At 39.1% G+C, this 144,179-nt stretch overlaps 1 protein-coding gene across 1 annotated transcript; it reads right to left on the bottom strand.

Annotated features, from left to right (window-relative positions):
* Window positions 1–9,492: 9,492 nt before the first annotated feature.
* On the bottom strand, window positions 9,493–88,684 carry PEL1 (Eukaryotic release factor 1 (eRF1) family protein). The gene is made up of 16 exons (XM_010248075.3): window positions 88,329–88,684; window positions 88,163–88,245; window positions 87,520–87,595; window positions 86,619–86,693; window positions 86,477–86,533; window positions 79,298–79,343; window positions 65,780–65,855; window positions 45,389–45,464; window positions 45,220–45,252; window positions 45,019–45,087; window positions 29,522–29,628; window positions 13,301–13,373; window positions 12,861–12,899; window positions 11,967–12,061; window positions 10,166–10,272; window positions 9,493–9,958 (listed from the first exon to the last, which is right to left on the bottom strand). Exons 1-16 carry the CDS (start codon window positions 88,377–88,379, stop codon window positions 9,885–9,887), a joined length of 1,137 nt encoding a protein of 378 aa, XP_010246377.1. The 5' UTR covers window positions 88,380–88,684; the 3' UTR covers window positions 9,493–9,884.
* Window positions 88,685–144,179: the final 55,495 nt, after the last annotated feature.

Below are 144,179 nucleotides of genomic sequence, written 5' to 3' on the forward strand. Positions count from 1 at the left end.
GAAGGCTTATTCAAATATCTCAAGTTAGCTATTTGAGAAGCTTGGAGGCTTCAATAGTTGAAATCAAGTTGAGATTTCAAACTGGCAGATTGGATACGTTGCAATTAAATTATTTTTTATTTTTTAGAGTTTAATACTACAATTTTAAAATGACCGGCTCATACCGAAATCAATTTCTCAACATGTTCAGCATCGATGATGTTCAGTCATAGTATGACAATAGCGATATGGATGCTAGTGATTCTATGGTTGGGGTTGATGTCGTTAGAGTTGCCACCCCTAGTACTGTTACTAGGGCTCAATTTGGAAAGAGTACAAATGCAAATATGTATAGTGCAAATGCATACAAAATAATATAAAATATAAGGTTTTGTATTCTATATATTTGCATTTGTGCTCCTTCCAAACTGAGCCTAGGGGAAAGAAAAATGGTGGTAAGCTAACAAGCCTAGTCTAGAAAATATTTACCATACAAGGTTGAAGGTAGGCCTGTAAACGGTATCCGAAAATTCGATTCCGAATTCAAGATTTGACTTAAACGAATTGAATTCGGATATTCGAATCAAATAAACAGTCAAATTCGAATTTGACTTGATTCGATCTGATATATATCCAAATCGATTGTAATTACATATATTAATATATTATAAAAATTTACATGCATAACCCCATTGTATCTATGTTTCTTTAATAGTTTAAGGGTATAAAGGTAAAATAATTTTTCCCTACACACATTCCAACAAATCTTCTCTGACATTCGAAAATCTGGCGCATCCTCTAACAAATCTGCTTCCCCAAAAAATCAGCGAGTTGTCCAATCCTCCAACAAATCCCCTTCCCCAAAATATCAGCGAACTGCCCAAGAAATATCCTTTCTCATTTGAAATTTGAAAATCCAACTCTAAACCCAAGCGAAAGTCCCCAACCCTCATCATTGCCTTCTTCTATATTTCTCATTTGTGTATTCTTTGAAGAGCCAAAATGGCAACCGGAGTTGAAAATTCTTGCCGCTGCAACATTCATTCACAAAGTTTAGTGCTAATATCTTTACACAAGCAAAATGGTGAACGAATAACTTGGAGAAACCTCTGCTGCTGCAACATTCTTCACAAATATTATTAGCAGATTTTCAACAAAGATCGATGTCCACATTGAGGTCATTTTTGTCTAAGATGCAATTGTTGTCGACGGAGACAAGGAGCATTAGCAACAATGGTAGATCAACAGATCAACTAAGGCCAGATTCCAACTTACTTTTTTTTTTTGCTTTTTCTTCTACAAATTTTCTAGTGTTTGTAGTTTTTTTCATTTCTTCTTTTGCTTAATCTTTACTATGGGAATGGTTGTCGAATTTAGGTTCAGTTTTGTCAAAATTGTAGCTACCATATTTTGATTCTAAAGTAATATTTTTGTGATTTAATTCACAAACAGAAATAGGTAGCTTGTTTTTTGGGTTTGGAACAATGAGATGTACTCATCTTTCATTTATCCCAAATTTCTTTATTTTTATTAGAATTAGACTTTTATGTTTTATGCCAAACCTAAACAGTTGAATTCAAATCGGTCGAATATTCGATTATTCACTCAAATTCGAATTCAGTTACTGATTTTAAATATTTGATGGATTTCGAATCGAATTCGAATCTTTATTTATGCAATCAAATTCGAATTCAGATATATCTTGATTCGCTTCGAATTTTACACCCTTAGTTGAGGGGAAGGGAAAAAGAGTTATTTGTCTTACATGTAAGAGTGATTTTAGTTATAGTAGTAAGAGTGGTACTAGTCATTTGGGTAGACATATTGCCATCATATGAAAAATGAAGAAGATGGTAAACAATCATCACAAACACAAATTGGGCATGCATTTTTTGGTATTTTTCATTATTCTCAAGAAAATATTGAGAATAATGGTATCTATTTGTCAAAATTCAAAATCAAACTCATTTTGAAATGATAATCTTGACTCTTAAGTGCTTTGGATCAAATTTGGTTCTCATGAGGGACAGGGTTGGGGGGATGACCTTATGGGTATGGGGGACAAGCATAGGCTACCCTCATCCCCAAGCCCCAAACGCTTTATCATGTCAAAATTAAAAAAAAGTAAAGAAAGAAAACAAGTGCTTTAGAATTTGGTAGGAGTATTCATACTTCATAGTTTGGCTGACCAAACCATGGGCAAATTATTGAAACCCAACTCTCACGAGGGACAGAGCTGGAGAGATGGGGGATGACCTTATGAGTATAGGGGAACAAGCATAGGCAACCCTCATCTCCAAGCCCGAAACACCTTATGATGTCAAAATTAAAAAAAAAAAAGAAAGAAAACAAGTACTTTAGAATTTGGTAGGGGTGTTCATATTTTGGTTGACCAAACCATGGGCAAATTGTTGAAACCCAATTGGTCTTTTAGCTTTTACAATATTGAGAACCAAAATTGCATCGAACTAATTGGTTAACTAATTGATTGGTTCAATTTTTGATTGATTCTCTTCTTTGATTTTTTTATATTTATAATATATATTATAGATGGATATAAATATATGATATGTATTAAAAATACATATGTACTAGTCAGTTCAATTAACAATCAATTTTTTCTATAGGTTAATCGAAACCGAAGGGATTTTCCAATAAGATTTCCTTGGTTTGGTTCAATTTTTCGGTTTTTTATGTGAACATTTGTAGAATTTAGAAGGATTTTATAGAGTTTTTCAAAATCAAACTCATTTTGAGATGATAATGAAAAATACATGCCTAATTTGTGTTTGTGATGATTGTTTACCATCTTCTTCTTCATTTTTCATATGAATGGCAATATGTCTGCCCAAATGGCCAGTACCACCCTTACTACTATAACTAAAATCACTCTTACATTTAAGACAAACAACTCTTTTTCCCTTCCCCTCAACCTCTTATATGGTAAATATTTTCCAGACTGGGCTAGTTAGCTTACCACAAATGAGTTTGATCCAAAGCACTTAAGAGTCAAGATTATCATTTCAAATGAGTTTGATTTTGAATTTTGAAAAATAGATACCAATTGCAATCTTAATTATGACAATAAAATTTTAAAAATAACTATAAATATTTAAAAAACATTAACAAGTATATCAACTAAAGTTATTGCGGATTGGACTTGAACTTACCTAGACCAATTGAGTCTCAATCTAAATTCAAACAAATAGATATCATTTGCAAAATTGCAACCCCAAATCCTAATAACATTAATTTAAAGTCCATTTGAATTTATAAATAATTACATTATAAATTTTTAAAATTAATTGATAAAAATTTAAAAGTTTATAGACAAATATTTCAACAAGAAATATTCTTTAGATTGGACTTAATATAAAAACCATTTAAAACTAATAATAATTATGTCAATAAAATTTTAAAATTAACTAATAAAAATTTAAATTTCATAAACAAGAAACTCATCTTAAAGTATTGCTTGGATTGTACTTGAAACTAACCAGATGCACCAAACTTTTAAGTTAACCAATTAGAAATGTCATATAGGCCATAGGGCTCCTCCTGGCTTCTACTTAATTAATTTCTCTTAATATATTATGTATCATAAATTATTTTATACTATATATTATAACATACCACATTTTATTTCTTATGTATAACTGGATTTATAGTCAAGTATTGGGAATGGGTACCCACATCAAATAAAACCGGGTATCAGGTATCAGATACGCTAAAGTCAAAACCCAAACCCTATAGGGTTTTGATAAACGGCTTATTAGGGTCATGATGGGTCCAATACCTGAAAATTCTTGTGAAATTGTCATCCCTATTTCCTCTCCTTGTAATGAATTTATTAGTTTATCACATGTATGTTAGGGTTTTGATAAATAGGTCTTATCAAGGTCGGGATGGGTCGAATGCCCAAAAATTCCCACAAATTGCTATCCCTATTTTCTCTCCTTGTAATGAATTTATCAATTTATCACATGTACTTTAAATCATATGTTAATCAAACTTCTTATGCGTTGGTGTCCTATGTTTGAAATGAACCTTCAATATTGAGACCTTTTGTGCCTCTTTTGCCCCTAGTTTGGTGCTTCTAGGTCTGACTTCTAAGTTTTTTTTTCTCTCTCTTTTTATTTTCTTTTTCCTTAGTCTCAACCTTTAGGTTGCCCCTATGAATTTTTACTATCATACTTATTCTGTTATTGTTGGTAGAGGAAGGTCTATCCAGTGCTAGTTTGCCAATCTTTCAAAGATCGATGATGTCTTACTTGGTATGGGTTTTGGATGCTTGAATTGAGATATAAGGCATTTATTACATTCTTAAATTTACTTTTTTGCTTTCCTTCACATCCATAAGAATCAAGAAATGCTTTCCATGTATTTCAATGCCATGTGCCATACTTCTTTCTTGATCAAGGAGGACTTTGTTTTAGGACAAAATATGAATAGGTAAGGTCAAAATGACATCAAAGAATTGATGCCACCTGGAGAATGGTTTACTAACTTAACTGCTCCTGTTTTTTTTTTTTTTTTGTACTCCTCTCTTTCCTTTCCTTTTCTTTTCGTTTTTCAATATCATACTTTGTTGCCCCAATTGTCTCCTTTTGATTGATCGTATTTTTTAATTTTTCACTTCATTATGTCTTTTGAATATTCATTATTGGCTTAGTTTTCTCTTGTTTTGGTATTTGAACTTTTGACATTAATCACTTGAAAAGGGATGAGTCGATGAACAATGCCTAACATGAAGGCTTAAATGGTTGGATAGGGGATTAAATAAAAGGAGTTAGAATGAATAAGGTAAATCAAACAACCAATAGATGGACTCCCATCATCTCTTGATTGTATGCATGATTCATGAAAAGAATTACATGTCAAACTTGTTCCCAGTTGGCTACTTGAGGGAGAATTATTGCTCTTGAAAATGCTAGGGCTCCTTAGTGAGTTTGTGCCTAATTTTTCTCTCATTTTTTCTTTCTTCACTCTCTTTATCTACTTTTTGGTTTCTTTTCATTCTTTTCTTTTTCTTTTGCCCTTTGATCTATGCATCCTTGGTGATTTGTAGAGTTTATTAAAAGAAATGTTTTGATGAAAGCTCAAATGGGCTGACTATTATCTAAATGAATGATAAGGGACCAGGGTAAAAAGATCATTTGAAGATGGACTCCAGACTGACCATACATTATTTATGAAAGGGTAAAATACAAAAACCTCCCCTGAAATTTCTGACAATCATAAAAACCTCCCCTATAGTTTCATTTTAACAAAAACCTCCCCTTTACTTTTTAAAAAATTAACATATACCTCCCTTCCATCAATGACCAAGATGGAAAAACGTGTATAATTACATTTTTACCCTTGGGCATCATCATATCAATTTGCAAAATTCTATATTCCACCATTCATTTTTCTAGCGACTGTACTTCACCAGAGACAATCGTTTATCACCGTTCTTCACCGAAGACTATTATTCTGTTCATTCTTTGATAAACCAAACCATTTTTCATTCTTTGAGAATCCAGAACTTTCTTCATCGAAGACTATCACCGTTTTTCATCGAAGACTATTTTGTTGTTCATTCTCTGAGAATACAGGTGGTTCTTCACCAAAGACCTCCATTCTTTCTCTATTCTTCACGGGAGACTATTGTGCTTTATACAACCACACTAATACCACCATTTTGGGAATAGGCGGGTGAGGACGAAACCCAATACCGCGTGCTCTCCCAATAGTAATGACTCTGGATGAGAGAGAGAGAGATGTAGGCACTAGAAAGAGGGGGAAAAAACCAAGTGCCCCGTCGTTTCCTAGTTGCAAAACCAGTATTAGATTCGGAGCTTTTGGGTTCACTATCTAACCACACCATTAGCTTTGGATTTGGTTTGGACCTACATTTTACCATCTTAATAATTTATTCCCAACAATGCCCCTGCCCTTACCGATAATATGCAATGCATCTCTTTCTATAGGTCAACTATTTCACACAACTCCGAGGGTTTTTGTTTATTCTTCTCACCTTATAAGGAATTGGTCTATCCGTTCACTGACGTTGTTCTAAAAGAGATCATTAGATTTTGCTTTTCAGTCAACAATGGCTATTTTTTGAGTAGTAATGGACGTAATGTCGCGGCGAACCACATCTTCCTTGAATCCAAATGCTCCATTGTTCATTCCTTGGTTTCGTGATTACTAGCTCTTGGAGTGCTTCCAAGAGCCTTCCCCACACTGGTACCACCGGAGACCTCCTTGGTTTTCGCTCAGTATGCACTCATCGTTCTCAACATGGCTTCAATGAACCAGCGTCTTTCTCTGTCATTAGATTCTGGTGCGGATTTCGACAACAACACTGGGGGAGTAGACGAACTTCAACATAATGATCTCTCTGACACCATCTTCAAATCATATCTACAAATCACTGGCCAATCATCACCTGATCTCTCCAAGATCCAAACGTTCCTTACCTCGTTCCGATGCATATGCCTCGAGAGAATCCAAACCTTTGATCCTACCTGGTCCTGCATCAATGGCAGTTTCATTGTCTTCGGCCTCCTTTGTATCCAAAGTTGGGCTCACCAAACGTCCAATATCATCGTTGAACAAGCTGTCACTCGCCTCTTCTGGGAACTCTTCCCTTTACCCCACTCTCTACAACTATTCTCAATCCTCAAACTTGAACTCTCTGCAACTATCCTCAATCATCAATCTGGATAGTTGTAGAGAACCCACCTAACCAAAATTCTTGGCTCAGTCTTCCTAAATTCATTCCCATAAGTTTCTCCTCTTCGGAGTATAAAATGTTGATAGGGGTATTTTAGTGAAAATCATATACACATTATTTCATAAAGGGTAAAATAGGTATTTTGAAAAAAAAGTCATCAATTTAATGTTTTCCGTTTTAGTCATTAACAAAAGAGAAATTTCTGTCAATTTTTTTCAAAAATAAATGGGAGGTTTTTGCTAAAATGAAACTATAGGGGAGGTTTTTATGATTGTCAGAAACTTCATGAGAGAAATTTGTATTTTACCCTTTATGAAAAGAGGAGAAGAAAAGATTGCAACCTTGATAGTGTATGTTGATATCATAGATGACTGGAAAGTTGAAATTCCAAGGCTAAAGGTCCTCTTAGCCACTCAATTTGAGGTGAAGGATCTAGGTCCCTTACAGTATTTCCTTGAAATTGAAGTGGCCCGCTCATAAAAGGGAATCTTCATTTCTCAAAAGAAATACATCTTATATCGGTTATAGGATTCAGGAAAACTTGCGGTTAAACCAACTAATTCTCTCATTGATCCAAATCACAGATTGGGTGATTATTGTGGTGAGATTATCAAGGATGTAAAGCAATTCCAGAGACTTGTGAGAAGGCTCTTGTATTTGTCCATGACCCAGCTAGACATTGCTTATGTCATGGCTGTTCTTAATCAGTACATGCATGCTCCTAAGACTACACACTTAGAGACAGCCGAGAGAATCCTCAAGTATCTAAAGAAGTTTCTAGGAGTTGGTTTACTATTCCAGAAGAATGGCCATTTGAAGGATGATGTATATACAGATGTTGACTGGACCAGATCAGTTGATGACAGAATGTCCACTAGTGGGTATTGCACTTTTGTGGAAAGAAACCTTGTCACATGGAAAAGCAAGAAACAAAGTGTTATGGTTAGGTCTAGTGCTGAAGCTAAGTGTAGAGCAATGCCCTATGGAGTGGCTGAATCTATGTAGATAAAGAATCTGTTGAGCGAGTTGGGTTTTCCAATTGATAGCCCCATGTCATTGTATTGCGATAACAAGGTTGCCATCAACATTGCAGCTAATCTAGTTCTTCATGATAGAACTAAACATATTGAGGTTAGCAAACACTTTATTAGAGAGAAAATTATTAATGAGAAGTGAGTACTCCATATGTTAGTTCTAAGGAGCAACTTGCAAATATATTTATAAAGGACTTGCATCATTTGCAATACAATGACTTATAATGACAAATTGAGCATGATTAATATCTATATCCCAACTAGAGGGTGAGTGTTGAATCTGTTAATTTTCTTTATTTTCGCCCTAATATAAATACCAAAAAGCTAACACCGCCGGCTACTGATTTTAACTCCAAATCTTTTCTTCTCTTCTCTCTTCACTGTTCTGAATTATTACTATGTTTTTACCAAGAAAACACTGATCAAAAAATATAATTACATATGAGGGTTGTCAATTTTGCATATTTACATCCTAGGTCACTACTAAACAAAAACATTTCAATGTTCATTTAATGCATACTCAATCAATAAGCCGCCACCATGACTCTTGATCATTTCATTGTATTAATGACCCCTTCTTTTAATACTTTTCATTAATTAAAACATTTCATCGAATAATTCAAACGTCATGTCAGAATATCTATGACTCTCTTATTGGGGAGAGCTTCTCCATCACCCACCTAACCCAACTTAAAACCTACTCACATCACAACCAAAGTGCAAATATTTTGTTTACCGACATTAAGATTAAAAAAAAAAAGTAGACCTTTTTTTCAGTGCACTCAGAAATTGCAGGATGAATAATGTGCAAGTACACGAAATTTGACATTGCTACACTTGCGATGGACGACAACCTACGGTGAACATACACAAGTGACCAATGAACATTGAAACAATGACACCAAGTCCTAGTCCATTTGCCTACAATGACTCATGTCAAAGTAACAGTTGTAAGATACGGTATGACATTATATCTCAACATCGCGAGTCGTTGTAATGTCTTGTGATGACCCAACTTTCCACCTACACATCAACTTTATACCTTATGCAGGGGTGGTAAATGAGTTCGATCTCGAGTCCAATTTACAGGCTCGATTAATAAATGAGTCAAGTTCAAATATATATATATATATATATATATGTATATATATATTATAAAATGTTTTTCTTTAAATCAAACTCGAACTTATGAGTTTTTTACTCGAGCCGAACTAGAGCTCTATTCTAGCTGGAATCGAATTCAAGCTCGAGCTCAATATTTTAGCTCGAGCCTAATACAACCTTGGCGAGCTGAGTTCGAGCCTCATACTATTTGGCTCGGCCTCGGCTCAAATCCACCCAACATATAGCTTTATCAACTCTTTAGATGTTATTTAGAGTAATGTCTCCAGTGTATAGCCTCATGCTTACATGCACACTCCAAGAGAAGAGAGATCTTCAATACCAACATGACCGCATAGACACATGAAAAAACCCCAACCCACCTACTAGTTTTAGATCCAACAAATTCGGGACCACCTTCCCAGAGTGAAAAAGTTTTTCTCCTTTCATGAAGCAACTCTATAAATAAGGGATCTCTGAGGATCTCCAGATGAGAGTTCTCTCAAAACCCTGCATAAGCTCTGCTACACTAAAACCCTAGCTTCCTCTCCCCTGGTCTTTGCCCTACAGAAAGCTTCCTTGTCGTCTACCATCTTTCAGGTAGACATCCCCGGTGCCCTACAATCTAGACCTACACCGTCCAAAGCAAGAAAGTTGTAAACATAAAACAAATAACTTTTCTATTAAGTTACATAGAATTGCATGATATCAACTTATCAAATGATCACAAATTCGTCAAGATCACAAACATGTGTGCATAACATACACCGATTCAGAGCTCATGGTATACATTCATAATTAAATTTGATTCTACATTTCCAGCAACCTTACAAAAACTCCTTTTTTTTTGTGCCGTTGGATTCCATCACAGCCTCCAGGCTCCAGCATTGTTTGCCCCTAATAAATTAAATTAAAAGTATGATATACAGACATGTTGTAACTAACAGAAGGGTACTATTACAGCCTCCAGACATGTTGTAATTAATCACAGCCTCCAGGCTCCATCACAGCCTCCAGGCTCCAGCATTGTTTATCCTTGGAATGTAATATCACATTTCAATGTCTTCCAGGTCTGGAAGTGGAAAGCGCAAAATGGCTGCAATTCCGGTAAGTTGTGCTAGTTCTGTTGTTCCACATGACAAAGAAAATGAAGCAAAATAAGATTAGTACTCTTTAGAAACATTTAATTTAGAAGAATGGTTTACATGAGATAACTTCTACTTTTGAGTGTTGAAATTAAAGGGTCCAGTTTACCTAATTGAAGAATGTTCTAAATAAACGATAGAAACAATGAAGAGTAATGCAAAGGTTGCAAGAAAACCATCCTTACGTTCTCCAGATACGTGCATAGAAGAGAATATATATGCACTGCCACCTGAATCCTTGACTGAGTCAACCAAATTTACATACTTTTGTCTCATTGCTATGTCAGAATTTCTGGAAGGGAAGACACATACACACACACAAAAAATTAAAAAAAAAAAAAAAACATTAGAGGAAACAAGCTAGAAACTGGCATGGCATAATAGATTTAAACATAATCTCCTAAATTGAAATAAGTAAACCAGCCAATATCAACATACAATAGAAATACAAGTTTGGAGTGTTGGTGGGGGAAAAGAGTAAAATGAGAAAACTTCCATCAAGAAACCAGAAACCTTCACTGCAATTTTTCATAAAGGTTAAAGGATGAAAATTTCTGATTAAACAAGGCAAGATCTATGGTGCATGAATTGCACTATGAAGAAAAAACATGAACCAGTGATAAAATACATGTCACAGCTGACACCTTTAACGTTGTTAAAGTCTTGATGGTAAGAAAACTTTATGAAACATGAACCGATGTAAAGTAACTACGCCATGTGACATCTTTATCGTAATTGGTTGAAACCTTTATTTAAAATGCAGTAAATATTCCTAAATGCACCATAGTTGGGCTCTATTAAAAACAGTAGTAAAGCAGTCTTGTTGACAGGCTGAAAGCCAGACAATGAAAACCTCCAAATGAGACCTTTAACACCCCCTTCTGAACAAGACAAAAAGAGGTTCAAATGATTTGTGAGATTGGGGGAAGAGATGGAGCCATAAAAGGTTCCAAAGTATTGACATGACGACCATAATTGCTACTCATAGTCTGCCAAAGTAGAAGATTCATCTCTTTAACAATGACAAGCACATTAATACTAAAGAAGAAAAACTAGACACAAATGAACAGTGATGAAGACAATGTAGGAATTCAAAGATTTAATGCAGTATCTGCAAGTGCTTCGTGCACCAACCTGTACAGAAGATTCAGTAACTAAGATTATGTTTGGATAAGCTTTTGCTTCTACGTTTTACAGAGTACAAAAAAACAAAGTATGTTTTGTGCTTTTGTAGTTTGGTAATTATTGTTGTCAAAACATGCTTTTGAGATTAAAAGCATAAATTAATGTTTGGTTACACCATGTTGTTATGCCACTTTGCTACATGTGACAACAAATTCCATGTGTCACATGACCCATAGTTTTGAACCTCAAACTTGGCATGTATTTTGCCATGTGTCACTAATTTGATACATGGCATAGATTTTTCCATATTCACAAATTTGACACACATGGCATATATAAATGGGCATCATGGAATATATCACTAATTATGCCACAGGCATATGTTTTTCCATACTCACAAATTTGTCACGTGGCATACATTGTGCCACATCATCTATTTATGGACATCATGCATATATCTTTCCATATGTCAAAACTTTTGCCGCATGGCATATATTTTGTCATATTCACAAATTCGCCACATGGCATATGTTATGCCAGGTGACATAAATTCCATATTACACATGGCATATATTTATGGGCATCATGACCTATAGTTGTGCCATGTGTTGCAAATCTTACCAATGTGACATATATACATTTGCACCTTATGCATTGTAGTGAAAAACACATTTAGCCCAAATGTGCTTTCGAAGCACAAAGTAGAAAAAATATGATTTTTTGCTTTTTGTTGCACAAGTTTTTCTCCTTTGGGTGTTTTTGCTTTGAAAAACATGGTATCAACTCCAAAGCATATTTTCTGCTCCCGAAGCACAAAAGTACTTTGAAAATGCTTATCCAAGCATAACCTAAATTAAGTACCTGAAGAGATCATCTGTGATTAGAAGTGTTTGAATAGCCATATGCTCATGTGCAACCTCAACATGCTTTGGCCCATAGCATGCTCGAGCTGGATCCTAAACAATAAAATCAAAATTCAAGTCTGAGAACAAAATGTAGTAAAATGCCAAAATAAAATAAAAATGACTATGAATTTAAGATCATAATAAAACCAAAGAACATATCTAACCCAAAAAATAAAATAAATAGAAAATTATTGAATTAAAATAGAGTAAGATGTCATTGTGAAATGAAGATCAAAGCAGGAATGTTTACTACAATGAACGGATTACCATGAAAATTGTGCAAAATGTGTAAGCCCTTTAAATTCAAGCCTAGCAAGAAAACCCCAAGACATGTAATAACAACAACAGGAATAACTCGGCCAAATTTTCCATTCAACCAAGAAAAATTTACTACAGCTCCAAAAGTTTCTTTCTTATCTGTAGTGGACTGTGGAACTTAGCTTTGCTAATGGAACAAATAGGCAAGAATCACCAGCCGGAGAAGCTGGACACCTGAACATGAGCACTATGAGGTCAACTGTAAGCCATGAATGAGGAGCATCCATAGCCCATTGACAGACTCATCTGGGGGCCCAACAAAGGGTCAGTGATGAGTGAAACTGCACTGCTTCCCTAAAGAATTAGAAAAGCTAGCTTTTTTATTTTTAGTTTGATCATTAGCTAAGCTAGCTAAATATGTATAGTTCGTGGATCTGAGGTAATATTAAAAACCATTGAACCATGATTCACATGATAGATTTGAATACAGAAACCTCAAACCAAAAACATTTTTCAAACTCTTTATGATTGCTCAGAATATCAATCATGCATATTTTAAGAAAAAAAATATATCTGAAGGGTAGAAACTGACATTTGAGAGCATGCTGAAGAAATCCTTGAGAACCCGCACCTGACATATAACATAAAAAATAATATTTACTTAAAGAATATTAATTTGCAAGGGAAAAGAACTAATATGGCAAGGACAAAATTAACCTCCTTGTAAAGATCCTCAGGTTTAAAAAAATCTAGACAAGGAAAACTATCAAAAGGAAAATACTGTATAAGACAAGTACAGAAACTTAGCTGATACTTTAGCTAAACAAGGGGTCAATAGGAAACATCTCTTTTGGACTGTAGTATAATGTATACAGTTGGAGAGATAGGTGAATCCAGCCTATACCATGGCCTTCATAAACAAGGGGTCAATAGGAAACATTCTCTTTTAACCTTCATAAAATTTCACAGTTCCCAATCAGGATAAAAGAAAAAAAAAAGAAAAAACTAATCATATTGGTTTTTCTTTACTACCTCTTGTGCTGCTTTCGTGTCTTTTATCAAATTCATGACATTTGGTGCATCCAGAACCTCCCTCAAGCTATGTCTGTACCAAAAGGTGATATTGAACGTCAATAAAAGTTTGTCCTGAATTATATGAGATCAAGATAAATAAAAAAATCAAGGACTGTAGCTTTGAAGAGATTATCAAGAAAAAGTTAAAACCTATTATTGTGAATTTGGGGTTAGATCATTGATTTTAAAAAATAATCAAGGACTGTGGCTTCAAAATTCAGTATGTCTAAATGCAAACAATTCTTTATGGTTGTGATAGAAACCAAAATAAATGAAAGAAGATGGTGTAAACCATAGTTGTTGAGGTGCCTAAGTGAGCCTAGGCAACCAAGGGGGCACCCAGGTGCCTAGGTGATGGAATCTGAAAGTATAAAATCAAAAGATCCCTAGCCCTCTTAAGCAACTTTATTAGTTTTTTATACTAACCAACATACCTGTATGCTGCCTATTAGCAATAAAATAATACAAATAAGTAACTAAGTATACATTTCATATAAAAACATAAAATGCCATCATATATATATCATTTAAATATATTAATTTCAATGCTAAATAACCTGTTTCAGGCCAACAAAAAAGGGCGAATGCAGCAAAACAAAAAGAGAATAAGCCCCTGTTTCGTTCCCAGAAAACATTTATTAAGAAAAGTAAGAAAATAAAAATATAGGAGTAAGAGGACAGCTTTGAACTGTGTTTAAGAGGGCGGAGACCCTGTTTCAGGCCAACAGAAAGGGAGAATGCAGAGAAAAGGAGACAGAAAAATAAAGGGGCAGAACCCTGTTTTCTTCCAAAAAAAAACATTATTAAAAAATAGTGCAAAAATTACAGGAGAAACTTAGAAAGTTGAGAAGAAGGGGGTGGAGCCCCTGTTTCATTCCCAAAAGTATTTAAGAAAAAGTAAGAAAATAAAATACAAGAGTAACAGGACGATTTGGAGGAGGTGGAGGGGGAAGCAGAGCCCCTGTTTCGCCCCAAAAATATTTCCTATAAAAGGTAAGAAAAAAATATAGGAGCACAGAACAACTCAGACCATTTAAGAAGAAGAAGAAACTTACCTGGAGGTCCTGGACGACTTGGACAGAAACAATGGAAACTTCTCAGTCCTCAATCTTATCTTCTCAGTCTCAGTTCAGAACTCAAACCCAAAGAAACTTGAATTCGGATTTGGTCCTCACAATGCTGTCCTCACACCATCCTCAAAGCCCCTTGCAGCTGTACATTGGGAATATCTCTCCATGAATAAAAACATACAAGTACGGAGATATTCCCAATGCACGGCTGCAAGGGGCTGTGAGGACAGACTGAGGACTATTCTTTGAGGATCAAATCCGAGTTTAAGAAACCTTCGTAGCTTTAATAAAAAAATTTCAACATACAACAGGGTGTATTCTAATAAATAAAGCCAACCAATAGAATGATATAATATATATAGGCTTTCAGAAAATAATGATATAATATGTATATGGGTGAGTGCCTAATATGAAAACCATCTTGGCGTTGGGTGAAGCAACCTTTAAAAATTGCCTAGTCGCCTAGCCATTGCCTTGACATCTATGGTGTAAACAGAGAAGAATATACAAGATTTGACATGGTTTGGCATTTTGTGCCTACAACTATGAAAGGTCCCTGCAAAATTCACTATCTGCATTCAACTGAAGACAGTCCTAGAGAACAACCTAGCTTTTACATCATGAAATTAAGACTTTCAAGGTTCCCTATTCTGTTTAGAACTAAGAGTAAACAAGGTATCTCATGTACCAAAAATACCTCAATATGGACAAATACAAACAAATTTCATATACCTTTTGGATTTTTCTATTATTTTAGTTTTTAATTCATCCCTTTAATACAAGACACCTTTTATCACTTACATAACCAGTGATTTGTTCACAAGGACTGAAAACTAGAATACCACTTCTTTGGATAATGGATACCAGTCAAGGATTATCATATGTGCATAGAAACTGTTCACTTCCATTTTGCTAGCTATAAGTGGCCATACCTCACTAAGAATGATCAGGGTTACAGAGAAGAAAATGAGAAAAAGATCAAACAGATCATAAACAAACTTTTTTTTTTCTATATTGCATTAGTACACAGTCTCAAGAATTTAACCACTTGCAACAGTGGCCAAAAGGCAACTGTGGAAGGGGACTAGGTAGTACTGATCGGATGGCTCTTGCACTTGACCAGATTGCCCTGGAGACAATTATTATTACATTAGAGAGGGTTGGTTTTTGGCTTTTAAATTGAAGATCATGTTTCTTCTTTGGACTTTTTTCTACTTTTGTGGATCATCAATTATAAGTATCATCTTATTAATGTACAATGGGAATGACCATTTCAGAAAATCAAGGTACAAGTACAACAGCCAAGGCTGACATGTTTAAAATCTATATACATACTATCAACTTGTTACAAATCAACTACCAGCTGAGTCCTCCATATTGGCTGATATGAGTGTCAACCTAATTGGGTAGTTCAGATTTGAAGCCAATGCCTTTGCCTCTCTTAGCAAGAATCTGACAGTTCATGGGCACTGTTAGCCAGTTACCACTTTCCTATCTCCCTCAAGAATCAATTCATTCCAATCCAAGGTGTGCTCTCACCTAGGGCTGTCAACGGGTCGGGTCTGGGTTGGGACATGGTGGCGCCAGTCCTGAACCGATTATTAATTGGGGCAAAATAACAGACCCAGAACCATCCCAGTTAATAGTCAGGTCTATTGGGTCCAGACCCGATTACATTGAAATTTGTATTTATTTAGTTAAATAATAACTTAAAATTTTAAAATTTGATAATATAACCTTAATAAAATGATAGAAAAATACTAATTTATTTTAATTTATTATATTTTAATAAATTAAACATTTTTATTATCTTATATATTATCTATCAAATTTACCATTTCAAACATAAAATATGATAAAATTATAAGAAAATCTTATATATTTAATAAAATAATCAGTTCTGGGTCTGAATCAGTTCAGGACAGGCAAGAACCAGAACCAACCCAATTATTAATCAGGACAAAATCGTGGAACCAGAACTGTTATAATCAGTTCAGTAAGCTTGGGCCTGTCAGGTAGACCCAATCCATTGACAACCCTACTCTCACCTTAAGCCTCAGACAAGAGAAAGGAGTTCAGCCCTCACTTACATACGTTTTTTTTTATTGATACCCTCAATAATGTTTCTTCACCTTCTGGTCCTGGGAAACTTAGTATGATTCTGGCACCATGACCTCTAAATGCTTCACCTACACCTGACTGGTCTGGATTTCTAAGGCAGCTTGATGGAAGACCACTCTAAACCCCTGAAGAATTATTCTAGAAAGAAGACCTTACAAAAGCTCCTGATATGTCATGATAATTGTACTTGCAATTTGCACTGAATTGGACACCAGGGGTATTTTTGTCATTGTACAATTTTCTGTGGGTCCTCTGATGATAGGGTCTGGCTTATCTGGTTATATATTGGTTTATGTTTAAAGTTTCAGAGTCATTGAATAAGTAGTTCGAGAGCTATTAAGTCTTCTTTGAATTGAGGAGGATAGTGGTAATTTAGTAAGCTTCTATTTTTGTTATACACACACACACGTGGTGTTTTATAAAAGAATTATACAGTTTATTTAAGTTCCTACAGCTTATGCTACCTATGGTGAATGACTCTCATGCCCTAGAGTGATTCTAGAAACCCTAGGAGTGATTCCTAGAATTCTCTTCTTTCTTTCATCTCTTGTCTTCCCTCTTGAGGTTTTGAGCTCAGCCACTAACAGCAATCAAAGACAAAACCCATTCATTCATAGTTCTACATCAGTTGGTATTAGAGCCTAGGGTCCAGGTGGCTCGCTGTCAAGGAAGAGATATGAAAGGAAGATTGAATAAACAAGCTAATGAAGAGCTACTGATTGCACTTTGCAATTGAGTAAACACCTTAGAAGCTCAAGCTAAAGCTCTAACAGAAGGAATAGAAGAAAATACACAAATGACAGCTGAAGATAAAGCCCTCTTATAATGATAATGTAGCCACCTCATAACAGCATAGAGCTCTTGTAAAGCCTGCTCAAGCTCTTTAGCCCCAAATGTACTTTTAATGAGACATATGAGAGATTGGTTGAATAATCCAAATATGAGGTTGTTGACTACAGGGATGAATTACTAATACAATCAAGGTGGAGTACCAGAATTCAAGGTTTAGATTGATCTCCAAGCTTTTCTGATTAGCTTGCTGCCTTAACAGTCCGTTTGGCTGCTGAGAAGCGATGGGATGGGAAGGGATGGGATGAAAAGGGAAAATTTATTTTCTCATTTTGGTATTCAAGTGTTTGATTGATGAGAAGGGAAATTTACAACTATTTCATCTCTTCATCGTAGGCTGCGCCGCTTATATCTCTGCAACTCGGTTCCCAACCAGCAGTGGTGGTTTTTTCGGCAAGAATAGCAATGAAGGTCATGAAAGAAGACGATTTCTCAAGGAGATTTTTCAATTGATCAAGATATCTCTCCTCTTTTTCCTCCTCTCCCTCTTTCTTTTTTTTTTTCTTCTTCTTCTTCATCTTTTTCTTCGCTTGCCTCTGGTCTGCTACTTGAACCAGAGGCAAGCGACTATTTTGAGTGCACCTCCACCGTACCTCTAACGTCATCGACAAGTTGACGACGATTTAACGACACCACTACTATTTCAGTGCACCTCCACCGGACCTCTGACGTCAACGACAATCTGACGACGCTGGTGCTATTTTAGTGCGACGGTTTCAGTGCGCCTCCATCGGACCTCTGACGTCGACGACGATCTGACGACGCCGCTACTATTTCAGTGCTGACGACAAACTGACAACAATCTGACGATGATCTTTTTTTGCGTGTGGTTTCCTTTCTCACTGGGGTCGCACCGTTTTAGTGTGACCCAACGTTCCAAGTTTTGGGTAACCGCGTCTCACTGTTTCTCGTTCCATCTCACAAAACAAACGAATGAAAATGGGAATCTAAAGAGAATTTTTCCATTTTCTCTTCTCAATCGCACCAACCAAACTGACTATAAAGGAATACTTTGACTAGTATAAAGTTAACCAGCCAATGCTAAGGTCTGGTGTGAAAGGTATTCATCCCTAGGTTAGAGAAGGACAAAAAATGTAGAGTAGTAAGAAATGATCTAAGCCCTAATAATTTAATAGAGGACATGGCTTTAAATAGAATGGGTTGGCAAAACAAGATTCATGTAGCCGATCCCATATAATTGGAATAAAGAATAAAGCATGGATGATAATGATGATGGTGATGATCCCATATCAAGGTGGAGTACCAGAATTCAAGGTTTAGATTGATCTCCAAGCTTTTCTGATTAGCTTGCTGCCTTAACAGTCCGTTTGGCTGCTGAGAAGCGATGGGATGGGAAGGGATGGGATGAAAAGGGAAAATTTATTTTCTCATTTTGGTATTCAAGTGTTTGATTGATGAGAAGGGAAATTTACAACTATTTCATCTCTTCATCGTAGGCTGCGCCGCTTATATCTCTGCAACTCGGTTCCCAACCAGCAGTGGTGGTTTTTTCGGCAAGAATAGCAATGAAGGTCATGAAAGAAGACGATTTCTCAAGGAGATTTTTCAATTGATCAAGATATCTCTCCTCTTTTTCCTCCTCTCCCTCTTTCTTGTTTTTTTTCTTCTTCTTCATCTTTTTCTTTGCTTGCCTCTGGTCTGCTACTTGAACCAGAGGCAAGCGACTATTTTGAGTGCACCTCCACCGTACCTCTAACGTCATCGACAAGTTGACGACGATCTAACAACACCACTACTATTTCAGTGCGCCTCCACCGGACCTCTGACGTCAACGACAATCTGACGACGCTGGTGCTATTTTAGTGCGACGGTTTCGGTGCGCCTCCATCGGACCTCTGACGACGCCGCTACTATTTCAGTGCTGACGACAAACTGACAATAATCTGACGATGATCTTTTTTTGCGTGTGGTTTCCTTTCTCACTGGGGTCGCACCGTTTTAGTGTGACCCAACGTTCCAAGTTTTGGGTAACCGCGTCTCACTGTTTCTCGTTCCGTCTCACAAAACAAACGAATGAAAATGGGAATCTAAAGAGAATTTTCCCATTTTCTCTTCTCAATTGCACCAACTAAACTGACTATAAAGGAATACTTTGACTAGTATGAAGTTAACCAGCCAATGCTAAGGTCTGGTGTGAAAGGTATTCATCCCTAGGTTAGAGAAGGACAAAAAATGTATAGTAAGAAATGATCTAAGCCCTAATAATTTAACAGAGGATATGGCTTTAAATAGAACGGGTTGGCAAAACAAGATTCATGTAGCCGATCCCATATAATTGGAATAAAGAATAAAGCATGGATGATAATGATGATGGTGATGATGTGATATTTCAAAACACACGAAAGTACAAAACTGCCCCCCCCCCCTAGTAGGCAATAAGAAACAAGTTGCATAACACAAGCCCAGGCCCATTAAGCACTAAATAAGAAAGATATAACAAGAACATTACAGCCCAGCCCATATGACTTACATCCCACAACTCTCCCCTTCAAGCTGAGCATAGATATCTATCGTGCTCAGCTTGCACAACAACTCCTTAAATCTAGCAGCAAACAATCCTTTGGTGAAGACACCAGCCAATTGTTTCCCTGAAGGAATATAAAGAATAAATAGGTCTATATATACAAGTTTTTCTCTAATAAAATGCCTGTCAATCTCAATATATTTGGCCCTTTTGTGCTGAACTAGATTGTTAGCAATATTTATGGCTGTCTGAATATCACAATAAAGCTTCAAGGGACCAAAAATTTCCATTCCTAACTCAAGCGAGATCCAAATCCACACTGGACCTAGCAAAAACTATTTGCTTTTTGCTTCTTCAAGTAACTAAATTACCACCAAAAATGGTACAATACCCAATTGTAGATCTCTTGTCTCCTATAGACCCTGCCCAATACATATCAGAGTATGCCTCAACTTCAAGTCTATCATGTTTCTTCAATGTGGAACTCTGGGAGCATGCATAAATTGACTCATAATATGCACAACATATGCAATATCTGTCCTAGTGAGAGAGAGAGAGAGATAAAGAAGCTTGCCCACTAGTCATTGATATCTCTCCTTATCATTGTTTAACTCCTCATTCCCCTCCTATAGCCTACAGTTCTGCTCAATAAGAGTATCAGTGGGTTTACTCCCAAGTTTCCCTGTTTCTTTTAAAAAATCCAAGGCATACTTCCTTTGGCATGTATAAATTCCCTTGCTAGATCTTGTTACTTCAATTCCAAGGAAATATCTTAGAGGGCCCAAGTCCTTGATTTCAAATTCTGAGGCTAAGAAGGATTACATTCTGGATTCCTTTTTATTAACTCCCTTGCCTCGATTACCTTCAGCTTCACCTATTGATGTGCCTAAAGATGTTCTTGAAGATAAGATGATTTCTACAACAAGTGGAGGTTACCAAAAGTTTCTTGTGAAGGCATAAACTTATTAGACTGTAAGCCTTTCCTTATAGAACAGAGAGTAATTTCAAATTCCCAGTCATCAACCAATTATAGTAAGTCTTTCCTTTATTCTCTTGTAGCATAGTGTGATCAGCACTACTTTCTGGATTCCTTTTTATCTCCCTTGCCTAGATTGCCTTCAGCTTCACCTATTGATGTGCCTAAGATGTTCTTGAAGATAAGTTGATTTCTACAACAATTGGAGGTTACCAAAAGTTTCTTGTGAAGTAGAGGAATAAACCTCTAACAGAATGAGCATGGATTACAATCATTACATCTATAGAATTATAGTGACTCAACCCTGATCTCTATAAGCAATACCATGCATTTAACTCATAAAGATGACTTCATCCAAGCCAAAGAGATAATTGAGATCACTCTAGACCCTTGAATACTTATTCTAGAAGGAAGAAGGCCTTATAACAGGTCCTGATATGGCATGATAATAGTACAAGGGATTTGGACTGAATTGGACACCAGGGGTATTTTTGTCATTTTACATTTTTTTGCGGAGTCCAATGATAGGGTCTGTTTTTCTAGTTACAGTTGGAGTATGTTTAAAGTTTCAGTCACTAAACAAGTAATTTAAGAGCTATTATGTCTTCTTTCAAATAACTATAGTGGTGGTAAAATAGGAAGATTCTATTTCTTGAGTTTCTATTTGTCATCAACAGTCTATAAATATGTATGGACATTTTAAACAAGAATAAATTAAGTTGAGTTCCTACAGCTTATGCTAACTATGGTGAATGATTCAAGGAACCCTAGGAGTGATGTCAGTGGACCGGGTTATGGTCCAATTTGACCCAATCCAATTTAAACAGTCCAGATCAGATCGGTCCAAATTTTAATGGACAGAGGGTCCAGTCCGATTCATTTAATTTCAAATGAATTGGATTGGACCCCATCTAATCCATAAAAATTACAAAATATAGCATAGAATACAAAAAAAAAAAAACTGGAACATAAAAATAAAAAACATAAAAACTATTGAAAAAATAATAGAAATTACAAAAATTAGAAGTTAGAGAGAGGAGGGAGGAAGAGCGAAACAGAGAGGGGAGAGAGAGAGAGAGAGAGAGAGAGAAACTTGTCATTGAATGAAATGGCTTCAAAACAGTGACTGAAATCCCACCAGTATATTGCAATGGCAGAAGACAGGGAAGAAAAAGAATAGCAGAGAAAGATGAAAAAAGGAAAAGAAAAGAGGAAGGAGAGAGAGAGAGACTTACTGTTGAACTAAATGACTTTGAAATGATTACTGTAATTCCATTGGTATATTGCAACAACAAAGGAGAGGGAAGTAAAAAATAAGAGAGAAAGAAGATAGAGGAGAAAAAAGAGGAAGGAGGTGCAAGAGAGAGAATTGATATAATCAGTATTCTCTCTCTCTCTTCTATTATCTTCCCTTTCAAGGTTTTGAGCTCATCCACCAAAAGCAATCAAAGACAACCCATTCATTCATCAGTTTTACATCACAGTTTTTGTTATAGTTAAATTTTAGTTTTCTAGCCTCTGAAAGAAGGTTCAAGTTCTGAAAAGAGAAGTCATGATGATGTAGTTGCAGATCCAAGAAAAGGATCTACAACTACATCCTTAACCTCCTCAACTGCAGTAACTTCTAGGACCAAGGAGTCATTATTCAACCATGAAGGATTAGTAGGAAGAACAGGATCCTCAATTTCAGTGATCTATTCATTATCTTCCACCAATTGTGATGTTAATATAGGAGCAATTGCCCTTTGTAGAGAGGAGGGGTAGTTTTGTCTTTGTACTCTATTGTATAATATTAGTGTAGTGTACACTAAACAACACTGTACTTTATTGTAATTTATTTCCCTTGTAAGGACAGTCTTGTACTTTTACTCTTTTTTAATATAAAGTTCTGTTTTCTGGATTGGGTTGACTGATTGAGACCAACCAAACATCTCTCTTGTCTCTTCATCTTCTTCTCTTCTTCTTCTTGCTTAGGTTAACATGGTACCAAAGTGGGTTACTCTGATTTTCTTCCTTGATCTCTTGGCTATCATATCAGAATACATATTGTTCACAGAGGTTATCTATTTGATCAACCCTAAATCAGATTTCTCTGTTCAGCACAACCAGCAGGAGAGTTTTCATTAGAACTATTGTGACACATCAGATCAAGGTGAAACTTTATTGGTAGTGTCACCTGATTCAGATTTTCTCTCTCTAGAAGCCACATCAGTTTTGGTGCAGTCCTGAATAGTTCTGATCTTCTCTTCTGGGCAGAAGCAGGGTTTCTTTCCTTTTTTTTTGGATTGTGATTTCAGTTTCTCTTCTTTTCTGCGGTTTGGACAGCATTCCTCAACTTCAGAGGTCTTCTCAATTATGCACAATGGAAGTGTACTCATCTCTGTTTACCAATTATGGGGCCCAAGAAAAGTGAAATCATTTCAGTTAAGTTTGGACTGTGAAATCATTCCAGTATTTTGTTGAAGGGGATGTGGGGCAATATTGATGGCTCTACAATCATAACCAATGCTAGTGATGCAAAGGCACTGAAACAATGGAAGATTGAGAATGCACAAGTTATCTCTTGGATCCTAGGTCCAGTCACTGTTGATGTTGCTATTCCTATGAAAGAACTTAAGACTACACATGATATGTTTGACTACCTTGAGAAAGCCTATCAGCAGTCCAATATATCCAGACAATATTAGATAGAATTTGACATATTTTCTTATGCACAGGGAGAGAAAAGGATTCAAGAGTACTTTTCTGATTTGTAAATCAATGGACTGAATATGAGTTGGTTCACTTGGGGGATTCATCCACAAACTGTTGTGTTAAGGAAATGAAAAAAACATTTTGATAGGAGAAAAGGTATGCATTTTTTAATGCACCTTCATCTTGACTATGAGATTATATGGTCAGACATTCTTAGTAGGGAGGCGTACAAAATCTGGATATAAATCTTAGTGAGCTATTGAGAGAGGAAACCCGCTTCATACTCGGTCCTCTCTTGATGGTAAGAAAGAGCATGGTTTAGATGCAACTTTTCTGGCTACCAAGCAAAAAGGGAAGAAAGATTTCTCAAAGACACAAAGTTATGACTGCAAGGACTTTGGTCATGATAGATCTCATTGCAAGAAAAAGAACTTTTCTACCTACTACAAGCAATTGGGTCATATTATTTTGTATCATCAGATGTCTCATATTCCACCACTTCAACTGCCAAGGCAGATTCTCCTAGTTCACTAACTGAAGATAAGATCCATCAACTTATGTCATCTGCTGCTATTTCTTTTGCTTTTCAGCTATTGGTCTGTCTGGTAAGTCTACGTATGTTCTTCCCCATCTCATATGTGGATCATTGAATCTGGAGCCTCAAACCATATAACTAGGGCTTCCTTTGGTCAGTCCCCTAAACCATATTCCTTTGATAATCACATTGTTACTGCTAATGGTGAAACTCTTTCTATTTGTAGTTGTGATGATCCATTTCTATCTACTTCCAAGTCATCTTCCCAAAAACTTTCATTGTTCCAAAATTGACTACTAACTTGATCTTTGTTAGCCAAATTGTTGATGATTGTAACAATGATTTCTTCTCCCATGATGGTTGTTTTATCCAAGACCAGCGCACTAAGGAGCTGAAGGGGAAGAGGCATAGGATTGAAATATTATTTTCTTTAGAATTTGGGGACAAGAGTTCTACTTTGGCTTCTTGTTTGCTATCTACTACTCTTAGTTTATCTTCTAATTCTTGTAATAATGTGTGGCATTTATGTCATAGACAACTGGGCCACACTCATGCAAAGAACTTGGATTTTGTGTTTGCTTCTAGCTCTTTACCTATTAATGCTTCTTCATTTAAGAATGTTGATAAATCTTGTTTGACTTGTTGCTTTAGTAAAATCCATTTTTTGCCTTTTCCATCTTCTTTAGAGCATGCATTTGTTCCATTTCATAATATTCACAGTGATGGTTGGTCGTCTCCTGTTATTTCATGCTTGGGTTATAGATATTTTGTGGTCTTTACTGATGATTGCACATGGTACAAATGGGTTTACTTCCATCAAAAGAAATCTAAAGTGTTTCCCACATTCAAAAACTTTCATGCCATGGTACTGAATCAGTTTAAAAGTACCATACAGATCTTATGATCTGATTCAGGGGAAAAGTACTTTGATGGAGAGCATGGTGAATTTCAAGCCCACCTTCACAGCATGGCATTCTGTCCCAGAGATCTTGCCCAAGCACCTTTCAACAAAACAAGGTGGCTGAGCACAAGAACTGTCACATTGCTAGTACAATGGGAGCCCTTTTACATCATTCCCATGTCTCTATTACTTTCTAGGTGGAGGCGACTAGTACAGCTATGTACTTATTAATCTACTTCCCTCTTCTGTTCTTGGAAATTCATCTCCATTTCAGGCACTTTTTCATCATTTACCCAACTTGTCCATGCTTGTATTTGCTTTGTTCATCTCCATTTCTTGTGTTTGCTTTGCTCACCTTCCTCCTTTGTTATGATCCCAAAGTCCATTGTCTTTGCATATCTCGAATTGTCATTTTTCTTGAAAATATCTCTTTCATTGAGCATGTTGTTAATTTACACACACCATCCTTTTTGGTTTTACATCATTTTGGCTCTGTGGGTGATCTTCCTCCTCTTAGTCCTCAACAGTTGCAAATTAATTACAAGAAACGTTCAGTTTCTTCCACACTTATGCTCCCTCCATCTTTAGCACTAGAGCCTAAGCATCCTCCTTCCCCTACTACTGTAAGTTCTCATTCTATTGACTTACCTCCTTTTGTTCCCTTACGTCATTCCACCTGTATTTCTCATTCTCTTGACTGTTATGGTTTCCTTCCCAACCATAGCTCTCTGTCTGTTGTGTTGTCCTCTGCAGACATTCTAAAGTCTTATCACCAAGTCATGGCTGTTAAGCATTGGAAAGATCCTGTGGACGCAAAAACTCAAGTCTTACTAGAAAATAACACTTGAGGTCTTGTTTCTCCTCCTCCAAATGCCTTCATCATTGGTAGTAGATGGGTTTATTCAATGAAACTCAAACCTAATGGCACCCTAGATAGATACAAGATGGTCTGGTTGCTTAAGGGTATGAGCAAGAGTGTAGCATTAACTATGATGAAACCTTTGCTCTTGTGGCCAAGATGATTACAATTTGTCAGCTCTTGGCTATCACTGCTATTAGACAATGGATTATACATCGGATGGATGTCAAAAATGCTTTTCTGCATCAACACTTGTAGGAGACTATATATAAAGCCCCCTAGGTACTGTGATGATTCACGCTTGGTAATGTAAATTGAAAAAAATCTCTTTATGGGCTCAAACAAGCTCCACGGGCTTGGTTTGAACATTTCCGTTAGTTGTTCTGGAAGTTGGTTTTTAGCAGAGGTCTTCTGATTTTCTCTCTTTACCCTCAAGCGGGCCCAAGGATTGACACTTCTTTTGGTATATGTTGATGATATCCTAATCACTGGGGATGATGCAAATGGGATTGATAAACTGAAAGTCCTTCTCAACAGCTCCTTCAAAATGAAATGCAAGAAAAGCAAGAAACAACAGACAATGTCCAAGTCATCCACTAAAGCATAGTATTGAGGAATGTCCTCTGTACGTAGTGAAATTGTTTGGCTCAAAGCTCTACTACGTGATATGGACATTGATCATTCACCATCCATCCCTCTTTTTGCTATGAACATACCAAAACATATTGAAGTGGATTGTCGTTTTCTCAGAGATCTTCTTGCTAGCTATATTTCTCTTCCCTGCGTTTCTTCTAGCCTGCAGCTCGCAGATCTATTCGCCAAATCTATGTCTCAATCCAGGTATATGTTTCTTATTGACAAACTAATGTTTGTTCCCAAGAATCAGTTTGAAAGGGAGTGTAGAGAGGGATAGTTTTGTCTTTATACTCTATTATATAATATTAGTTTAGTGTGTACACTAGACAACATTGTACTTTATCGTAATTTATTTTCACTAGTAAGGACAGCCTTTTACTTTTACTCTTTTTAATATAAAGTTCTATTTTTTGGGTTGGGTCGACTGATTGAGACCAGCCAAACATCCCACTTGTCTCTTCACCTTCTTCTCTTCTTCTTACATAGGTTAACACCCTTCACATGTTTCTTTCCCTCAACCTCATGTGGTACATGACAATAACTAAAGCATTCAACTTTTATCGCTCTAGTTTGTTTCTCTTTTTTGTATGTATCTAATATAAATACAATTTTTTTACTATTAAAAACCATTAAACAGCATAACTATCATAGAAAACATAAAAGGTAAATAAAGAAATAGATAATAGGGAAAATCTATGATGCGGGAAAGACAAGGTATCGAAAGAGTTTTGACCAATCAAAACCCACCCATGAATTTTGATAAATAACACATGATTGGCTAGCACGTTTATGATACGAGTTGGTTGGTAAAAAAATTTTCAGATATCATAGTCGAACCCTAGATAATAACCTACTTAAAAGTGCTCCAATTTCTTTCACAACGAGAAGCAATACATGTAACCTATAAGCCTCAAAACCCAAGTGAAAAATTTGTCAACTCTAGAGTTTGGATCCCAAACTATGCCCACCTACTAGCTAGAATATCACAAGACAGTCATGCACATTAGTGAAGCTCTAAAATTTCTATAAAAATAATTATGTACACTGGTTTTTAAAATTTGAAAAATAAATAAACCACTTACCAGGACTTCGCCTCTTCCTAGTATCAATTGCCATATCACAGCCAAAGTCTCCTAATTGTTTGCCATACATATCTAATTGACAATTTGCTAAGGCGCGTTCAAGCCTATCAAGGATCATGATCTTCATGTACTCAAATAATCCTTCCCTTCACTTCTCGGTCATCTGAAAAGTTTGGCTCGTATCTTGGTTGTGGACTTGTGGGTTTAGATAGTAGCCTGTTGTATGAAGGGGAACATGAAGTTGAGGTGCCCATCTTTCATCACTCTTACTGCAAATGGGCATGCACTTCCTCTTAAATCCACCACATGCAAATGCCGCTTGTTCCTTGGTTGAATCCATCATTTCACAAAAATATGGCATTAAAGGTCTCACTTCAGAATCAAGTTCTCTCAACATTACAACAATTGGCAATGTGGTCTTCACAAGATGCTTACTCCAATGAATCTCATTCCAATTTTGAGAAGCAAACATTAATTGAAAAGGCTGTTTCTGTTTATAGATGCTTTGTAATGTCAAATAAGCTAATGGCAAATCATGTAACTGTTGAGCATAGAAGCTCTAGTTTTTTGTCAAGTTCCTCATTAAGCTTAAAGCCCATCCATGCAAATAAATAAATTTTGTGATCTGCTTTGCCTTCTCAATAGTTTCACTGTACATTTTCGTCTTTCCATATGAATCCAGCATAAAATCAATGTGATGTGCAGCATACGGAGTCCAATACAATTTAGTCCTTTTCTCCATTTCTCACAATGTTGCTCAGGTCAAGAGCATATATGAGAATAAGATCTTGCATACTTTAAAGGCTCATGTGCTTACCCATAAATCCAGATTTATACCACCTCATCAAGAAGGAATGTTGCTTGGTATAAGAGGATAAAGAAACCTCCTGTAGTTTGGTTTGGGGCTTTGTGTTTGAATGTGGGGATGATTTCATTCTATGCATATCTGAGACCAAGGATCCATGGTTTTGGAAAGTTGAGACGATGAATATTTTGGTAAGACAATTTCTACAGTACCAAAAGATATGGTACCTGAAAACTTTAATCAATCAGAAGCCCATGTGAATTTGAATGGATACCAGTAGATTGGTTACCAATTGGATGATACTATGATACCAGTTGATTGGTCATCAGTTTTTTATGTACCATACCTATTCAATACCATAGTCAAACTCTTATGGTAAATATGTATGCTGGTAAAGTCAGATGTGCATTTTGGTGAGTCACATGTGAGTCAAGTCATAGGCATGTATCAAACGTGCAAGTACATCAAAGGTAGGGTATGCATGCAACACTGCCTATAGATATTAGTAAAAACACATATGGGGTGACAAGATGACTTCCTTGTTGAAGGACATCACAAGTGCTAATTTTCAGGTGAACCACCCACCAAAAAATTAAAAAAAAAAAAAACTCTACTTTGGGGGGAATTGGCCCCTACTTTCAGGTGAACTACCCACCACAAGATATTCTAGATTTGTGGCAGTTACTGCACTCTAGGAAAGATGGAGTGCTTCTTAAATGATATAGCTCAACTCAGTCTTATTCCCATTTCTTTGGAATTATCTGTGCAAATCCTTTCCTGCCATTGTGCTCCATCAAAAGACATGTTTTCTCAAATGATAATAGGAAATGCTAAATAATTTGGAAATCAGAAATAAAGTTTGACAAGGAATACTAAAAACAGTTGCATTATAATTATAGGTTCTTTTCAAACACCATGTTACTTATTTGGCTTTCAGTTACCAAAATTCAACTTTCACACACAAGATATTTAATTTGCAATTGAGTCATTCCATTTAGTAAAATTAGAAAATAGATCAAACTGTAGAAGGTGCATTCAAATTTATTATATCTGCACCACTAACCTTCATCTTAAGTTTTTAACAACACTAGTATTTCAGTTCAAAATAAGTATACCAAAATTAGGAGCTGTTAACACCAAAATGAAAAATGCACTCATAACCATACTTGTAACCGGAGGTGGTATGTGCAAGAAGTATACGTGACTTGTTCTCAATGATTGGCCTTAACTGTCTCCTTTCTGCCTCAAGTAGTAAGTATTGATGAAACTGATCCTGAAGCTCACAAAAGCATGAAACTTGTAAAAGATAAACAATCCAACAAAAAAAAATGCACTGCTTTCGATACTTATTATTTTACATTTTACAAGACTGTGTGCAACATATAATTTACATTGCAATAATTAAGTCAATTATGATGCAACTCAGCTACTAAAAAACACTTCAACATAAAATTTATTCAACCAGATAATATTTTTACATAAATACATACCTATAATATACAGTGACTTATCAATCATATTATGGCCCATCCTCTTTATCGGGGGCAGAGTTCCCAAGGTGGAGATCAGTATACAAGGTTAAAAAGCAGACATCAAAGCAAGGTTACAAATAACAACTCCATTCACTATTTAGATCAGAGAAAGGAATGAAATAGAGGATGGACAGGTAGGTCTGGATTGGCAAGTTTGAGGAAAAAGTGGCAGGCACAAACCTTGTCAAGCCTTTGGTGATCGTTAACCTGACAGCGTCTCCTACCCTCTGCACCGAAGCATGGAGAGGGATGTCAGGAAACCAGTTTGAGGAGTTTTGATTTTCCAAAATGTGACTATGATGTGTTCAAGACCAGAATCTTCTGAATGACTTTGTGGAACTTTCAATCAGTCATCTGTCATACATTAGAAAGAGAAGAGGAAAAACAGGAGAGACGTGTGACTGGTTTTTTTGTAAGAAAAAGAAAAAGGTGCATTATAGGTGATAAGATATCACCTACTAAAGAGGACAAAACACCCAGGACAATTTTTAACTTTTAACCCTGAGCCCAATCAAAAGAAATAACAACTTTTAAGTTTTAACCCTCAGAACAATTCCCTCACCAAAAAACTCAAACTATCACCAATCTAAAAGTAGGGCTTTCAGCATTCAAATGATACTGTAGCTCTAAGTCCCAAAACACTCTTCTAGTGTATTCTTCCCCCCCTAAAACCAATAAACCCAACTTCTTACCAACTTGGAGTCCAGTTTCCACCACCTTTTGTTCAATTTTTCAAACTCTCTCCAACACCACTCCTTCCTCTTCAGCTTCAACTTCTTCTGATCCATCCTCTTCCCCCAACAACATCCCCTCTTTTGCCAACACCTCTTCAGTGAAAACCGCTGGCTTATACCCCTTATCACACCACCAACTGGAAAAAAGTTCGAAAGGTTCTCAACAATAGTGTCTCTAAGCATAAAAGTTTTTGTCTTTCATTTTTTCCTTCTATACACTTGAATTTGCTGCTTGGGCCTTCCCTTATGAGCCCGTCTTTTAACCTGGAAAAGACTTTGATAATATGAATTAGATGCTCAAAATTGGTACTCTTTGTCTTCTCAGAATTTATTGAGGAATTTGAGAAGGAATTATACTGTCTCAATGACCCAACTTTCCTTGTTCCCTACTTCTTCCTACTGAGATCTTTTTGTAATTTCCCCACAAAAACTTCTGAGAAAATTACCTTTTTCAACCAAGGACACTTACTAGCTTAATTACTAACAACAACCCCCATCACACTCCCACGAGCAAACTTCACCCTTAACAACTCAATCTTCTACCATTGTCTCTTCCTCAGCCATAGATAGGGGAAGAGAAAACTCCCCCTCTCCGCAGCAAACAAACAGAGTGTGCTCTTGCTCCTCCCCTTCCGAACTGTAAGGATTTCCTGGCTTTTTTCTATCCCACAGTTAACATCCACAGCCTCAATATCAGTAGAAAAAAGGCAAGTTCTCCATCGCTTTGGCCTATAGAGTACTTCCAACCTCCGAAGGAAGACTTCCCTATCCAGAATCATACTGATAGCACTACTCTCTTAGTCAAATTTTGTTACTTATCACCCTCCCAAATCTCATCAGCTTTCCTGTTTTTCAAATGGTTGCTTTTGAAGTTCCTCTTAGGGATCGACGTTTTGCGACCATTTGAATTCTTGAAACTCCAACACCGGGTCACCTCACCTTTTCTTTCCACTGAATCCCTCACGACGAGACAAAGATAGACCATGCCTTGTGTCTATCGAAACAACAGGACATATACTACTCACGTGATTTTTAAGTGAAGAAACCAAAACAGACTCTAATACATTCGGCCAAAACTTATCAGCCCAGCCCACCACGTAAATAGGGGCTTAAGTTACTCATCATGTGACCACCTCTTTCCCTTTTGAATTCCTTTTTAACTTTCAACGCATTTTCGAAAGCCCACTCAACCATTCCCTAGTCTTTCAAGTTCCCTCTTTTTGAACCAGATAGAGCCATTGATAGAGCTTCCACCCTATTGGTCGAAGCTTTGAAAGGGTGCCTGCCACATGCCAACCCTTCTTCACTAAAAGAGGTTAGTGTTCTCTTCTTTCTACTCCACTACTTTTGAGAGCTTCAGATTTTGTTCAATCACTTTTGGAAATAGGGTTCCATCATTCACGATGCGCACTTATGCTTACCACGTAACACCACATTATCCATCCCTTCATCTTCCCCCCTGTGAGCATCCTTCCATAGAGCGGCTTCAATAGAAGTTGCTAACCAGATGTTGTACGAAGTTTCAACGGCCAATAGCTCAATTTTCCTAGGAATGTCATCTGGTTTTACAGTGTTAAGCAGTACCGCGACAGAATGTAAATCCAAACTGAAGACTCCACCTAAAACTCCAATCCAGGCTAACATAATTGACTCAAAAACCTTCTGCTCCCAAAGATGAAATGGCAAACCAAGCACTCTCACTACCATCCCATCTTCTAAGTCATATTGTTGTGTGTTAGAACTGGGACACCAACTTGAAATAGTGAGAGCCCTAAACTTAGGGCCTGTTTGGCACGTCTTTCTGTGCAGTCTTTTGGCTGTTTACAAGCCGAGCAGACCAATTTTCGGTCTATTTCCGTTTGCGCACGGAAGATCTAGCCGCCAAAAGACGGAGCAGCGAAAAGACGTGAAAAGCCCATTTTGGGCTGATTTCGGGAAGCTCCAAATGAAGCTTTTCGCATTTTATTCTCGCGCGGAAAGACATGTGTCTGCCAAACGTGCTTCAGGCTGCTCAGATCTTCATGCAAAAGCTCAATGCGTCTTTTGACTGTCAGAGCTACCAGAAGATCTTCCCAAAAAGACGCACCAAACGGGCCCTTAGTCTGGAAGCTCAGCATTGCAACTTCAAATTTATTCTCCACCAGATCAAGTAAAGCTTTTCTTTTCTCGAAAGGAGATAAAATGACCATACCTTTTAGCTTCAATTCCTTAATTAGGATGTCAATTAGCTTCTTCCAGTCTGAGACAGCTTCTACCACTAGCTTGTTAGTACATTCCTCCTTCCCAATATTCACCATTATTTTGCAATTACCTTTAGGATCCACAACCAAAAAACCATCCTGAGTCTGATCATGAACCTTGCCACTGAGAACATCTCCCATCATCTTTTGCAGACTCTTGGATGTTGTGAATCCTCTACCCATAAGTTCAGGATCTCCTGCACTGTCATAAATCAACTCCCAGCCTTGACCATTCCTGCATTCTGGAAAACACACCATCTGCATCCTTCCCATGTCAAATAACTCTTATTTCCACACCATACTTCCTTTCTTCTTCCACCAGAATTCTTTTCAGATCTTTCCCCCTACTGGAAGAGTCCACTTCTTCTAAAAAACTTCCAAACCATTTCAAAGATTTGATACCAACTAGCAACACCAACAACGGCTTTACTTCCCCGACCTTCAAGGCCAATCTCCCATTGTATCTTAGTTCTTCGAACACAAAGTTCTTTGCTTCAGACTTCACCAATTTTCTCCTATCTCCCATGTATATTGAAGAACTTATTCCCTACATGCAAATGGTTTGGGAGGGAATAATGAGTGCCGAAGCACACAATGAGTTTTACTAGAGAGGTTTCAGAAAGAACCCCTACTGCATACACACTGTCCAATAGTCATAGATAAATAGAGTGACCTTCCAAAAAGCCATTGAAACTGTTTTTACATCACTTATTACCCACTTTTCTTCTAAAGTTTATGATTGAGATTCTTTGGTAATTGGTATATCAGTTGCTTTAGATCCCAACTTATCTATATCCTTGAGAAGATCCGAGACATACTTCCTCTATGAGATAAAGATATCTTTATATGATTTGTCTACAAACTCCCAATTTCCTGTAGTAACAATGTAATCAACATATACTATTAGGGATGCTATGTTATTTTTGTGTTTCTTAACAAATTCAGTGTGATCACTCATAAAAAAATGAGTATGATCTGCCTAGCTAAGCTACCTTTTAAAACCTGTCAAACTATGCCCTAGGAGACTGTTGACCAAAAAAAATAAGAAAAAAAAGGAAATAAGGAAAAAAACTTTCAACCAAAACCTGGTGGCTAAATCATTATTTTTGGTGGTTGAATCATATACACTTCCTCTTCCAACTCTGAGGAATGCATTCTTAATATACAAATGATAATGTAGCTACAAGAAATTTGCTGCCAAAGACAAAAGAACTCTAATGGAAGTTCATCTTGGCTACATGTGCAAAAGTTTCAATGTAATTGACTCCATGCATATGAATAAAAGTTTTGGAAACCAATTTAGCTTTGTATCTTTTTACTAACCCATCAGATTTATACATCACAGACAAGAGCAAGTTGCACTCCACTAGTTTCTTTCCTTCTAGAGGATTGACTCATTCCCATCTGTGTTTTTTGTGTAGAACATCAATATTTTCCAATATGACTTTCTTTCAGTCAGGTACTACCAAGGCCTCAATAGCACTTTTAGCAATAGGAATGATACAAATAGAGGATAAGATGTAAAATTAGTAATAGGATACTGTTTACATGCTCTTTTTTATAATAAATAAAAAAAAATCATTTATAAATAAAAAATATTACATCCAGGATGGTGATGGGAAATCACCAAAACAAAATAAGTGGAACAGTACATCAATAAAACAAAGAACACATCAATTCAAACCCACAAAACCCAACTCTAACATTGCCTAAAAGCCACTCCAAAAGAATTCTTTGTTCACCCCCCTCAAAATCTGGTAATATCAAAATCCATTCCAAAATAGTTTTTCCAACTATTGAGATGATTTGGTCCTTTGCTTTGATTGGTTTTCAAACATCCTTCTATTTCTCTCTTTCCAAATTTCCCAACAAATAGCAAAAGGAGCACAGCTCCATGCAATTTTTGCCATCCTATTCACTTGCAAAACAGGCCAAGGTGCAAATATTTCTTTTGGAGATATTGGACCACACAGATCAATTTTAAATAAACTGAAGACGTTTCCCCAAATGTATTTCAAAAAGCAACATACAAAACAGAGATGAAGCACATCCACCTCATCAGCCAAGAAAAAATGGCATCTCCCGCCATCTGAACTCCTCCACTGTTGATGTGATTCTAAGTGAAAACTATTTAATGCTATTAACCATGCAAATGCTTCCACCCTAGGGGGAATTGTATTCTCCCATACCCCTTTAACATTATATTTCTCAACCCAATACCTTTCCAAATCTCTATAAAAGGTAAACACCCCATTCCTACTTTCCTTCCACCATCTCAAATCATTCCTCCCCACTTCCATCTAAATTGTCTGCAGTTTATCTGGTAGCCCTACACACTCTTCAACCTCCTAAGCAAGAAGAGGCCTTCTAAATTTTGGATGACACACAACTGAAACCTTGATTTACATCATAACATTCGGAAACAACAATATGCTCCCAAAACATTATAAAGTCTTGGGCATAAGTCATAGAACCTTCCAGCACCCGTCCAATCATGCTCCCAAAACATTATGCTTGCTCCATCAACCACCTCGAAGGATACATAATTTAAAAATGCTGACTGAACTCATAATTCCTTTCCACAAACAAGCCCCATAGAATGATTTCACCTCCTTTGTATCCCACCCAAAATCCACAACACCATACATACAAGCAACCACCTTCCTCCGAAGAGACTGTCTTTCAACCAAAATCTCCAACAACAACTTTTCCAACAATGCCTTATTGAATAACCATACCTTTCTAATAATCCCTAAGCCCCCATCATTTTGTCCCTATAAACCCAATCCCATTTCAAACATATGCTGCTTTTTTTTTCAAACCCCTCAACATTCCACAAGAAATCCCTTTGCATCTTCTCAATTGGTTTCTGTCACTGATGTTGGAACTTTGAGCAATACAAAATACTCCTGATCATTGTAATCCTCCCCCTGAAAGATAAACATTTCCCTTCCCATCCTGCCAATCAGAAGTCCCAAATGAGTTAAATGAAATTCTCCCACAAGACAACCCAATGTCACTGCATAATCCTCTAATAGTATCCCCAACCTCCAATCCTGACACTCGTTCAAACTTATTTTCGGTCCATCCAACACCTCAAAGTATTTTAGAATAACCCTCAACGTTAATAATTGTTCAACTGAAGCATGAAGAAAAGATCAATGTATCATCTACAAATTGAAAATGAGTGATGGACAAGCCTACCAACTCTAAACCCTTTTATCATTCCAATTTCTTCTCCCTTATTAACAAGTACACTCAATACCTACTATTAGAGGTGTTTGCCAACTCTAAACCCTTTTACCATTCCAGCTCCTCCATCTTTCCCCAAAGCCTACTCTTTCCAAAACTTTCTCGAAGTCCCATTCTTTTTAATGCTGTTTATATGATCTTGCACCCTTGTGAATGGCAATAAGAAATTCAAGGTCACTAGGAGTAGAGTTAAAATTACCTTATTTCAAATTTGCCTTAAAAATCCAACTGTGAGGAGATATAGGTTTTCGTTGCGCTCTAGGAGGAAACATCTGATTCTTTTGGCAATGACAGTAAACATGCAACTCAGGTTGACAAGTGATTGAAGAAATATCATACAAAGCATGCATAGGAAACTAAACTTGACCTTGTCTTTCCTTAAGTTACTACATTTCTCCTCTTTTGCAGAGGGATGGAAGTAAGCCTATGACTCAAGAAAGGAAACAGACATGTAAAAAAACCATTTTGGAAACTGAATCACAAGGAATACATTTGGATCCAATTCAGCACAAGGAGACAAATTTTGAATAAAACACTTCCAACCAAATATTCAAAGAAAGATGGAGAACTAGTGAGACATAGGAAAAAGTTACTGATGTTAGGCTTGATAATTACTGTTCCAACTTCGGTAAAGAGAAGGAAAAAGAGGAAAAGAAGCAAAGGAAAGAAGTAGGGGTGAGATAGGGAAGAGAAAGAAAAGAAAAGAGGGAAGACAAGCAAGGAGAAGTCGAACTAACTCTCCTCACTGTCAACCCAGCTTGTATTAACATTTTACTGGTTGCTGAAATTACAACAATACCCTTAGATAAGTTACAATATATATAAGAGAGAAAAATAACAAGGGAAAAGACAAGTATGCCCCTGTCAACTAATTCCAACACTCCCCCTCAAGCTGGAGCATATATATCATAAAGTTCTAGCTTGTTACAAATACAGTCCATCCCTTAAACGGTCCGACTTTTAGTAAAAATATCAGCTACTTGGTCATTAGACTTAACATAGGGAATAGAAATATCTCCACTTGTTACTTTCTCTCTCACAAAATGACAATCAACTTCAATATGTTTAGTTTTTTCAAGAAACACTAGATTGGAGGCAATATGTGCTGCAGCTTGTTTGTCACAAAACAATCTAATGGGTTGAGTAATTGTGATATTCATCTCCTATAAAAGATGCTTCAACTAACTCACAAGTTCACAAGTAGCATGGGCCATTGCCTTGTATTCAACTTTAGGGTTTAGGATTCTACATGAATTGACTGAGGACTCCAACACTAAAGGAGATGATAGGCCTGGTGATGGTAAGATAGATCAGCTTACCTACCAATCCCTGGTATCTCATGGGGTCTTCTAATGGCTTCCCCTGACTATCAATCAACTTCACATTCGGATCCATAGGAGTTTCAAATGGCTTGGATCCCAACAACCCCGTTTCATCTAACATCTCCAAAACATACTTTCCTTGAGACAAAAAGATTCCCCACTTCAATCAAGCAACCTCAATTGCAAGAAAGTACTTCAAGGTTCCTAGATCTTTACTTTGAAAGTGTTGTTCTTAGAACTATTTGAGCTCACTAATTCCATGTGAATCATTGCCAATAAGAACAATATCATCAACATACACTGTCAATATGATTTTCCCAGATGAAGAATCCCTGCTAAACACAAAATGATCAACATTGCACTGCTTCAAGCCAAAATCTTCCATCACACTGCTAAAACGACCAAACCATGCTCGTGGTCATAGTTTTCAAGGCGCCAAGGCGAGGCTAGGCAACAAGGGGCGAATAGTCATACAAGATTGGAACTAGTCTAAGATTTTGAACAGAAACTAAAAAGAGAAGAGGAAAACAGAGGAGAAGAGAGAAGGAGAGAGAGAGCTCGAGAGAGATTTCTGAGAAAAGAGAGAGTGGTTGTAGTAGAAACAGCCGCCCCACTCTTAAATTTATGTACATAGTGTCATAATTGTAAAAGGACTGCATTGCTTACATGGCAAGATAAGATAAGATAAGATAAAGCTGAAATACTAATCCTAATCATAACTAATAGACTAATCCTACTCATAACTAATTGCTGACATACGAACATAGTGGGGACCACATTGGTGGGGTCCACATTAGTGTTCTCTACACTCCCCCTAAAGTTGGGAATAGATGTTTGTCATTCCCAACTTGCATAGATCTGCCTCTAACTTCTTCCTTGAAACAGCCTTGGTGAAAAGGTCCGCAAGCAGCATGTCGGAGGTGATGTACGGAAGGTATACTTCTTAAGATGTAACCCATTCTTTGATAAAATGCCAATCTACTTCAATATGCTTAGTTCTGTCATATTGTACCGGATTATGGGCTATATTAATGGAAGCCTGATTATCACAGTACAACACTAAGGGCTTCTCATAAACAATACCCACCTCCTCAAATAATAATCTCAACCATAGAATCTCAGCCACACCATTTGCCATGGACCTATATTCAGCTTCAACACTGGAACAAGAAACAACATTTTGTTTCTTACTCCTCCAAGAGATAAGATTACCTCCTACAAAAGCACAATATCCAGAGGTAGATCTTCTATCATCAACACACCTAGCCCAATCAGCATCTGTGTAAGCTTCTACCTTCATGTGATCATTATTCTTGAACAAAATGCCTCTACCTGGGGACCTCTTCAAATATGCCAATATCCTCTCAACTGCAAGGAGGTGAGTAGTTCTAGGAGAGTGCATATACTGACTAACAACACTGACAGCATAATTGATGCCGAGTCGTGTGAGACAAAGAGAAGTTTTCCAACTAACCGTTGGAACATAGCTTTATCTTCAAGAGGCTCTCCACCCTCTACACTGATCTTGTGGCTCTGTTCAATAGTGTGTCAACAGGCTTAACACCCAACTTTCTAGTTTCTTCCAACAGGTTAAGAACATACTTTCTTTGAGAAACAAACATCCCATACTTGGACCTAGCTACCTCAATGCCCAAGAAGTATCATAGTTCTCCCAGATCTTTCACCTCAAACTCTTGATGAAGGAGTTGCTTAAGGGACTCAATCTCACTATTATCACTCCCTGTTACTACAATATCATCCACATATACAGGAAGCAAGGTTAAGGAAGAATCCACTCTCTTAATAAACAAGGTGTGGTCTGATTGGGCCTACACATATCCGAACCTTTCAAGGGCTTGTTTGAATCTATCAAACCAAGCTCTGGGGGACTGTTTTAGTCCATACAAGGCTTTGTTCAACCGACAAACCTTCTTTCCTATCTCTGTACCATAAAATCCAGGAGGCAACTGCATGTAAACTTCTTCCTACAAGTCTCCATTAAGGAAAGCATTTTTAATGTCCATCTGATACAACGGCCAAGAGTAACTGGCTACAAGAGATAATAGGACTGATAGTGGTCATCTTTGCTACTGGTGCAAAAGTTTCCAAGTAGTCAATACCATATGTCTAAGTAAATCCCTTTGCAACTAATCGGGCCTTGTACCTTTCAACGGAACTATCAGCATTATGTTTCACAGTGAACACCCATCTACATCCAAACGATTTCTTCCCTTTAGACTAATCAACTATCTCCAAGGTATTGTTTCTGATGAGGGCATCCATTTCTACTTATATTGCATCTTTCCACTCAGGAACTGACAAGGCTTCCTGTACTGTTCCGGGAATGGGAATATCAGCAATTGATGCAAGAAAAGACTTGTAGGAGGGAGACAAATGATCATAGGACAAGAATTGGGAAATGCAGTGAGTTGTGGATGTGGTGCAACAACATTTGCCTTTACGGACTGCTATGGGAAGGTCAAAGTCATCCAACGAAGGTGAAGGCTCAATGGTGGAAGGTGTCTCATCTATAATATCTGGTGAAGAGACTGTGGTACCTGGATCTGGATCTGCAAAAGGAACTGTGACTAGCCTGGACTGCAGATGACTAAAATCAACCTGCCTCCACTGTCTGTGATAGACTCTCACATCCCTGTACCTCTGACAACCCTCCCCATTACACCCTTCTTCACTAAATGGGACAAATAAAGGAACTTCTGATGATTTAATCCCAACCTCACTACTCTCCCCCTGAGGAGAAATCCTTGGATAATAGGGTACATCCTCAAAGAAAGTGACATCCATAGAGACAAATCTCCTCCCAGAAGTGGGTTCATTGCAGCAATATTCCTTTTGAGTTTATGCATAACCAAGGAAAATACGTTTTGAGGCCTTAGGATCAAATTTGGAACGATGAGGGCTAAGAATCTGAACAAAGCAAGTACAACCAAAGGTTTTAAGGAGAATGGTAAACAACTCTTTATCAAGATATAAAAGGGTAAATGAAGGCTTCATGTCAAGAACCCGTGAAGGAATCCGATTGATGAGATATACTACTATAAGAATAGCATCACCCCAGAAATGTATAGGCACATTGAAGGTAAACATAATGCTTCTAGCCACCTCTAATATGTGTCTATTCTTTCTTTCAGCAACCCCATTCTACTACGGTGTATGAGGACAGGTACTCTGATGGATAATCTCATGGTCAAGCAAATAGGAGGCTAATGGGTTTGCAAAATATTCTTTCGCACTATCGGATCTAAAAATTTTGATTTTGACCCCAAATTGGGTTATAATCATCTAATGAAAGGTTCGGGTCAATGTTGGAACCTCATCTCGAGAACGCATAAGGTAAACCCAAGAAAAACGAGTATAATCATCAACAAACAACCGAAAATATCTGTAGCCCCCATGGTAGTAATATGATAAGGTCCCCAAACATTAGTATGAACAATTTCAAAGGGAATATTGCTTCTGTTATTACTCAATGAATAGGTTGTCCTACAGTGTTTTGCAAGCTCACAACTCTCTCATTTTAAACTAGATATCTGAATAGATTAAAATAAACTAGGAAACAAACTCTTCAAAGCCCGAAAAGATAAATGACCCATCCTATTATGCCAAAGCATAACCTGATCAACAGACTGAGAAACAAAATACCTCTTAGTTTCACGATCTTCCCCAATCACCTTCCTTGTCTCCAGATCCCAAAAAACACATCGATCAGGAAAAAAGGTTACTGAACAATTCTGGCTTTTTGTAATGCTACTAACTGAAAGCAAGTTAGTACTAAGTTTAGGAACATGCAAAACCGAAGATGAGGAAATGGCATTAGACAACTTGATGTCTCCCTTGCCAAAAATAAGAACGAGGGAGCCATTAGCAATGGACACTTTGTCTCTGTCGGAAGATAAATGATAGGTAGTAAACACTGATGGCAAGCCAGTCATATGGTCAGATGCTCCTGAATCTATTATCCAAGAATGTTCTATATTACCTGTACTGAGGCATGGTGAGTTGAGGCCCGATTACCTGAATGAGCAAAAGCTGAGGTAGGAGGTGTTGATGGTGTCTAAGGAGGTGGAGCTGAATTACCAACTTCATTTTCCAACTGAGTTAGAGCAGCTCGAACAGCAGCTAGGGTGTCTAGAGGAGTGCCTCTTGTGCCAAATGATGTTGTACTATCAGGTGTTAACAGCCATATTTGCATTCCCCTTTTGGTTTCTAAGTTTTGCTAAAACTAGATGTGGATGCAACTTCCAACAAGTGTCTTTAGTATGTTTAGGTTTCTTGCAATGCTCACATACTAGGTCCTTCTTAGCTTCCTTCTTCATATCTCTTTCCTTATCACCCCCAAATTTGGGCTTAATTGCTGTTAGGGATGATTCGAAAGGCTATTGTTGTAGCATAACTTTTATCCTAGCCTCTTCACTGTGCACTAGGGAATAGGCCTGGGATAGAGTTACACTGTCTCTTGACAATAATTGTTGTCTCTTAATATCGTATTCAAAATTTAGACCAGCCAAGAACTCAAACACTATTAGTTTCAACCTACTTTCTATAAGTTTGTGCATCCTTCTGACTCTCCCATTCAATTGTTTCAAGGTGGTCAATTTCATGCCACAGGGATTTCAAGGTTGAAAAATAGAAACCTATTTCTCTCTTTGCTTGAGATTTTTAACCTCACATTTCAGCTCATAAGCCCAAGCAACATTAAGGGGCTGAGAGTAGGTTTCTTTCACAACATTTCATATTTCCTTAGATGTTTTTGCCTATAAGTAGTTTCGGCTGATGTGTGGCTGCATAAAGTTGCACGGCAATGTCATCACCAAATAATTTTCCTGAATCCACTTAGCATAAGTGGGATCCTCCTTAGTTGGTTCCTTCATATCCCCCAACAAATAGTTCAATTTTCCTCTACCCCCCAATGGCCATCATAGCTGATTGGGCCCATTCTAAATAGTTTGATCCATCAAACTTAACAGTTGTAATCTAAAAAGTGTTCTCAGTCATGTTACCTGAACCAATCCCAAAAACACCCTCCCCTTGGCTCTTAAACTCCATTCTTGGTTAGGGGTTAATCAAAAAACACCTTCTAATTACTGTAACAATCGGCCTACTGGGTCTGAAACTAATAACAGTAGGTCTAGAAGCAGAATTCAGATTTAGTAATTAAAAACACTTTCAATTCACTGTATCACTGTATTAGTCAGCCTACTGATTCTGGAAACTAATAACAGTTGGCCTAGAAACAGAAATCAGATTCAGCAGTACTAGGTTTTTGAAACAGAGAACAGAAACAAACTTAAATCACTGTATCAGTCAGCCTGCTGGTTCTAATATCAGTCGGCCTAGGGACAGAAATAAGATTCAGCAGTACAAGGTCTTTGAATACAGAGAACAGAACTCCTAAACAGAGAACAGAGAACAGAAATCCGATACCAGCCAATTTATCCGGACACAGTAACAGTCCTGGATTTCAGGGTTTTCTCTTAAAACCCTAAATCAGAAAAAAGATAATTTTTTTATAGCTGTACCTCTCAGATTAAGCTATCTTTGCTGCCAACCTCAAGAAGGAATAAAATCTTACCCAGAAATTTCTGAAAAAAATGATCTTGATCCAAAAGTCTTCCTGAAATTCTGATCGCCACCTTCAGTCTTGCTCAAAAAACTGATCTTGAATCTGATCAACCCCAGAAAATTCTGAAAACAAACTGATCTTGAGAAAATCCTCTTTGAAAACTTCAATCTTGATCAAAGAACCAGAAAAAATCTGATCGGCACTAACCTTGATCACTTAATTCTTCTCTGATTCTTCCTGATTACAAGGAGCATTCTCCAATCCTTGGACAGTTGCTGAAGACTTCTTGTAATCTCCAAGAATCAGCCGAATGAAAAATCTTTCTAAACTTCCAACCCTAAATAATTCTCATGTGGTCGGCTGAATTAATTCCACATGAGAAACCCTAGATCGAGTGCTCTGATACCAAGTAGTCGTACAAGATTGCAACTAGTCTTAGGTTTTCAACAGAAACTAAAAAGAGAAGAAGAAAAAAGAGGAGAAGAGAGAAGGATAGAGAGAGCTCAAGAGAGATTTCTAAGAAAAGAGAGAGTGGTTGTATTAGAAACAGCCGCCCCACTCTTAAATACATATGCATAGTGTCATAATTGTAAAAGGACTGAATTGCTTACATGGCAAGATAAGATAAAGCTGAAATAGTAATCCTAATCATAACTAATAGACTAATCCTAATCATAACTAATTGCTGACCTACAAACACAGTGAGGACCGCATTAGTGTTCTCTACAGGGCGCCTTGTCGCCTTGTCGCCTAGGCAATGGACTTTTTTATGTGAAAAGCATAGATCCTAGGGTAGCTCCCTAGGTACCATAACCATATTTCCTTAATAATTATTCATAGTTTTCATAAGAAAAGTATAAAATTCATGTTAAAGTATAGATAATCAACATATTCATGAGAAGAAAAAGAAGAAAGAAAATAAAATTGAAAAAACATAGGGGCTGAACCCTTATTTTTGTTATAGGAAAAGAAGAAAAGAAAAAGTAGAAGATATGGAAGAAAAAGTTGAAGAAAAGAAGAGGAAGAAGAAGAAGAAGATATGGAAGAAGAAAATGTGTTGATTAGACAAATTTTTAAGTTCTACCTTATTGGTTCAGGTTTTGAAGTCTTTGAGGGTTCAATACAACATTTAGCAATGTTTGTGTTGATTAAACCTAACAAATAAGAAAATAGTAAAAAAATTAGTATATAAGCACACAAACATTTTAGTTTAATAATATCAATTTTATAATTATAATCCCGAAAAATAAAGAATAAAAAAGTATTTTATAATAGAAAGTACAAAATTGCTTGGCAATTAGGCGAGGCAAGCCTCCAAGGGCACCTTGTCGCCTAGGCACCCCCCTAGGCGTGCCTTGAAAACTATGCTCGTGATGACTTCTTAAGCCCATAGATAGCCTTCCTCAATCAGCACACCTTCCCCGACTCCCCCTGAGCAACCAACATACCCAGGAGGTTGCTCCATTACACCTCTTGAAGATTAGCATGTAGAAAAGCATTTTTGACATCAAGCTGCAACAGGGGCCATTCAAAGTGGGCAGCTAAAGAGATGAGCACTTGTACGAAACCTATTTTAGCCACTAGAAATCACCAATGAAGGTTGTGGTTTGCTCTGATGCCAAAAAAGGAATTCTGGAGGGAAATATGTCCTAATATGAAGAACACTCAATTTTCAGAACCCCCACAAAAGAAGATAAAAAAAAAGAGAAAAGGAAAAGCAAAGTAACTGTTTATTCAGAATCCAGGAAATTTTCAGAAGGCATTTATGGCTTATAAGTACAACCCATCAACATAACATCTTAAACAACTTTTAGCCAAACAAACATCCACATATATGTAGTGCAGGAGCATGTTAACACTCATCTTGCCTGCTATGTGGTACTGTTTGGCTCATGTTATACCTCAGCTGGCATTTATGTGTGCATGTAATTGTGTACATAATATAACAGAAAATTGATGACATTTCCCACCAAAAACTAAGTGAAGAAGCTACACACACCTTTGTGAAGCCTGGACTTGCAATAACAGCACAGCGAACAACTTTGAAATCAACATGCTTTATAAACGCCTAAGAGACAAATGCATAGCTTGTCAGGTTCCAGGAAACTGTAGCTATGACTGAACTTGAAGTTAGTATGATATGAAGCCCAACTTTAAGAGTGTGATAAGAACTTATAGTGAGAACTTAGATTAAACTCACCTGTAAAACATTCTCAAAGAACTTATTCAAAGCCTGTTAAAAGAATTAAAAATATAATTTAAAATAGGCTTAAATTATCAGAACCTTGGAGAAATTAGTTTCTCTTTTCCCCATTACGATATAAGAAAACATAAGAAAACATGGAACCTGAAATAATTTAGCAACATACTGTCTCATAACCAGCAACTGCAGGACCATGCTTGCGAGGAATCGAGGTTTCTATCCGAGAACGAGTTGTTGTGACACTGTTCAAAGATAAACCTATAGTGTAAGACTGAAATCAAGTAAAAGCAAGGAACACTTGTGAAGAAACCATCATGAAGTGAAATGATAATCAATAGAAATTCAAGTAAGGCATAACAAAATGGACTCGCATTTCCATACAAGGGAGCTACCTGTCTACACAGCTTAGACTTGTAAATTCTTAGTATAACAATGAATGTTAGAGAGGAAGAAGAGAAAGAAAGAAGAGGTAACCTTCTCATTAGGTTTTATACTAATACAGGTATAATTACGCCCTCCATTAGTAAAAAAAGGAAAGGACACAATTGCCATTGAATTATCACCACTCAAAACTCCCTTTCAAGCTAAGCATAAAGGTTATACATACCACGCTTGCACAAACTTACATCCATCTTAGGATGAGTACACCAAGATAGTCCACTTCCCGCTTACAGAAGCATATTCAGTAGAAGACGTGAAAATTGTCTATTGCTTCTTGCACTTTCAAGAAATGAGAGAATCACCCAGAAAAGCACACCATCCAGTGGTGGACCACCTGGTGCCTAGACATCCAACCCAGACAGCAACAGCATAGACAATCAACTGAGTAGATGAGAAGAAAAGGCTATGAGATAACATCCCTCTGACATATCAGATAATCCAAAGAACTGTGAAGGAATGAGGTTTCCGAGTAGTAGACACAAAATAGGGTATGTCCGACTTGGTCATGGTGAAATAAATAAGGCTACGAAGATGCTAACAATATAGGGTGGCATTGGGGGGGGGAGGGGGGATGGAATCTGTCCATCATCCTTCCTAAGCTTCAAGTTGAGTTCCAAGGAAGTGTCAACCTGCTTAGAATTAGTAACATTAGCTATATTGATCAAATCACTAGCATATTTCTGCTAATTGACAAAGTATCCTTGAAGACTCTAAGTGGCTTCAAGGCCAAGAAAGTAGGTCACAAGATCAAGATAGAAGTTGCTTCAACTGCTTGATCTCTTCCAAGTCATCGCCGATGATAAGTATGTCATCCACATACACCAAAAGAAGAGTCAAGCCCTAAGGATGCTTGAGAATGAAAAGGGAATAATCTAAAGAACTCTGCCAAAATCTAGCTTCTATTACAAACCCATGGAATCTCCCAAACCAAGCTTGTGGGGCTTGCTTGAGCCAATATAACAACTTATGTTTGCAGACTAACTTAGGATCATCATAGTACCCTAGAGGAGGTTTCATATGCACTGTCTCATGGAGATGCCCATGAAAAAAGGCATTGTTTACATCCATTTGGTGAACAGTTCACTGCTTAACAACAGCAATGGCAAGAATAAGTCTAAAAGTAGTCATCATGGCAACTGGGGCAAAGTCTCCTCATAGTAAATATCATGTTCTTGTTTAAACCCCTACACAACATGGTGAGCTTTATATCTATCGAAACTTTTTTATAAGCATTTATATCCATCGAAACTGCATTCAGAATTCAGCTTAACAGAGTATACCCAATGGTTACCAATGATGGAAGCATCTGGCAGAGGAGGAACAAGTTCCCAAGAATCATTCTCCAGTAAAGTCTGGCCATGGCATCTTTCCAATGTTTGATTGTTACAGCTTGTTGGTAAGATTTTGGAATATCTGTGGAAGACAACATAGCAGAAAAAGAGCTATGGGTTGCAGGAAATCCATAGCAGTCAGGAGGACAAGAGACTCTAGAAGAATGACATAAAGGAGTAGGAGTAGGAGGTGAAGGGTTACTTACGTGAAGTGAAGATGTGGATGGAATGGATTTTGTGGATGACAGAAGAGTAGACACCGGAATTGATGATTTTTTTATAGTAAAAAGAAAATTCATTAAAAGAAAAGTGAATACAACCTAGAGAGGTGTTGAGGGAACACCTCCAAGCACAACTAAGAACCAAAAAACTCCTAAACACTTTCTTGAAAACTTTACACCCAAATCCATCACATCTACCACACAAAACTCTTACTAAACCAAACACCCCAAAAGAAACATAAAACAAAACCCAAAAACTTGAAACTCTGAGAAGATGCACTGCAGCTTGAAGGAGCAAAACAGAAGAGAACTCCCTCCTCCCCCCGTCAAACCCGAGCCTTCTACATCCTCAAACAGAACCTCCTCCCCCAACTGCTACTTAGTGGACAACCTTCCTGAAGTAGACTTGTCGAGGCAATAATATAGATCCAGAATCACTTGTAAAGGTGAAGTTATGCAAAATAGAAAATGGTGATGCAAGTAATTTAACAATATGTTCAAAGAAGGACAAATTCTCAAGGAGACGTGCGAAGACAACAAACTTTAGAATCATAGCAAAGAAAACATTTATGTGCTGAACCGTACCCTGTGAAGCACAAATAGCTGATTAGCAATGAGCATAGTATGTTCATGAGGGAGATGCACAAAGCAAACACAACCAAAGACATGAAGCATAAAATAGTCCGATGAACAAAGAAAGAGAGAATAAAAAGGTGATTGGTTACAAAGAACAAAAGACAGAATGATGTTAATGAGATACATAGCAGCGTTTGTCGCCTCCACCCAAAAGGTAGAAAGGACATGAGAATCAAGCAAAAAGGATCTCACTACGCTCACAATGTGTAGGTTCTCGCACTAAAGCACATAGCTTAAAATGTGCTAGGCAAGGCACATAGCTTAAAATGTGCCTCGCTTGAGCACCTAGAGATGCCTTTTCAAATCACTGGTTAGGATGCTAAGTCAATATATGTCTTCATCCAGGATCACACATCTTGTTGAAGCAGAATGGATTCTTAGGTGTCTAAAGAAACATCCTAGAAGAGGCATTCTGTTCTCTAAGCATAGATACTTAAGAGTGGAAGCCTATACAGATGCTGACTGGACTAGATTAGTGGAGGATAGGAGATGCACAATAGGCTACCACACATTTGTTGGAGATACTTTGGTAACTTCGAGGAGTAAAAAACAAACAATTGTGGCTAGCTCTAGTGCTGAGGCTGAGCATAGAACCATGGCACATGGTGATGCAAAGAAATTATATCCCAAGAACATCATTTTTGAATTGGGGTTTAATGTCCCTAATCCTATGTCACTTTATTGTGACAACAAGGCTGCTAGCAACACTACTACAACCAAGTTACGCATGAAAAGACAAAGCATATTGAGGTGTGCAAGCACTTCATTCATGAAAAATTGTAGAGTGGTGAAATCTGTATTCCTCATGTGAACTCAAATGAGCAGTTGGGAGATGTCTTCACCAAAGGACTTACAAGTGCTCAACGCATTGAACTTTGTAACAAGTTGGAAATATATAAATATATATATAAGGCAACTTGAGGAGGAGTGATGTATCTTAGGAGTGTTTTTATAAATTATTGTCTGTTTGAAACTGAGGGCATACTTGTCCTTTTACTTTATGTTTGACACTCTACACAAAAGATACCAAATCGTTACCAAATGGACGCTCACAATGAGTCCGTAACTCATCAGTCGCCTACGATGAACATATGACTCATCGCACTTCTGCAGTGAACCTTGGGCGTGTGCGACCTTGCGATAAACCTCAGGTATGCATGGTTCTGCGATGAACTTTGAAGGCGCGCGACCTTGCGATGAACTTTGAAGGCGCGTGACCTTGCGATGAACCCAAGATCATTATAAAACAATGGGTTGCCGTGAACCGGAATTAAATATTGACCGCACGTGGAACTTTAAGTTACGCGTGTGATAAGCACCACGTAGGTTAGTAAAAGAAAGTACCCGTCTTACGATGACGTCACCAACGCCATGTCAGTTAAGTAGGATGCAAAAGGAAGTAGTACGCGTGGATTATGAGAATCCTCAGGTGAAAGGAAAGTCAACCCTTGAGAGATCTCATAAGACACGTGATGAAACTCTAGTAGTGCTCCTTAATGACCGACAACAAATCTAATATTCTCTTTCCCAATTGAAATCGAACACTTTTGGCTCCTTCCTTTCAGGACCTCGGGATCCCTCCCTATAGATGAGGATCCTCCTCATAATGAAAGCTATTCATTCGACCATTGATCCACTCAATCAGTAGATTCCTTGCTCATCCTATCTAACCATCTCTTCACTTCCTCTTGCCCTAACCCTCCGATTCATTCCCTGTTTCTAGTCTTCCTTTGTCTTTCAAGGAGACCACTCTCACATAGCCTAACCACACCTCACCTAGGAAACGCCAAGTCATGGCACGGAATCCAAAAGACGTCTGCCCCCGAGAACCACAGAAACTAAGAACCCATGTCATCATAGCCAAACTGCTGTAGCACCCTATCTAGATAGTAGACGGCCAATTGGGCTTCCCCAGAGCGATCAAGGTATGCGATGACACCAGACAAAAGTATGAGTCGTGCCACGACCGCAACAGGGTGTTTGATTGCCACGGCGCACTGCTGGTCACCATCTTCAAGGTGTTTGATTTCCACGGCATTGAGTGGCACACAACCCAGGTATACGGCCTCCATACAAACCCCTCAAGGGAGGCCAACTTCAAATCAATCTCACTCATTTTGAATTGCTTATGCCTGTTGGCATGGAGACAGCTCTTTCCTCTACAAACATCGATCACATGCTCTTTAGTCTCGTCCCCTACCATAGTTGCGATGGAAGCGCAAATCGGGGGGAGTGGATGAGGTGTGACGCTAAGGTCAAAACACTCACACAAGAACATCCACAGGAAAGGTGCACAGATGTAACTGATCCGCCTCTTGCAGCTCGGGTCCATCATTTGTTGGACGGTGTCGTCCATTTGCTCGTACAAGTAGCCCAAGAACATGGAGGCCAGGGAGAGCTCGTGACCGTTGGTCGCGAGAGCTCGTGACCGTTGTCACACAACAACGGGATGGGTGATGTGCTGGACGGAACTACTCCTAACTCGTGAACGAACTTCTTCATCCACACGGCTTCTTTGGCAGCCTCACTTGCGGCAATGTACTCGCCCTCGGTCGTGGAGTCTGCAGTGGACCCCTGTTTGCTGCTTTTCCAGCAAACAGCAAACGATCCTATTGTGAAAACATATCCAAATGTAAACTTTCTATAATCTGGATCCGATTGGAAATCGGCATCTATATACCCTTGGATCTGTAGTGAGCTACCGTCGAATACTAGACAAAACTCTTTTGTCCTTCGAAAGTACTTATGTTTGTTTTTCACAGCAGTCCAGTGCTCCTGCCCTGGGTTGGCCTGAAATCTGCATACTACACTCACTGCCTGAGCAATGTCAGGACGAGTGCACAGCATGGCATACATGATGCTCCCTACGGCAGAGGCATAGGCATAGGGAACGTCTTTCATGCCATCAATCTCCTCAGAAGTCTTGGGAGACATATTCTTGGAGAGAGTGAATCCGTGCCTAAAAGGAACATTTCCTTTCTTGGAGTTTTCTATGCTGTATCTTTTGACTATTTTGTCAATGTAAGCAGATTGGGATAATCCTATTATCCACTTCGATCTATCTCTATAGAGTCGAAGACCCAGTATATAAGAGGCTTCTCCAAGATCTTTCATGGAGAATTGCTGTGAAAGCCATACTTTCACTGTAATTAACATTCTTACATCATTCCCAATGAGTAGAATGTCATCTACATACAGAACCAAGAAGGTAACCTTATCTCCACTGTACTTCCTATAGACACAGGGTTCATCCGTATTCTACTTGAAGTCAAATGATTTGACAGCAGAGTCAAAAGGGATGTTCCAACTTCTAGAAACTTGCTTAAATCCATGAATGGATCTATTAAGTTTACATACCATGTTTTCCTGACCTGCAGCAATGAAGCCCTGCGGCTGCTGCATATAGATATCTTCAATAAGATCTCCATTCAGGAATGCAGTTTTGACATCCATCTGCCAAATCTCATAATCATGGTATGCTGCTACAGCTAGCAGGATCCTAATGGACTTAAGCATGGCCACAGGCGAAAAGGCTTCCTCATAGTCGATGCCCTCTTTCTGAGTGTACCATTTCGCCACCAGACGAGCTTTGAAGGTCTCAACCCTACCATCGGAGCCCTTCTTCCTCTTGTAAATCCAATTGCAATCGATTGCTTTTACCCCGGAGGGCAGATCTACTAGAGTCCAGACTCCATTGGTCTCCATTGAGTCCATCTCTGCTCTCATGGCCTCCACCCACTTCTGGGAATCTATGTCCAACATAGCTTCCACATAAGTCACGGGATCCTCCTCACTAGTCAAGGTTTCCACCAGGTAACTATCCTGGTCATAACCATAACGGACTGGTGGCCTGGATACCCGAGTGGATCTTCTAGGTTGATCACTACCTGGAACTTGTGGGACATCTCCCACTGCTCCTGAGCTCTCCTCATCAAGAACTATTTCCTGACGATGGGTGTCCAGGATGAAATCGGTTTCCAAGAATTGTGCATTTCGACTGCAGAACACCTTCTGTTGGGTCATAGAATAGGTAACCCACAGAGCCTTTTGGGTAGCCTACAAATAGGCAACGGCTGGTTTTGGATTCCAACTTGTCTACACTTGTTCTTTTAACATGTGCTGGACAACCCCAAATCTTCAAGTGTCTGACACTTGGTTTCTTTCCGGTGCAAAGTTCATATGGAGTATTCGGAACCGATTTGGTTGGAACCCGATTTAGCACGTAAATCGCAGTCTCTAATGCGTAACCCCAAAAGGATGTGGGTAACTCTGAGTGTATGAGAAGTGACCGGACCATATCCAATAAGGTCCTATTCAACCTCTCTGAAACACCATTAAGTTGTGGTGTAGCAGGAGGAGCTAACTGTGATACTATCCCATTGTCCTTTAAGTAGTCCCTGAATTCGTCAGAGAGATACTCGCCACCTCGATCTGATCGAAGGGCTTTAATTTCTCTCCCTAATTGCTTCTCGACTTCTTGTCTGAACTCTTTGAACTTTTCAAAGGATTCAGACTTGTGTCTCATTAAATACACGTAACCATATCGTGAAAAATCATCTGTGAAGGTGATGAAATACACGTGTTGATTCCGTGTCCTAACACTCAGGGGACCACATACATCAGTATGTATAAGGTCAAGTGTGCCTGTACATCTTTCAGGCTTACCATTAAATGGTCGTTTCGTCATCTTGCCTTGTAGGCAAGGCTCACAAGTGGGAAGATCTTCTACAGTTAGAAAATCCAAAGGACCATCCTTTACCAACCTTGTGATTCGGTCAATACCGATGTGGCCAAGTCGGTAATGCCACAGACACGTGGGATTAACTGTATCACGGGCTCTCTTCTTGGGGATTTCAGCCGACGTAGTTTCGGTTATATTAGTTTCTAAAGAAAGATGTAGAACATAGAGACTGTTCTCCAGTTCCCCGTATGCGATGAATCTGTTTTTTCTTTTAATAGTAATCGTATTACTAAAGAAGACAGAATAACCCATCTGCACACAGTTTTGAGACAGAAATCAAATTTCTCCTTAAATTCTGTACATAAAGACAATCTTTCATTACAATTGTTCTTTCTCTAAAAAGTAAATCCACGATTCCTATGGCCACGGCTGCAACAGTTGTAGTAGTCCCCAAGTAGAGTGTGACTTCTCTTTCACTCAGCCTTCTACTTACCTTGAACCCCTGCAGTAATTTACACACATGAGTTGAAGCCCCGAAGTCAATACACCAGGACGCAGAAGCTACCAATAAATTGGTTTCTATAACACAAGTTTCGAAATTACCTTTCTTGGATTCCAGGTAGACAAGACAGTTCCTTTTCCAGTGGCCGGTCTTCTTGCAGAAGTGACAGGCATCCGATGCTTTGTCTTTCTTTTGCTTCTTGCCCTTAGTGGCTTTCTTCTGAGGCTTCTTTGCCCTCCTCTTTCTCTTGCCTGTCTTGCTAGCTTCAACAAGCATAGCTACAGGCTCATCCTTTTTAATCAGTTCTTTAGCTCTTTGCAACATATTGCTGAGCTTTTGCAAGCTGACATTCAGCTTGTTCATGTTATAGTTCATGATGAACGAATTAAAAGAAGGAGGCAAAGAATTAAGGATAGCATCTATCTGGGTCGCAAGGTCGAACCCGGATCCAAGAGCCTCCAGTTCGTTGATGTATCCAATCATCCGAAGACAATGGTCGTGAACTTGTTGGCCCTTGGACATTTGTGCGGTCAAGAACTGTTTCAAGACCTTTTGTCGAGTAGAACGATTCTGCTCTTCATACATCGTCCTGAGACTGTTCAATATGTCCTTGGCAAGTTCGATCTGATCAAACTGCCTCTGTATTGGGTTGTCCAAGGAGGCAATGATGTAACACCGGGCAAGGGAGTTTTTCTCCTCCCATTCCTGATAGTCTCTCATTCAGGCCTCAGAAGCCCTATCACCCGGACGCTCCGGGCCAGGATTCTTTGCCACTTTATCTAACTTTTCAGAAGTTAGGACCAGCATAAGGTTCCTGTACCAGTAGGCATAGTTTGGGCCCTTCAACTTGTTGTCATCAAGCAACTTTGCAAATTGTCCATTTGTCATTTTCTGATAAAAGAGCAAACATCAGTCCACAACCTAATTTGATTCATGTTCATTTCATAGATATGGATTTTAATCTATGTTCCATTTCCATTTATTCATCTCTGAGATTTCCCTCCTTTCTCAGTGACGGAGACTACGGGTTGTCTCTGGAAATGTGGAAAATCACATAGGGTGCATGGAGCCAACTGTTTCAGCTACATAACCCCACCACCTTTCTGTGAAGGATCATATCCACTCATCATATGAGTTTTCCCTTTGGCCTCTGTCAGACAAGGTTCAGAGCCGTTTTCAGGTAAACCTTTCTGTCTAGTGAGTGTTTACCCATCATATTCGTGAACGCCAAGATACCGTGAAAGAGTTCCCATTTTCTGGTGAAGCCCCTCCCACATCGGTCTATGACGCCCCTATCATCTTATGAAACATTTAGACAAGCCCAACAGCAAATGGATAGCCCATTTTCTGGTGCGTTTCCTCATTACTGAAGGACCCATCCTCATGCTAATGATGGAAGGCCTTTAGAGAGTTCATCATATGAATCTCCCTATCACATGCACTCATATTAGTTGGAAGGAACAGTTAATTACGCCCTAGTTTGATCTAGGTCAAACCCAAGTGGCTCCCACTGACTTTCATAAAGTCAGATTTCGGTGGGCCTAAATCGGCTAGGGTTCCGCACGTAACCTCTCCATGAGGTGTGGGGCCCACCACTGAGGGAGGTCATCCAATGACCAAAAGGGACACCATGGCAATGATGTGCATTCAGCCATGGTGTGCGCAAGAGCCACTGTCGATTGAGCATGGGCCAAACACTTGTGGCCCATGTACGTAGCACATCACACATCCAAACATCACATGCAAGGATAAATTGATCCAATCAATTAATTATCTGTAAAGCCCATTTTAAATCCATAATATTAACCATTAATATTATCTAGGCATATGGGCCGAAATAAGGTTGAATGGTTCAGCCCATATAGCTTTAAGAGTTTAGTGGGCTTTTAGCAGGGCCTTTACAGGTTGGGCCGAATTAACCATTTAATTAAACATCAATCCTCAGGCCCATTAGTGGGAAAATTAGGGTTGACTTTGAGCCTTGATTAAACCCAAGATTCGGTCCAAGCAATTTGAACCAATCTTGGTTCGAATGGGTCTAGGGTTTGATCTTTAATTAAAGCTTTAATTCAAGAAAATACTCTGAAATTAAATTCTGATAAGAGAACAATCAAGAATCAGTCTATCAGGGCTGTTCGCACAATCCTTCCTGCAAAACAGAGGTTAGATCACAGGTTGCAGTTTCACAAACTGCAAATCGCAGATAGCGATTCTCCCATCTGCGAAATCTCCTCCTCTGCGAGTTCTCCTTTTCTGCGCCGCCATCTTCGATCCAAAATAAAATAAATAGAAATCCTAATTTCTATTAATAATTACAATTGATCGAATACCTATACATTCAGTCTAAAAAATAAAAAAAAATTATTTTACAGACCAAATGTAACAAAATAACCCATAATCTACAAAATCACAGGTTCCCTGTGCAAATCAAGATTTCGATCTCCTCTTGTACGAACAGCCCATAAATCAAGAAAATCATAAAGAACAATTCTAAACAATAATCAAATTTATATAAAATTAATTTCAGATTATTCGCCCATTAATTTTGGGAACAAATTTCCCAAAACCCATATCTGCGCAAATCGGGTAGAACGCCTTCTGCCCATTTGCGCAGGTTCAGATCTGAAACAAATTGGTTCAAGATTTGAACCTAGGCTCTGATACCCCTGAAGCGATGAGAGATCCATCGTATGGACGCCCAAATCTCGCGGAATAAGGTGGGCGAATTTCAAAAAAATTTCTCTCCCTTCAACTGGGAATCGCATTCCCTATTTGGAAAATCATATTTTCAATGATCATTCTTGAACCATAAACTGAACCAGATCTGAACCAAAAGGAGTAGGAGAGGATTATACCTGATACGGAGAAATAGTATCCCCCAACGAAGGTGTTCACACCCAAGGAATGATCCAAAGACTGCTCCCACTGAAAATGGCGCAGTGCAGGATGGAGCAGAATCAGCAGTATTCTTCTCCAAGAATTCTGTCCTTTGCAAGAAACAGCAGAATGGCACGTGAGCACAGCTTCCTATCAATTCTTTCTCAAAGAACTGATGTCAAGATCGAATCTTGACTCCTCCCACAACTGGAGATCGAACTGGATGTCTGGCGACTGCAGGAAGGAGGCAGCAAGAAAAGATCTTTGCAAGGATTGCAGAAATCTTTCTCTAGTTTCAGCTCTAAAGAGGATCTGATTATTCGATTCTTCTAAAGGCTGCCGCCCCCTCCTTTTGTAAACCCCAAGGATCAGCTCCTAATCCAATTAGGAGCTGCTTAACCAAATCATATTTGGATCAGTCCTCTCTTTAGGTGATAAGGATAAACCCTTATCTTATCTGTAGATTAGATCAGCCTTCTCCTAATCTCATTAGGAGGTTTCTAGATCTGAATCATATTCAGATCTGGACTCTCTGAGTGGATAGGGTTAAGACCCTATCCTATCTGCTGACCCATCTCAGAATTCGCCCATATTTAACTTATTAAATAAGTCCAGTTCGAAATGGGCTTTAGGCCCTGAAGAAAACTGAAGAGAGGAGAGCTTGAGAGTTCAGCAATGAGGGTCTGAGAATGAGAGTTTCGAACCTACTCTCTCTCAGCACCCTAACATTCTTTTATTAAGATATATTTGAATAATTACAAGGAGGCCCTTAGGTGGGCAAGAATTTACAAAGAACTTAATATAGACAGAATGGGCCCAGAATAAGGCCCATTACAGAAAAGAAACATAAATAACAAAAAAGAATAAACAACCTATGGGCCATTCGGCCCATCTTCTCTACACTCCCCCTCAAGCTGAGCATAGATGTCAATCATGCCAAGCTTGCTGGTATCATGCTGAAGTTTTGCCTTGGGAATGCCTTTGGTGAGAAAATCTGCCAACTGTCCTTCAGATGTAATGAAAAGAAGACACACTTCACCCGAAGAGATCCTTTCCCTAATGAAGTGTCAATCAACTTCAATATGCTTGGTACTATCATGTTGCACTGGGTTGTGTGAGCAATGTTGATGGCAGCCTGATTATCACAGTACAACATCATTGGCTTGTCATATTCAACTCCAAGTTCCTCCATCAATGATTTTAGCCATAATAATTCAAAAACTCCATGTGCCATGGCCCTGTATTCTGCTTCAGCAGAGGACCGAGCAACAACCGATTGTTTCTTGCTTCTCCAAGAAACAACATTACCAGCCACCAAGCTGCAATACCCAGAAGTAGATCTTCTGTCATCAATGTTTCCAGCCCAGTCAGCATCGGTGTAGGCTTCAAGTTTCATATGACCATGCTTGGCAAACAGAATACCTTTTCCTGGGGAGCCCTTCAAATAACATAGGATTCTCTCTGCTGCTGCCAGATGAGTGTCTCGGGGAGCATGCATGAATTGGCTAATGCAACTGACTGCATATGCAATATCTGGCCGAGTCATGCATAGATACAAAAGTTTCCCAAGAAGTCTCTGAAAGATTCCTTTGTCTTCTAACAAAGTCCCTTCTGAAGCTGAAAGTTTATGACTCATATCAATAGGAGTAGCAACTGGTCTAGCACCCATCTTTCTAGTCTCGGAGAGCAAGTCAAGAACATACTTCCTTTGGGAGATAAGAATCCCATCCTTGGATCGAGCCACTTCTATACCAAGAAAGTATCTCAAGTCCCCCAAATCTTTAATCTCAAACTCTGTATGGAGAAAAGATTTTAGATCATGAATTCCTGAAACATCATAACCAGTCACTACAATATCATCTACATACACAATGAGGTATACTGCCAGAGGTCCACTCCTCTTCACAAAAAGAGTATGATCGGACTGTGTCTGCACATAACCAAAGTTAACAAGTGCTGTTCTAAATCTCTCAAACCATGCTCTAGGGGACTGTTTTAGTCCATAAAGAGATTTCTTCAGCCTGCATACCTTCCCTTTCATATCAGTTCCATACATCCCTGGAGGAAGAGACATATAAACCTCCTCATGTAATTCACCATTCAAAAATGCATTCTTCACATCCAATTGATAAAGGGGCCAGTCAAAGTGAGCAGCTAAAGATAGAAGAACCCTCACAGATGTCATCTTGGCAACAGGTGCAAAGGTCTCTAAATAACCAATCCCATATGTCTGTGTATAGCCTTTTGCAACCAGTCTGGCCTTGTACCTTTCAATAGTGCCATCAGCTTGGTATTTGATAGTAAAGACCCACTTGCAACCGACTGGATCCTTCCCTTCAGGCAAATCCACCACTTCCCATGTGTCATTCTTGTATAGGGCATCGATTTCAGATCTCATAGCATCCCTCCACTCTGGAATCTTAAGAGCTTCCGACACAGACCTGGGAATAGGATGAGAAGCAACAGAAGAGAGATAGGCAAAGTATGGAGGTGAAAGCAAACTGTAAGAAAAGTGCTTGGAAATGCAGTGTGCAGTGCACTTCCGTTTTCCTTTCCTAACAGCAATGGGAATATCAAGGTCAGGGAAGGATGAACCCAAAGATACTGAAACAGTACCTGTTGTCTCTTTTGTGACTAGAAGTGTATGAGGCCCATGTGTTGTAGGAGAAACAACCTGCACATTTCTGGATCTTTGCCTTTGATACACCTTGGGATTGAGGATAGGACGAGGAGGTAGAGTACTGGGACAAGGGGAAAGGAACGACTGATCCACCCTTGATGCAATTGAAGGAGAAGCAGACACATCAAGAGACTCAACAGGGACAGGAAGAGGAAGAGCAAACACCTGTGACAAATCCTCCCCCTGTGGACAATGTCCTTCTGGAGAGGAACCATAAAAGGGGGAAAGCTCATCAAAGGTGACATCCATTGAGACATACCGATTGCCAGACTTTGGATCAAAACAACAATAACCCTTTTGTGTGGGGGAATAACCAAGGAAGATACACTTTTGAGCTTTGGGTTCAAATTTATGCCTTTGGACACTTGGGACATGTACATAACAGGTGCAGCCAAAGACACGAATAGGAACAGGAAAAAGGTCCTTGTCTGGATGAAGAAGATTGAAGGGAGACTTAAACCCCAAAACCCTGGATGGCATACGGTTTATAAGATAGGTAGCAGTAAGAACAGCATCACCCCAAAACCTGGTAGGAACATGTGAGGCAAATAAGATGCTTCTTGCAACTTCAACAATATGCCTATTTTTCCTCTCAGCAACCCCATTCTGTTCTGGGGTCCTAGCACATGAGCTTTGATGAATAACCCCCATGTCAGAGAAATAGCAGGATAGGTTTTTCTCAAAGTATTCTTTTGCATTGTCAGATCTGAAGATTTTAATCCTGGTATCAAATTGGGTTAAAACAAATTCATGGAATTGTCTTACAAGTCTTGGAACTTCATCACGGGATTTCATTAGGAATATCCAAGTGAACCGAGAAAAATCATCAATAAAAAGATAAAATATTTATAGCCACCCATGGAAGGTAAGTGGTAAGGCCCCCACACATCAGAGTGCACAATATTAAAAGGAAAAGAAGATCTTTTATTACTCAAATGATAATTGTTTCTACAATGCTTTGACAATTCACAAGACTCACAATGAAGACTAGACAAACTAATTCCCTTAAACAGTTCAGGGAAAAGATGACTCAAGGCAAAAAAAGACAGATGACCAAAACGACGATAACACAACATAATCCGACTAACAGACTCTGAAGAAACAGATCCAAGAGCAGCATTCCCAAGATGATCAGTGCATTGTTCCGGGGTATCAAGCAGGTATATTCCGTTCGCCTCATGGCCACTCCCAATCACCTTCTGAGACTCCAAATCCTGAAAAACACAGTAGGAAGGAAAGAAGGTTACACAACAATTTAGTGATTTGGTTAAACTGCTTACAGACAACAAATTTGTATTTAGTTTAGGTACATGAAGGGCAGAAGGTAGGAACAAGGAATCCGTAGCCTTGATGGTTCCCTTACCAGAGATAGGGGCAAGTGAACCACCAGCTAAAGTGATTTTATCACGTCCAAGGAGCAAGTCATATGAAACAAATAGGATAGAAAGATTAGTCAATGGTCAGAAGCACCTGAGTCAATAATCCAAGGGATCTTGAGATTACCTGAAGTGGTAGCATGATTGGCAGAAGCCCTTATAACTGAATGAGCAAATGCTGAAGCAGCAAAAGAATTGCCTGAAGGGTTGGAAGAAGAGGTCACATCACTCAGCTGACTGATCATCTTCCCAAACTTTTCATATTCTGCTCTCATGGCTGCCAACTGTGCAGAAGCAGACATTTCTTCACTATCTGGCCCGGCAGCTACATTTGCACTTCCTGATCTTTTACTATCATACCTTTTCTGAAACCGACTGGGAACAAGATTAGGATGTAATTTCCAGCACTTATCTTTGGTGTGCTTTGACTTCTTGCAGTACTCACATATAACTTCTTTCTTTCCTATGCCACCAGAAGTTCCAGCATCCCCTTTGGGTTTAATCCCCATATTGGCAAAGTGATCATTCATATCAGCCCCTTGAACCTGAACAGACCTTCTGCTCTCTTCACTACTCACCAATGCATAAGCTTGTAACAAAGAGATACACTCCTTGGAAAGAATATTTTGTTTTGTGATATCATATTCTGGGTTTAGTCCAGTTAAGAACTCAAATACCCTGTTCCTTTCAACCAATTTTCTGTAGGTCTCTGCATCATTGGTGGTGTCCCAAGGTACAGCTTCTATTAGGTCAATCTCTTGCCATAAGGACTTCAGGGTTGAGAAATATACAGCAAGAGGTTTCTCCCCTTGTCTTAAATTCTTTACATCACTTCTCAATTTATATGCCCGGGCCACATTGAGTTTTTGTGAATAGGTTTCCGCAACACTGTCCCAAATTTCTTTTGCTGAATTCATCCATAGGTAGTGTTGGCTGATTTGCGGCTGCATTGAGTTCACAAGCCACCCAATGACAGTGTAATTTTCTTGCATCCACTTCTCGTAGGATGGATCATCTTCTGGGGAGCCTTCTTACTCCTGGAAATGAATCTCCACTTTCCTCTACTACAAACATAAATCTTTACTGATTGTGACCATGCCAGATAATTATTTCCATCTAGTTTAACTGTGGTCACAGTCAATAAGGAATCATTTGGAGTTCCCTGAACCAGTCCATATTCGGCACCACTTTTGTTTTCAAACTCTGAGGAGTACATCATGTAAACACTATAAACAGAGTTCAGCCAACCACAAGAAGACAATATACTGAGTTCAGCCTTCAAGAAGTAATCAGAAACTCCTAGGCACGGTGCAATCAGCCGAAGTACCTTTTCAAAGTTGTGCACTCAGCCAAGAAGAGTAAATACCAATCGGTATTGCTGAACAGGCCTTTTCACAAACACAGTGTGGGCAATAGAGACAGGCCCACTGTCAAGGAAGAGAAAAGACCCCAAAAAACAGTTCGTACAGCCCCTTAAAACAACCAAAATATGAGTAACAAAACACAGCCTTGTTACAAGGATGTTTCGGCAGGTTTTAACAGTCCAAGAAGAAAAGAAAAACAGCCCAGAAATTTCTGGGTTAAACCAGATTTAATGCAGTCGAAGATAATACAGAACAACCAGAAACTAAGCACAACTTACAGTTCGAGCTTCAACCGTCCAAACACAGTCGAGCTTCAAAAACAGAACAACCAGTCCAAACACAATAGAGCTTCAATAGTCCAAACACAGTCGAACTTCAGAGCAGAAAACTGAGCACAACTTACAGTTCGAGCTTCAACAGTCCAAACACAGTCGAGCTTCAAAAAACAGAACCGAGCTGTTCCCCTTCTCCTTCCCCCCCCCTTTTTTTCTCTAATTCTTCCTGGCCACTGAACCCCTTCCCCAAGAGATTCTAGTCTTGGGCTCGTCCACTGACCTCCAAGAATCAGGCAGTATGTGACTAAGCTTCCAGCCCTATGATATTCAGGTTCAGATATGCTCTGATACCATGAAGAAAACTGAAGAGAGGAGAGCTTGAGAGTTCAGCATTGAGGGTCTGAGAATGAGAGTTTCGAACCTACTCTCTCTCAACACCCTAACATTCTTTTATTAAGATATATTTGAATAATTACAAGGAGGCCCTTAGGTGGGCAAGAATTTACAAAGAACTTAATATAGACAGGATGGGCCCAGAATAAGGCCCATTACAGAAAAGAAACATAAATAACAAGAAAGAATAAACAACCTATGGGCCATTCGGCCCATCTTCTCTACAGGCCCATTAAGCTTATGTGCTCACTTAACCTTCCTAACTACTGCCCAGTTGGGCTTCCTTATATGGCATGGGACCCAAGCATTAATCTACACATCAGCCACATGGGTTCGGCCCAGCCTTTGTTATAAGGCCTGGCCGAATACATTGTTATGGACAGTGCACCCCCTGAAACCCATCAAATGGGCTCTATGGGTCCAACACTTACCCTAAGTGGTCCCTGGGCCAAGCCACATTGTAACACCCAAAGACTGTGGGCAGATGCAAGATTAGCCCATTAGGTATTATCCTCAATGGTCTTACACTTAACCTCTCAGCCCATAATGATCATACACTGCCCGACAAGAGAGGACCTCTCCCTCGGCTACAAGAAACAGTGTTGCACTCTCTGCTTATATGAATCACGGGAATTGAAACCTTCTTACAAATATTTTAGAAACCATAATATATATACTTTTATATCTCATATAAAATATACTTTGCAAAACAAATCTCAACGAATGAAATCGGTTGCCGGCGGTCTTGGTTTCCATCAGTGAGAGTGCATCCCTGATCATTACCTTTGTCCGACAAAGGGTCTGATCCTATCACTGTGATCACCCACTCAGATGAATTCTCAGACTGTCCCAACATACCCAGGTTTTGACCCCCGCTAAAGATCTCACTGATTGGTACATCAAAGACAGCCCAATCCGACACCTAGTGCAGTATCATAATCGAGTCTAGGGGTCGGGTGTAACTTTCCAGTTTTGCCCATCAATCTCCAAGGTCCAGGGCAATACTGGAAATCTGGTCCAGTTCAAAGATTCAATTAATCCTACACTGTATGTGCCTAGGGTCTCACCCTGGCAGCTGAGACAGGCCACCCCAACCGACTTGGTGGCACAACAGTGTCAGCCTTATCAAGATGGGTCTCCCCAGACCGACCCACTGGCTGTGAACATTCTAAACTAACACGAGTCTCATTAAGTGTCCAGTTTAAGGGTATTACACAGAAACATACCAAGGGAACATGAATCAAATATGCACTTTTATTCATTTACAATAAACTCATAAAGTACATCATCCTGATTGAAGCTAAGGGCATACAAAACTGTCTAACACAGTGAACCCCTGAGTCCATCACCATGGGCTCTTAATGGGCCCAACATTTACACTAAATGGTTCTTGAATCCAGCCACTTTATGAAAACCCAAGAACTGTGGACAGATGCAAGATTAGCCCATCAAGTATTACCCTCAATGATCTTACACTTAACCTCTCAGCCCATAATGATCAAACGCTACCCGACAAGAGAGGATCTCTCCCTCGGCTGCAAGGTACAGTGCTACACTCTCTACTCACATGGATCCAAGGAATTAAAACCTTTTGCAAACATTTTGAAACCATAATATATATGTATATCTCTATATATATATATTTTGCAAAAACAAATTTCAACGTTTGAAATCAACTGCCGGCAGTTTAGGTTTCCATCAGAGAGTGCATTCCCCAATCATTCACTTTGTCCGACAAAGGGGCTGATCCTGTCACTATGATCACCCACTCAGGTGAATTCTTGGACTTCCCCAACATACCTAGGTTTTGACCACCTCTAATGATCTCATTGATTGGCATATCAAAGATAGCCCAATCCGACACTTAATGCAGTACCATAATCGAATCTAGGAGTCAGGTGTGACATTCCAGTTTTGCCCATCTATCTCCAAGGTCTAGGGCAATACTGGAATTTGGTCCGGTTTAGGGTTTCAAGAAAACCCACACTACATGTACCTTAGGTCTCACCCTGGCAGCTGAGACAAGCTACCCCAACCAACTTGGCAGCACATCAGTGTCAGCCTTGGTAGGATAAATATCCCCAGATCTATCCAACGACTGTGAAGATTCTAAACTAATACGAGTATCGTAAGTGTCCAGTTTAAGGGTATTACACAGAAACACACCACAATGACATGAATCAATTATGTACTTTATTCCTTTATAATAAATGTCAAAAGATACATCAATCTAATTAGAGCTAAGGGCATACACTGTCTAAAACTTTCATCATCTATCTTCTCCTCATCCACCTAGGTTTGACACTCTATCTTACCTGCCTCCAAAGAAATCAGGAAATCTTGTAAGTTGTTTGTCATCATCTGCTGGCCCCTGCTCCCTTTTCCTTCTAGAATACATATCATTTGCTTCTTTCCCCTTCCAAAAATAAATAAATAAATAGACTTTGTAACTGTAATGAACCACCCCTTCTTATTCCACTTTTGTTCAACCTCAAATCTTTTTTTTGTTATCTCCACAGAACTCTTCCATCCAATCCTTCTAACCAAGTATAAAGTTCCATCAATAAAGCCTTTGAGCCAACTTACTGCATCTCCACCCAAATAAATGGTGGCCAATTTCTCTTCCCTAACCTTCAAAGAAACCTGTCCATTATTCCTTCTTTGAAGAGCAGTTTTTTGGCTTTGATTGCCTAGACTCATCACCATCTCTTCACCGGCCTAAATCCTTCGCCTACCCTGCTCACTTCATCACCCCTGTTTGCTTCATCTCCCATGGCTCCACAACCTCCAATCATCCCGGTTCGAGACTCTTTTTGGGAAGAATTGGATGATTTAAGAAGAAAGTGGAATCATCCGTGGGTAATTAGGGGGGGCCTCCTATGAGAAGAAGGGTCGCAAAGAAAATAGAAGGGGAATGAGGGGTTTTGCAGAGTTCATGAGGTGGGAGTTGGTTGATCTGCCAATGCTAGGGGGCAAATACACTTGGACACACTAGACAACAAATTACCACTCCCATTCATGTAAAAAGGTCCCTATATCTCTATTAATAATATTACTCATTCCTCTTTTTCCACCCCAAACTCCATTCAGTTCTTTTATGCCAAGTTAGCCATAGACTACACTAGTACACTCTTAAAATTTAGATAAACGAGAAGACTACACTTAAAAATTCAGATATTTGTGTGTGCATATGTACACACACACATATAGTCAACTTTTTTAGGCTAAATTAGCAATAAACTACACTCTTACAATTTGGATAATTGGGAAAATAACATGAAATCAGTGTAGTGTACACATTGGCAAAGAAACCACATTAACAAAAGTCATAATAATAATAATCATCATCATCCTCTAAGCCTTGTCCCAACTATATGGGATAATGGGATCAGTTAAATGAAGCCAAACAATTCTAGTCTATTTTCCCTCATTTTATCACCTATTGGAGATACTCCTAGGTTCCTTTGAACAAGTTCATTCCTAGTCCTATGATCCTATCCTTCTAATTTTCCCATTCCATCTGAACATTCATGTTTTGATCACACTCATTTTTTTGGACATGTTGCTTTTTGGCCACCCAACACTCTGCTTCATAAATCATTGCTTCCCTTATAACCAATATATAAAATTTTAAACCACACTAACAGAAGTGCAAAACCAAAAATATTATACATGCATCTACAGAGATATGGAATTCCAGTAAACTATAACATTGCAATCTCTTACATTTATGCTTAGGAAATTCAATTCTTGGTCATATCAAGGATGAATTAGACTCACCTTTTGCCAACAAGAAGCACATGTGCTAATCCTTCTTGCATTAGAACCACAGCTAGATCAGCGCTTGCAGCAGGATCTGGAATTTAGATTTGAAAGTGTTATAGATATTTAAATAGATTAATAGAAACCTACATTTTTAACTGTTAGACTTTCCAGGAAAATATTTGTTATTTGCAACTAGAGGAACTGAAAATATGCTATAAATTTCGTTATGGTTTAAGTAACTCCTTGCCATCTAAACCCTAGCTTATTTCTTCAGCACCTGGGTCAAATTTAAGACTAGCCTTGACATCTCAAGATTGAGCTTGTTTTCTGAAGCCACCAAATATGGCAGAAAGATGAGCATTAAAGTTAAGGTCTATGACCATGATGAGGATGTCATTTTGTCAGTATAGTAGTAATCACAGTTCAGATATTTATATTTCAAAGATCCCTCAGCTTCTTCATCAAGAAAACAATTTGGGGAAAAAGAAAGATTCTTACTGAGAAAAAATTAGCAAATAAAACTTGAAAGGCAATACTATTTTCAGAAGGCCATCATCTTTATTCATTATATAAAATAGCATTCTAAATTTTTACATATTTCACAATGTTTCCACCATGTCTATAATTTTTATAATATTTCCAGACAACGTCTGTTATCCGACATTTCCAACATGTTTCTTTTATTTGGATGACAAATATTTCCACCAACACCAATATTTTAAACCATAGGTAGAGCCCATAGATGCCCTAATCATTGATTGACAAAGAGAAATGGTTTCTAAGGGGAATCTCCACAACCACATACCAATAGAGCAGTATTTTTTTACTTAAGTTGTCCTACCTTTAACCCACCTTCATCTTCCTTCCCCCAATTCCCGTAGGAAGTCCCTAATAATTTTTTCAATCCTTATTATTACCTTCATTGGGGCTCTAATGATGGAGAAGAAATAAACTAGGAGGCTCAAGAAGATCGATTTTGGGGGTGTTCAGTTCATGGTTGTGTTTGTGTTTCATCTGGTTCATGTAATCTGAAGAGCTATACTCGAAGTAGCAAGGAGGAGAAGAGAACCACAGAACTGAAGAGAATGTCAAACTGTACTAGGCAGTCAACCAGTCTTTTATTTATAGATGAATATATTACAAGGTACAAGAAATTACTGGGATGCCCCTGATTAGTGATGGGACACCCAGATGACTTAAATCACTAAACAGGATTAGGCCCATTAACACAGGCCCAGTTACAAGATAAGTTAAACATAAGACTGGGCTAATAAGAACTCTTATCAGCCGAACATCACTCTAACATTCTAACACTCCCCCTCAAGCTAAGCATGGATATCAATCATGTTTAGCTTGCCAAGTATGTCCCTGAACTTTGTTGATGCCAGCCCTTTTGTTAATACATCTGCAATCTGCATCTCTGATGGAGTATAAGGTACACAGAGTTCTCCTGAAATAATTCTCTCTCCGACAAAGTGTCGATCAATTTCAATATGTTGTCCTGTCATTATCACAATACAGCTTGAGAGGACCCTCAGTCTTGATACCAAGCTCATTAAGGAGAGTTCTAAGCCATAAGAGTTCAGCAACCCCGTGTGCCATAGCCCGGTATTCTGCTTTTGCACTTGATCTAGCCACAACATTCTGCTTCTTACTGCGCCATGTGACTAGGTTTCCTCCCAAGAATGTACAGTAACCTGAGGTTGATTTTCTGTCTCCAACAGACCCAGCCCAATCAGCATCAGTGTAGGCTTCAATTTCAAGTCTGTTGTTTTTTCTGAATAGAATTCCTTTCCCTGGGCAAGTCTTCAAGTATCTGAGGATTCTTTCCACTGCTCTCATATGAGGGGCCTTTGGTGAGTGCATGAATTGACTAACAACATGCACTGCATAGGCAATGTCTGGCCGAGTAAGGGATAAGTATATCAGTTTTCCGACCAATTTTTGGTACATTTCCTTATAACAGTATTCCTCACCCATTGATTCTTGTAATCCATGGCTTGGTTCTATTGGAGTGTCTGCTAGCCTGCACCCCATCATGCCTGTTTCCTCTAGGAGATCTAGCACATACTTTCTTTGACATATGTAGATTCCTTCTCTTGATCTAGCCACTTCAATCCCAAGAAAGTATCTCAGATTTCCCAGGTCTTTGATCTCAAATTCTGAAGCTAAGAACTCCTTCAGCCTCTTCATCTCTTTCACATCATTTCCAATAATCACCATATCATCCACATATACAATGAGTGCTGTAAATTTGTCATCCTGTCTCCTTGTAAACAATGTATGATCTGCACTGCTCTGAGTGTACCCTACTTTCTTCATGGCCAAACAAAGTCTCTCAAACCATGCCCGGGGAGATTGCTTCAAACCATATAATGCTTTCCTTAGTTTACATACATTCTTTCCAACATCATATCCAGGTGGGGGTTCCATGAATACCTCTTCATGAAGATCACCATTTAGGAAAGCATTCTTCACATCCAGCTGATGAAGTCCCCAAGAGAATTTTGTTGCTAGTGACAGTAAAACCCTGATTGTGTTGAGCTTTGCTACTGGGGCAAAGGTTTCCTTGTAGTCAATTCCTTCCTTTTGTGTAAATCCCTTTGCCACAAGTCTGGCCTTGTACCTCTCAATTGACCCATCTTTCCTGTGCTTTACTGTGAATACCCACTTGCACCCAACAGTGCCTTTCCCCTCTGGCAGGTCCACCAATTCCCACGTCCTTGCTTTCATTAGGGCTTTCATCTCCTCATTCATGGCTTCTTTCCACCTTGGATCAGATGCCGCCCCTGAATACCTGGAAGGGATACATACAGAGGAAAGAACAGACACAAAGGAGTGATAGGCAGGGGATAAGTGTGAGTAAGAAACATAATCAGCTATGGGATGTCGAGTGGTACAAGAGCGAACAGGCTTATGGAGAGCAATAGGAAGATCCAAATCTGAATTGAGAGAGTCGGAATTACCTTGGATTGCAAAGACAGATTGATCTGAGTTCAACTGGTTGCAATCATGAGGTTGAGGGGCCTTCTTCCTTCTATTGTATGTATCTCTTTCTCTTGTTCACTAGAACCTTCAGAAGCATCAGCCGAATCTGGAGAAGTGACTGGCACAGTGGGAGTCTCACTAGGTTGACCCAGAATGTTACAGCTAGTAGTAGTGGAAGGTGATGAAATGGGAACAAAAAAGAAGGGAGAATGAGAATCCTCTTCCATCCCACTACTCTCCCCCTGAAGAGGATTCTGAGAAGACTGGAAATAGGGTTGAGACTCAAAAAAGACTACATCTCTGGTGACATTTCTTGGAGACAGGATCATAACACTTATACCCCTTTTGTGTAGGAGAGTACCCTAAAAATATTCCCTTTGTAGCCTTAGGATCCAGCTTGGTTTTCTTTGGATCCTTCACATGTATGAAGCATGTACAGCCAAAAAACCCGTGGAGGAAGAGGAAATTCTGAAAGAGTGGGACACAAAACAGAGAAAGGGGTCTTCATACCCAGTACCTTAGATGGCATCCGATTTATCAGGTATGATGCAGTGAGAACAGCTTGAGACCAATATTGCTTGGGCACATTGTGCTGGAAAAGAAGGGCTCGAGCTGTCTCCAATAGGTGCCTGTTCTTGCGCTCAGCAACCCCATTTTGCTGAGGAGTGTAAGCACATGATGATTGATGTAACATGCCTGCATCTTCCATGAATGAGTTCAGAGATCTTTCAAAGTATTCACCTGCATTGTCTGAACGGAATTGCTTGATCTTTTTATCAAATTGTGTTTCAACCATCTTGCAAAACATCATAGTTATCCGGGGAACTTCATCACGTCCTTTCAACAGATAAATCCAAGTGCACCGAGAATAATGGTCAATAAAACTGATAAAGTAACGGAAGCCATCAATGGAAACAATAGGACCCCAAACATCAGAATGAACCAAATCAAAAGGGGCTTGAATTTCATTTCTAGAAATTGGATACATTGATCTGCATTGTTTTGACATTTGACACACATCACAAATTAAACTCTGACTCAGAATGCCCTTACATAATTCGGGAAACAACACTGCTAAAGAAGAAAAAGACAAATGACCTAGCCTAGCATGCCACAAGTGCAGCCTAGCTATTGACTCCACACATTCCGGACTAATAGTAGAAGCTTGCAAGGCTGAGCTGACATCTTCATCAAAATAGTAGAGGCCCCCATACTCATGACCACTCCCAATCGTTCTCCTCGTCAATCTGTCCTAGAAGACACAATGAGAAGGAAAGAAAGTTATACTGCAGTTCTAAATTTTTGTAAGCTTTGAAACAGACAACAGATTTGAAGTAAGACTAGGAACATGTAGGACTGATTTAAGAGAGAGATCCTTGCTTAGGTCAACCACCCCCTTTCCAGAGATGGTGGAGAGGGACCCATCAGCTACTCTCATTTTATCCTGGCCAGACAACAAATCATATGTAGAGAATAAGGAGAACATATGTGTCATATGGTCAGTGGCTCTAGAATCAATCACCCAAAAGGTAGAATTAATGGAACTAGTTGCACTAAATGCAGAGGCTGTACCTGATTTGGCAAGGGAGGTGGAAAATAAAGAATTGTTCTTCAGACGGGCTAATGCCCGGTGAGAACCTCTACCTCACTAGATGTGAAGCCCGAAGTACTTGGTCCAGAGGAGTCGGCAGCCTGCCTTGCGGTGGAAGAGGACACTGTCTGAGTACTCTGTGAGTTGTCACTACTGTTGTTGGTGGCAAGATTCCCACTTGCTGTGTGGCCCTTATGTTGCCTTTTGTCCTTTCTCAGAGCAGCTGGCTTCAGATGAGGGTACAAGACCCAACATTTCTCCTTTGTGTGTTTCTCACCACCACAATGGGTACACTTGAGGGACTTCTTGTCTGAAAATCTATTCCCCTTAGTGGAGACTAAGGCTGAATGTTCTCCAGGTAGTTCTGTTGACTATGTCTGGGAGTCAACTTGCATCTCCTTTCTCCTTCTTCATTCCTCACCAAGTAGTAGACATGATGAAGCTCAGGTAATTCATCTCTCCCTAGAATCTGTGACCTTATACCTTCATATACAGGTTCAAGACCCGCCAGAAACTTGAAGGCTCTGCCCTCCTCAATCTGCTTGTCATGCCTCCCCTTATCATTGGCATTTTCCCAATCCAAAATCAAGTGGTGGTCAAGCTCTTCCCAGAGGCCTTCTAGTGTTGCAAAGTAGGTTGCCACGGACATGTCTCCTTGCCTTAGGGCTGCAATGTCTTGGTTCAGCCTGTAGATTCTAGCATTGTTCTTTTTTTGGCCATATGTCTTAGATACTTTCTCCCAAATTTTAGCAGTTGTAGGGAAGTGATGAACAGTTCTGGCCACCCTAGGAGTCATAGAGGCCAGCAACCAAGACATGACTGTGGCATTTTCCTTGCGCCACACGGTGTATTCAGGACTGCCAATTTCTGGTTGTTTCTTGTCTCCATCCAAATAGCCAGTGAGTTCACGAGAGGTAATGAACAGCATTGCAGAGACGGACCACTCTCTGAAGTTATACTCATCCAGTAGCACACTTGTAATCTGCAAGCTGTGCAGATTAGGGTTTTCCAGGTTTGAGGACCTTGTGACAGATCTGTTATCTCTAGAGGAAACTTCACCGGATAGTGAGGACATCCTGACTTCAGTCCAAGAGTTGTTCATAGTAGTATAGGTGGTTCTGTTAAGGACTGGCCAAAGTGGTCACTGTGTTCACAGTACTAGTAGAAATGTTCATAGTACAAGTAGAGGTCTGTAACTGAACCAGTTCACAGTGCTGGTAAAAGTTTAAGGCTGCAACTGTGTGGTGCAAAAGTTGCCGCAGTTCTGGTAAAAAGTAAAGGTCTGTAACTGAACCAGTTCAGTCCAAGAGTAGGGCTGATAACCGACCTGAAGAAAATCTGTAACTGAAGTTGCCGCAGTTCTGTAAGAGTCTTGCTGATGCACCGAGACTGCAACTGTAGAAGCTGATGCACCGAAACTGCAACTGTAGAAGAAGCTAAGTCTTTACCACTTGTTCTGCACAAGTCTTGCTGGAGCACGAAGCTGCAACTGTAGAGGAAGTTCTCCCCCTCTCGGCTAGTGCTAGGACTGCTGAATCAGCCCTCAACCAGGTCTGTCCTATACAGACCTCTCTTAGTAGCCCAATAGCTACTACTTGCTGGAAATAATCTAGTAGGACATCTACTTCTGGGTCTTACTTCCCTTGAGTCCTACAACCAAGAGAAACCCTAGGTTCGAACTTGCTTTACTCTCTTACACTCCTAGGTCTTTACTGCAGCAACCCAGAAAAGGAAGAGAGAAGATGAAAAGACAGCAAGAGAAGAGAGTGCACCTGTTGAAACCAGGAAGGAGCTAATGCTCTGATACCATGTAATCTGAAGAGCTATACTCGAAGTAGCAAGGAGGAGAAGAGAACCATAGAACTGAAGAGAATGTCAAACTGTACTAGGCAGTCGACCAGTCTTTTATTTATAGATGAATATAGTACAAGGTACAAGAAATTACTGGGATGCCCCTGATTAGTGATGGGACACCCAGATGACTTAAATCACTAAACAGGATTAGGCCCATTAACACAGGCCCAGTTACAAGATAAGTTAAACATAAGACTGGGCTAATAAGAACTCTTATCAGCCGAACATCACTCTTAACATTCTAACAGTTCACAAACACAACCAATGCTCTATATGCTATTTCTGGTTCTGGAACCCACAATCCATGGTTCCAGAACCAGAAAAATGGCCTTTCTTAATAGAAACTTCTTATAGATTTCTCAACCAGGATACATGGTTTGCTAATGTAAGCATGACATGGTAGTTATATGGTGTACCTCACACACCAATATGCCTCCAGTCATAATGTTTTTACCTGATGATGATCGTATGATCAAAGACAAATAGTAAAGTACATGTACACATGAATCATACAATCAATGTTCCTACATCACAATTCAAAAAATAAATAATGAATTGAACAGCCTCTTTTGCATTGTGGTTCAAAAAAAAAATGGTATGGTTTTGGAAACATACCACCCTTTTTCAGAACCATGAACTAAAGACTACCTTTACAAGTGTGATCCTCCCTCCCAAAGATAAGTAATTTTCTTCCACATTGTTAATTGTTTGTTGAATCTTTTTCCAGGTTCATCCCAAAAGGATATCTCTTGGTTCCCCCTAAAGGTACACCCAAATACTTGATTGGAAAATAGTTCACCTTACATCCTAAAATGTTGGCACACACATTGAGTGCCTCCTATCTTAAATTTATTCACACCAAATTACATTTAGATTGGAGTTGTTGACAAGATAGAGGACAATATTGTCTTTGTACTTGAGCTGCTTATTATGCCCCTAATTAAGGGCACCTTAATAATTTGATCACTTAATACAAAGTTAATAAAGGGGGAGGGGGCATGATATGACCAGTGTTTTAAAAGCGCAAGACGCAAAAAAAGGCACAGGGGTCAATTTGTGCATGAGGCGCAAGGCAAGGTGTGTGCCTTTCTGAAGCAAGGCGCAAAAAAATTCGAAAAATGCAAAAAAAAATATTAAACATAATATTAATAAAAAATGTAAACTTAAATTTTAAAATAAATGTTTTAAAAACCTATTATCTAAAATTAAAATACATAAACATAACATATAAAGCATATTTAAATGAGAATTTAAAAATAAAATCAAACATATAAAACATTTTCAAGTATGCAAAACCCATAATCTCTTTTTTTCCTCAATTACATTACTTCAAGTAGCTAATATGATGTAAAACATATTACATTCTTGATTCTACGAGCCACCTTTGTGCCACGCCCCTCGAGGCAAGCCCCAACAAGTCCATGTTAGGGTCTTAAATTCTTAGTTTCACTTGCTCACCGAAAAGGAGTAGAACCCCCTATTTGGTAATGTAGTTCATTCATTCATCCTAATAAAATATCTTCTTAAGAAGCAATTAAAAATATAAAATCATTATATTTTGTGTGAAAACTAAGAATTTAAGACTTTAACGTGGACTTGTTTGGGCTTGCCATGAGAAACGTTGAACAGGGTCCGAGGGTGGAGCCCCCGGCCCAGCCACTAGTTTCAAGAAAAGCAAAAAAGCATCAAATTTTCAAAAGGTGCATGCCTGGGCTGAGGCGCAATTTGGCACATGCCTAGGCGCACGTGAAAGGGTTGCGCCTAGGACCTAGGTGAGGCGCATACCCTAAAATGCGCCTTGCCTGTGCACCTGAGGCGCGCCTTTTTAAATCACTGGATATGACTAACATAATTCTCCCACCCCATTCTTTATTTTTCTTTTGATCAGTAATCACCCATCCCTTTCTCTCCTCTTTCTTCTTCTCTTCTATTTTTCAGTTATTCTTTCCTGCTAGTATTTCACAACTTGATATCAGATCACTCAAAGATCAAAGGGAAATATTTATTCGAACACATCTGACAGCAGTACTTGCTAATGTCACCATGTCGTCAAATGATGTCAGCAGTCTATATAATTGATGGGAAACCAAGACTGAGATGATATAGGTTGGTGTGCCCTGATTTTAGATGAATTTTGGTGTGATTTGTTCGACAATTGGAGGTAGTTTCAGCATTTTTTTTAAATTCAAACGGAAAATACTGAAAATTACATATTTAAATGTTTGTCATGTCTGATTTATTGGAATCTTGTTAGGCAATGAGACATGGCATGTTTGATCACTATGATATTTGTTGATCTTCAGAAGGAGGTTGCTTAAGTTTCGAGCCCTAGAAATATTATGGAAATACTTTTTGGTTCCTGTTTTGCCACCAGACCTAATTTTCAAATCTTTATTCTGTCTGTGTATGAACCCAAGTATCTAGGGTTCTAGGCACTAATTATTTGCAGAAATTTGTGGGGGCTAGAAAGTGGTTTTTTGGGTATTGTTTTTGATTGATATAACTTTCCAAAGATGTCCGAACTCTTCCTAGTGGTTACACAGGAACTGGTGATGGATCAAATACTTTTTTTGATTGGCAAAGAAAATTTTATTAATTATGTAACTGAAGTTTAGGAATGGTGTATGGGAGAGGTAAATAATAGACATTGTGTAGTGATAATAGTAGATAAGGATTTAAAAAATGAAAGTGAATGAAGTTAAATTTAAGATCTATGATGACCTTCACCATAAATTTTTTTTTATAGGAAACAGTAACTTTCATTATATAAAACCAGAGGAACAACTGTCACCTTCTAAAGTGAAAGGTGACCCCTGAATAACAAATAACTTACAACACTGCACAAAACAAAACCTCCTGATTCACCCCTTGTTTTGCTAGGTTGTCAGCTAAATCATTTGCTGACCTCCTAGACCAATACACTTGTGCACCCAGCTCCCTTGTGAGGCTCAATAATTCCCTTACGTGTTGTCTAAGGGACCACGTTCCCAAACTATTTGATTGCAGCCAACCTACTACTAATTTGGAATCCCCCTCCACTTCTAACTGTTGAAAATCCAATTGCTTGGCCCATTTGAGCCCCTGGAGGAGAGCCAATACTTCAGCTCTAAGCGAGTCCCCCAAACCTATTGACCAGAATACAAAGCTAGGATTTTTCTTTTTGCATCTCTAAACACACCCCCTATTCCAGAAGGTCTAGCGTTCCCAATAGAGCTGCCATTAGAGTTCAGTTTGACATTACACTGCATAGGAGGGGACCAAACTGCTTGTATGGTAGGTGATGAAGTAGAAGACTTTGCTAAAATACTCCAACCTCTAAACAAATCATCTATAGAGACATCCTTGAACAATTCAAGAGTTTTCATCCAATGTACTGCCTTGATGGTGATCCCTTCAATAACTTCAGGAGCTGATTTTTCTTTCCCTTGGAAAATCCTATTATTTCTCTCTTCCCACACTGCCCACAAGATAGCTGCCCTGTTGTTCTCCACATCACCCTTCCTTTCTTCTTTGGTTGTCGGAAAAAGTTAGGGTCAAATAAATCCGCTATGCTTGTGGGAAGAATCCACCTACAATCAAAGAGAGAGGAGAACCAATCCCAAATTAAGAGCACTAAAAGGACAAGAAATTAATTGGTGATTCACCGTCTCACTATTCCTCAAGCAAAGGCTACAGACATGAGGTGACAAGCACCGATTTGGTCCCTTTCTTTGAAGCACTTCCAAGGTATTGAATTTTTGGAGAACTACTTCCCAACAAAAATCCCTTACTTTTGGGGGGACCAGGGTGCTCCATACTTCTTTAACAAGAAAGGAAGATACTGGGTTAGAAGGAAGGACCAAAGCATTGAAAAATGAAGAACAAGAAAAACTACCTGTAGAAGTTTCAGTCCAAATTCTACTATTAGGAGAAGAGTGGTCTAGAAAAACTGAACTTAGAAGAGAAAAAATATCATTTGCTAAATCCACTTCCGAGTCCCTCAAACCTCTCCTTAGTCCCAGATCCCAAGAATCCCCATAAATACGAAAAGAAGAGATAAATTGAGATTTTTTCAAAGAAAGGGAATATAGGTTTGGGAATCTATCCTTGAGGGGAGATGCCCCAATCCACAAGTCCTCCCAAAAAAGAATCTTATTACCCACACAAGCATCATACCTGACGAAAAGAGAGAAGATAGGCAAGATACCAACAATATCTTTCCACGGGGAAAAGCGCAAAGCCCTTGGGTCGAGTCCAACGTCCCAACCATTTGTTGCCATTCCATGAATACTTCTTATCACCTTATGCCATAGATACTCTTACTCCTTAGGAAACCTCCATAGCCATTTGCCTAACAAAGTTGCGTTTCTTATTCTAGTATTTCCAATCCCTAAGCCCCCTTTGTCTTTCTTTCTAGACACCACTTCCCATTTTACCCTATGATCCTTTTTAGTATCTCCAAGTTCCCACAGAAAACCTCTCATTATTTTTTCAACCTGGTTTGCAATCTTAACAAGCAATTTGAAGGTAGACAAAAAATACACAGGCAAATTTGCTAGTGTTAACTTAATTAGATTGATTCTACCCCCTAAAGAGATGTAGTTCCTTTCTCCAACCCGTTAGTCCTTTTGAGAATCTTTCCAAAATTGGGTATCAAAAGATAACTGACCTCGGGTTTTCTCCCAAAGGTAAGCCTAAATACTTCAGAGGCCAATCACTTACCTCACAACCTAGAGATCTAGCCAAAGATGCCACCTCTACTTCTTGCCTATTAATTCCAGCTACACAACTTTTATTCCAAGTTACTCTCAAGTTGGAGACCTTTTCAAAATTCTCTAACAAGACCTTTAAATTTTCTAAACTCCTCTAGACCTCCTTCACAAAAAAGAATCAAGTCATCAGCAAATAGAAAAGGGAAAGATTTAAACCATGTTAGGTGCATTAAAGATGAAAATCAAAGAGTCTTGGTAAAAGATGAAAAATCATACAAAGATGAAAAAACCATTTTGAAAAATTATTAAATGAACAGCAGGGAGAGGTACTAATAGAGGAAAATCTAGCAATAGTAATAGTATTAAAAATAATATGTACCTTCGTAGAGTTAGACTTACTAAAGTAAAAGAGGCACTAGATAAGATGAAGAAGGGAAAGGCATTAGGACCTGCTAGGATTCCAATATAAGTATGGAAATGTTTGGGAGAGGCAGGCTTGTTATGGCTAAAAAGCTATTTACTAAGATGGTAAAAAAAAATAGATGTCTGATGATTGGAGAAACAACGGTATGATCCAAAAATTTAAGAATAAAGGTGATATACAAAGTTGTAATAACTATTGGTAGATTAAACTTATAAACCACACTATGAAACTTTGGGAAAGAATAATTAAACAAAAATTTTGACTTGAAACAAGTGTGTCATAGACCAATTTGGCTTTATGCCAAGAAGATCAACCATGGAAGCTATATTTCTTTTGAGACAATTGATAGAAAAGTTCAGAAAGAATAGGAAAGATCTTTGCATGGTGTTCATTGATCTAGAAAAGACATACAATAGAGTTCCTATAAAGATAATATGGTGGGTCTTGGAAACGAAATAGGTATATAGACCTAATTAAGGATATGTATGAGGGGGCAACAACCAAAGTTAGAACACCAATTGGAGAAATTTCAGATTTTACAATTATTATGGGTCTTCACCAAGGTTCAGCACTTAGCCCTTATCTATTTGCACAATCATAGATGAATTGACTAAACATATTTAGGAGGAAGTTCCATGGTGCATGTTTACGGATGACATTGTTTTAATTGATGAAACTAATGAAGGATTAAATGCAAAATTAAGCTTATGGACTAAAACACAGTTATATGACATGTAAATTTATTAATAATAGTAATGTAAATCAAGATACACTTAGGAGGGGAGACCAAGAGATAACTCTATGTGACCATTTCCGGTACCTTGGTTCAATAATTCATAACAAGGGAGAGATTGAGAAGGATGTTACCCAAAGAATTAGAGTAGGATGGGAAGAAAGGGGGGGTGAATCTGGAATTTTATGTGATAGGCGAATACCCCTTAGATTAAAAGAAAATTTCTATAATACAATTGTAAGGACAGATATGTTGTATGGAGCAAAGTGTTGGGCAGTCAAGAAACAACATTTCCAGAAAATGAATGTGGCAGAAATGCAAACGCTAAGATGGATGAGTGGAAAGACTAGAAAGGATAGGATTAGGAATGACGTTATCCGTAGGAACCTAGGTGCTCTCTGATCAGACTTGTAAATGGTGTAAGCATGTGAGTAGAGGGTAGTTGTACTTAACCGAAACCAGAGAAAACAAAAACGGAATCTACCTAGTTCTGTAGGAGTTCTTTGGGAAGGAACAAAAAAAAATTCATGTGTTCCATTCAAGTTGAATAGTGCTAGATTCCCTTTCTGTTAGAGTAAGCATCATCATCTATGGTGATGGTTAAAATGCTATCCAATGCTACCAGACAACTTTTTCAAATGAAAAATCCAATCTTCCAAAACTTGGCGCATGCTGTTGCATCTTTTGGATGTCTTTCTCTTCTATAGTCCTTCCATTGCACCAGCTAGAGAGAGAGTTTTCAATAGCCTCAACTGGGAAAAGTTGAAAGGTCTATAAAAGGAAGATGGATTAAGGTTTTAGGAAAGGTCGAGAATGAAGGAAAGGGTCTCTAGTTCAGTGTTCACCTTTCTTGAACTTTCATCAGGTGAGTCAGAGGCAGGCATCACGCAAACCTAACTTCTTCACATTGCTTTCATATCAGTATCATGGCAAATAAAGTTTCTTTGGAATCTATACTACCTATAAAAGAGCGAATGCCCCTTCTTTCTGGAATTTTCATTGGACATTTTTCCCCCCTTGTCCAAGCATACAATGGGCATAAAGAGGACATATATGTCATTTACTCCCACTTCAAAAACTGCCCACTTATAACAGTTTAGAAACTGCCCATGAATTATAAATAGTTTTGTCTTAGAGATACTGCCACGTGCAAATGCACATACACGTTTACTAGTAACAATTAAATGATAGAACATCCTATCTCAATATCCCACAAGCATATGGTGCATCTATAGAGAAAAAAGGCAGGTACCTGAGGCCTGCTGGAGTACATCCAATGCCAAAGAGTCCCAGACATCCTACATATCCAAGAGAAATATCTCCAATGATTAGAAAGTGTTACATTACAACTAGAAGTGAAGAAATACAATACATTATTACAAGTTCAACCAATTCAATTTTCATTAGGCACATCAAAGATGGAACTTTCATTTTTAACCCAGGATTGATCTAAGGTCCAGGAACAAACCTCTAATTTTATTATTAATTATAAAAAGAAATTACAGCCTGCATGAGGGGGATGAAGCCTTAACTCTAACCTGTACATACAATGCATGACTGCTAAGAAATAAACAGGTGTACTTGTATATAGGCATATACAATAGAGCAGAAGATTAATCTAAGGTGGTTTAGACAGGCAAATATTAAGTCACAAACATGTGTATAGACACAAGGTTTTAATAACCACCAAGTCAACAAACAAAAGATTGCTTCAAAGTTAACTTTTTCCCTAACCCAGTTGGTGACCTCCTCTCACTGGAAAATTGGTATTTTAGTACCAAACGCATACAGTAACTCTGTATCCATGAGATCCACCATTAGAATGACCAGGCAAAAATATATCCAAGCACAGTTCAGAGTATCCATCCTCCCACTTTAGAATGCTGAATTGATATTATAACTCTCCTAAAAGCAGAGTTTGGCAGTGAGACCTCCAATATCAATGAGAATTTGAGATTCTCCCTCAACAACCTTGCTCTTTTCTCCATCCCCTAACTCCAAAATCTACTTGAGCACTAGTAAGTAGACTCGGTGAAGGTTCACAAAACACATCCTAGGATTTATGCTAAACACCCCATTCCACCGAATCCTAGCATGGCTATTGGTGTTGGTTACTAATCTTAGAGAAGTTGTCATTGTTGTTTATTTTTCAGCTCTAGCCTTTGTCTGTATAGCGGAATAGCTACCGGCACATAACATCGTTTTCTCTCTTTCTGGGTTTTTCCAGATTTGCAGGTGATGCTTGTCTGCCTTGATCAGCAAACCTGACCTAGTATCCATATTGATTTATTGGTTTATTTTCTAAACAGAAGAGTTCCCAGTGTCTACCTTTTACAGGTCAACAGTGTCCCAACACAGTTATCATCAGTTAATCACAAATTCATTTTAACTTACGAAACTAACAAGGATAAAACTTCACTTGATTAGATGGAGACTTGTTATTAGGTTAAAAACAGATCAACGAATGACCTATCAAATGAAATAAAAGGGAATGAGAAAATTTAAGTCATAAATAAATTTGGACATGATAACAGTGGATTAATGACAAAAAGAAGGAACCTGATTCTTCTTTTGATAAGATTGTTGTAGACAGTGAATGGCAGTGAACGACAAGAGCTGGATATGGCAAAAAAATGGTGATATCGCTGAGTGTTTTAGGGATGGTGGCAAGGTTGAAGAAAGATTGGAGTTCCTAAATAGATGTTTAGTAGGTAGATTTGTTCACTTGGATCCTGACATTAGAGATGTGGATAAATGGGCGAGCCAAGAATGGAGAAACCAAAGCTTCTCCTGTGTACGAAGGATGGGGGCATCTTTATTTTTGTTCAGTTTTAGGTGGAAAAAAAAATGGAAGAATCCTAGCAAGGGAATGCACTGGAAAAAAGAGGAACCACAAAATCTTTATCAGTCGTTGGTCACCCAGTTTTAGAATGGAAGTATTGAAAATGAAGTACGTCTGGATCGATGTCTATGGGATACCGTTGCATGCCTAGTATACAGAGGTTTTTAGGGCCATAGGAAATGCTGTGGGAAGTTTTAAAATTTTGACTTCAGAGAAGATGGGAAAATATACAATCTGCAAGAATTCTAGTTGAGACTGAAGATGTTAGCTTGATCCCAACACTCCTGGATCTGCTTTTTCTTGAGGAAGTCTTCAAACTCCGAATTGTAGTTGCTAGCGGAGATCCACTGTTTCAACGGAAGGACCAGAAGGTGGCTAGGGAGGTCATCAAAGCTGACAATCTAAAGAAATCGCTTGTGTTCTGTAAGGCTTTGGGGGAGACGTCGAAACAAGAGATTTCTAAAGGTGAAAGGTCAGGGGCCTGCATTGTAAATTTCAAAAGTTACAAGCCCCTTGATCGAAAAGGAAATAAAGTTTCAAATTTCGGTCCAAGTGGGGCCGGTCTAAATGTGAGAAACAAATTGGATGATAAATCCACTTCAAATCAACACAATGAGTTGGTTTTGAGGGAGCTCACAAGGAGAGGAAGAGAATAGTAGGGTTTCTCACTTCATGCCATTTATATCGGATTAAGTAGTATTTATACTTCCCTCTTCACCTGCACATGGCTGAGACTGTGATGGATAACTAACTTGGAGGACGTGGCTTCCTCGTGTAACTGTAAACAAACCTGAGCAGAGGAGTCACATGGTTAATCAGGGGCTTTCTCTCGAGCATGGTTTACCTACTGAGTGTTATGGACCTGGGCTTCCTGAGCTGGGCTTAACTGATCAGCCAGCTGCCTATCAGTCCACCCCCTTCAAGAAACACTTAGTCCTCAAGGTTGATGTTGGGGTACTGATCTCATAATTTCTCATAGTCCTCCCAAGTTGCATCCTCCTTTGGTAGATTGCTCCATTCTATTAATGCTTGTTTACGAATTTATGTGCCAGTCTTTAACCCATCGTAGATCTATAATCCGCTGTGATTCTATTAGAATGTCCCCTTCGTCTGTGAACTGAGGACGTGTTGGTTGTGGCTTGATTACAGGTGCCAAGCACGGTTTCAGCAGACTGACATGGAAGACTGGGTGCAGCTTCGAGGAGGGAGGATGATCAAGTTTGTAGGCCACCTGTCCCACACGTTCAGTCACCAAGAAGTCCAAAGTATCTGGGAGCCAGCTTCTGCCAAACCCGACGTGCCACTGAAGTTTTCCAGTAGGACTGTAGTTTTAAGTAAACCCAGTCTCCAACTGAAAATTCAAGTTCCCTGTGCTTACGATCATAAGTCACCTCTTGGATGTAAGCCCGAGCTATTGTAGCTGCTGTATATGGTTGTGGTAGTGCTATGAAATGTGCATACTTGCTTAATCGGTCCACTATCACCAATATTACAGATTTTCCGACTGACTTGTGTAACCCGGTAATAAAGTCCATTGTTATGTCTTCCCAAACCACCTCTGGAATGGGTAAGGGCTGAAGTAAGCCTGCAGGGGATTGTGTACTGTACTTATGTTGTTGGCAGATGTCACAGTGAGCCACATAATCATGGATCATATGCTTCATCCCCTTCCAATAGTACTGGCCTGCTACCCTTTTATATGTTCTGAGGACTCCGGAATGTCCCCCCCATGGCAGAACCATGAAACAGTTTACGTATTTCTTTCTGATGGGCCGATTTGTTTGCTACCACCACTCAACCCTTATAGAAAAGAGTGGACCTTGTAACCGAATAGCCTGGAACCAAGGAGGGATCCTTAGCATATAAGGCTCGGATCTGGTTGCATTCCGGATCTGCTTGGGCCTCTGATTTGATGAATTCCAGTAGGGGGTAACTGGGCTTGGACAGGCCCATGAATTTGAACTCCTCTACTCTCGACAATGCATCTGGAATGGCATTTGAAGGACCCAGTTTGTACTCTATGTGGAAATCATAACCCAGTAGTTTATAGGCCCACTTCTATTGTTCTGGGATTAGAATTCGCTGCTCCAACAGATGTTTAATACTACGATGATCAGTTCGTACAACAAATTTCCATCCGAGTAGGTATGCCCTCCACTTGTGAACTGCCAGTGTGATGGCCATTAGCTCCTTTCCATAGGTTGAATTGCTTGTGCTTGAGGTGAAAGAGCTCGGCTGTAATAAGCTCAGGGCTGCCCACCTTGCATCAGAACTGCCCCAAACCCCCTTCCAGAAGCATCAGTTTCGACTATGAATCCCTTATCGAAATTTGGGAGGGCTAGGGTGGGTGGTGTAGTGAATGCCATCTTTAGAGATTGGAATGCACGTTCAGCTTGTTCATAGTAGTCGTACAAGACTACAAAAATCTCTTAGGTTTTGAACAGAAAATAAAGAAAGGAATAGAGAAAATGAGAAGAAAAAGAAGAGAGATAAAGAGGGAAAACTCGTGGAGAGGTATTAGAAAGAAGAGAGTGGTTGGTGTGTTTAAAACAGCCGCCCCACTCCTTAATTTATATACATAGTTTCCTAATTGTAAAAGAACTTTAATGCTTACATGGCAATAAAAGATAAGATTAAAATAAAACTAATCCTAGATAAGATAGAATAAAACTAATCCTACTAGGAAAGCTGATCCTAAACAATTTAAATCTAAGTACATCTTTGGGTGTCACACGAAAACACTTAATGAGGGGTCCACAATTTCCTACACTCCCCCTCAAGTTGGGTAGTAGATATTTGTCATTCCCAAGTTGCGTAGATCTTCTTCTAACTTCTTTCTTGAAACAGCCTTGGTGAGTAGGTCTGCAAGCTGCATGTCGGAGGTGATGTAGGGAAGGCATACTTCTTGAGATGTAACCATTTCTCTGATAAAATGCCAGTCCACTTCGATATGCTTAGTTCTGTCATGTTGTACTGGATTATGGGCTATATTGATGGCAGCCTGATTATCACGGTACAACATTAGGGGTTTCTCATAAACAATACCCAATTCCTCAAGTAATGATCTCAACCATAGAATCTCAGCCACACCATTTGCCATGGATCTATATTCAGCTTCAGCACTTGAACGAGAAACAACACTTTGTTTCTTACTCTTCCAGGATACCAGATTACCTCCTACAAAGGCACAATATCCAGAGATAGATCTTCGGTCATCAACACACCCAGCCCAATCAGCATCTATGTAGACTTTTATCTTCATGTGGTCATTTTTCTTGAACAAAATGCCTCTGCCTGGGGACCTCTTCAAATATGCTAATATCCTTTCAACCGCAAGGAGGTGACTAGTTCTAGGAGAGTGCATATACTGACTAACTACACTAACTGCATAACTGATGTCAAGCCATGTGAGGCAAAGAAAGAGAAGCTTTCCAACTAACCATTGAAACATAGCTTTATCTTCAATAGGCTCTCCACCCTCTGTACTAATCCTGTGGTTCTGTTCAATAGGTGTGTCCACAGGCTTAATTCCCAACTTTCCTATTTCTTCTAGCAGATCAAGAACATACTTTCATTGAGAGACAAAAATTCCATGCTTAGATCTAGCTACCTCAATGCCCAAGAAGTATCGTAGTTCCCCCAGATCTTTTACCTCAAACTCTTGATGAAGGAGTTGCTTAAGAGACTCAATCTCACTAGTATCACTCCCGGTTACTATAATGTCATCCACATACACGGCAAGCAAAGTTACAGAGGAATCCAATCTCTTAATAAACAAGGTGTGATCTGACTGAGCCTACACATATCCGAACCTATCAAGGGCTCGTCTAAATCTATCAAACCATGCTCTAGGGGACTGTTTTAGTCCATATAGAGCTTTGTTCAACCAACAAACCTTTCCCATCTCCGTACCATAAAATCCTGGAGGCAACTGCATGTAGACTTCTTCCTACAAGTCTCCATTGAGAAAGGCGATTTTAACATCCATCTGATACAATGGCCAAGAGTAACTAGCTGCAAGAGATAATAATACTCTGATAGTGGTCATCTTTGCTACTAGTGCAAAAGTTTCTAAATAGTCAATACCATATGTCTGAGTAAATCCTTTTGCAACTAATCGGGCCTTATACCTTTCAACAGAACCATCAGCATTATGTTTCACAGTGAATACCCATCTACATCCAACCGGTTTCTTTCCTTTAGGTTGATCAACTATCTCCCAGGTATTGTTTCTGATGAGGGCATCCATTTCTACTTTTATTGCATGTTTCCATTTTGGTACTTCCAATGCTTCCTGTATTGTTCTGGGAATGAGAATATCAGCAATAGATGCGAGAAAAGACTTGTAGGAGGGAGACAAATGATCATAGGATAGGAATTGAGAAATGCAATGAGCTGTGGTGCAACGGCGTTTGCCTCTTCTGGTTTCTTTTTTGTGACAACTACCAATTTCTTCTCCCACTCTTCTTTCTCACCTTTATAAGCTATTTTGACCATAGTCATAGCGTTCACCACCACTCCTATTCCCAAATCTTCCTCAGCATCAGCTTTCTCCTCTTCTTCTATGGGTTTTTCTATCATTGTTTCTACCACCTTCAATGCCAAGAATTGATGTAGGATACTTTTGATCTTCCCCCAGAGTACACCTTTCTTTCCTTCAGGAAGACAAATCAATTGCTTCTTCTTCTCTCCAAAGAACTCCATGATGACCAGAAAGCTACCTTTGTTATTTCTTCTTCTCTCTGCCACATATCTTCTCTTCTCCCCTTCCTTCTAACTCTCTCCTAGTTTGCACCGTGCCTTCCACAAAGAAATAGAGCCATTCAACTGTATCAACCCCTACCAGAAGAACCATTGCCTTCCTCACCTCCCTGATCTTCAACATTACTTTTCCTTGCACTCTAGTCTTCACAAATATTAAGCTTTTTGCTTTAGCCTTCAAGAATCTTCTCCAAATTGGCTGTTGTTCGAACTCCATTTTTGGGTTAATTCTTTGAGGTTTTCAAGGGACATCCAACTGCCAGGAAGGTGTTACTTGTGTGAAGCCATGCAGGAGAATGTGCTACATCTGTGCTTTGGTTTCTCATACTCAAAGTTCATTTGGGGATGTCTTTGGGCTGTTTCAGATCTAATATGGTGAAACCAAGGTCTCCTGCAGACATTTTTGCTTGCTGGCCTACGATGAAAGGAATTATTAAGGAAAGATGTTTTGGAGTTGTGTTCCTTTTGTCATATGTTGGGAAGTGTGGAATGAAAGAAACAAAAGGGATCTCTGAAATCATACATTGAAAAAGAGATGAATTCACTCTTTTATGTGAGAAAAGGATAATATATTGTATCCAGAATTTTAAGGGATTTCAAAGGAGGGTCTTAGTATTGGTTTTTGGTTTTTTCTTGAGTTGGATTTCAAGCAGTTAATCTTGTATTCCTCTTTCTTCTTTGATATATACTTTTTCTGAGTTGTTTATAGAGTCTAAGTTCAGGTGATTCCTTATCACCCCAGTTGATGTACTCTTCCTTTTACCAATAAATTTTTCTATTTTATTTATTACTAAAAAGAAAATGACAAAAAGAAGAGCTAGAACAGACCTTTCTTAATACAAAAGGTCGATGTAGCTCAATCTCTAGGGTATGGAATGCCCCAACCTGCAGTGGGACAAAAATACATTAGTTGCTGTGTTCAACAGAAAACCTTCATAAGAACCAAAGTTTATTTTGGAGCTGGACTTACCTTCACATGTTCATTCTCGAGGATATTCTTGCCACGTATACGTAGGACAGACCCTTCCTTGTCGTACTCTACAGCCTAGGTAGAAATTACACAAAAGGACATAAGGGAAATGAAAAGCATATTAAAACAAACAAATCACATTTTGGGATTATAGAACCTTCATTCGCAGATTACTGACAGTCGCCATTCTAAATTGCAAATATTATGGGCAAAAAACGGCCAGATAAACCTTGTAACCCATTTTATAGTGATTTAGTTTAATCTAAACCAAGAATTCTAAAGGAAATAAAGCCACAAAGGATGGAAGCAACTCTATAAATGATAGCTGAGACCATCTATTTATCCATTGCCCTGTGGATTTTGAGATCTGATTGCACTTCCTAAGAGCTGCAAACCTGGCCTAGGTGTCTCCCAGGAACTCAAGGGAGCTTCTTGCTAGCTGGTGCCGCCTGGAGTTAAACAAAAATGGAAAGTATTTATGGAGTCAAATTCTTGCAGTTGTGGTATGGAAAGCTTAGACTTAGAGGAACAAGAGGATTTTCCAAGTATCACCAGATTGCTGAGCTAACAAAATCTGTAAACTTTTGAGTTCCTGGGCTACAGCTACAAGGGAACCTGCTCAAAAGCCGATCTTCGAATGTTTGCAATCTGTAAATTTGTGGTGTAACTGATTTGAAGAGGGCTTTGTTGGGGTTGGGTTCAGTTGATTGAACCTATCCGTTCTACCAGTTTATTATCTCTAATAGAATTACCTTTTCTTTTCCAAAAATAAAAAAGAAATAAATAATGGCTGGGACATATCAGCATTTACAAAAGCTACACCTCCCTAAATGATGTCATATTGTTATTCTATCAATTACTAGGTTGCAATGCTTGACATTAGGTTCCTATCCTGTTTTACCTCAACTTTAATTTCCAACTTCAGCTTAACACGCTCTGCATCTCTTCCACCAGAAGCCATTTGCCTCACCACTTTCCTGCAACAAAATAAATGATTAAAAGGAAAAAGAAGAAAAGAAATAAATTATGAATGCCCATTATGCCATTCTAAACACAACCATTGGGATTTTATTTCAATTTTAGTGAATAGCTAAACAACCAATAAGATACAGTGTTGTGTTACAGGTCTGAATGTACAATTAGTCTGCAAGTACATACCAACATAGATGATTGAAGAAACAATGGATGATTCAGATCCTCATATAAGGTTGACAAGAATTTGGCCATTCATTCTATGGCTTATTCATAACTATACCTTTCTACTTCTTCCTTCATGTTAAGACGTTGTTCTACTCTACTCTATGCATGATTTTTCATGAATGAAAACCCTAAGGGCATCTAGTTCCTCTAAAAATTTTATATATGTTTAATTAAGTTTCTACTCTAATCTTCAGTAATACGTATTTCCCATCTCTTACGATAATTAAAGAGCCACCAGAAGCAATCTATTAAAATTAACAAAATATAAAATTCTGGGTTGCGTCTACTAAGCAAAACAAAGTTCAGAAACACATAAAGAGTTGAACGAGAGGATATACGGGTACCTGACAGTAACGGCGAATACGCTGTCGCCCTCAGCTACCAGATTATAAGCAAGCCAAAGATCATCCGACTCCTCCGGAATCATCTGCCGGCAATTAGAATATAAATTAAATTCAAAGAGTGGAGGAAAATAATCGAGGATACTGGTCTGTGTTTCCAGTGTCCTACCTTGACGCTGCCCGGTCCATCGGGAACGAGATCTTTACGAACAATCTTCATAGAGAGACCCCAGTCACGTATCTTTATGAATTCCTCGTACGATGTTGTAATAGCCGGAACTCGGAAGCAAAGAAAGGGAGCGAACTAACCAAACACCGGGCGAACAAGTGATTTACAGACGCTATTTTTGTGCTTGTTCTTTGCAAACTTGTTCTTTTACATTCTTTTGTGAACTCGGGAGAAATATTTCTTGCAGTATTTGATCTAAAGAAGCAAAAGACTTCTACGTGGCTGACAGTATTTGATCATCAGCCAAATCTAGTATCGGAGGGAACGTGACTCCCAACCTTCAAAGTATCGATACTAAAAACCTTGCATTCTAAAAATTAATTTTTATATAATTATATATATTTATATTTATTTATTAAAAAAAAAAGGATCCCGTAATTCAAAAGATATGGTAATATGGTATGATACGTCGGGTGTATCTTATCAAAATTTTGATCTTTGGTCATTATTCACTACGTGATTCATGCGTGTAAATGTATGGACTTGCTGAATAAAAATTGAAATTGAAGAAATTTCATGATTTAAAAGTTTCAATTATTTTAAATTTTGTATTTATTGATTTTAATAATTAATAAGCACATTTAAAAATTTGTACTACAAATACAAATATGAGGGGGATTGTAGATGTCAAATTATAGGAGAGATGGGGAAGTTTAAGGCCCTGTTTGATGATTAAGTGATTAAGTGTCTTTTAAAAGAAGTATTCGTATCATAAAAGTACTTATTTTAACAATCACTTAAGGCTGTTTGGTAGCCCACCTTCTAAATCACTTATTATGTTTTTAAGCATTTATTGGGGTGGGGATGTTTGCTAAGTTATTTTTCCCATAATTACTTATATTGACACAAATGACAATTTTAGCCCTCACTTTACTCATACATATATACAATGCTTTTCACATGTTATATTATACATTTTAACTGAGAGTCCACATGGACCCACACGTGAATCGCCATGTTGACCCAATTAATAATAATAATAATAATAATAATAATAATAACAATAATAATAATAATAATCAAAAGACACAATTCATCTTCTTCACCTTTCGAGTTGATAAACCAAAACCATTCTGTAAAGAATGAGATGGATGTCGAGTTGAGGAGCAATAGAATGTGTGTAATTTCAGTGCTCCCATTTTACAAAATTTCGGTAGCGTCATTGATGTTGCCAATGAATAGACGATCGCGCACCAGATATGGCATGACTATCACCACATAAATCCCTTACCAAGCAAAAGGAAAATGAAAAGAAAATCCTCTTCCACTGAAGGATCCTTTGCTTAGGTTTTTTTTTTTTCAATAGAATATAGAAAGTTTCTTCTCCCTTAATTGGAAAATCTAAGTGAAATTTTGTAGCATCGACCAAAGCTTTCCTTGTTTCTACAAACTCTCTCGAACCATTTGAAGAAGTCTTCACCGCGTCTCCGTGCACGGAAGGTGGAAATCAGTTCAATCCTCCACCACGACTCATCACAATCTCTGACTCATATGTGTTGAACATCTCGAGCCCATCTAAATTTTCTGCTCACGGCATCGGAGATCATTTTCAATAGTGGAAAATCTCCCATGTTCCGGTTGTTAGCTGCTAGAAGTCTGAGATCCTAGTAGACTGTAGCTTCCTCTGTTATAGCTCGTTTTTAGGCCACATTCTCATCAGGTAATGCTCTCTCCCACCTCCTGTGTGCTTGGCTTTGTGTGATTGCATTTGCTTGAAAATTTAACTGGCATCTAGGGCTAGGAGGAGAAGGAACGGGTTGACTCAGCTCATGTACTTTGCGTTGGTGCCACTACCTAGTAGTTGGCTAAAAAAAAGCCAACTTGAAGTCACTTTTTTAAAAAAATACTTCTTCCCCATTTTTTTACCAAACACACAAAACCACTTAACGTATGGTCCCAACTCTTAAAAGAAGTACTTGTTAAAATAAGTATTTCTTATAAGTGTTCTCAAACAAGGGCTAAGTAATTTAAGATCTCATTTGACTAAAATGTATGGGATACATTAAAATTAATTTATTAGTAACTTAAATTAATTATTTTTTGGATTAGGGGAGGTATTTGCATAGGTCATTAAGTGGAGGCAGAAGTTTGTCAAGCTAAAGTAGAGGTTTAAATAATTAAAATATTAAGGGAAAATTTCTTAAAGTACCCTATGGTTTAGGGAATTGACTAAATCATTATTTACTATTTTCATATTGTCTTAAAAGTATCTTAAGTTTTCTGACAATTGTCTAAAATTTCCCTTGCCGTTAACTTTTCGTCACATTCCATTCACATGTGACATCACGTGACTCATATATTTTTAAAAATTCATAAAATATCCTTTTATAGTTATAGTTTGTCGTATAATTTGATGGTTCTGCAGGACCATTTTGTGGGAATGTTTAGTACGTTGAGACACTACCTTCATGCAATTTCTGGTGCTCTGGTGGTTGGAGTATCCATATGCGGTGTCGTCGTTGCAAGTGATAGAATATTAGTTGGCATCATCAATTGACCAAGCCTACAGCTATCATCAATCTCATCGAGTTCCAAAGTAAAATAAATCAGCAATAGAACAAAAATACAAGGGGGGTCTTTTTACCTTTCTCAATGTTGCCTTTACAGATGCCAAAGTTTTCTTCTATTTTTGACAGAAGGGCTGTATACGAGAGATTTGATGGAAAAAACCACCGTTAGATGTTATTGATGGAAGCAATGCCAAAGTCTTCTTTTATTCCTCACAGAAGGATTGTATACGAGGGATTTGATAGAATCAACCGCCTTCAAATGTTATTAATGGAAGCAACACCGAAATCTTCTTTTGTTTCTTCCCATTCTCACACAATGTGTGCTAGAACTCGTCGAGGGTGAGGGAGTATATGGAGGTTTATTTTGCAATTCCGAGCTTCTCTATTATGGGTAAAGATGGAGGGGATTCAATCCGTGGGAGAGAGAGAAAGAGAGAGGTGGAAACCGTGAAGAGTCATATGCTCTTGAGGTTTTGAAGGATGAAAAAAGCATGCTTTTTTCAATGATGAAAAAGTTGGTTTTCACGGTATTGAACTCACAATGAAAGGGAAAGATCAGTTCTTTAACTTAGTTGAATTCCTCATTTCCCACCTCATTAACTCTTTTTTTTTTCTCATTTGTTTCATTTTATTATACTCTTTTAGCCTCTAGATCTGTTCATTGACACATCTTATACATTCTTAAAGCAAAAAGGGAGAAGGGAAAATGTGACATGTGGAAGGATAACCGTTTGATATTCAGAATCGCACAATAATTTGGTTGGGTATTTGGTGTTGAAGGAGGTGTAAATTACAATGTATGTCATCTTCTACTTATAGTGGAACCGGATAGGTGGGCAGTCGCGACACCTGGCCCCACATTGTTCCTTGCTCACTTCTGAAGCCCTGGTAGTAAAATTACTTTTATTGCCATCGATTTTGTCTTCTTATACCAAGACAGAAGGCACGCAAAATCGCGACACCTATCCCCACACTGTGCTCCCTTCTCTAATCTCTCTTCTCTCTTCTCCTTTTTCTAAATCCTTGGTAGTAAAATTAATTTTTATACCATTTATAGCTACATAGTATCCGCTCATCGGTCGCCTACGAAGAGCTTATAACTCATTGGATGCCTGCGACAAACACACGATTCATCACACGTTCGCGATGAACTTGTACTCGACACGAACCGAAAACAAATTTTAATTAATGTAAACTTACGATGAATTTTATATGAGTGTGGTTCTGTAATGAACCTTAGATGCGCGCGTCTTTGCGATGAACCTCAGAGGCGTGCGGTCCTATGATGAACCTAAGACCATCACAAAACTGCAAGTCACCATGAACTGGAGTTGAATATCGATCCCACGTGCAATTTTAAGTTATGCGCATGATAAGGCATCATATAGGCGAGTAAAGGGACACGCGCCCACCATTTGATGATGTCACTGGCGCCACGTCGGTTAAATAGGATGCGAAAGGAAGTAGTACGTGTGGATTGTGAGAATCTTCGGGTGAAAGGAAAGTCAGCCCTTAAGAGATCTCATAAGCCACGTGGTGAAACCTTAGTAGTGCACCTTAATGACCAGCAACGAGTCTAATATTCCCTTTCCTAATAAGAATCGAGCACTTTTGATTCCTTCCTTTCGAGACCTCGGGATCCCTCCTTATAAATGAGAACCCTCCTCATAACGAGGGGAGGCATTCGTCCATTGATTCACTTAATCATTGGATTCCCTACTCATTCTAGCCAGCTGTCTTGTCACTCCCCCTTGCCCTAACCTTTTGATTGATACCCTATTTCCGATCTTCCTTTGTCCTTCAAGGAGACCACTCTCACATAGCCTAACCACACCTTCCCTACACCATCGGTTTACTCTTCTTCTTATACCATGACAAAAAGCGTACAAAATCGCAACACTTGTCCCCGCACTATGCTCCCTTATTCAACCTCTTTCTTCTCCCTTCTCTAAAGCCATGGTAGTAAATTTACTTTTACTGCCATCGGTTTTGTCTTCTTATACCAAGACGAAAGGCATGCGAAAGCACGACACTTGTCCCCGCACTATTCCCTTGTCCCTTCTCTAAAGCCAAGGTAGTAAAATTACTTTTACTGCATCGATTTTGTCTTCTTCTTATACCAAGACGGAAGGCACACAAAATCGCAAACCTGTCCCCGCACTATGCTCCATTCATCAATCTCTCTCTTTTCCCTTCTCTAAAGCCATGGTAGTAAATTACTTTTTCTGCCATCGGTTTTGTCTTATTCTTATACCAAGATGGAAGGTGTGTGAAATCGTGACACTTGTCCCTGCACTATTCCCTTCTCCATTGTTCAATCTCTCTCTTCTCCCTTCTATAAAGCCATGGTAGTAAAATTACTTTTATTGCCATCGATTTTGTCTTCTTTTACCAAGACAGAAGGCGCACAAAATTGCAAGGCCTGTTTGCGCACTGCTCCCTTCGCCCTTCTTCAATTTCTCTATTCTCTCTTCTCTAAAGCCATGCTAGTAAACTTATTTTTACTACCATTGGTTTTGTCTTCTTTTTATACCAAGACGGAAGGCGTACGAAATTGTCACATATGTCTGCATACTATTCCCTTCTCCCTTCTTCAATCTCTTTTCCCTTCACTAAAGTCATTATGTAGCCTCCCTGAAGTCTCTATTCTCCCTTCACTAAAGTCATTATGCGCGGAATCATGGGTTCTGTGTTCGTGAAATCGCAAGTTGTGGTTCCCTCTTATAAAGGGATGTTATAGTCGTCTAAATTACTGTGTCATCGGTTGTCTTATTGAAAATAGAATGTGTGGGATGCCTGTTTGTCAATTATTTTTGTTGTCATTCGTTTTCGCTTCTTATAGCAGAACCTATGAAGTGTGGAGTAGCGACGAGTTTATCTTCCAATCTTCACTCACCCATTGTCTCTCTCTTTAAATTGGGTGGGCTGGTTATTTACGTCTCTCCTATTGGTTGTCTTCTTTTTATAGGAAAACATAATGTGTGGAATCCTTGTTTGTCAATTATTTTTACTTCCATCGGTTGTCTTCTTATACCAAGATGGAAGGTGCGCGAAAGCGTAACATCTATCCCCACACTATTCCTTTCTCCTTTAATCTCTGTCTTCTCCCTTCTCTAACGTCATGGTGTAAAATTACTTTAATGCCATGGTTGTCATCTTTGCACATTTCCCTACTCCCTTGTTCAATCTCTCATTTCCCTTCTCTAAAGTCATTATGTGGCCTCCCTTAAGTTTCCCCACGAACCTTAGAGTGGAATGTAGAATGGGCATCACCACCTAGCCATCCGTTTTCACACCATATAGAAGAACCTATGAAACATGGACTAGCTATTCTTGTTTATCCTCGCTCTAATTTTCACTCACGCGTTGTTTCTCTCTATAAATTGGGCGAGTTGATTTTTACTTCACTACTATCAATTGTCTTCTTTTTATAGGAAAACATAATAAAAAATTATGCAAAATGGTAAATATGTGAAGGCAGTGGCACAATGGTAAATATTTAAAATTTCCATCATCTTGTTGTGTCCATTGCCATCGAACATGTGGTTGCTCTTATATGTCTTTTCCACATTGTTTTTGAGGTTTCCCTTTCCTTGCTTAAGTTGGTGGAGAGTTATCACTTGAGATCTGTGATCTATGTACTTATTAAACATACTGGTGGTGGTTTTGACATGCTTGATAGTCGATTTGTTAGTTTGGAGGCTGATTCAACCTGTCTTAGTAGAGTTTATGTGCATACGATAGACCTTGATAGTCAATACCAGTAGTTCTTTTATGAAAAGCGCAAAACCAACATTGCTAATTTGTGTAGTCGTGCTTTTCTTACTCTTTGTTTGTGATGTTTTTTGGTTACCATTGAAAGTATTCTTTATCGTAGTTCATCAGCTTACTCGTTTATGTCCAAATAGACGTTTTGTATTGTCTTTGGAAGGAATAGTTCGGCCGTTGGTGAGTGATGTATAATGACTTAATGAGTGTGTTGCTTTTTCGTTATATTTTTTCTTTTTTTATGTAGAGCACATTTGATATGTGGTAATGGCATTTATGTGTTATCCGTAGATAAATTATTGACTGTATTATTCTTTACTTGCTCTTATTTATGTTGTTATTAAATATTATTGTAATGCAATGGAATTCAATATTTATCATTAATAGTTAATGGAGAAGAACACAAATTGTGAAATTCTGTTGCAGGCCTTGCAGTTAGAGGTAGGTAATTTCATTCAACATTTGAAGGAGACCGTTGTGAGTGGGAGTACACTTGAAGGATTGAAAAGAGGGCTTACTAAATTGGAAATTGGAGTACACTTGACTGTAATCTGAATGCACACTTCAGAGGGTTGAGCCTTAGGTTGAAAGTTTTACACCGGCTGAACACCTTTCTTAATACGTCGGGATGATCCTCCTGCTTCTTTGCCTTAACCATTATGTCGTCTACGTAACACTCGATCTCCTTGTGCATCATATCATGGAAGACACTCGTCATCGCCCTCTGGTACGTGGCCCCAGCATTCTTCAAGCTGAAGAGCATCATCTTGTAATAGAAGTTGGCAATGAGCCTTCTAAAGGCCGTGTGGGGTGCATCTACAAGTTCCATGAAGATCTGGTTGTATCCACTATAGGCATCTAGGAAGGAGAAGAGTTGGTCCCCCGTTGTTGAATTTATCAGTACCTCCATGTTTGGCAGGGGGAACTCATCCTTGGGGCAGGCTTTATTTAGATCCCTAAAATCGACACAACACCTGCGATAAGGTTGGGAGAGGTTAGTTTTCAGAGGTGCACTAAGGTCATGAAGCTAAACTTCAGGGTACTAACCTAAGTTGTCCGTTCTTCTTCTTTACTGGCACTGTATTTGCGAGCCATTGAGGGTGCGCTATGGGTTTGATGAACCTTACCTACAAAAGCCGCTCGACTTTTTCTTTGATCTTCAGAGCTACTTCAAGCTTAAAGACTCTCTGAGATTGCTTTACAGGTCTAACCTTGGGGCCTATACACAGGGTGTGTCTGACGAGTGCTAAATCCAATCTTGGCATCTGGTTGTACGACCAAGTACAAACATCTAGGAATTCTACGAGAGTGCACAGAAATTAGTCTCTTTTAAACAAGTCTTAGAATTTTGTGGTGGTAAAGAAAGGCTTTTACCCATTGCGATCAACTTTTCTCTATCTTCTTCCCTTAGTTTGGTCGATATGTACAATGGCCTTTTCTCTTCTCCCTCCATGGCCATGTTGATCTCTTCCCAAGGTTCTTCCACCATATCGATGGAATTAGTCATACATTTGGGAGGTGCTTGGACTTCGTCGCAATATTCTACGGTTCCTCCCCTTTGTTTCTGTTATTGTGGGTTGTACTTAGTATTTTCCGGTTTCGTTATCAATTGCGAATACAGTATGTTTATTGTCGTACCTCTAGTGTTTGCGATACTTTTTCGGGTTGCGGTACTTCTTTCTACGATGAGACTACAACGATGTCCTTTCGCGGGAATGGCTCAATAAAATAGTTCCAATTGAAGCATTACTTAAAGTTTCATTAGGAGGAATCTTATGATAGTCTTGCTTAGAATATCTTCATGGTATAGATATATGTCTAAAGAAAAATATATGTATATTGTATATCTTGGGAATGACAGTAACTGTGACTTGCGATGGGATTACACTTATCATGTTTAAAATATTGTAAGACAAATTATAACCTATAATTATCAGAAACTCATACCTTGGGAATAACTCTTTTGGTTGTCGATGGCCCATCGTCCTCATAATCTGTGATGATAGTGTAGTAGTTTTTTCCATCGTCACCGGTCATTCGTAAACACCTGGTCCTTTTCTTCTTTTCCGCCACCGCCGGAGGCTCCTTTCGTGCTAAGTTTGGTAGTTGCAGCCCTTCTACTCTGGCTATCTCGTCTCTCCTTTATCGGCCAGCTCCATGTAGTAGATTGCGTCCTGTAGGTGAGCCTCTGACCTATCGAAGGGGACCTTGGTGGCGGAGATTCTTATCACGCGTCCTTTATGCTTAGCTTTGATGCACTGGTGGTACGTCGACGGGACCAGGGCCAGGCTGTGTATCAAAGGTCCCTCCAAGAGGGTATGGTAGGCGGTCCTCCCTGAGATGACCTAAAACTCTTGTGTGACAGAGAATGATCCGATCGCTACTTACAGCTCGATGAAGCCCTCCGTGACGGATGCGTTCCCATTAAAGTCAGTCACCTCCATAGGCAGACCTCTGACCATCTCTAGTTGTATATTCATTAACTTCAGTGTATGAATAGAAATCAAGTTGACAGAACTTCTGGGGTTGACCATGGATCTCCTCATTTCGAAGCCCCCCACTCTTGCTGTAACGTATAGGGGCCGATTGTGGTGGGGGTCCGTGGCTAGCATGTCCTCTAATGTAAATTCTGCATTGGTGCAATTAGGACGGTAAGGCTCCAAAGGTCTCCTGAACACTTCCACTAATGCCCTGATAACTAGCTTTCTTGTTGACGTGCTTGCCCCTTGCTTGCTGAAGAAGTGTTGGAGCTCCGGGCTTTGCTTTAATTTTTCTATTAGCATGTTTGGTTGATATTGGCCCGATGCTCCCATCACGTTGACGCTTCCTTCTTGGGCGTGGGCTGGGTGGGGATCGATCTCCACCTATGCAGGGTTTCGCTTTACGAATTCGTTTAGTTTCACCTTTTGCACGAATAACCTCCTCAATGAGAAGCAATCCATCAAGTCGTGGTGCGAGGATTGGTGGTACTTGCACCACCGCCCCCTGCGCCTGTCCTTCTCCGGGTCTACTCCTACTAGTGGCGGCGGTTGGCTGATCACTCTGTCCTTGACTAGTTTATTCATTATTATTATGACTTCCTCCTTAGTATAGTGAAAAGGAGGAGGGACTGGCAGATCGTTCATTCTGTTCTAGTTGTTGTTCCAGTAATAAGGCCCTGGCCTGGGCCCTGAGCTGTTGCGGGGCCTGCAGTCAATTGCGTAGGCCTCATTTCTACCAAACTGTCCTAGTATTGGTGCGGACTGGGCTATAGTGCTCCTGACCGTTCGCTGTCCTCTTTGTGCACCGCCACAATTGGCTGAACGTCTCCACTTGAACATTCTCGATGCCTATTCTATAGGTAGCTTGCATTCCTTGGATACATTGTTCGACAAACCCTTTTTTCGTGGCATGTCTGTCGAAAACTTTGAGTGGGTCAATTTCTAAAACCTCATGACATAAGCCAAGAGGTCTTCTCCCAAACGTTGTTCTGTGTTCCTCAAGTCAGCCATCGTCAATTTCCTCTCTAGGGTGAACAATTTGGACAGAAACCTTTTGGTCACAACCGTTAATCAGTCATTAGTTGTTCTGTGTTCCCAACTTTTAACTACTACAAGCGTCCCAAAAAGTTGGTGACTATTTAGAATTTGGGACTATTCATTTTATTGTCAATGTTTGGATGGTTGATAAAGAGAACTAGATGACATTCTTAGGGCATTTTTGACTTTTCAAATGTCACTTAACGGCTGATTAACGGACTGGTTAACAACAGGTACTGGATTGTCACGTTTTAAAGTTTGGGGACCAAATTATCACTTTAGCCAAAGTACAGGGTACTGATCAGGAATTTTCCCTAAAGATAAATATCAAGTGATAAATAAATAAAAAAGGGAAATAAAAATGTGTGAATGAATAAACTTCTAATTAAATGAAAAAAAGAATGGATGTAGATGTAAATAAAGAAGAAGATAGAAGGTAAAAAAAGAGGGATACAGAGAAGGAACAAAAAAAAAGGTAAAAGATGTTAAAAAAGGAAAGGAGAGAATAATAACAAAAAAACATAAATAATAATAACCTTGTGAGTATCAGGAAATGACTCACTTCGACTCAAATGGAGTTGCCACCCATTAGTTAAGGAAATGGAGGTGATGGACTGATGGGACCTCCAAGAACCGCATCAAAACTCATTTTTGTTTAATAGTGACTCCAAAGCCTAGCCGCTGACTACACTTGTCCAAGTTAGACTTGGATGGGAGAGGGAAGGAGTTACACACCTATCTCCAGAGTCCAATAGGTGGGGCCCACATGGGGTTTCAAAGCAAGCACAAATAACAATTAATTAAGCAAACTAAAAAGTAAACAAAGCAAAACACAAGAATAGCTATCATAAAAATAAACGTTGCCTATCTTTATTTACCTATTCTTTTATTTTTATTTATCTACTTTTTTACTTATTATTTTTTTATCATTTTTCGTTTTTTAATCTTCTTTCTTTTTTTTTTGTCTTATCACAGCACACTACTTGTGTATTTATTATTTAATCGGTCACTAAACTACATTTTTCTCCTCTAACCTTCCCAAATTCACCAGTATATCTTATCTGCCAAGCTAGCCATTCAGATTCATAGATTAACTCCATTATCACACCTTTTTATTATTTTTCTTAATCATTTATTGTTTATTATTATTATTATTATTATTGTGGTTATTTTTATTTTGCTTCTTGTTTCAGAACTATACCACTTTCTGTAACCGACATCCCCTACATTCGGTCTAATATGCAAACATATTCAATCACTTCTGATTTGTTCTCTCTCTCTCATCATTAACCCCTCTTTTCCCTTTTCTTACATTTTTTTTTGCAGAGCATCTATTAGATTTTTTTTTTTTTTTTACCATAGCAAGAACAACTTGTTTACAGGGGAGCTCAGGTCGATTGTTTCCTCTGACTCCAATGCAAAGAACACCGAAAATCAAAATAAAGGAGAGGGACTCCTACTACGGATTTAAAAGGCAAAGACTGTAAACAAAGAATCAATCCGGGTTCAAGAAAAGAAAAGAAAAAAATTGAGCATACAGTGGATTGAATGGTAACATTATTCGCAATCTTATTAGAGAATGTAAATAGCTGATTAAACATGCAGATAACTAACAGATTCTTCAAGAAATCATTAACCTAATGATTTCCCTAAGAAGAAACGCAAAGGGGGCGAACAGGTCATATTCAGCATGGAGGTTCGCAAGTAATGGACTGAGTTGGGTTTCAAAGACTTCACAGAGTCTGGCTCAATAGAGCTTCATCACCAGCTCTGCATACCTTCCCCCCTTTTCAGATTCCATCATTTCACGGCTAAAGATGGTGAAAGGATACTTGTGTTGTATGTCGGCCTGAAATCAACGATGCAATACAATATACGAATTAGCAATTACGATGGAGGTGGGTGAAATGATCGAACCGGTTTCCACCTTTCATGCGTGAACTGGTGATGACTTATACAACTTCCTCGACTCAGACGACAAAGTTCGCAGAACAGAGGAGATCTCGATTGGCTGTTGGAATGATGAGAAGCTGGAAGAGACTACCGGGAAATAAATGATAAAGAAGAAACAACACTGAGAGTAACGAAACTCTCATCAAACTGGTAGTTATACCGATTAGATGCCTTGTTTTCACAGAGAGCAGCGACGGGAGGAATAAAAAAGACGAAACAGAGAGAGAGAGAGAGAGATGAAGGCGAAGATGGAGGGATTCCGCTGGGAGAGAATATTGAGCACCATGGACATTTTCATAATTTTTGTGTTATCGGAGGGAAATTTTGTAATTTTATGAACTCGTGTCAAAATCGGTCTAGGGGTCAAATGGTGCTTTGGTTCAATGATGGGGGGTTTTAGGTCAATGATCAGACAGTTGAGATGGGTTGTGGGTATAGAGTGGGGTTTTACATGTATGGGCAAATGAAATTGGCCAAAATGGAATGTTTTTAGATGAGAGGATAAATTGAGGTATTTTTTGTTGAAATTTGGCAAAGTGGGGTTTTTGGACATTTTGAGTTGATTGGTGGAGTTGGATTGGACCAAATTGGCCTAGACCTGGAAAAGGGTTTGATTTGATCGGTTCAAAGCTTCGATACAAAATCTTGTGCAACGGAGGGACAAACAAGGGTATTTTGGGTTAAAATTTTATAGGGTAGGGTTTCTGAGCATTCTGGATTGATTGGTAGGTCTGGATTGGCTCAACTGGGTCCAGATCGGGCAAATCAAGAAAGGTAGTGGTTCGGTCAATCTAGGACTTCAAAATAGAATCTTGGTACGATGGAGGGGCAAACAAAGGTATTTTGGGCTGAAATTTTTTAGGTACACATTTTAGAGTATTTGTGGTCTAAGGGTGATGTTTGGATGGTTCTAAGGAGGTTACGATTGTAGGAATTTGGGTCGACAAGAGGATCTGAAAGAGAATCTTAGTTCAATGGAGGAGAAAATGAGAGAATCTTAGGTTAAAACTTTATGGACAGGTGTTTTGGCATGTCTAGGTTCAAATGTGTTTGGATCAAGGGTATCTTGGTTGTGGGTGTTTTATGTTAATAGGAGGGGTAAAAATGAAATTTTCACTTAATGAAAAGGTAAATGGAGGAATTTTGAGTTGAGATTTGTTGGGTAGGTAGTTTGGGAGGTCTTAGTCTGTGTTGTCACCCCATTTTATATGAGAGAATCTTTTAGAGAGATTATTACATCACTTGGATGATTGGCACAATTAACTGGGCAAACATCATGGACCTAGCCAAGGTGAAACTCGATTGGCCTTTGCTGAAGGTCCGCTTTCAGGTGTTGGGATCTGAAGTTTATGGTATATTGATTCAACAGGCACTCGCTAGCCCCTACTCTCGAAGAAGTTGCTTTCCTACTCCACATGCCACTCCAAGACAACATAATATTTCTAGTGGCAAAGAAGGGCTATTGGTTTGAGCTATCAATATTCCTCAAGTGTAAGAAGAATGTGATTATGATGCCAGAAGATCATTCGGTTAGCCTGGAATTTCACTTGAGGTGGAGCCTAACGAACTACCCTGATGAATCTTAAGAAATCCTTAGAAGGAAAAAAAAAATGCTATTCTATTAGTCACCAATGAACACATGTTTCCCAATGATCCTTTTAAAGTGGACCTATTATGGTTAAAGTATTGAAGAAATTCCAAGAAAAGGAAGATGAAGTCACCATGGTCCCTATGATCCTAGAATAGATACTGTGGGGATAGACCAGATTAAATCATCAGAGCCAATGACCACTCCAAGGATCATTGCCACTACTTCACCTTTGGTATAACATCTACCCATACTAGTGAAGATCAAGGTTAACCTGGTTGTGTCAATCCATTACAGCGTAAATGACCTTGTGTGTACCCAAATGAATCTTCGTGTCCCACCATCGAACAATATCATGAAGAGATGAAGCATGCGAAGCCAAAACAGATAGTGTGGCGGATTGGCCTCTTCTCCGAGAAGAATTGCGAACACCCGAGGTTGGCTAGCACCAATCGGCATAGTATGGTCTTAGATGGAATAGACAGATTCGCTCCATATCTTCGCCTGTGTATGTTAAGGAACTAGGGTACTTGTAGATAATCCCGACCATTAGCAACATTTGCAAGGGCACTATCGACATTGTCGTTGAATATCATGCCCTAATGGAAAGGTAGTTCCAAGAACATTGGATATCCAACAAGAGGGAACTTTCCATGATTTACTTGATAGAGTTATCTGCCTATGACCCAAAATACTTACATTGGGTGGATTTCGGTGAGATATAGTCACTTGTACAGCCATCCCTAGAAATTCCTACCCCTTAGCTCCAATTAGAATGATGTACATTATGACATTTAATGTAAATGAATAAAGTACATATTTGATTCATGTTATCATTGTGTGTTTCAATGTAATACCCTTAAGCTGGACACATATGAGACTCGTGTTGCTTTAGATTTTTTACAGTCGTTGGATTAATCTGGGGAGATTTATCCTACTAAGGCTGACACTGATGTGCCGCCAAGTTGGTTGGGGTGGCCTGTCTCAGTTGCCAGGGTAAGACCTGAGGTACATGCACTGTGAGTTTTCTTGAAACCCTGAACCAGACCAAAATTCCAGTACAGCCCTGGACCTAGGAGATAGATGGGCAAAACTAGAATGTTAAACATGACCCCTACACTCGATTATGATACTACAATAGGTGTCGGATTGGGCTGTCTTTGAGATGCCAATTAGTGAGATCCTTAGAGGGGGTCAAAACCTGGGTATGTTGGGACAATCCGAGAATTCATCTGAGAGGGTGATCATAGTGATAGGATCAGCCCCTTTGTCGGACAAAGTGAATGGTCGGGGATGCAATCACTCTGATGGAAACCAAAACTACTGGCAGTTGAATTCAATCGTTGAAATTTATTTTGCAAAATATATTTATATAGAGATACACACGCACACACACACACATATATATATATTATGGTTTCAAAGTGTTTGCAAAAGGTTTTAATTCCCGGGATCCATGTGAGCAGAGAATGCAACACTATACCTTGCAGTCGAGGGAGAGGTTCTCTCTTGTCGGGCAGTGTTTGATCATTATGGGCTGAGAGGTTAAGTGTAAGACCATTGAGGGTAATACCTGATGTGATAATTTTGCATCCGCCCACAGTCCTTGGGTTTGTATAAGGTGGCTTGACCCAAGGACCATTTTGTGTAAATGTTGGGCCCATTAAGAGCCCATGGTGAAGGACTCAGGGGTTCACTGTCTCCTACAGTGAATTCGGCCAGGCCTTGTAACAAAGGCTGGGTTGAACCCATGTGGCTGATGTGTAGATCAATGTTTGGGTCCCATGCCATACAAGGATAACCAACTGGGGAGCAAATTGAGGGGCTAGTGAGCACATAGACTTAATGGGCCTAAAGCCCAATTCGAACTGCTTTAATAAGATTAATTAAAAGAGGGCGGTTCTGGGATTTAGATCAGCAGATAGGATAAGGGATTATCCCTATCTACTCAAAGAGTCCAGATCCAAATAAAGATTTGGATAAGGTAACTCATAATTTGATTAGGAAGGTTGATCTTTATTTGCAGATAAGATAAGGGATTATCCTTATCTCTTAAAGATAATCCAGATCCAAATAAAAGATTTGGATTACGAAACTCCTAATTGGATTAGGAGAACCTCTCTTTAAGGCTATAAATAGGAGAGCAGGGCGAACCAACAGGAACAACAGATAATCCGCTGATTTTAAGAGAGAAGACAATATACAATTCTACTGCTTCTGTTTTCTGCTCTTGCCGCCCTACACAGTTCGATCTCTACCAATGGGAGTGATCAAAAACAGTTCTTGATATTGCCTTTTTGCTAGAAGAGGCAATTTGAAATCGTGCTCACCAACCCTCTTTCATATTCTTGTTGAAGAAGTCAGCTGTTGCTGAAGAATCGTCTTGTTGATTATGCTTCACCTCACACCGTGTCATTTTTGGCGGAAGCAGTCTTTGGCCTTCTCCTTGGGCGTGAACACCTTCATTAGGAGTTTATTATTACTCCGTATCAGGTATATACATCTACTCCCTTTTGGTTTCAGATCTGGTCTGGTTTGGTTTCAAGATTGATCCTTGAAAATACAGTTTTCTATAATAGGGAATGTGATTCCCACATAGGAGAGAAAGAAATTTTTGAAATTTCGCTCAACCTTCCGGTAGGGTTCGGCAATCCATATGATGGATCTCTTATCCCTTCAGTGGTATTAGAGCCAGGTTCAAATCTTGAACCAAATTAAACCAGATCTGGATCAACGCAAATGGGCAGAAGGCGTTCTACTTAATTTGCGAAGTTATCGATTTTCTGGGAAATCGGTTTCCAATTTTTTGGGCGATTGATCTGAAATTAAATATTTATTGATCTACTTAATATTTAGAACTGTTCTATATGCTTTTCTTGATTTTTGGGTTATTCGTATGGTGAAGATCGAATTCTTTAATGGCGTAAGAAAACTGCGCACCTGCTGTTATATTCATTATTGGTCAGTAATTATTTTTTTTTTAATTTTTAGACGGAATGTATAGGAATTTAATTCTGATGTAATATTAATAGAACATAGGTTTTCTATTTTATTTCATTTGAAGATGAAGCAAAAAGCGCAGAGGCGAGATTTTCGCAGATATGGGTTCAACTACCTGCAATTTGCAGTTTTGGAAACTGCACTCTGCAATCTAATTTTTGTTTTGCAGGATAGCAGTCCTACGAACAACCCTCCTATTGATTCTTGATTGTCTTGTATCAGTTATTTAATTTCAGATCATCATTCTTGAATTAAAAATCAAACCCTAGACCCATTCGAACCAGATTGGACCAAACTGGTTGGGCCGAATATGTGGTTCGATGGGTGTTGTTCTCAACCCTAAAATTTCATATTTGGGTCCAGGAGTTGATGATTAATTGCAAGATGCAATTCAGCCCACATCTGTAAAACGCTGTTTTAATATGTTAAAACTGCTTTAGCCCATTTCAGCATAAAAGCTATTTGGGCCGAACTGCTCTTTGTAGTTCAACCCATATACCTAGATAATATCAATTAGTAACACTATGAAATTATATGGGGTTTAATAATGGGTTTTATAGTTATTTAATTGATTGGATCAATTATGAATTACATGGATGTGATGTATGGATGTATGATCTGCAACGTTCGTAGGCCATAAGTACTTAGCCCATGCAGATTCGATAGTGGCTCTTGTGCACACCATGGCTTAATGCACATCATTGCCATGATGTCCTTAAGATCATTGGATGCTTTCCCTTCATTGTGGGCCCCACACTAGTTTCCTCCCCAAGAGGAACCATGAGGAACCCTAGCCGTTTAGGGCCCGCCCATCTAAATCTGGCTTTATGAAAGTCAGTGGGAGCCGCTTTGGTTTGACCTAAATAAAACTAGGGCGTAATATTTTGTTCCCTCCACTGAAATATGAGTGCATGTGATAGGGAGATTCATATGATGAACACTCTAAAGGCATTCCATCATTAACATGGAGATGAGTCTTTCAGTAATGAGGAAATGCACCATAAAATTGGGCTATCCATATGCTACTGGATCTGCTGAATTGTTTCATAAGATGATAGGGGCGTCATAGACCGAGGTCGGAGGGGCCTATCCTAAAATGAAACTCTCTCACGGTACCTTAGCGTTCACGAATATGATGGGTGAGCACTCAGTGGACAGAAATGTTTGATCTAAAATAGCAATGAACCTTGTCTGATAGAGTCCAAATAGGAGGTGGGGTTATGCAGCTGAAACAATTGACTCCATGCACCTTATGTGATTTCCCACATTTCCAGAGACATAATTCGCAGTCTCTGTCATTGAGATAGGAGGAAAATCTCAGAGATGAACAAATGGAAATGGAATATAGATTAGAAGTCATGTCTATGTAGATAACATGAATCAAATAAGGTTGTGGACTAATATTTGCTTTGCCCTTTATCAGAAATGACAAATGGTCAATTCGCTAAACTGTTGGATGACAACAAGCTTAAGGGCCCAAATTACGTTAACTGATATTGTAACCTTATGCTAGTCCTAACATCAGAGAAATTGAACAAAGTAGCTAAGAACCCTGCTCCAGAATGTCTGGGTGATCGGGCTTCTGAGGCCCGTAGGAGAGACTATCAAGATTGGGAGGAGAAAAATTCTCTTCCTTGGTGCTATATCATAGCCTCCTTAGATAATCAGATACAATGACAATTTGATCAGATCGAATTGTCCAAGGATATTTTGGATAGTCTAAGGACGATGTATGAGGAGCAGAATCGTTCTACTCGTCAGAAGATCCTGAAACAGTTCATGACCGCACAAATGTTCAAGAACCAGCTAGTTCATGACCATTGTCTTAAGATGATGGGATACATCAATGAACTGGAGGCTCTTGGATCTGGGCTAGATCATGTCACCAAGGTTGATGTCATCCTCAACTCTTTGCCTCCTTCCTTTAACCAATTCATCATGAACTATAACATGAACAAGCTAAGTGTTAGCATATAGAAACTCAGCAATATGTTGTAGAGGGCCGAAGAATTGATAAAGAAGGATGAGCCCATTGCAATGCTTGTTAAGGGTGGAAAATCGGGCAAGAAGAAGAGAAAGGCGAACAAGAAGCCTTAGAAGAAAATTAGCAAGCCCAAAAGGTAGAGGAAGGACAAAGCATTAGATGCTTATCATTTATGCAAATAGGCCAGCCAGTGGAAGAGGAACTGTCCTCAGTACCTGGAGACCAAAAAACAAGGTAATTTCGAATCCTTTGTCATAGAAACCAATATGTTGGTAACTTCTACTTCCTGGTGTATTGACTCCAGAGCTTCTACTCATGCATGTAATACATTGTAGGGGTTGTAGAGAAATAGAAGACTGAGTAACGGAGAGGTGATTATTTACTTGGGGACTTCTGCAACTGTTGCAGTTACAACCATAAGAACTGTAGAATTGATTTTCAGAGAAGATCAATTACATTAAAAAGATTGTCTTTACGTACCCAATTTGAGAACTGATGTATGTGGTCCCATGAATGTTAGGATATGCAACCAGCACGTTTATTTCATAACCTTTACCGATGATTACTCACGGTATGGTTACATGTACCTAATGAGACATAAGTCTGAATCTTTTGAAAAATTCAAAGAATTTAGACATGAAGTCGAGAAACAGTTAGGGAGAAAAAATTAAGACCCTTCGATCAGATCGAGGTGGCGAGTATTTCTCTAATGAATTCAGAGACTACTTTAAGGACAATGGGATAGTATCACAACTAGCTCCTCCAGCTACCCCACAGTTAAATGGTGTGTCAGAAAGGAGTAACCGAAATTTATTGGATATGGTCCGATCACTTCTTGTACACTTAGAGCTACCAACATCCTTTTGGGGTTACACATTAGAGACTGCTATATACGTGCTGAACCGGTTTCCTACCAAATCCGTTCTGAAGACTCGATATGAGCTTTGGACCGGTAAGAAACCAAGTGTGAGACACTTGAAGATTTGGGGTTGTCTGTCACATGTTAAAAGAACATGTGCTGACAAATTGGAATCCAAGACCAGTCGTTGCTTATTTATAGGTTACCCAAAAGGCTTTGTAGGGTATTTATTCTATGACCCAAGAGAACAGAATGTGTGCTATAGTCGAAATGCCCATTTCTTGGACGATGATTACATCCTGAACAATCATCGTCAAGAAGTTGTTTTTGATGAGGAGAGCTCAGGGATAGTGGGAAATGTCACACAAGCTCCAGTTAATAAACAACCTAAGAGATCTACCCGGGATTCCAGGCATCCCGTTCGTTACGACTATGACCACGAAAGTTACTTGGTGGAAGCCATGACCAGGGAGGAGGACCCTGTGACTTATATGGAAGCTATGTTGGATATAGATTCCTTGAAGTGGGTAGATGCCATGAGAGCAGAGATGGACTCGATGCTGACCAATGGAGTCTGGACTCTAGTAGATGCGCCCCCTGGGTAAAAGCAATTGGTTGCAAATGGATCTATAAGAGGAAGAAGGACCTCGATGGTAAGGTTGAGACCTACAAAGCTCGTCTAGTGGCAAAAGGGTTCACTCAGAAAGAAGGAATCAATTATGAGGAAACCTTTCGCTCGTGGCCATGCTTAAATCTATTTGGATCCTGGTAGCTATAGTAGCATACCAGGATTATGAGATTTGGCAAATGGATGTCAAAACTGCGTTCCAGAATGGAGATCTTACTAAAGATATTTATATGTAGCAACTGCAAGATTTCATGGCTGCGGGTCAAGAACACATGGTATGTTAACTAAATCAATCCATATATGGACTTAAGCAAACTTCTTGGAGTTGGAACATCCGGTTTGACTCTACCGTCAAACAGTTTGACTTTGAGCAAAATCCGGATGAGCCCTGTGTTTATAGTAAAACTAGTGGGGATAAGGTTACATTCTTGGTTCTGTATATAGATGACATTCTAGTAATTGGGAATGATGTAGGAATGTTAACTACGGTGAAAGTATGGATTTCACAACAATTCTCCATGAAAGATCTTGGAGAAGCCTCCTACATTTTGGGTCTTCGACTCTATAGAGATAGATCGAAGAGGATAATAGGATTATCCCAGTTCGCCTACATTGACAAAATAGTCAAGAGATACAGCATGGAAATTCCATGAAAGGAAACGTTCCTTTCAAGCATGGAGTCACTCTCTCTAGGGGTATGTCTCCCAAGACTCCTGAAAAGATTAGGGGCATGAAAGATGTTCCCTATGCCTCTGCCGTAGTGAGCATCATGTATGCCATGCTATGCACTCGTCTTGACATTTCCCAGGCAGTGAGTGTGGTAAACAGATACCAATCTAACACAGGACTGGAGCATTGGATCGCTGTGAAAAACATAGTAAAATACCTTCGAAAGACAAAAGAGTTCTGTCTGGTATTCGATGGTAGTTTACTACAGATCCAGGGGTATACTGATGCCGATTTCCAATCAGGTCCAGATGATAGAAAATCTACATCTGGTTATATCTTTACGATAGAATCGAGTGTTGTTTGCTGCAAAAGCTTCTAATAGGGGTCCATGGCGGATTCCACAACCTAAGCCGCATATATTGCTGCAAGTGAAACTGCCAAAGAAGCCGTATGGATGAAGAAGTTCATTTAGTAATTGGGAGTAGTTCCATCCAGCACATCACCCATTCCATTGTTGTGTGACAACATTGGAGCCATGTGCTCAGGCTAAGGAGCCACGAGCCCACTCGAAGTCGAAGCACACATTGAGAGGAAGTACCATGTATTGCGGGAGATAGTTGGAAGGGGGGTCCTGATTCACTAGGTAGCATCAGCGAAAAAAGTAACAGACCCATTGACTAAGCCACTAATATAGAAAGTGTTTGAAAAACACGTGGAAAGCATGGGACTCCGACTTATACTCGATTGGACCTAAGTGCAAGTGGAAGCTGTTAGATAGTGCATGCCCTTAGCTCCAATCAAAATGATGTACATTATGACATTTAATGTAAATGAATAAAGTACATATTTGATTCATGTTATCATGGTGTGTTTCTATGTAATACCCTTAAACTAGACACATGAAATTTGTGTTGGTTTAGAATCTTCGTAGCCGTTGGATAGATATGGGGAGATTTATCCTGCCAAGGCTGACACTGATGTGCCGCCAAGTTGGTTGGGTTGGCCTGTCTCAGCTGCCAAGGTGAGACCTGAGGTACATGCAGTATGAGTTTTTATGAAACCCTAAACTGGACCAAAATTCCAGTATTGCCCTGGACTTTGGAGATAAATGGGCAAAATTGGAATGTTACACCTGACCCCAAGACTCGATTATGATACTACACTAGGTGTCGGATTGGGCTATCTTTGATATGCCAATCAGTGAGATCCTTAAAAGGGGTCAAAACCTGGGTATGTTGGGACAGTTTGAGAATTCATCTGAGTGGGTGATCAGAGTGACATGATCAGCCCCCTTTGTTGGACAAAGTGAATGATTGGAGATGCACTCTCTGATGGAAACAAAACTGCCGGCAGTTGATTTCAACCGTAATTTGTTTTGTAAAATATATTTATATAGAGATATACATATATATATTATGGTTGCAAAATGTTTGCAAAAGGTTTTAATTCTCGGGATCCATGTGAGTAGAGAGTGCAGCACTGTACCTTGCAGCCGAGGGAGAGGTTCTCTCTTGTCGGGCAGTGTTTGATCATTATGGGCTGAGAGGTTAAGTGTAAAACCATTAAGGGTAGTACATGGTGGGTTAATCTTGCATCTGCCCACAGTCCTTGGGTTTTTATATGGTAGGTTGACCCAAGAACCATTTCGTGTAAATGTTGGGCCCATTAAGAGCCCATTGTGATGGACTCAGGGGTTCACTGTCTCTTATAGTGAATTCGGCCAGGCCTTGTAACAGAGGCTGGGCTGAACCCATGTGGGTGATGTGTAGATCAATATTTGGGTCCCACACCATTCAAGGATTACCAACTAGGCAGCAGATTGAGGGTTAGTGAGCACATAGACTTAATGGGCCTAAAGCCCAATTCAAACTGGCTTAATAAGATTAATTAAAATAGGGTAGTTCTGTGATTTAGATCAGCAGATAGGATAAGGGATTATCCCTATCCACTTAAAGAGTCCAGATCCAAATAAAGATTTGGATTGGGAAATTTCTAATTTGATTAGGAAGGTTGATCTTTTTCTGTAGATAAGATAAGGATTATCTTTATCTCTTAAAGAGAGTCTAGATCCAAATAAAAGATTTGGATTAGGAAACTCTTAATGGGATTAGGAGAACCTCTCTTTGAGAATATAAATAGGAGAGCAGGGCGAACCTATAGAAACAACAGGTAGTCTGCTGATTTTAAGAGAGAAGACAAATATACAGTTTGACTGCTTTTGTCTTCTGCTCTTGTTCCTGTTCTTGCCGCCCTACACAGTTCGATCTCCACCAATGGGAGTGATCAAGAACAGTTCTTGATATTGCCTTTTAGTAGAAGAGGCAATATGAAGTTGTGCTCACCATCCCTCTTTCATATTCTTGTTAAAGAGTTCGGTTCTTACTGAAGAATCGTCCTGCTGATTCTACTTCACCTTGCACCATGTCATCTTCGGTGGAAGCAGTTTTTGGTTTTCTCCTTGGGTGTGAACAAATTCATTGGGGGTTACTATTACTCCATATCGGGTATATCCCTCTATTCCCTTTTGGTTTCAAGATTGATCATTGAAAATATAGTTTTCTAAAATAGGGAATGTGATTCCCACATAAGAGAGAGAAATTTTTGAAATTTCGCCCAATCTTCCTACAGGGTTCGGCCATCCATATGATAGATTTCTCATCCTTTCACCTACGTATATTCATTCTCCCACATTCGGGTTGTTATCAATAACATTATTCAAACGTCCTTTTGTTGATCCATATTTAGAAGCCATGGTAGAGCTAAATCTAGGGGTATCAACTATATTCAAAAACCTGATTTTGAATTCGAGATTTGACATAATCGAATTGAATTTAGATAATCCAAATATCTAATCATTCAAATTCAGGTATCCTATTCATATGAATAGTCAATCGAATTCGAATTCGGATATGACCTTATTTGGTTCGATAATATCCGAATGTTACTAATTATTTAATTCTTATATATAATATACAAAATATTTAAATGTTTTACATAATTTTTATATAAAATAATTAAATTATAAAAATTATTTATATATTTATATACTTTATATAAATAAAATATTTATTATTACCTAAAATAATTAATTGGTTGAATTTGAATCAAATCGAATATTTGAATATTTAATTGAATTCGAATTCTAATATTAATTTTTGTTATCCATCGGATATCGAATTGAATTCGGTATTGCCTAATTCTATTTGACTTCGATCCATTTACACCCATAGCTAAAGCATCAAGACTTGTTAAATCAAGAAAGGGAAGAGAAGATTGGGAAACATGAAGAACACATGAGAGGGAACACAAGGCAAGTAATTAAGAAAAGGCGTTATGTAGAGGCAGAAGGCATGAAGCTTAAAAACGAAGTGAAGATAGTAGAGGTCAAGCAAGAACATTTGAGAAACAAGCTTTAAGAAATGCAAAACAAGCAGCATGACACTAGGAAGAATCTCAAACAAACCAGAGCACAGAATGTTGCCTTAGAGGGGTAGTTGTGGCAAGTTCAGGAGCAGGCCTCGCAAGTTCATCAAGGGTATGAAGAGTACAAGGAATTTGTGTCCACATACGCAAAGTCAACCACCGATATAGTGAATGACATGGATCAACGGATTATCACCTCCACCCCCTAGCTTTTGATTTTTGTTGTTATTTCCTTTTTGTATATGTCTTTTAATTTGGACTACGGAACTTTGTCTTCATGAACAAAAACTAGTATTATCATTGTACAAGTCACTTTTAAATATATAATGGAAATTTTGTTCTTCTTCTGCACAATGTTCATTGTTCTACCTTCTGTCTCTTGCACATGATAATAAAAATATAATATTAAAAATTATAAAAATATAACAATAATTAAAATAATAATAGCATATAAAATAATAAAGGTGGGAAGATTCAAAAATAAGAAGAGACATTAAAAATAAAATAGAAAAACAAAAAAATGGCTCATCAAAATACAAAATCGTCCGTAAAGAGAAAAGAAAAAAGCTTAGAAGCTAAACCTGGAAGCACTAAACTAGGGGAAAAAGTGTCATATCCAAATACAAAATCATCCAAAATTCGTTGCATCCAAATACAATTTATAAAATCATCATTTTTTCTTGCATGCACAATTCTTTAATTACTTTCGTCTAAAAGAAAAATAATCCAAAATTTTCTTATATAAATTCATCAAATACCAAATCATCAAAAATTTCTTGCCACCCAAATGCAATTTACAAAATCGCCCTTAAATTCTTTCATAACTTGGTATATAAGATCATGTCACTAATTACAAATTATAAAAGTCATTTTCATTGAAATACAATAAAAAATCTGTTGTTTTGTATGAACCGCATTCAGGCATAATTCTAAAATCCTAATCATATACTTAATAAAAAATCCTTCACTTCATGCATAAATATAAAATCTTTCGCTTCATGCGAGTCACTGTTGGGCATAATCCAAAGTTAATAAAAAAATCTTTTGCTTTGTGCGAATCGCCTTCGGGCATAATATAAAATTAATATACAATATTTCCCTTTGTGCAAGTCACCTATGGGTAAAATGCTAAAATCAATAAAAAATATTTCATTTAGTGTGAGTCACCTTTATGCATAATGCCAAAATCAATCAAAATTTTTTCGTTTAGTGTGAGTCGTATTCGGGCATAATCCTAAAATCAATAAAAAATGTTTCACTTCGTGTGAGTCACCTTTGGGCATAATCCTAAAATCAATAAAAAATGTTTCGCTTTGTGCAGCTCATCTTCAGGCATAATGCTAAAATCCATAATAAATGTTTTGCTTTGTGTAAGCCGCCTTTGGGCACAATTCTAAAATCCATAAGAAAATGTTGGGTAAAATTCTTAAACTACCCCTATGGTTTAGCTAATTGACTAAGTGTACCCTTACTGTTTGAACATTGACTGATGCTACCCTTACTGTTTCTGGCAATTGTCTAAACATTACTAGAATCGTTAAACATGGACAGAAAAATGTAAAATTTCCATTTTACCCTTAAACTCAAACACCTGACTGATTAGCGGAATTACATTTTATCCCTCGTTTTAACTTAACTGAAAGACATTGTTCCTTAGCATAGAGAGGGGAGGAAACTAATCCTCTGATAGAACCTTCTCTTCTTCAGGTGGAGGCTCCCCCTCATCAGCGGCAGTGCTCCCTCTTTTTGCTCATCAACAATAGGGATTTTGTACAAGAAAATGGTTTTTGTCATCAACGGCAGTGCTCCCTCTCCTAGATCTCCTTCTTCACTTGCTTTGTCTCCATCATTGTCGCTGCTCTGTTGGCACCCATAATGTGCGACAACCTTAAACTGACCAAGGGTGATGTTGGAAATGCTAGAATTGCCTCTGTCTCTAAGAGTATCTTCTCAGGCTTGTAATGAGCGTTGTGTGTGACCTAATAGGCCCACGTTATGGGTGTGATTTCCTCATGAACACTGATTAAGGTAAAACTGTTCTAGTAACTGATGGATCCTCCCCTGGTGATTCCTTTGAAGCTGTGAAGCAAGATGACATTGCTAAACCTGTAGAAGATGGGCCATCGGAGAACACACTAGTTGATCAAGTGAAGGAACACCATCAGGTCCATCGAAAGGAAGTAAAAAATGGAGACAGCGTTGAAAAAGAGTAAATCGTTTTTTTTTCTTGCGAATTACAACATTCGGCATTCAAAAGGTACGAGACATGTATTTCATCAATCTTATTTCCTCAAAGGAGTTCTCTGTTTAGTGTAGTTGAATATTGTAGAGAGAGACATGCTACAACCTATGCAAGTAATTTTTGGGTTTGCATTTCAGTCAAATACTACACCTTCAGCGGGTTTTTCAGTACCCGAGCACTGTACCTTTGATAAGGAAGAAGGAGAAGAAGAAGAGGGAGAGTGGAAAGAAGAGAGAGAATACCGCTGGCAATGTTGCTAAAAGTTGCAGTGGCGACGAGGGGCCAGAGGTGCATGGGATTATCCCCATCGCTGGTTATCCCAGTTCGGTTTGCTGCTACTGAAAGAAGGGGACGAGGCAGGGGGAATATTGGGTTTTAAAAGAATTTTAAGTGTCACATGGTATCACGTGGATACGGGTTTGACAGAATATTAGTGGATGTTAACAATAAGAGTGGAGCTAGTCAATTGTTAGAAACAGTAGGGGTAGTATTTGTCAATTTTCAAATAGTAAGGGTACACTTAGTCAATTAGCTAAACCATAAGGGTAGTTTAAGAAATTTACCCAAAAATGTTTCGCTTTGTGTGAATCATCTTTGGGCATAATGCTAAAATCCATAAAAAATGCTTCACTTCATGTGAGTTGCCTTCGTGCGTGTCACTAATAATTCATTCTGTGCAAGTTGCCTCCAGACAAAAAATTTTATCTTAGTAAATGGCAGCATGTCCATATGTATAGCATGTCCAGAAGTATAAAAAGCTTGATAACTTATGACTACACCTCCCTATCCTCAAACCATCCTCATTGAGTACAAATCATTACTAGAACATTAGACTTATTTTAACACCACAATACTTTGCACTACATAGTTTTCATCATCTAATTTGTAGAGGTTTCAATGCACATGCTCCTCCCATTTGAAAGATTCTTGTTACCTATCAAGATGGCAACTTGTGCTATAGCAATCATAAGACCTTTGTCAAGTTTTCAAAATGGTCTCTAAAATGATTTTAAATCAAACATCCATAAAATTTATCCGACATCAATTTCTACCAAACATAAAAAACCATAGAAGTTCAATAAACTTCATCAAATAACAAATTTTGAACTTTATTGGAATAACCAAAAGCATCAATCAAATCAACACATCAATCAACAATGCAAACATCAATAATAAAAATGCCATTTAATACTAGCTATTTTGGGGATGGCACCACCATGTTTTTCACATGTTTATTTGATAGTTTCATTTGCCACCAAAGTGTTGAAATTGTACTATACCATTCAAACAAAGGCATTGCATTACATCCTTTTCGACCTTAACTAAAATTCCAATAGCAAAATTTCTTTTTCCTTCCTCTTATTCCTTACAAAATCTCTATATGCTACTTTTTCTTTGTTGTTCAACAACCTGCTATCTCCAATAAAGAGGGGCAACTGTTAGCACCCAATTTTTGCTTGGTTCCTTTATCTTACCTCTTTAAACCCAAAACTAGAAAAACAAACCAAACCAACCTAAGACCTGTCAAACCAAAAAATCCCCTTTTTCGTGAAAACCCCACAATTATGTGTTAAAGTTCATACCCAAACTCTCATCACACCAAATTTTTCCTTAACGATCCCAATCTATACAATGCTCAAACCTTGATTCCATAAAGTCAAATCCAAAACCTCTATTGCCTCAAGGACATTAAGATACGTTCGACCCCCCCTTAATCCTACCTAAAATCTATGATGATTAACCTAAAAAATTGCCAAGATTGCATATTAATGACCATGAATGAATAGAAAAAACAATCAAGACCAACAAATTCTTTCTCAAATATGAACCATCCACTTGACTCCTTATTTTAATACATGCCCATATGCCAAATTTTAACTCAAAATTCCCATGCTTAATTGTTTGATCAACAAAGATTTCAATTTAACATTTATGATTAAACCAGGCAAAAAAGTCATCCTATTTCTAAAATCCTCAAAATAAACAACCAATTAGATTTTGCCTTAAATTATTCACTTCTTCCCAAAACAAGCAAGCTTTCACTTTGGACCTTTTCATTGGTTGGTGAGTCATAAGCTAAAGCCTTGATTTGAACCAAAATTTTCAACCCATATCCCTGATCAAAGATCCATCACCTCCTTCATATTCAGGATGCCCTAAAATGCCTATCCACCAAATTTCATTCCAAAATTCTGTTGTTTAACCCACCATCGAGTAGAGATTTTATTTCAACAAATCTTATTGATCAGAAGTTATCAGCCATAGATCTTTATCATCCCAGCCTTATTTGACTAATCAAACCTCACTATTGTGTTCAAAAACCTAAAAACTCCCATTACATCAAAAGTCACGATTGAACTCCTCCATTTGACCATTAAATAAATGAGATTTTGTTTCAAGCCTCCTCATTGATTGATAAGCCATAGGCTTAAACCTGGACCCAAACCAAAATTTTCAATCCACACCTCTAATCAAAGATTCATCAATTCCATTAGAATCATGACATTTAAAAAATGCCTACCCACCAGATTTCATTCCAAATTTCTCTAATTTAACCCACCATCGAGTAGAGGTTCTATTTCAACAAATCGGACTGATTAAAAGTTATCAATCATAGATCTTTATCATCCTAACCTTTTTTTGACCAATTAAACCACACCATTGTGATCAGAAACCTAAAAAAACTTTGTATGCCAACTTTCATGACCTAATTCATTCATTTAATCATTAAATTAAAATGATTTTATTTCAATGCACAAGATTAAATCACCACATCATTTGTCCCAATCTAAGACTTCAAAAATGTGATAGTTTGCCAGCCCCATAATTAACTTGTTCAAGAACCTGCACTAATAAAATTGAGCCTAATAGATTTAAAATGCCCAAAAATCTAAATATATCCTCACTTAAAGCTAAGAAAAGACAAAATAGCATTTTTTAGTGAGTAAATTTTAAGTTTTATGCCACTAGAAACCCCAAATATGAGACTACAATGACAGACACACCCCAAATCTCATTGGACACACAAAACCTATGAAAATCAACCCCAAATTGAGGAGAATTATTTCACAAAGAAGGAAAGCTTGATTGAAAACCTTTTTATTTGAAAATCTTTAGCATTTTGCATGAAAACACTCCCATGAATCCCATGCTTTCTAATTAGGCAAATTTCGAACCTTTTGTCATTCTTTTCTCTATAAATAGAGACTTAACTCAAGCTCTAAGGGGGACTTTCGAAGGAGAACAAGAAAACTAACCTCAAAAGCACTCCATGCCCTTATAGAGATCCCATTAGCCAGAAATCCCCAAGCAATAAAACCTGCAACAAGAAGCACTCCCCATCTCAATAGTTCGTTCAAGCATCACCTCAACTCATTTGAGCTACCAAAAATCCTTTCCCAAGGTCACACAATAGAGGTAAGCCTCTCACTCATTCTTTTAACTCGAGTTTGTAATTTTTTGGTTGCTTGAAATTTTAAGATCTTGGAGAACTTGTGTTCTCATCTTCTTCTAGATTGAGATAAAGAAGCAGAGAGACAAAGGCCTTAGGGAAATTAGTACCTTAAACCCTATAACATCACCTTAAATCAGTTATGGGAGAAGTTGGAAGCATTTCTCTCCATATGTCAAGAGTTCTTACCAATCATTTTATTGGTTCTTCCTTGCAAATTAAGCCTAATGACTCTCGTATTGGGCTGTTATAGCATCTTGGAGAGAGGGGTTCCTAACACCTTCCCTCTCCCAATGCTTTGGTATCCAAAATCACTTGGTAGAGTGCCTTTCCTGTAGAAAATGGGGTCACTATTTTGAGTATTAATCAAAATTTCAAAGTTGAAATGATGGCCTATTTCCTCTAAAAATGGATGGTGACTCCTTTGAGCTAGCCATGAGTTTCTCGGAGCTCACCTCCACCCTCTAATTTGAAGCTTGCCATAATCACCCATTTTGATAAATCCCCATCTTCACTGTCCTAAGTTGGGGCAAACATTACTTTGTGCTACATATTTTGGATGGTTTATACTAGGGCAGCCCGCTTCCGATGAGTATTTCTTAATGTGAGTATTTGATAAGCATTTTTCGAATTTTTAATGCTTATGTCTTTGATGTTTGGAATGTTTTGATCTTCACTTTCCATGGAAGGGGTGGTTACTTTTGTCTCTCATTCAGGTTTGGAGTAGTGCCCAATTAATATAATTGCTTTTTTCTAAGTTGGTGTTGGTGACATCTTTATCATTGAGTTCTATGTTGTGAGCATTCATTACTTTGTTTCCCTAATGGTGGTTTTTATATGTCATTTCCGTTATATTTAGTTTCAAATAACTTTTGAATATTTCGCTTTTTCACATTGAATCCTTTATTAATACAATGTGTTTTCACTTTTGATTAGTCATTTCAAAATATCCTCTAAGAGCCTTTTGTTATAGAAAGAATTGTTAATTTTTTTATTTATTCATATCATGTTTTTACTTAGTCGTGGGAAAGAAATCATTAATTTTCAGTTAATTATCTAAATCTCAAAGTCCTCTATGGTAAAGAAGTCAGTTAAATTTTCAATTAATCATTTTAAAGTCCCTTGTGGTGAAGAAATAATCAATGTTTAAGTTAATTGTATTGGTTCTAAAGTCCCTTGTGGAAAAAATCCTTTAAAATTTTACTTAGTCATCTGAATTTCCAAAGTCCCATATGGCATAGAAACCATTAATTTCTCATTTAATCATATCAATTCTAATGTGCCTTGTGGCAAAGGAATCACCAATCTTTTTGTTAATTGTATCAGTTTAAAGTCCCTTGGGGCATCAAAGTCCCTCGTGCCATTGAATTCTTTTGTGGAGAAGAAATCATTAATGTTTCATTTAATCATATTAGTTTCTTTGTTACCATGGAATTTAAGTCCCTTGAAGCAAAGAAATTATCATTGTTTTAGTTAATCGTATCAGTTTTAAAATCCTTTGTGACATTAAAGTCTCCTACTTCTTAGTATAAATTAATCAAATCGGTTTCAAAGTCACTTGTGACATCAAAGTCCCCCATAACGAAGAAATCGTTATTGTTTTATTTAATTGTATAAGTTGTAGAGCTCGCCATATAGACTTTTGCCCTATGGCTTAAAAATCATTAAGTTTTCATTTAATCATATCACTTCCAAAGTTTCTCATGGCATTAAAGTCAGTTGTAGTGAAGAAATCATTATTGTTTCCTTTAATTATATCAGTTCCAAAGTCACTTGTGGCATCAAAGTCCCATATAATGAAAAAATCATAAATGTTTCAATTAATTGTATAAGTTTTAAAGTTTCTTATGACATTAAAGTTTCAGGCCTTGTAGTAATGAAATCGATGTTTTTCATTTAATCATCTCAATTCTAAAGTCGTTCATGGTAAGGAAGTCAATTAAATTTTCAATTAATCATTTTAAAGTCACTAAGGTATTAAACTTCCTAGTGGCATTAGTTTTCCCTACGAAGTCATATCACATTAAAATAAATTGTGTAAAAAGAAAAAAATGATAGTAATGAAAAAAATTATATAGGAAAATAAAAAGAAAAGAAAAGAGTAAAAAAGGGTAAAGGAAAATGCTAATGATATACTTATTAGCAAGTCTTCACCATTTCCTAGCGTGTTGTAGCATGTCTAGAAACTTCATACCTATTGACCACTCCTGTATTTTGGTGATCTTTTAATTTTCACCATCATCCCCAAGGAGCATAAATGAAAATAAAAACATAAGACATCATATTAACCATGCATTAGCAACATAAGACTAGTACCAAGTACTTGAAAGCACAACACTTTGCACTATCATTTGACTTATCGATTGTTTTGTCAAAGTTTTGGAGTGTAGACTGCTCTTGCATTAAAGGATGCTTCTCTCCTATGAAAAGAGCAACTATGCTATTCCAATTATAGGACCTCTGTCGAGTCCTTGAAGTGTTTTATTAAAGCCTTTCAAAGTGTTTTTAAATCATTAAGATAAAATGAATAAAAAGAGGAAGAAAATAGTGTTTGTAGATGTTTTAGGTATGTGTTTTTGTAAGAAATTTGAATCATTTTCTTGAGTTACCTTCAATGTTGTTTCCTATTTGTTTTTAAATGTTTTTCTTTACGGAAAAAATATCCTGATTTTATAGTTCCTTGATACCTAGGAGATGTCACTTTTCAAAGATTAAATAACCTTTACATAATCAGATGATGCTACATGGGAACCCTCCTTCCTTTCCTTAACCATTAAGATAAAATGAATAAAAAGAGGAAGAAAATAGTGTTTGTAGATGTTTTAGGTATGTGTTTTTGTAAGAAGTTTGAATCCTTTTTTGGAGTTACCTTCGATGTTGTGTCCTATTTGTTTTTAAATATTTTTCTTTACGAAAAAAATATCCTAATTCTATAGTTCCTTAATACCTAGGAGAGGTCACTTTTCAAAGAATAAATAACCTTTACATAATCGGATGATGATACATGGGAATCCTCCTTCCTTTCCTTAACCCTCTTCTAGGCCAATCCTTCACAAAAATCTCTATACGCTTCTTTTGGGTCTTTGTTGTTTTGTAGCTTGCTACCTCACAAAAAAGAGGGATAACTATCAGCATTAAATTTTTGTTTGGTCCTTTGTTTAAACCCCAACTCATCATCGAACACCCAATTAGACCTTTTTGACCCCTCTGAAATACCAAAAAACCTAAAGAGACTGAATCTCAGTTCAAAAGCCCTTAGATCCATAATCGAATCTATCTGATACAAATCCGATAAACCTAATCGAACCCAACCAACCTCATGACTATCAAATCAGACATAACCATCCAACTTAAAACTTTAAAATGCCCATTTAGATCAAGTCTCAAACCCAAACTCCAAACTTTCACCAACCATCAACTAAAGATTCCATCACAGGGTTGGTAATTAAACGATGCCATTAAAGCTTAGAAGTCGCTCCATCCCGTCTCACTGACTAAATTTCCCCATTTGACCCATAAATAATACTAACATATTATTTCATGGAAATTTCCCAATTTGATCCATAAATAATTCAGGATTTCGTTCTGAGAGCTTACACTAGCCATTGTTGTGTAACCCAAGACACTCTAACCCTTAGATCTTCTATTCCACCCATCTGATTCAAAATACATCTTTTCTGTTAAACTCCAGACATCCTAAACCATCTACCCATAATATTTCAACTCAAAACCCCTCATTTATCCCTCCATCAAATTGAGATTTCATTTTGGACCCTCTCATTAACCGGAACATCTATAACCTAGATTTCCGTGATCCTAACATCTATGAATCCATCAAACACAACCATTAAACTTTAAACTCTCTAAAACAATCTACCCATAAAATTTTAACTCAAAACTCCCCGATTTACCCATTCATTAAATCGAGATTTCATTCCAGACTCTATTATTAATCGGAACACCTACAACCTAAATTCCTTTTATCCCAGTAGCTTTGAACTTATTAAACACTACCATTAGACTTTAGACACTCTAAAACATCTAACCATAAAATTTTAACCCAAAATTCCTTATTTAACCTCCATTAAATCAAGATTCTATTTTGGGCCCTCTTATTAATCAGAACTCTTACAACCCATATTCCCTTGATCCCGATACTTATGAAGCATCCTAAAACATTTAACCATAAATTTATAACCCAAAATTCCCTATTTACCCCTCTATAAAACTAAGATTCTATTTCAGATCCCCTCATTAACCCAAACATTTGTAGCCCAGATTCCTAGATCCCAAATGAACCTATTAAACACTACCATTAGACTCTAGACATGATAAAACTTCTACTTATAAAATTTTAACCCAAAATTCTCTATCTTACCCCTCCATCAAACCAAGATTTCATTTTAAGCCCTTTCATTAACTGAAATTCCCACAACCTAAATTCCTATGATTGTAAACCCTCTAAATCCATCAAATACTTCCATTAGACCCAAGACATCCTTAAATACCTATCTGTAATTTTTTTAACTCATTTACTCTTTCATCAAACCAAGATTCTATTTCGAGGGTTGACATTAGTCGAATCATTCTTCTCTCCTTGTTCACTTGATCTGGGCCTAGTTGGGCCACTCTGACCCCACCAATTGATCTAGAATGCTCAAAAACCTTTCCCTATCAATTTTCACTAAAAAATATCCCAGTTTTTCCCCTTGACTAAAAGGATTCCGTTTTGGCCAATCTCATTGGCCCGCACACATAAAACACACCATACACTTTCAAGCCCATCTCTACCCTTCACTCTTGACTCATAATCCCTACCATTCAATTATCATCTTGGTTTGATCCTCCCTTAAAACCAAAATGACCAAAATTACCCCAAGAATCCCAAAATTATAAATTTACCCATGATATCCTAATATAAAAAGTGCTAAAGTTTTAATTAAACCTAATACACTAATCATCATCTTTCTTCCTCCTCGATAAGAATAGAGCGGTGGCAGCCAAATTCCCCTTAAATTCTCTCTATTTCCTTTTTCCTCTTAAACCTAATACACTAATCATCATCTTTCTTCCTCCTCGATAAGAATAGAGCGGTGGCAGCCAAATTCCCCTCAAATTCTCTCTATTTCCTTTTTCCTCTCTCTCAGTCCCTTACTATTCCTTTTCCTCTTTTTCATTTTTTTCCTTCTTTTTTTCTTCTTTCCACGATTTTTGTTTCCTTTACAACTCAAACCTATAGTGGTTGTGAGGTCTTTTTCCCTTCTATTTTTAGTTGCTTTCATTGTCCTGTCCATCCTCATTACTCCCTTGTCCTTCATTCCCTTTTAACACTCTCCACCTTGACATTGAATTGGCCACCTAACAAGCCTAAGAATACATGGTTCAATTGTTATTGATTGGCCAACCATGCACCCACCCCTACTTTGTCATCCTATCAAAGAATAAAAAATGAGAGTAGATCATTGCCTCCTACCCTCGAGAGTGAGCTGCAGTTGTAATCTTTTCCTGAGGCCAGCTACAACAATTTCCGGACATACTACGAATTCACAACATTAAGCAGAACAATTCTGGGACGTAAATGCACCGAGACATCACCATTAATTTTGTTAGACACTTACATTGAACAATTGGGTCTCCTTCCTTGCAGTGTCGACCTATTTTTTGAAGGTAATAGCCTTCATTGTTCTTACATGGATATGGCTTAGTTTCATTTTTGCTTCATTTCCATCAATTTCTCTTTACCATAGTCATGGAAGTTTTTTGATTCATTTGTTTTGTTTGATGTTCTTAATGTGTTCTTCAATGATCCATTCACTCAATCAAAGCAATGATTCCTTAAAGTTATGCTTGGTTTGAAGGAAAAGGTAGGGAAAGGAAGGGAAAAGTAAAGAAACCTATACAAGATTTGTAAAGGTTTCCCTATCTTTCCCTTCCTTTCCCCACTTTTTCCTTCAAATCAAACATAGCCTAAATACGTTTACCACTTGAATGTATCTAAGCTATCGGCTAGATTTAACTTGATTATTGCAAACATCAACGCTTGTTACAACTTGTTCATTTTCATATGTAATGGATTTTTTCTTTTATTCTTTTTTATTATTCTTATAGTTAAATTAGTGAGAGATCATATAAAATGATGATGATGATGATGACGACAACAACAACAACAGCAATATGTGTGTGGGTATAATGAAGTTACATAAAAAATAAATAAACATAGGTTTGTATTTGTAAAATAAAAAGACGTTAGATAAAAAGCAATAATACAAAAATGAGAATACAAGGAAGAATTAAATAAAAAAGAAAAAAGAAAACAGAAAAGAATGAAATGATTGCAATAACAAGAAATAAAAGAAAATAAGTTGAGGTAGGAGCTTATGTATGTCTATAATATAAAAGTGTGAATGTAGTGTGGAAGTTTTTTTGGGCTAAAATTACCCTCTATTTCTTTGTTTGAGAAAGGGTACAAAAGTCACTTTATTATAGCTTTAATGGCTACTAAAATGCTCATATTTGTATATTTAATCCATGTCTAATTGTAAGGGTTGAAAATGTAACTTCAATTATTACTTTTCACATCATTTAATCTCCTCTAATAATTCTTATACTTAAGGTGATAAATCAAATTTCTCTTATTAAATCCTATATTTTTAAGTTATTTTTCACTAATAAATGCTAGTAATTAGATCTATGTCAATATTTTTAATAATATAAATCCATATATTTTAAAATTGACTCAAACACAAAACCATTCTTTATCCAAGTGGTGGTTAAGCAATTCAACCATCCGAATCAAATTGATCAATCTACAAAGTCATAGTTAGGTAATAAATTTTTTAAAATAGAAATAAATAAATAAAGTTACAAAAAATGTTAAAAAAATTAGACACATTTATGTAATCAAATTAGAAAATAAGTGTAATAAACAATAATTATTTTTATTGATAACGAAAATGAAATATATAATTTAGAATTGGCCAAAAATGAAATACAAAAATTAATAATAAATAGTTCAACTTTTGGGTTAAGTGTATTAAACTTTAACGTCATAAATAAATATTTAAAATTAATAAAATATAAAAATACAAAAATATAAAATACAAAAATATAAAATACATAGATTTTGCTAAAGAAACATACAAACACATGTATAATATCATATATTTATCATATTAAACAAAAAGTAAGTGTAAAATATTAGAATTAAAAATATGAATACACACAAAAATACAAAAAAAAAACTATAGTAAAAAATTGAACACATATATAATTATATATTTACACTTCTATTAAAAATATGAATAAGATTGTAGAACTTTTTTTTAACTAAAATACTCATTTTTTAATTTAGTCCCTATTTTATTGTGAGGTTTAAATTGTAAATTGAACCACTACTTTTCACCACATTCAGTTCACTCTATTCGATTGCATTTTTTTTGATAAATGAACAAAAATATATACACCAAAAATAAAACATTACAAAATGAAGAATCTAGCCATGCAGTACGGGTGCAAATGGATCAAATCAATATATATATATATATATATATATATATATATATATATATATCACATGTATGTTATTATTTATATTGAGTTTTTGTAAATTTGTTATATTATTTATTTTTTTATAAAAAATGTATATATGTGGTGTAAATAGTTGAAAAGACACTTGTAATTTTTTATTTTCTTTATTTAGATTGTTATATTTAAAATTTCTTTTAAAAATTAAATTGTTATATTTTTTTTGTAAATTTGTATTCAAATCCATGTTTATGAGATGCGATCGGATCTGCTGTTAATACTATTGGATTAGATTTGGATATCCCCTGATTTGAATCTGATCCAATCTGTTTGCATCCCTATAAAGCAGGTAGGCTTGTCAATGATACCTAAAACTTCACAACTCAGTTCGATTATCAGATATTTGGATGAGGTGTTTATGTAATTAGATTTGGATTTTGCAATATACATTAAATTAATAATAAACAATATAAAATATAAAAACAAAAGAATACATAAAAGTTTATAGAAATTTTGGATATATTATTGATGGGGAATGATTTGGCCCGACCTCATTATAAGGAGACACATGGACGTGACTCGACATAAGTGACAACTCAGCATAACAAGCTTGCCACAACTCAGCGTAACGAGCTCGCTATAACCCAGCCTGACAGCTCGGTACAAAATAATACACCGTTGCCCTGAGCTAAGACTCTCCCAAGTAGAGAGCACCCTGAGCTAAGACTCTCCCAAGTAGAGAGCACCCCGAGCTAAGACTCTCCCAAGTAGGGAGCACCCCGAGCTAAGACTCTCCCAAGTAGGGAACACCCCGAGCTAAGATTCTCCCAAGTAGGGAGCACCCCGAACTGAAGACACTTCGGGTTAAGCTCGTCAGCTCCCTAACTAGAATAAGCTCGCTCCTGTCCAAACCTAAGTAGGCTACCTCGGAGACCTGCCTCAGGTAGAAGCACCTCGACGCATCACCAACAGCTCGGTGTAAGGTAGCTCGCTGCAGAGCAGCTCGGCATATCGCAGGGGTTTTTTGCCGGACAAACGTACCTGTCAAACCTAGAGACTGCACCCACGTCTCTCGCCTGGCGGCGTCGTGCCTGCCAACCCTGGAGGTTGTTTCTTGTTTGGAAGGACCGTACTCTGCGGCGATCATCTTTGCTCGCCAGCTCGGCTCTGACAAATAACGGCCAGCCACTCCAAGCCGTTACACCTAACATGTCAGGATACTAGTATATAAGGACCCGACCCCCAGGGGCGAAGGTATTGCATGATCATCACTCTAGCTCTTTAATTTCTCTACAACTCTCTCTCTCTCTCTCTCTCTCTCTCCCAGTTTTCAATCCGGTAGCTAACTTAACCATCGGAGTGCTCCCGCCGGGTGAGCCCCCCGGGTTCCTTCTTCTTCCTCACAGGTACCTCTCGTCCGTCGTCAGCTAGGAGTGCAGCCACTTCCAGCTAGGAGTGACCAGATCGCGCACCATCAATGGGCGTCGTCTGTGGGAAACGCTTTGAAAAGCCTATTTCCGCCAAGCACTTTTAGTCAAGTTTTCATGGCTTCCCCCAGCAACATCGGATGCAGTGCGGACATGAATGCTTCTGGGGAGCAGCCTCAGATCCTGACGGTGTGCGTTGGTGAGTTCACCCTATCACTCTCTATGGACGGAGTTCCTACTCCGAACGTGCCCCACATCAAGGCACCTGTGAACGCTCCACTCCTCTCCACGGCGGGTGCAACTTTCGCTGAACCATCTGTAGTTCCCCCGGTGACCGGACAAAACCAACTTGAAGACCTGGTACACTGCATGCGAGCTAAGCAAGCTCAAATGCGACAGGTCCAACAATTCCAACTGTATCAACAGCAAGTGCTACACCAGGTTTATCAACATCAGTACCAACAACAATTTCCACCGCTGCCTCAGAACCAGCAGCCGGTTCCACCTCGGCATCCGGCCACACAGCAAGCTAAGCTTCACCGCCGGAGCGAACGCCCCTCTCGCCAGGGAGAGACCTCCCAGACCCAGAATCCCCCTCGGAGCCAAGTCTCGTCCCGTGGCAGGAGGGAGAAACTAGTTACTCCCACCTCGCCGTGCATGGTCAGGTCGGGAGATTCTCGGCCTAACAGACCCGCATCACCTCGACTTTCAGAGTTTGAGATCCCGCTTGTAGAAAACCAGTTCGAGGTCCTGGCCTTAGACTCTAGACAAGGTCCCTCAATCCACAGCCATTGCCAGCAGTCTGAGCCACTCCCCGCGTGAACTGTGCTTGACAACACAGAGGCCAGCAGCACCAATGCGGAGTCGACAAAGAAGCAACGGAGATGCCGTAGAGCTCGCCGAGCTACATCCCAGAACTTGTTCGAACTCCTCAAAGGGAAGGAAGAAGCGAGCTCGGGAGCAGTAAAAGCCACTCCGCTCCTCTCTGTGCCATCTCCCCTGTCTCCCGAACTCCTGGCCGTCCCGATGCCAAAAGATTTCAAGGTTGCTCTCCTGGACAAGTATGATGGGTCATTCGATCCGAATGATCATGTAGATTCTTTTCAGTCCCAGATGCACTTAGTCGAGGCAGGTGAGTCCTGCATGTGTGTAGCTTTCTCTACTACATTTAAGGGGGTAGTTCACACATGGTATAGAAACCTCGCGCCCGGGATAATCAAGAGTTGGGTGCAGTTCGTGCAGATTTTCACCTCACACCTTATCACCGGCAAGAGGTGTCCGAGGTCCCAAGAAAGCCTTCTCGGCATATTACAGAGGGAGGGGGAATCTACTCGTAGTTACATCAAGAGATTCAATGATGCATGTTTGCAGATACCTGATCTAGACCCCGCAGTAAGGCTCACAGCAGCCAAAAGAGGCATAACGCACAAAGAGTTCAAGTGGCACGTGGTTGCCAACAATCCCAAGGACGTAACCGAATTCCTCAAGCTTGCGGACCAGTTCATCAGAACAGAGGAGGAGATGAACCAGAAGAACGAGAATCCACCGGAGAAGAGGAAAAGAGAAGGTGAAACCTCAACTAACGGGGACAATAAGAGGAAGAAAGAACTAGCTTGGGGAGGAAAGCCAAACCAGTCTTTCCGAGCTCCTTCAGCTGAAAGGACGAACTACATGCCCTTGATCGCGAAGCGAGCAGAAATCCTCATGGCGATCAAGGATGCGTCTTATGTGAAGTGGGCACCTCGGATGAGAGGAGACCCGAATACTAGAAATAAAAATCTGTATTGCCATTTTCATAGAGATCATGGTCATAGCACCGAAAATTGTAAAAAACCTCCGCGATGAGATAGATGAACTCATCCGTCGCGGGTATTTGAGAAATTTTGTACAAGGTGATAATAAAACAGGGCGGCAGGGGGAGCAAGGTAGAGACGCTCCTGAGTCCAGCAACAGGCAAAATGAGCATCCACAGAGGCAGCCACCCGAAGAGAGGCCAGTTCGGGGAACAATCCAGATGATCACTGGCGGATCGATCATCGCGGGCTGCACCTCAGTCGCAGCAAGGACCTCGGCTTACGAGATCGAGAGAGAAGAGTGGAATCCCCCGAAGCGGCCAAGGGTAGAGAAACCGATTTTCTTCACCGAAGATGACACGTGCGGAGTCTAGTACCCCCACGATGATGCACTCGTTGTAAAGATGAGAATCAATGATTTTGAGGTAAGGCGCATCCTCGTCGACTCCGGCAGTTCGACGGATATACTCTTCTAGGCCGCGTTTGACAAAGTTCAGCTTCGGCAAAGCAATCTCAAGCCCGCGAACACTCCCTTGGTTGGCTTCAGCGGACAGGAAGTCTGGCCCCTGGGGAAAGTTACAGTACCCATAGAGGTCGGCACATGGCCTAGTATTGTGAGATTCGACCACACTTTTCAAGTGGTCGTGACTCCCTCCCCGTACAATGCCATAATAGGTCGGCCAATCACCCACGCTTTACGCACAGTGGTGTCCACTTATTACTTGGCTATGAAGTTCCCAATGGACTTCGGAGTAGGGGTAGCTTGGGGCAACCAGCTCGAGTCTCGCAAATGCTACATCGCCGCTTTAAAAGGGAAAGCCAAGGTGGCTGACGACCTCGATTTGGAGCGACCCGCGAAGCAGCATGAAGAGCGAGCTACGCCCGTAGAAGAGACGATCGCTTTACCTACTTCAACAGACGATCTAGCTTGAACTGTCCAGATCGGTGCTTCAATTGAGGAGCCTATACGAACTTAAAAATTTAGATGTTTTTGCATGGTCCGCGACAGAGATGCCCGACATAGACCCCAGAGTCATTACTCACAAACTGAACACTGATCCTGTAGTTAGGCCCGTTAGACAGAAGAAACGCAACCTAGCCCCAGAGCGTTGGAGAGCAGTCAACGAGGAGGTTGGGAAGCTCCTCGCAACTGATTTCATTAGAGAGGTCCATTACCCGAGCTGGGTAGCCAACCCCGTTCTGGTAAAAAGGCCAACGGTAAATGGCGCATGTGCGTCGATTATACCGACCTGAATCGAGCTTGCCCGAAGGACTGCTTCCCACTTCCCAAGATAGAACCTTTGGTGGACGCAACCTCAGGGCATGAGTTGTTGAGCTTCTTAGATGCTTACTCGGGCTACAATCAGATTAGAATGGACCCTGCCGATGAGGAGAAAATGACCTTCATAACCGAACTAGGCCTGTACTGCTACAAGGTCAAGCCCTTTGGGCTGAAAAATGTTGGGGCTACTTTTCAAAGACTTGTAAACTGATTGTTTGAGCCATTGATCGGGAAAAAAGTAGAGTGCTATGTAGAGACATGGTCGTCAAAACCCAATTTTCGAATGATTTAAGAAAAGATCTGCATTCTGTTTTTGAAATTTTGCACAAGTTTAACATGAAATTAATCCCGCACAAGTGCGTTTTCGGTGTCACCTCGGGTAAATTCTTAGGTTACATCGTCAACCGACGTGGCATTGAGGCCAACCCTGATAAAATTAAGGCCATCTTAGATATGAGACCACATCGGAAATTGAAGGAGGTTCAGAGGTTGAACGGCCGTATAGCCGCTCTAAGCTGCTTCATGTCTAAATCGGCAGATCACTGCATGCCTTTCTTCAAGGCAACTAAAAGAAGCAAGGACTTCGAATGGACCGAAGAGTGCCAACTCACTTTTGATGAGCTCAAAAGGTACCTCGTTTGCATCCTGGTGTTAACCCGACCCGAGGAGAGAGAATTTTTGGAGCTGTACCTCTCTGCGAGTGACGAGGAAGTCAGATCGGTACGGATAAAAGAAGTAGATCGGGTCCAATGACCCATCTATTATGTTAGCAAAGTGTTGCAGGAAGCAGAGACGAGGTATCTAGAGATCGAAAAATTGGCGTACGCGCTTGTTGTTGCTGCTCGGAGACTTCGACCGTACTTCCAAGCTCATATGATCGTTGTCCTCACGAATAAGCCTCTGAGGCAAGTCTTGCTCAAGCCCGAGGTCTCCGGTAGGTTGACGAAGTGGGCCATCGAACTCAGCGAGTCAACATCTAGTACAAGCCACCAATTGTTATCAAGGCCCAAGCCTTAGCCGACTTTGTGGCGGAATGCACCTTCAGCACCGAAGTCCCTGGGTCGGACGAGCCCGTGCACAGCAAGGAAGCTTCAACAAGCGCGACCTCTCTCCTGGTCAGACCAAACCCGACCTGGGATGAGAAGCCCTGGATCCTCCATGTGGCTGGCTCGTCAAATCAGCAGTGTAGCGGGGCTGGAATCGTTCTGTACGGGCCAAGCAGTGTGAAATTGGAGTATGCGCTACGCTTCGAGTTCGCTGCATCCAACAATGAAGCGGAGTGCAAGGTGTTGATAGTCGGGCTGGCCCAAGCGAATGAAGTAAAAGCTAAGCACATCGTTATCTGTAGCGACTCCCAGCTCGTGGTCAACCAGGTCACCGGCGAATATGAAGCTCGCGAGCCAACCATGGTCACCTACTTAGCCAAAGTTAGAGAAGCTCTGCTCCACTTTCAGTCATACTTCATCAAGCAGATCTCGAGATCCGAGAACGCTGAGGCCGATGCCCTGTCCCGATTAGCCAGCACAAGCTATAACACCATGAGAACTGTGTACATAGAGAACCTGCCTCGGCCTAGCATTCTCGGGGGTGCAGAGGAGGTCGCTCCTGTCATACAAGCAGAGCCAAGCTGGGTTGATCCACTCACGAGTTACCTGTTACACAGGACCCTCCCTGCAGATCGTAATGTTGCCAGAAGGGTAGAGCGTCAGGCAGCCAAATACGTCGTGATAGACAGACGGCAGTACCAAAGATCCTACGTGCTCCCTTATCTGCGCTGCTTACGACCTTCTGAAGCCGAGCTCGTGCTCCGCGACACTCATGAGGGCTTGTGCGACAGACACATGGGGGTAGGGCTCTCGCCCAGAAGGCGCTACAACAAGGATATTATTGGCCAATGATGAAGGTAGATGTGATTGAGTTCGTCAGAAGGTGTGACAAGTGTCAGAAGCATGCCAACATCCACCACCAGCCCGCTGCCGACCTAAAGTACCTTACCACCCCATGGCCCTTTGCACAGTGGGGGATCGATATATACTCAGACCGTTTCCACCAGCAACAGGATAGAGGAGGTTCTTAGTGGTAGTAGTCGATTATTTCACTAAGTGGGTGGAGGTCGAACCTCTCGCAACGATCACGATGCGAAGTGTGCAGAATTTCTTGTGGAAGAATATAGTTTGTCGTTTTGGACTACCCCAAGTGCTCATCTCTGATAACGCCAAACAATTCGAGGTCATTAAGTTCCAGAACAGGTGCAAAGACATGGGAATACAACAAAATTTCACCTCGGTGGCGCACCCTCAAGCGAACAGTCAAGCAGAGATCACAAACAGAGCCATTCTCCATGGACTGAAGGCACGTCTAGCCTGAGCTAAGGGACTGTGGGTAGATGGGCTGCCCAGCGTATTATGGGCTTATCGAACCACAGTGAAGACCACAACAGGCAAGACCCCTTTCAAACTCACTTACGGCACGATGGCAGTGATCCCAACCGAGATTGTGGTCCCTACGCTACGCCTGGAAGCATACGGCGACGCAGCAAACATGGATGAACTATGCACCAACCTCGACCTACTTGATGAGGTACGGGACCTCGCATATATTAGAACCATGACCTACCAGCAAAGAGTATTTCGGTACTATAACGCCACGGTCAAGAAGCGGAACCTCCGCATCAAAGTCCTAGTTCTTCGTAAAGTCATGGTACCCGAGCCCGATATTGGTAAGCTCGGGCCAAATTGGGAAGTACCCTATCGAGTAAAGCGAATACTTGGGGAAGGAACATATGAGCTCGAAACCCTAGAAGGGAAGCAGGCACCTCGGGCATGGAATATTGTCAACCTAAGGCAATATTACCTATAAATACCAAGCAGAGTGGACCACAAGTCGCTCCTCGAGCCTAAGGCCCAAAGTGCCGAGCTAAACCTTGACACTACAAGACCCAGTCGCTTACTTGGCATGGGCAAACTCTAGAAGTGAGTGGACCACAAGCCGCTCCTCGAGCCTAAGGGCCAAGGCGCCGAGCTAAACCTCGACATTACAAGACCTAGTCCCCTCCTCAGCATGGGCGAACTTCAGAAGTGAGTGGACCACAAGTCGCTCCTCAATGCTGATATGGCCAAGTCGGTAATGCCACAGGCACATGGGATTAACTGCATCACGGATTTTTTTCTCCATATGCGATGAATCTGTTGTTTCTTTTAATATTAATCGTATTACTAAAGATGACAGAATATCCATCCGCACACAGTTTTGAAACAGAAATCAAATTTCTTCTCAAATTTTGTACATAAAGACAATCTTTCAGTACAATTGATCATTCTCTAAAAATTAATTCTACGGTTCCTATGGTCGCAGCTGCAACACTTGCAGAAGTCTCCAAGTAAAGTGTCACCTCTCCTTCACTCAACCTTCTGTTTACCTTGAACCCCTGCAGTGAGTTACACGCATGAGTTGAAGCCCCAGAGTCGATACACCAGGACACATAAGTTACTAACAAATTGGTTTCTATGATACAGGATTCGAAATTACCTTGGTTGGATTGTAGGTATTGAGGACAGTTCATCTTCTAGTGGCCGGTCTGTTTGCAAAAGTGACATGCATCTGATGCCTTGTCTTTCCTCTGCTTCTTGGGTTTGGTGGCCTTTTTCTGGGGCTTTATCTTTGCCCTCCTCTTCTTGCACTTCTTGTCAGCTTCAACAAGCATGGCTAGGGGCTCATCCTTCTTAATCAGTTCTTTGGCCCTCTGCAACATATTGCTGAGTTTCTGAATGCTGACATTCAGCTTATCCATATTATAGTTCATAATGAACGAATTGAAGGACGGAGGCAAAGAGTTGAGAATGGTGTCTATCTGGGTCGTACGATCCAGCCCGGATCCAAGAGCCTCAAGCTCATTGATATAACCCATCATCTGAAGACAATGGTCATGAACTTGTTGCTTCAAGATCTTCTGTCGAATAGAACGATTCTGATGTTCATACATTGTTTTTAAACTATCCAATATGTCCTTGGCTAGTTTGATCTGATTGAACTGCCTCTATATTGGATTGTCTAGGGAGGCAATGATGTAACACTGGGCGAGGGAGTTTTTTTCCTCCCATTCCTGATAGTCCCGTGCATCATAAGCCCTATCTCCCGGACGTTCCGGGGCAGGATTCTTAGCCACCTTATCTAGTTTTCCGGAGGTCAAGACCAGCATTAGGTTATGGTACCTGTCGGCATTGTTTGGGCCCTTAAGCTTATTGTCGTCCAAAAACTTTGCAAATTGTCCGTTTGCCATTTTCTGATAAAAGAGCAAACATTACTCAACAACCTAATTTGATTCATGTTATCTACATAGATATGGCTTTTAATCTATGTTCCATTCCCATTTATTCATCTCTGAGATTTCCCTCCTTTCTCGGTGACAGAAACTGCGAATTGTCTCTTGAAATGTTGGAAATCACATAGGGTGCATGGAGCCAACTGTTTCAGCTACATAACCCCACCACCTTTGTGTGAAGGATCATATCCACTCATCATATGAGCTTCCCCTTTGGCCTCTATCAGACAAGGTTCATTGCCATTTTAGGTTAAACTTTTTTGTCCAGTGAGTGCTCACCCATTATATTCATGAACGCCAAGGTACCGTGAGAGTCTCCCCATTTTCTGGTGAGGTCGTCCCACATCGTTCTATGACGCCCCTATCATTTTATGAAACACTCCGACAGATCCAGCAGCAAATGGATAACCCAATTTTATGGTGTGTTTCCTCATTACTGAATGACCCATCTTCATGCTAATGATGGAAGGCCTATAGAGAGTTCATCATATGAATCTCCCTATCACATGCACTCATATTTCAGGAGGTAACAAAAGTTATGCCCTAGTTTGATTTAGGTCAAACCAAAGTGGCTCCCACTGACTTTTATAAAGTCAAATTTCTGGTGGGCCCTAAACGGCTAGGGTTCCGCACGTATCCTTTTCAGGGGTGTGGGGACCACCACTGAGGGAGATCATCCAATGATCTTTGAAGACACCATGGCAATGATGTGCATTTAGCCATGGTGTGCGCAAGAGCCACTATTGTATCTGCATGAGCCAAGTACTTATGGCCCATGTACGTAGCACATCACACATCCATACATCACATGCAATGATAGAATTGATCCAATCAATTAATATCTGCAAAGCCCGTTATTAAAGCCCATTTTAATCCATAATATTACCAATTAATATTTTCTAGGTATATGGGCTGAATAGCAGTTATCGGTTTGGCCCATATAGCTTTCCTGCAAATAGTGGGTTTTGTAGTTTTAACACTTTAAAAATGGGCCTTACAGGTGTGGGCCGAATTAAATCTCATAATAAACCATAAATCCCTTGACCCAAAAGTGGGAAATTAGGGCTGACAATCAGCCTCCATCGAACCATAGATTCAGTCCAACCAGTTTGGACCAATCTAGTTCGAATGGGTCTAGGGTTTGATTTTTAATTAAAGAATTAATTCAAAAAAATGACCTGAAATTAAAATTACTAATCAAAGAACAAACAAGAATCAGTAACAGGGCTGTTCACACAACTCCATCCTACAAAACAAATGTCAGATCTCAGTTTGCAGTTTCATAAACTACAAATCGCAGACAGCGATTTTCATATCTGCGAAATCTCCTCCTTTGCGCCGCCCTAGTTTTTCTATTAATATTACATCAGATCGAATACATATACGTTCAGTCTAAAAATTAAAAAAAATTAATTACAGACCAAAATGAATAGTAACTACAAAATCGCAGATTTTCTACGCCAATCATGATTTTGATCTTCATTTGTACGAACAACCCATAAATCCTGAAAATAATAAAGAACAATTCTAAATAAATTCCAGATTTATAGAAATTAATTTCAGATCATTCGCCCTTTAACTGGGAACCGATTTCCTAGAAAAAAACCTAATCTGCGCAAATCAGGTAGAATGCCTTATTCCCATTTGTGTAGGTTCAGATCTAGTCAATTTCGGTTCAAGATTTGAACCATGGCTCTGATACCACTGAAAAGGATGAGAGATCCATCATATGGATGGCCGAACCCTACAGGAAGGTAGGGTGAAATTTCAAAAATTTCTCTCTCTCCCATGTGGGAATCACATTCCCTGTTTTAGAAAAACTGCATTTTTTAAGGATCAATCTTGAACCAAGATTCGAACCAGATCTGAACCAAAATAGTAGGAGAGGGATATGCCTGATACGAAAAATTATATTTTCCAATGGAGGTGTTCATGCCCAAGGAATGATCCAAAGAGTGCTCCCACTGAAGATGACACAGCGTAGGGTGGAGCAGAATCAACAGTGTTCTTCCAAAGAACCAAATCCTTCACTAAGAATTCGTTGGAGGGTAGGTGAGCGCGACTCCCAATCAGTTTTTCACCAAAAACTGATATCAAGAACGCTTCTTGATAGCTCCTACAACAATGGAGATCGAATTGGCTATGGCGGCAACTGAAGGAGAACGCAGGGAGAAGATGGCGCAATCACACAAAATTCACTGGATGGGAGGTGAGCACGACTCCCAATCAGTTTTTCACCAAAAACTGATATCAAGAATGCTTCTTGATAGCTCCTAAAACAATGGAGATTGAACGGGCTATGGCGGCAACTAGAGGAGAACGCAGGGAGAAGATGGCGCAGTCACACTGGTGCTGTCTTGTCTATTGTAAACTGAGATCTGATCTCTATAATTTGGGATGGCTGAATGGTTCGCCCCTCCTCCTTTTATAGCCTTAAAGAGAGCTCCTAATCTCATTAGGAGTTTCCTAATCCAAATCTGTTTCTGGATAAGGAGTTCTCTTTAAGAGATAAGGAAAAGACCTTATCTTATCTGTAAATTATATCAGCTCTCTCCTAATCTCATTAGGAGGTTTATGGATCCAAATCTGTATTCAGATCTAAACTTTCTGAGTGGATAGGGTAAGACCCTATCCTATCTGCTGATTTAATCCCAGATCCGCCCCTCTCTTTAATTAGTGTAACTAAACTAGTTCGAATTGGGCTTTAGGCCCAATAAGTCTGTGTGTTCATTAACCTTCCAAACTGCTGCCCAGTTGGGGCTTCCTTGTATGTCGTGGGACCCAAACATTGATCTACACGTCAGCCACACGGGTTCAGCCCAGCCTCTGTTATAAGGCCTGGCCGAATTCACTGAAAAGATAGTGAACCCTTTGAAGCCCATCACATGGACTCGTAATGGGCCCAACAGTTACACTAATTGGTACCTGGGCCAAGTCACCTTATAAAAACCCAGGAACTGTGAGCAGATGTAAGATTAGCCCATCAGGTATTACCCTCAATGGTCTTACACTTAACCTCTCAGCCCATAATGATCAAACACTGCCCAACAAGAGAGGACCTCTCCCTCGGCTACAAGGAACAGTGTTGCACTCTCTACTCACATGGATCTCGGGAATTAAAATCTTTTGCAAATATTTTGATATATATATGTATATCCGTATATAAACATATTTTGCAAAACAAATTTCAACGAATAAAATCGGCTGCCGGCAATCTTGGTTTCCATCAGAGAGAGTGCATCCCCGATCATTACCTTTGTCCGACAAAGGGGCTGATCCTGTCACTATGATCACCCACTCAGATGAATTCTCCGATTGTCTCAACATACCCAGGTTTTGACCCTCGCTAAGGATCTCACTGATTGGCATATCAAAGACAGCCCAATCCGACACCTAGTGTAGTATCATAATCAAGTCTAGGGGTCAGGTGTAACTTTCCAGTTTTGCCCACTAATCACCAAGGTCCAGGGCAATACTGGAAATCTGGTCTGGTTCAGGGTTTCAACTAAACCTACACTGCATGTACCTTGGATCTCACCCTAGCAGCTGAGACAGGCCACCCCAACACTTGGCGACACATCAGTGTCCGCCTTAGCAGGATAAATCTTCCCAGACTTATCCAATAGCTGTGAACATTCTATACTATCACGAGTCTCATAAGTGTCCAGTTTAAGTATATTACACAGAAACACACCATTATAACATGAATCAAATATGTACTTTATTCATTTACAATAAATGTCATAATGTACATCAATCTAATTAGAGCTAAGGGCATACACTGTGTAACATGAAGGTATTGTGTCATCATCACTCTAGCTCTTTAATTCCTCTGCAACTCTCTCTCTCTCTCTCTCTCCCAGCTTTCAATCCGATTGCTAACTTAACCATCGGAGTGCTCCCGCCGGGTGAGCCCCCCAGGTTCCTTCTTCTTCCTCACAGGTACCTCTCATCCGTCGTCAGTTAGGAGCGCAGTCACTTCCAGCTAGGAGTGACCAGATCGCACACCATCAATTATTATTATCATTATCATCACCTAGAATTGCCCCGTGCAAAGCACGTGCATGCTTACTAGTCATGATAAATTAGTAGAAATCCTCCACGTGGATTCCACCTATTGGAAATGAGAGAGAGGTGCCTAACCCCTTCCCTCTCTCATCAAAGTCTTACCTAGATTGATTGAACCAGTGCCATGGGCTTTGGAGTCAATGTCAAATGAAAACAACTTTAAAAAGCAACTCTCATAGGTCCCATTTCCTCCATTTCTTCCAATTGATGGTTGGTGACTCCAATTCAGCCCAAGTGAGCTATTTTCCATTGCTCACATGCATCATTTTATCCTAAAGAGGCCTAAAGGTGTAAACTGGGTCAGGCCGCTAGGACTGGGTTGGGCTAAGGTATTGTGGCCCGCAGGCCGTGTCGACCCACGACCTGTGTGGACTCTGTTGAACAGTTTTTATATGCCCTTAGCTTCAATCAAAATGATGTACATTATGAGTTTATTGTAAATCAATAAAGTACATATTTGATTCATGTTCCTGTGGTGTGTTTCCATGTAATACCCTTAAACCGGACACTTAATGAGACTCGTGTTAGTTTAGAATGTTCACAGCCAGTGGGTCGGTCTAGGGAGACCTATCCTGATAAGGCTGACACTGATGTGCCACCAAGTCGGTTGGGGTGGCCTGTCTCAGCCGCCAGGGTGAAACCCAAGGCACATGCAGTGTAGGATTAATTGAATCTTTGAACTAGACCAGATTTGCAGTATTGCCCTGGACCTTGGATATTAATGGGCAAAACTGGAAAGTTACACCCGACCCCTAGACTCGATTATGATACTGCACTAGGTGTCGGATTGAGCTGTTTTTGATGTACCAATCAGTGAGATCCTTAGCGGGGGTCAAAACTAGGGTATGTTGGGGCAGTCTAAGAATTCATCTGAGTGGGTGATCATAGTGATAGGATCAACCCCTTTGTCGGACAAAGGTAATGATCGGGGATGCACTCTCTCTGATGGAAACCAAGACTGTCGGCAGCCGATTTCAATCGTTGAGATTTGATTTGCAAAATATATTTTATATGAGATATAAAAGTATATATATAGTGGTTTCCAAAATATTTGCAAAAGGTTTTAATTCCCGGGATCCATATAAGAAGAGAGTGCAACACTGTTCCTTGCAGCCGAGGAACTTGTTGGAAGGATTAAAATCCAAATTATGGATGGACAAACTAGGTTAATGGCTGGCTGAATTTGAAAAATTTTTCTAACCCCACCCGTGAACCAGCTTCCCGGAGATTTTGAAATATGAAATTTTTTTTATCGATGTTACATTGAACTAGACCAGATTTGAATATGAAATTAAAACTAATTGTACCTGATACAAAGTCCACAAATTGCAGTTACCACTGCGGTAATTCATGCTCAAAATCATTCAAAAAAACTGGCCTCCAACTGAAGATGGCACGGTGAGTGAGAAGCCAATTCAGTAACACTATTTTATGCAAAACTACTATCCAATTGCCTTGGATCGACTGAGATTTTTTAGCCTGATTTCCCCAACGTTTTTTCTTGCAAAAACACATGGGGAAAACTAATAGAAACCTGTTTTTTTAATGCCTATGTCAAACTAGGGTTTATTCGAAAGAAGAGAGAAGAGGAGAGAGCAAGAGATGAGAGAACACTAGTTCTATTTGCCCTGTTCCTGTTAACCCCCTTATTTGGAGCACTGTCCTAATGTAAATTAGGAGATTATCCATATCTGATTTGGATATGGACTCTTTTAATAGATAATCATTATCCTCTTAAGAGGATAGATGCTCCATACTCATTTTTTACCTAAATCACATGACAACTTAAGTTGCCATGTGCCAGTTTAAGTAATCTAATTAGTAATGGGCCTTTGGCCCAATTTTTTTGAAGGCTCACGCCCCTAGATGTTGCATGGCCACTTTTAAAACTAAAAGGAAATAAAGTTAAATATGAATAGATATTTAGATAGAGATATTTTAGTTTAAAAAATATATAAAAACCCACTAAACCGATAAACCAGCCCAAATCGACCCTTTATGTTTAGGTCAATTTTGCTTCAGGGTCAGTCGGTTTCTATTTGGTCAATGAGTAAACCGACTAGGTCGGTTGAAAAAAGTGACTCAAACCGACCCAACCTGACTTGTGAACACCCCTAATTGTCACCATGACACATGATCTACTAACCCCTTTGATGTCTACAGTAGCATTAGAATCTTATTTTAGTGTAGAAAATTGGGTGTTAGACTTAAAAAGGAGCCAAATGCTAGATGAAACATTAAAGATTGGTTGGATGCAAGCAATAGACTACAAAATAAAGGAGGACTTGACACATCATCCAATGCATCACGAGAAGAAGAGGAAAGTGGGACTCGAAGTTGAATACTTGAAGAAAAATTTTTTATTATAGCACTTTCCAATTTCATTTATGAATCAATTATATCACTTTTCAATTTCATTTATGAATCAATTATTCATATGGAATAAAATTTTAAGATGTTTTTTTTTCAAATTGTTGTGAATTTGTCTTTTTTTCTTCAAAATATCATTATTTTTTATATTTTTTTTTGGTTTTTTATTTTTGTAGTTAAAACAAAAAAAGGAGAAAAATGAAATAATATGGGCCCAACTTGGCCTGATTAAGTGTGGCAGGCCACACCCTCAACCTACATGGGTTGTGCCAGCGCGTGACCCTTTATGGTGAAGGTGGCACTAAAATATGAATTTAGATTAGCTGAATGAATTGCTTGTTCAATGGGTTGTAGAACCAATGATAATGTTCCACGTCAATAATAAATTCGTGGGCTGCACTAGCTAATCCTTGCTGAAAAAATGTGACGACCCATATTACACCACTAAATAGGCCAGACCGAGGTAGGGGGTGGGAAAATTGTTTTTTTTGGAAAACTCCCGATTAGTATCCTATACTTTGGGCCTAGGGCCACTTTGGTTCTGGAACTTTAAAGTGCGACAATTTAGTACCCGAACTATAAAAAATGTACCAATCTAGTACTTATCATTAATCAACCCATTAACTAGCCGTTAAGTGGCATTAAATGCCCTGTGTTATCTAATTTTCTTTATCAACCTTCTAAACATTGAAAAAAAATGAATAGTCCTAAACCCTTGTCTCTTCTATTCAAGAAAGTTGGGGTCATGTCTTAGTGGGTATTTTGGTGATTCCAACTTTCTTGAATAGAAGGGGCAAGGATTTGAGTCTAATCATTTATTGTCAACATTTGAATGGTTGATAAAGAAAATTAGATAACACTTGAAGGGCATTTGTGTCTTTTCAAATGCCACTTAATGGCTAATTAATTGATGGTTAATGGTAGGTACTAGATTAACACGTTTTAAAAATTTGGGAACTGAATTGTCGCGCTTCAGAGTTCAGGGGCCAAAGTGTCACTAGGTACATAGTATAGGCTACTATTCCGGAATTTACCTTTTGGATAAATCACAAGGACCCCCTTGTACTATGGGTCAGTTATCAAGACCCCTATACTTTTTTTTGCGACAAACACCCTTCAACTTTGGCTGTTAAAAAAAGACCCCCTCTGTTAGTATTCCATCAATTAACTTTGAAAAAGATTTTCATGTGACCATTTAATTTTTTCTAAATGCCCAAATTACCCTTTTATAATTTATTTTACATTTTTCTTTAATTAAAAAAGCATTTTTAACACTTTCTACTGTTCAAATTTAAATGTTTGTTATGAGTTTTGACGTTGTCTCATCCTTAAGATCAATATCCAGAACACAAAAATTCCTTTTGGGCGATGGAACTTCCTCCCTCATCTAAATCACATCATGATTTTCTGATTCTTCGATCAAGGTCTTTGATTCCAAGATGGTGATGCACTTAAGCTTATTTGACTCCGATTGGAATTGGTTTCGAAGATGACAAAACTTGAGAGCAGCCCAAATCAAAAGAAGCCCCACCATTTTCTATGGTGGATCTTGACATTTTCTTTAATTTTGAGGAAGAAATATCCATTTTCGGTAGCTGAAGCAACGGATGAAAATGAAGCCATTTTTTACTAAAAAATTAGTAGGGCCGCTCTCTTCTTCAAACTTTATTGGTCACAACCTTTTCCTCTTTGTTCACAGCCTTCTCTTATTCTCTTGCCCAGCCCAAAACCCCTCTCTTCAACTCCTCTCTCTCTCTCTCTCTCTCATGACTATAGATCAAGGCACACCCTCGCCTTATATGCTTTCGTGGTTCTGAAAGTGGAGACCAGAGAACTTTGATGTCATCATCTTCAGCTCCTGCTGCTGCTACTTCTTCGAAGATTAGTTTCAATTAAGATTGTAAGTGATGAGGGCAGATTTGGCCCTCCAATGATATTGTGACACATGGCACCTCGAAACAATTAGGTGACACCCGGAACCATTTAGGCAACAACTTGCCTTAGCCAAGTTGATGGTGTCCCACCTGGCGGCCTGGCCCAGGCACGACCTGGTGGCCTGGCATAGGCGCCGACCTGGCGGCCTAGCCCAGGAGCCGAACTGGCGGCCTGACACAGGCGCCGACCTGGAGGCTTGACACAGGCGCTGACCTGGCGACCTACGAGACGTGCTCACCGACAAATTCGGCATGCATATCCTAACACTCCCACGATCCTTGTAAGCTGGCCCACGTGTCGAACGATCTGGAGGGTGGTCAATGTGCATGGCGGTTGCCTTAGGGAATCTTGGACCACTTAGACGACTTCTCGGAAATCTCGGATGCGGTGCGTGAAGCCCACGCCGACAAATTCGGCATGCATATCCTAACACTCCCACGATCCTTGGAAGTTGGCTCATGTGTCGAACGATCTGGAGGGTGGTCAACGTACATGGCGGTTGCCTCAGGGAATCTCAGACCACTTAGACGATTTCTCGGAAATCTCGGATGCGGTGCGTGAAGCCCATGCCAAACAATGCCTATACAAAGGCACCAACCCCAATGGCATAGGGGGGCAAGTAAGCATATTCTAGCTCTCATACTTTGTGTTTTTTAGTTCGTAGTCTACTATGAGAGTACTGACTTAAGCATCGGAGCAACCTCGCCGGGTTAGCCACCCCGGGACCTCAAATATTGATTCCTTGTACGTCTCTAAAGAACTACGAAGCTCAACAATCAATCCAGCTTGCCACCAGGCTGCTCGGCCCTCTGGTCAGCTCGGTACCTAATAGGCAGCTCAACACTCTGGTCAGCTCGTCACCTAACCTGCCTAGCTCGGCCCAGTCAGTTCGGCACCTAACCTGCTCAGGTCGACCAAGTTAACTCGGCACCTAATCTGCCCCCAGCTCGTAATGGTGAATACGCTAAACTTTGCTATTAATGCTTGTAAGCAATTTTACTTCATCTCTATTTTTTTGTATTCATTTCTGATGTAGGCGCTTTAGGTAGGCCTTCGGTGCATTGACACGTGGCCGAGCTTGGAAGCCAGTCAGCCCATCGTATAGGGCAGGGGTCAACGTCCAACACGGGACCAATGGCGCGACCACACACGGCGGTTCTCGGATGTCCTCCCGCCTAGGGCTAAGATCGCATCTTGATCATCCACGTTGTCCGCCATCAGGCAACCTCAAGTATAAATAGGATGACATTCCCCCAAGGTAAGGGATCCTAATCCGGAACCTGCATTCTCAGTTCCAGCTCTCTAGCTCCTGGGTGACCTCGTCCGCCCTCTTTACTCCACCCTACTAACTTGACCGTCGGAGTCCCCACCTCTGGTCCCCACCCGAGGCCTCTGACTAGGGGTGGCAACGAGCTGAGCTTTTCACGTGCTGCTCGAGCTCGGCTCAGTTTCAGCCAAGCTCGAGCTCGAGCTCAATT

The sequence above is a fragment of the Nelumbo nucifera genome, chromosome 3 (genome assembly GCF_055504915.1).
Source record: "Nelumbo nucifera cultivar China Antique chromosome 3, China Antique-T2T, whole genome shotgun sequence".
NCBI lineage: Eukaryota > Viridiplantae > Streptophyta > Magnoliopsida > Proteales > Nelumbonaceae > Nelumbo > Nelumbo nucifera.

Coding starts and splice junctions, on each gene's coding strand:
- PEL1 (XM_010248075.3), bottom strand. CDS start 88,379: ATGAAGATTGTTCGTAAAGATCTCGTTCCCGATGGACCGGGCAGCGTC. Junction 45,088..45,219: donor TCTTTGAGAATGTTTTACAG/GTGAGTTTAATC, acceptor TTTGTCTCTTAG/GCGTTTATAAAGCATGTTGA. Junction 12,900..13,300: donor ACACGAAAGCAGCACAAGAG/GTAGTAAAGAAA, acceptor GTTATATGTCAG/GTGCGGGTTCTCAAGGATTT.